Genomic DNA, 144,179 nt, shown 5'->3' with positions numbered 1-144,179 from the left:
TCCACCCTGGTTCACACATCTTAACTAGCAGTTTGTCTGCTATATCCAGATAAACTTGCTTTTGCTGGTAAATAACTAGCCATTATATTATTAAATGACAAGTCACATATAATACAGCAGTATTAATATAGCAGTATGTTAATATGGACGAATCAGCTTAAAATTGTACTATTCCTTTTTCCATTCTTTTACATCTAACCTCCCTAATATTTGTATTTATATCCGTGTTTATTTTCAAAGAGTCTTTTGTAAACACAGAGTTGAGTCTTCTTTTTTCTATCAAATCTAACCATCTTTGCCTTCTTATTGATGGGTTTATTGCATTTACATTTAAGTTACTCATATGGTTGAGTTTAAGTCTACCATCTTGCTTTTTTCTGTCTGTCCCTTCGAATCCTTTATTCCTCCTTTCCAGACTTCTGAATTAAGTCTAGCCTTTTTCTCATATTCCTTTTTATCTCCTCTACTGGATTTTAGTTGTAACTCTTCATGTTATACTTCAGTAGTAGCTCTAGGGATTAAAAATGCCCCTTTAATTTATCATACTCTACCTTGCATATATATATATATAGATAGATATAGATAGATATATATATATAGTCTTTTTAGGGCTGCACCCACAGCATATGGAAGTTCCCAGGCTAGGAGTCAAATCAGAGCTCCAGGTACCAGCCCGTGCAAAAGCCACAGCAACACGGGATCTGAGCTGTGTCTTCAACCTACATCACAGCTCACAGCACTGCAAGATCCTTAACCCACTGAGTGAAGCCAGGGATTGAACCAGCATCCTTATGGATATTAGTCAGGTTTGTTACCACCAAGCCACGATGGGAACTCCTGATATCATATATTGTACTTCTACATATGATATCAACCCCTCCACATACTATTTTGTTTAGTCAATAATCTCTCAAATGTGTTTTTTAAACTAGTCTTTTATATTTACCTACCCATTTATGTTTCTAGTTGTCTTTACTCCTTCTTGAATATATGGACTTGTAACTGGCATCTTTTCTCTTCATCCTAAAGAACTTCCTTCAGTATTTCTTATAATGCAGATCTTCTAACAAGAATTTTTTCTTTTCTTTTTTGAAAATGTCTTTAACCTTCATTTTTGAAAGGAATTCTCCTGGATTTAGAATTCTACACTGACAGTCTTTTTCCCTCTAACATTTTTCAGATGTCACTACCTTGTCCTATGCCCTCCATTATTTCTGATGAAGAGTCATCCTTCTTTTTATTGTTCCTTTATAGTAATATCTTTATTATTGTTATCATTAATGCCTTTTATTGCTCTTCTGAATGTAATTTATTTTTTCTGCCTGCTTTCAAGATTTCTCTCTCCATGTTTGGTGTTCATCACTTTGACTATGACGTGCTTAGATATGCCTTGGTGTTTGAGATTCATCTCAGAGTCTGCTGGGCTAAATAATGCCTTTCATCAACTATAGGAAATATTTGGCCACTAGTTCTTCAAATATTTCTTTTGCTCCATTTTTTTCTCTTTTCTCCTTCTGGAATTTCAATTGTACATACATTAGACAATTTGGTATTGTCTTACAGGTCATCAGTCCTCTGTTCTTTCTCTAAATTATTCTTTTTCCTTTCTGTGCTACAATTGGATAATTTTTTTTCTTTTCCCTTTTTTTTTTTTTTAATTTTTTTGGCCACACCTGCAGCATGCAGAAGTTCTGGGGCCAGGGATTGAACCTGCACCACAGCAGTGACAACACTGGATCCTTAATCACTGACCCATGAGGGAACTCTGGATGATTTCTATAATCTGTGTTTTATTTACTTCTCCTTTCACCTATTGTGTCAAGTCTGTGGTTAAACACTTCTAATGAGTTCTTCATTTCAGATATTTTTTTCAGTTCTAGAATTTGGTTCTTGTTTAGAGTTTCCATTTCTCTGCTAAAATTTTTCATCTGTTCATCTATCTTGTCAACTTTTGCCAAAAAATTCTTTAGCTTATCTGTAAGTCATTGTGATGCTCTTGTCTGCTAATTCCAATATTTGGCTTATCTGAGGATCTGCTTCTTTTGACTATTTTTTCTCTTTCTTGGTTATGCATCACATTTGCTTCCTTTTTCACATATATAGGTTTTTTGGGGGTTCTGTGGTTTTTTTAACTGAATTCTGGGCATTATGTGAATCCTAATAGAAACTGTGGACTTTGTAATATTCCTCTGTAGTGTGATGTTTATTCAGTAACACTGATAGATCACCCAATTTTTTGAGGCTTAGTTTCTAGTCAATTTTCTCTTAGTTATAGGGCAGAAACCTTACTCCTGTGGCATGATTTTTATTCTTTATTTTTTCTTTTTCAGTTGCACCCACAACACATGGAAGTTCCTGGTCCAGGGACTGAATTGTGAGCCACAACTGCAACCTATGCCATAGCTGCAGCAACACCAGATCCTTAACCCACTGCACCAGGCCAGGGATTGAACTCACACCACCTCATAGACAATGCCAGATTCTTAAGCCACTGCACCACAGCAGGAACTTCATGGTTTTTATTCTTTAGGATATTCAGGATATGTGAACTAGGCCTTTCTGGGTTTTAACTGAATGTCTAGGATGTTCACAAGGTCTTGGTTCGCTGGAATTCCTCAACACTGTGTGACCTCTGAGACCTCTGTTCAACTCTGTTCCTTTGGCTGTTCTCTACTAGGCCTCATGGCATCTGGCTCTCATATGCTTGGTTCAGGTTTGGCCAAGCACCTGAAGGGGAATCTTCTACAGCATTAAGAGACTCCTTCTCAGTTACTGTCTCCCAGCAGCTACCAAGATAAAAATTGCAGCCCTCTTAGCCACAATTTCTGCTGTTTCCTCTGCCCAGGAGACTTATGCTCTTCACTGGACTAAGTTTTCCTGCCCTGTGGTGTGCAAATCACTCCCAAACAAAAAGCCAGGGTAAACGTGCAAGTCACCCTGAATGCTTCCCTTGGCTCGAGGATCATGGCTGAAAACAACTTGCTGCTGGCTTCCCTCTGGGCTGACCCCTCAACACAGGTCCCAGCTTCCTTCTCTCTCTCTCATCAGCCAGTTATGGTCTGTCCCATTCAGGCTGACACCCTCCAGTGCCCCCACTCCTCTCACTCTGAGCTCTTTCTAAGGCACAGGATCACAAAATGGCCATTGTTTAAAGGAAACAGACGTTCAACAAAAAGGCTCCAAAGGTCTCAAAATACAAAAATTATATAACAACAACAGGAAAATGGCTTCTAAACATAGGAATATATTCTACTGAAAGCCTAAGAGGACATGAGAAATTAGAAACCCCAGAACAGCTGTTGGTTTGTATTGCATTTTAACAAGGCAGAAAATCCTCTAGACAATATGCCCTAATGGAGGAATGGCAATGACAATTCAAAATTCAAAACAGCTATTCAATTTCTAACAGTAAAATATATGTATTTCAGCTGGAGATTGAGTGTGTGTGTGTGTGTGTGTGTGTGTGTAAATTTCATATTCCCAATTCCCAGCCGAAGTTAAAAATACAAAGCTATGCTCTGTCCAAAAGGTCCCAGAAGAATTCTGGGCACCTGGTGTACTGACAGCAGATTGGGGTTGAAGGTTTATCACAGAAAGTCTATAAAATGGGAAAACAATGCAGAGACAATTAACAACATTAACAATCCATTCTATGCAGTACTAGGGCCACTATAGGTGCTTTCAAATATTACTGAATAAATGTGTATAATCCAAACCTTTAAGCACACTGATACAGTAGCTTCCCTTCCAGGACCACACTTAGCTTCTCCCTTGGTTCCCTCTGTTGACCTGAGTCCTTATCCAGCCACTGTGTTTGCTGTTTTTGCAAATTTGTTTAACTTGGAAAACACTGCTGCATCTCTGGAGGCATTTTATCTTCACATCTGGCTTAGGGGACCATCAGCTTACTAAGTCCACTCACGCTTGCCAATGTTTTCAAAAGCTTTATCTTAGAAATTTGGTAAACTCTGGCTTTGAAACACGTGTACAGAAGATTTTTAACATAAGAAGCACTGCGTGCATTGTTATTTTTAAATAAATGTATCCAACTGTTAAATTTTGCGCTTCTGGAGTTTTGTTTTCCACAGCTGACTGGGCACACTCCTGGTCAGGACATAAGGTCAGCAAAACAGCTGCAATCATGAAAAAGGGACCAACAGCCAAGAGAGAGAAGCAATGAAAAAGACTGCTGCTGTATTAATGTGATATAGAAGAAGCAACCAACTTATATAAAATGCTAAAGTATGACATTTCCATACAGTGCTTCTTAAAGGCTCAGAAAATTGTAAATGTGTTGGATATATTTACACACAAAATGGATCATATGAATGTAACGTTTATCCTAAACCATGCTTAGTTCTTAATCTAATAACTACTCCAGTAGTGGAGTGGAAGAAATATAACATTTGTCTTCCTGGAAAGCAGTAACTTTGTTCGAATCTCAACCCTGCTTCTACTGAGTTGTGTGACCATAAGCAAATCATTGAAATACCTGAGTTGTCTCAGTTTCCTTGTTTGAAAAACAATGATTCCTCAAAATTCCATTATTTCATCCATCCTCACTCCCAGAAGTCTGTAATTCTCCGGGAACTTGATGTATTTGTTTCAGATAATTATATTCTTTTAACTGAATGCTATGGATTGCAATGAAAGAATGGTTGGTAGGAAATATTTTTCTCATGTCAAGGTGAATGTTTTTAGAGCACAGAAAACAGGAAGCAAATGTCTGTCTGACTCAGTTACACAAGTTACACTCTCATTGTCAAAACTAACCTTTTAAATTTGATTTAGAGGCAGATGCTCTGAGGTTAGTCATATGATGAATTAATTCATAAATGACTGTATTTCATGGTTAGATGTCCCTACACGGACACTCCCTTGGGCAAGTATTGCCATAGCTATTCTCTACAACGAACATACAGATTTATGCTAAATAATTAGCATTTTCCTTAAGATGTTTAAGTCATCAAAACAATGTGCTAACATCTATAGATTCACAATTCTTTTCACTTAAACAACTAATTAAACTAGGGCTCTTCAGATCTTTATTCCCCTCTAAACACCAATTTGAAAGTTAAGAGATAGAGTCACACAAGTATACAGTCTATTTTCTCTCATTCATTGTACACTTTCCCCTTAGAACTATATAACCTTTATTTTTTAAAATTTTATTGAAGTAGAGTTGATTTACACTGTGTTAATTTCTACTATACAGCAAAGTGACTCGGTTATACATATTCTTTCTCATACTCTTTTCCATTATGTTTTATCACAGGATACTGAATATAGTTCCCTGTGCTGCACAGTAGGACACTGTTATTTATCCATTCTCTCTATATACTAGTTTGCCTCTGCTAATCCCTAACTCCCAATCCTTCCCTCCCCCACCCTGCCTCCCCCTTGGCAACTACAAATCTGTTCTCTATATTTATGAGCCTGTTTTTGTTTTGTAGATGTTGGTTTGTGTCCTATTTTAGATTCCACATATAGGTGATATCATATGGTATTTGTCCTTCTCTTCCTGATTTACTTCACTTAGTATGACAATCTCTAGATTCATCCATGTTGATGCAAATGGCATTATTTCATTCTGTTTAACGGTTGTGTAATATTCCATTGTATATGTGTACTACTACATCCTCTTTATCCATTCCTCTGTGGATGGACACTTAGGTTGTTTCCATGTCTTGGCTATTATAAATAGTGGTACAATGAACATGGGGTGCACATATCTTTTTGAATTATAGTTTTGTCCAGATATATACCCAGGAGTGGGATTGCTGGATCATATGGTAGCTCTATTTTTAGGTTTTTGAGGCGTCTCCATGTTCTCTATAGTAGTTGTCCCAGTTTACATTCCCACCAACAGTAGAGGAGGGTTCCCTTTTCTTCACGCCCTCTCCAGGATTTGTTATTTGCAGACTTTTTGATGACAGCCATTCCGACCTGTGGTATTTTATCTCATTGTAGTTTTGATTTGCATTTCTCTAATAATTAGCAATCAATCTTCATTTATAATAGCTAAAAATATTTAATGGAGTTGCTATAACAATTTTTGGTCAACTCTAACTAAAATAAGTGACTTAAGGTCTATTATTAGCCTTTTTTGGTCTATTTCTTCTTGTATCACCTTAATTTGTGCCTAATGAAAGACAGTTTGTCTTTTGTCATTGTTGTTTTTTTGTCTTTCTTTTTAGGGCCACACCCGCAGCATATGGAGGTTCCCAGGCTAGGGGTCTAATCAGAGCTGTAGCCGCCAGCCTACAGCCTACAACCAGAGCCACAGCACCGAGGGATCCGAGCCACATCTGCAACCTACACCACAGCTCACAGCAACGCAGGATTCTTAACCCACTGAGTGAGGGATTGAACCCGTGTCCTCATGGATATTAGTCAGGTTCATTAACCACTGAGCCACAATGGGAACTCTGAAAGAAGGTATCTGATCCATAGATAATTATCACTGCTTTGTTTTCATGATCATTTGTATCCATCAGCATTACAAAGTGATTTTGTCTCCTTTAATACTTTTGGCCCAGAATTTACCTTCTTTTATATTAATGTCATGATCTCTGTATGTACACTTTGGGTTTTTTTCTGGGCTATCTTTGCCCATGCTTTTATTTTTAGTTTTTCTCTTTTGCTTTGTAACTCAATCTGAAAATCTTTTTCTTCTCGTCAGAGAGTTACATTTACATTTATTAGTAGGACATGTTTGGTTTTAGGTTTATCATAATTTATATGATGTCTTTTGAGATACTGCATCATGACAATTCCTAATGCACTTTAAAAATCTTTTCGGAGTTCCCATCGTGGCGCAGTGGTTAACGAATCCGACTAGGAACCATGAGGTTGCGGGTTCGGTCCCTGCCCTTGCTCAGTGGGTTAACGATCCGGCGTTGCCGTGAGCTGTGGTGTAGGTTGCAGACGCGGCTTGGATCCCGCGTTGCTGTGGTTCTGGCGTAGGCTGGTGGCTACAGCTCTGATTCAACCCCTAGCCTGGGAACCTCCATATGCCGCGGGAGCGGCCCAAGAAATAGCAACAACAACAACAACAAAAGACAAAAAAAAAATCTTTTCAACATTTTTGAAATTGGGATGTATCTTAAAATTGATGGCAAGTCATGACTTAAGTGGCAACACTGTTTCCTTATATAGTGATGATTAAAATAATGGTGATCCTACAATGATAACCACCTTAAGAGTCAATAAAGTTTGGTATATTTAATATGTGATGTATTTTTTTTCTTTTTATTGTTGTTCATCTGTTAAAGAAGATTTGCATTCTAGTTACCTGTGTATTTTTATATAAAACTTTTAACCTCCCCTTTCTTTTGCTAGTATCCATTGGTTCCTGAAAAGGTGAGCAAGACAAGGAGCTTTTGTCTCTTCCTCCCTCACCCATGCCCATCTTCCACAACCCAATGTTAGTTAATGCACTGTTTTCAGTAGTTTATCTTTATATTCTTAAATATTCTTCAATGTAAACAACAGTTTGTTGGCATTTAAGACAAGGCAGCCCACAAGCTTGTTCTGTTATACGCTGTCAGGGCATACATTTATATTATGCATCATTTAGTTTTCTGTTTCACAAAGCACCTCATAGCATGCTGGCTTAAAACAACAAACATTTGTAATTTGTCACAGCTGAGCAGCTCCTGGGAGTGAGCTTGGCTACACCATCTAGTTACAGGGTTGGCAATGGGGTCGGTCCTGAGAGGCCTCGTTCACAGGTCAACAGCTGGCCTGATATCAGCTGAGGCAGCAACCAGATGCTTCCAATCATCCAGCCAGCCAGCCTGGGCTTGTTCAGATGGAGGCAGGAGGGCTGTCAGCAGCGATAGGGCAAGACCCCTACACAAGGACCTTTCAAGTCTCTGCTTGTGTTACCTCACTATGGTTCCACTGACCAGACAAGTCACATGGCCACACCCAGAGTCAGTGGGGGAGAAGGGCCCACCCCAGGCCCTATTCCTTTAATCTTTTTCCCTTTTTGTTTCTGCCTTACATCTCTGGCCAAATTTACTGAACACTCCATTCTTTTTTTTTTTTTTTTTTTTTTGCCATTTCTTGGGCTGCTCCCATGGCATATGGAGGTTCCCAGGCTAGGGGTCCAATCGGAGCTGTAGCCACTGGCCTACACCAGAGCCACAGCAACGCAGATCTGAGCCGCGTCTGCAACCTACACCACAGCTCACGGCAACACCAGATCCTTAACCCACTGAGCAAGGCCAGGGATCGAACCCACAACCTCACGGTTCCTAGTCGGATTCATTAACCACTGAGCCATGACGGGAACTCCTCAATTCTTTTCTGAAGCTTCCCTTGTCATCTCTTGGTTGGTTGGAGCTCATCCTCCAGTGTTACCCTCAAGAGGGACCCGTGATGGCCAGCATGGGGGTGGAGGAGAGGAGCCTTCTAACCTGCACAGAGGCACCATGTATGTTGGCCGTAGCCCTGACCCTCAGCTGTACTGCAGACAGGGCCTGTGTCTGCAGAGGAGGATGTGCCTGGAATATACAGGCTGGGGACCAACCTCCTTGCTTGGCCAAATGTCCATCCCTGGACAGTCCCCAGGTCTCAATGAGTGCAGACAGAACGCTGTCATATCCAGGAGCCAGCCCTGGAGACAGAACGCTGTCACATGCAGGAGCCATCCCTGAAGTCTCCCCTGCACGGAGTGGAATTTACATTCCTAAAGGGGAGCCAGCATCACCTCTGCACAGTTCCGGGGCTAGGGGGCTGGATTATTGTCCCAACAAATCACTTGCTTCCCAGGGATGGCAGCAGATACCCAGGCCCTTTTCTGAGTCATTTCCACCCCTCAGGGCACAGTGTTCCCTACCCTCTGACATGCTGGGGCCGGTGACATGTTATAGCAGAGACCTGAAAGTGCTGTGTGGTTGGACCGCCATCTTCACCTCTGCCATTTCCATGAGAAGAACATTCCTGGCCAGAGCCCTGATCCAAGGAAGATGGGAGGCCTGTGAGAGGAGCTGCCCTGAAGCAGGGCCCTCCAGCTGAGCCAACTGGGCCAACAACCCAAGCCAACCTGCAATCATGAGTATTGCTTTAAGCAACTGAGTTTTGAGGTGGTTTGTTACACACCAATGTTGTCATCACTGAGAACTGAGTGTCAGTGACCCTGACAAAGCCTCAAGAGCCCCATTGAAAAGACAACCTACTTTCTGGCTTGGATCATGCCCATTTCGGGCTGGGGCTGGAACCTGTCCTGCACAGCTACCCCACAGTGATGTCAGATGGCTCTGGGCTTCTTTTACTCGCCCAAATCTCTCAGTCTTCCCTGCACCCTGCACCACTCTAAAACACGCTCAGCATTTTCACCCTTGGCACAGTGCTAATAAAGACTCAGGGGTCCCTTAACACCTATTGTTAGAAAATATTAACAAGGAATGCATGGCAAGGTCATTTTCTGAAAGTTCCCTGTGAGTTAAAAGGTCCACCATTAATTGCATCTAAGGCACTTAAAGTCATCACTGATATTATGAATAAATAAGCAACATTTTATTTTCAGTAGAATTTGATTTTGATTGCATTTCCTTTAACATGAAGTTCTAGGATTCCAACACTAACCCATGTTGTAATGGATTTCTGGGACTCTCTAACAAAAGAGAAGGTCAAGTTCCACGAAATGTCCCCTAGCCCTTCTGAGGATAGTGTTCAGAGAAAACGGTTTTGCCTAAAAGAAATTTGTCCCTTGCACTAATACACTCACTTAATCACTCAGCTGAATTAAAGCTGGATTCTTTACTGCTGTACTTCTCAGAACTTTTGAAATGCTAATGCACATTGTCAAGCTCTGAGAGGGGGAATTAGTACCAGCATTTCCTAAGCCAACTTGGCCCCGGAACCCTGAGAACTTCTTGTGCTTAGGGCATTGGTATGACTGATACCAGCCCGTGAAGCAACTGCACAATTTCTACTCTTTTCCAGTGACCTACAAAGTAATGAATCATTCTGTCAGTTGCACTGTTACATTGAAATTCCACCTTCCTGGCCCTAAATCTATCACCCCGGTGGTTGGTTTCCCTTTTTTGGCCATAGCACATTTGAAGGGAGTAAAAAGATCCAGGTGGGGGGATGGGAAGGAGGCTCCTAAACAGGTCAGAAGTAATCACAGTGGAAACACTTCCTCAGCTGAGGAAAAGCCTTGCAGGTCTACCAATAGTCCAGAGGCATCCTGAAAGCCACCCTGCAATGCTGGGTCTTGGATGACCACATGTGGCTGGAGCTGTACTAATGAGGAAAAGTTTGACACAACTCAGGGAATTCGGGGTTGGGCACCAGCTGAGGTTAGGAGACACCTTTTACCTCCTACTGGTAACAAGCTGCATCTCGCATCTCACCACATGATCTTTGCTGAGACTGTGTAGAGACTCTTGCGGAGTAAAACAGATTCACCTGGGTCCAAGGTTTAACAGCACTCCTGTCCCAGGGTCAGCCTTGCAGCAAGCTGCCCACAAACCAGAGGGGAACCATGGGGCCAGTCATGGCAAATTACCCAGCCGCCAAACTACATCAACACCAGCCATTACAGGATAGCTACACGGGTCACTGTTTTTCTCAACTGTACTCGCTTAGAGTTATTTCAAAACATACACACAAATAGAACCAAGAATAAAAAAAGGCCTCTAGACCACATGATCCTGCAGAGATCACTGAAATAGCATGCGTGATCTTGGACTCACCCGGGTTGTGTTCTAAAGTGTGCATAGTATGGAAAATCAGTGATAGCCCAGATTGACATTAAAAATCTCAAATCTTCTGCAAGGTGCAGGACACATGATTTGTGCCTGCATTACTGCCCCTCAGTGGGAGCTCCCAGGCCAAGAGCTAGAGGCATTCATCATGAAGAGAAAAATAACATTCCCAGGGGACCTAACAGGTGACTCCAAAAAATGGAAAGGCATGTCTGGATCTTGGACAGAATATGCAATTGTAAAATTACTTCGTTTCCCCAAACTAACGTACTGATTTTTTTTTTTTTTGCAATTCTAAAATTCCAAAGCAACTTTTCTTGGAAATTTGATAAAATGACTCTAAAATTGAAGCAGAAAAATATACATAAGGGTAGTCTAGAAATACTGATAAAGAGACCCTTATCCTAGCGTGAAACTGAGAGCAGTCATCACTTAAGTCCCCAAACTATCGCTTGCTTAATAAATAACATCTTGTAACCGGCTTCATCAACTAATAGCTCTTGCAAATTGCATACCCTCCAAGCTTCATGCAGCTTCAACAAAGCATCACAAGATTCCCTGTAGATAACACCTCTGACATATGGGTTGCCATAGTAACAGTTGCTTAAATTGTTTTTCAGAACAGGGAGCTAGTCTTCTCCAATTCAAACCGGTCAAGACCACAGACCATTCAACTGGGTAGTGTGAGTGTCTGATGGATGATTTTTGACATCAGAGAGCCAAAAAAACCCCCTCAGGTCATGCTAACACTGTTGATTTTCTGAACGTGCTTCCCATGAAGAAGCCGGTCACTCAGATACACCTGCATGCACACCTTTTCCCTGCTTTGAACAATATCCCAAGACCCTCACCTTCAGGGACGTGGGTTTGAGACATGTTCTCCTGTCTCCTCATTTGGCTGCCTTAGGAATATACTCTTTCTCTGCTATAAACTCTGGTGTCTTGGCTTTGGCTTGGGACTAAACTGTCAAATGAACCAGGGTCCATAAACAAACTAAAGAACATTACAAAACTATAGGAATCAAAGTAGACTATTACTGAGACAGGATAAACAGAGTTTGCAGCAGGGAAAAAAAAAAAAAAAAAACGTAGAAATGGACAGAAGTAAATAAGGAAATGTGGTCCAGGAGAAAGTTAGAATTTCAAACCACAGTCCAGAGGGAGTGTTCAATTTGAGACGGGGATGACTAGCTCAAAAAACAAAAATAAACCTGCATTCCTACATCACTCTTTACACTAAAACAAATCCCGAGTGGGTTGAAATGTAAAGATTTTAAAATAGACAAAGCCATAAACACACTGGAAGAAAAACAGGTGCATTTTAAACTGATCTTGGGATGGGGGAAAACATTTCTAAACATGTTGCAAAACCCAGAAAAGAACAAAAAACCTTTTTAAAATTTCATAAAGTTGAAAGACAACAGGAGTGGGGGAGTGATATTTGTAATGAAATACAGGAAAAAGTTTGTTTAATATCATTTACATCTCAAACCTCAAATAATTCAATAATAAAGCAACCTACAAAAAGAAAATATGCAAAGAAGTTGGACAAGAAAAACAAACGAATACGCATGGACAATAGCCATATGAAAAGATGTCCAACCTTGTTAACAACAAAGAGACAATAAAAACAGGATAGTATTTCCTGCCTGATGGAACAGCATGGACAAAAAAAAGATAGCAAAAGCCAATGCAGCTAAGAGGTAGACAGCAGGTACTTACACATTCAGGGGGTGCAGGCCAGTGGCAAAACCTCTGAGTTTAAAGTACACAAACCTTTTGCCCAAGGAATCTGGTTTCTAAGAATCAGAGGAAGAAAATCATTAGTTCTCTAATAAGCTTTATGTCCAAGGATATTCATCACAGTATTTATAGTTGATTTTAAAAAAAAGTCAGAAAGGACTGAAATGACCATTGGTGAAAAACAGTCAAGTAAATTCTGGTGTAGTCTGTGTACCATACCATGCAGACACCACATGTTATGATTTGTGTTTACTGATATGATAAGCTATCTACAGATTGTCAAAACAGCAAACTGAGTCACAGAAGTATGGTGGATTTTTAGGAAATAGTGCATGTGTTTGTCTCCAAGAGCACATGATGTTGTTTCCTAAAACAAGGCTTGTCCAAAGGGTGTTGTGATTGTTACCTTTGTGGTATAATTTGATTTAGTTTACTATGCTCACCTAAAATTTTCCATAAATAAATGTTTTCAAAAGAGAAAAAAAGAACAAACACATAAGAAAGGCCAGGCCAATTTGAAATTAAAAGACTGAATACAGAGTCCAGAAAGTGATCCAATTATAAGAGGAAGTTTCCTTTGTGATTAGTCAAGAGCATGAGGAAAAGACGATAAATGGTGGTGGGAAAAATTTCTGCACCATTTAAGGGAAAAAAGGATCCTCTCCTTTCCTCACAACTGATTCCAGATGGATTAGAATTTAAATTTGAAAAATAAAGACAAAAGAGACAAGAGGCTACAAGGGTGTATTAAACCCAACCTGAGGAAATTATTTCGTAATAACTAAATAAAGTATAACCTTAAAAAGTTGTATAAAAAATTTTTAATGTTAAAAAATACTAGAAAATAGAACTGGAGTTGTGTTTTTGCTTTTTTGGTTTTTTTGGCTGCACCCACAGCACATAGAAGTTCCCAGATCAGGAATTGAACCTGCACTATAGCTGTGGCAACACCAGATCCTTAACCCCCTGAGCCATCAGTAAACTTCCAGGACATTTTTATAATCATCAGGTGTGTGTGTTTGGGTCGGTCTTCTAAGTATGTGAATCCCAGTGGCCTTAAAAGATTAATGCATTTGATTCTACAACAAATTTCAAATTCTATATTAAAAAGTGCCATAAATCAAACTAAAATACAAATCCCACACAGGGAAAAATATAGTGTTTATTATCACTGTAACAGAGTCTTCCTGGGAGAGACAAAGCCATGGTAATCTCTGGACCATCTTTGCTTTCTCTAAGGTCTTTTGCATTTCCTAAATTTTTGCCATTGAATCAAAACTATTATAAGTAAATCAAAACTCTTTTAAAAAATTAAAATCCAAAGCATTTGGGAGGAAAAAAAACTATTCACAGAAATGTCTGTCAAAGGGGACAGGGGGTAGGCCTGTGTAATCTCAGAGGTGAGAGAACGAAAGGAAGCCATTACCTACACGGCCGGCGAACACCCAGCAGCCTCCCCAACCCTCCACCTGGTCCCGCAGGCACGAACCCCAGGGAGATGAGCACAAGGTCTTGGGGAGGGTGTGACATGCAACCACGTACCAAGCACAGAGTCCACAGGGAACTCTAAATATCTGGCTTGGGAAATGACAGGCCATGTGAGTTTCTGCTAAAAATCTGTCAATACAGTCACCATGCCTCCAGCAAAGCCCATTCACAACAAATACAAGCCGGGTAAGAAAGTCTAACCTTTTCTCCCGTGGCGCTGAGTCCAGCTTCGCGTGCTCACAGCACACATGCAGGGACCTCACACGCGCACTTCAGACCAGAATTCCTGGTGTGAGCAGCTGCCCCATCACCTCGGCTCAGCCGTGTTCAGTGACGCAAGAGAAGTAAGTCCCTTCACTTCAAGATGGGAATGGGCCGTGTGCAGAAGCACCGCCCACAACGCTGAAAGAGGTTGGTGCGCATGCGCAAAAACTGTGCGCTTCTCCTTTCGCACAGCTGGGACCAATTCACAAGAACTCTGCCCTCTCCCAAGCCCAGGAAGCCTCCAACAGCCCCGCCCTCGGCAGTGGGACAGCACATGCTCACACCTTTCCGTCTGTGACCAGAGACTAAAGTTTGCTCTGCTTCTGAACTGAACTCTGTCTCGTTCTACTGGCTCCAACGACTGAGGCAGGATGACCCTTGTTGAGAACCCACTGGAATGGGTCAGTAACAGTGGGAAAGGGGCACGGGCAGATCATGTCCCTTCCACCTGGGGACACCTCCTTGAAGCTTCCCTCCCTCCCCCGCCTCTCAGATGCCCTTGGCCATACCTCCTGCAAGGAAGCGGGGAGATGTCCTCTTTATTCTGGGAAGTCCTGTGCATAGATGATATTCCCGCGGGAACAGGAGAGGGTGTTTACTGAAGACCAGCTTTCTTTGCCACAACTGCAGCCTAGCATGCAGAGCGTAACCCATTTATACAAAATACACCCCAGCACTCACACACGTGCACTTCGATGATGGGAGGAAACTTAAGAAAATACTGGCTGAGTTTTACTTACTACCTACAACTTTCGTATGGATTGAATTTTTGGAAATGGATGTATTTTTCAGTAGAGCCGCTTTTCCAAAACAAATGACATGAATGAAATCCAAAGTCAGGGACTTCCTAAAGAAAGACATGTGACCACAGGATCTAGGTAAGAGTTGTTCTTCCAGGAAGGGGTAAAAGCTTGGGCGAGGCAGCTCCTTGGGGCCCACATCAGTTCCAGGAGGGGCCAAGCTTCCAGAGCTCAACAGAGAACCCTCAGCTGGTGGAAAGCCTTCATGGTGAAGCAGGACCTAGGTGGTGGGCTGCAGCATACAGGACGCCAGGGGCAGACAGAAATTCATGACCTGGAGCCAAGCAGGAGGCAGAGGAAAATCAGAAATGTCATTTTACCCACTCCTGGGCATCTATCCAGAGAAAACCATGACTCAAAAAGACACATGTCCTCCCATGTTCACTGCAGCAATATTTGCAATAGCCACGACATGGAAACAACCTAAATGTCCATCGACAGAGGAGTAGATTAAGATGTGGTACATATACACACAATGGAATATTACTCAGCCATTAAAAGGAACAAAATAACAGCATTTTTAGCAACATGGATGGACTTAGAAATTATGCTAAGTAAAGTCAGCCATACAATGAGACACCAACATCAAATGCTTTCACTGACATGTGGAATCTGAAAAAAGGACAGACTGAACTTCTTTGTAGAACAGATGCTGACTCACAGACATTGAGAAACTTTTGGTCTCTGAAGGAGATAGTTTGGGGGGTGGGGGGATGCACTGGGGTTGTGGGATGGAAATCCTGTGAAACTGGATTGTGATGATCATTATACAACTACAGATGTGATAAATTCATTGAATAAAAAAAGTAAGTGTCATTTTATGCAGACCAGTGTATAAAACTACTATTTTCTTCAAATCTTCCTCAGGAAAGAGGTCTTAAACTAAATCTGGGAATGGCAAAATATTAACCTGAGTCTAAGAGGGAGAAAACATTAGATCCAAATTGAAAGACTCTACAAACAACTGTCCTGAACTTTTCCAAAATGTCAAGGTCATGAAAGGCAAAGGAGACCTAGGAAATATCCAGAATCAACAGAGACCAAAGAGACTTAATAAAATACAGTGTGTAATCCTGGACAGGGCATTGTGTGAAGGACAGTGTTAGGTCCTGGGCAAAATTCAAATATACATTGTAGGTATGATAATAGATATGTTATTGATGATAAACTTCCTGACTTTGATAACCACACCATGGGTGTGCCAAATAATACCTTGTCCTTAGGATTACCTAAGTGTTTAGGGGTGAAGGAGCATGATATCTGGAATTTACTCTCAAATATTCAGAAAAGAACAAAATTATGTATGAAATTACACATATATGGCAGAAAGTTAGTAATTGGTGAACCTAGGTGAAAGGTAGATAGGTTCATTGTAATATTCTCACAACTATTTTGTATGTTTGAAATTCTTTCAAAGTACAAGCAGAAAAAGAAATATTCCAGGAGTAGGAGAGCCAGTAAAACAAGAGTATCCAGCTACACTGAAGGAACTCAAATCTGATAAGGATCCTGATGGGCAAATGGTGTGATTGGTTTTTTTTTTTTTGGGGGGGGTGCTTTTTTTTAGGGCCACACTAGCAGCATTTGGAAGTTCCCAGGCTAGGTGTCTCATCAGAGCTCTAGCTGCCAGCCTACACCACAGCCACAGCAACACCAGTCCAAGCCACGTCTGCGGCCTACACACAGCTCATGGCAATGCCAGATCCTTAACCCACGGAGTGAGACCAGGGATCAAACCCGCATCCTCTTGGGTACTAGTCCATCTCCTTACCTCTGAGGCACAATGGGAACTCCCTGATTTAATTTTTTTTTTCTTTGCTGTGTAGGGCCGAACCCACGCCATATGGGGGTTCCCAGGCTAGGGGTCAAATTGGAGCTACAGCTGCTGGCCTACACCACAGCCACAGCAACTCAGGATCCAAGCCGAGCCTGCAATCTACACCACAGCTCGCAGCAACTCCAGATCCTTAACCCACTGAGTGAGGCCGGGGATCAAACCCGAAACCTCATGGTTCCTACTCAGATTCATTTCCGCTGCACCATGACAAGAACTCCTCCCTGACTGATTTAAAATGGATTATAATCAGAGTTCCCATTGTGGCTCAGTAGGTTAGGGACCCAATGTTGTCTCTGTGAGGATGAGGGTTTGATCTCTGGCCTTGCTTAGTGGGTTAATGATCCAGAGGAGGTCACAGATGTAGCTCCGACCCGCTGCGGCTGTAGAGATCAGGTGCAGCTTCAATTCACCCTTAGCCCAGGAACTTCCATATGCCACAGGTGCAGCCCTAAAAAGAAAAGAAGAAATAAAAATTAAACTTAATTTAAAAATTAAATTTAGGAGTTCCTGTCTTGGTGCAGCAGAAATGAATCCACCTAGGAACAATGAGGTTGTGGGTTTGATCCCTGGCCTCGCTCAGTGGGTTAAGGATCCAGAGTTGCTGTGAGCTGTAGCGTAGGCCGGTGGCTGTAGCTCTGATTCGACTCCTAGCCTGGGAACCTCCATATGCCACCTATGTGACCCCAAAATACAAAAAGGCAAAAAAATAAATGAATTTTAAAAATTAAAATTAAATTTAAAATAAAATTTAAAATCTAAAGGAAAAGAAAAAGTGGATTATGATCATTATAGGTCTAACCTTGAAATTGGTCCTGGGAAAAATTCCGGAAAGTATTTTCCAGTGGATGTATCGTGAGTAATTATCAGTGATGGTAAGGATCTCTAGGGTCAATATGAGCTTCCCCACAAAAATAAGTAAATGCAAATTAGGTCAAGCCAAGCTCATTCTCTTTTCTAAAACAAATTAATGACCATCAGCACTGTGTATCTTGATTTTGGCAAAGTTTTGGAGTAAGTTGTGCATATCATCCTCTTGGATAAGTGACAACATGGCACTGGCATTTTTACAGCAACCTAAACAGTACCACTCAGAAAACTGACTGAATCTGCTTGGGGTGTGTAAGTGTGTAGTTTCCTAGGGTCGCTGTTAGAAAGCACCACTGACTTCTGGCTTAAACAGCAGAAATTTACCATGTCACAGTCCTGGAGGCAGGACATCAAAATTAAGATGTCAGCAGAGCTGGTTCCTTCTGAGGCCAGGAGGGAATCTGTTCCAGGCCTCTCTCCTTGGGTGAGGGGCTGTTTCCCTGTCCGAGCTCACACTGCTTGCCACACAGGCCAGTAAATCAAGAGACAAGTTGTTGAGACAAAGGATAGTGACTTTATTCGTGAAGCCGACAGACGACAGACGGAGAAAAGAGGCATCTTCCTTGAGTTAGAATTCAGGCTTCTTTTACACTAAAAGGGGAGAGGGCAAAGTCCTGGTTCCCAACGCTGGGGAGGGGATGTTAATTTCTTCCTCCTGCAGCCATTCACCTGTAGGCTTGGTCAGAAGGTTTCCAGTGACCCAAAGTTATTTTAGCTTAATGTTCATTACTTGGGAGGCAGGGCTCCCAGAGATGAGCCATTATGTATAATTTAAGCTTATAGGCAACATTGTGTTAGTGATTAACTTGTAGCAAAAACAAGAAAACACAGAGTTAAAGTAAAAGAAATAGCTCCAACATGGAGTCAGATTTGTTCTTCCCTGTTACAGTCAGCTGTTTTCATGTTCCCACATCTGTCTCCAAATTCCTCCTTCTTATAAGGACCCCAGTCATACTGGATTAGGTCCCACCGTAATGACCTCATTTTAACTTGATCACCCCTGTACAGACCCCACATCAAATAAGGGCATATTATGAGGTTCTGGGAATTAAACCTCCAATGTGAGATCTGAGGGGGCACAATTCAGCCCATGGCAGTGAAAGTGGGGGAAGCTCCAGGAGAGAACCACCAAGCCTTCCTCAAAGTCTGTCAAGAGAAGATCACTTATCACCTTCAGGGACAATCTAAAGAGGCAAAGGACAAGCAGTCAGTAGACGACGAGGCAGCTGGAGTAACAGGCAGAATGAGGAGGCTCCAGGGCCAGCTTCCCCACAGGCTCACTTTGCCACCCTGTCTTGCAGCACTGGCCCTCCTGAAACTCAGCGTGCTCCTGGGCAGCATGAGGATGAAATGGGAAAACAAGCAAAGGCACTGTGCACACCGCAAGCCCCCCACTGCCCCCTGAACTCAGTCACCATGTCAAGAGACACTCGGGCCGAGCAGATGTGATAGGGGCACAGTTAGCCCTCAAGTGAGACCAGGTGTCACCTCTTTCTCAGTTTTTTTTATCGTGTTTGGGGGATAGAGGTTCCTCATTTACGAATCTAACTATGTGCTAATTTGCTAAACATATTTGGGAGATTTCCACCTATTTCCATCCATTGTCTTTGGGACTGTGGAGACATTCAGTCCTGCGAGAGATTCTCCACCACCTCATTCTAGATCATGCCTTCTCAGACCCCCACCCATTTCATTTCTTTCCATCTCATGCTTCCTTATAGGAAAAGAGTAAATTTCTCTGCACCCCAAGAAAAATCACTGGCATTTCTGTCTCTACCTCGTTTTCCGTTCCTTTCTCCTTCTCCACTTGACCCTGCAGTCTTCTCTCCCCTCTAACATTTGGAACTTTCCCCTTTCCACTGGTGTCTTGGTGTTTGCCTTTCTACAGACTTCAAACTTCCATCTTACCATACCCTCAATTTTCCCAAAGTTTCCTTCTACCCGAGCAGTGTTTCCCAGGTGTGTCCTGTGGGACAAATATTCACATCCTAGACCCAGGAGTCCCAAAGTCAGTAACAGTTGGGAAATGCCTGCCTCTTCACTGCAGCAGTCATCAGAGATTTTAATACTGCATTCTGGTTCTCCAAAAGCAGGTATGGAATGCAGCATTTCCCACGATGTTCTAATTTAGGTCCAGAATTTCTTCTGGAACATCTCAAGAGACTAATGTCCCTCTTTCACAAGTGCTGGTCTGTCTGTTACAGAGACATCTGTCTGTCCATTCAATCCTTTTCCCTTTCTTCAGCCACAGAGCTAGACTCTATTTCCCAGTGTCCCATGCAGCAATGTGTAACCGTGTGGCCTCAGTCCTCCCAAAGGGATGTGAGCAGACATGGATTTGCCTCTTCCAGGCCTGACTTAACCAGATCTGCTGTGTACTCAGTTCCACACTCTTGCCCCCAGTTGACCATATCAACACCCAAGAGACTTGGCCAGGTTGCCATCAGCCAGGGTATCTGAGCAACTAAATGGATGAAAGCCACCCTGGTGATGCCAACACCTTCCCAGGGCTGCCTTCTCTATATTCTCTAAGCCATGGTGTGCTGTGGAGTGCTCTTATGCAGCCCAGCTCTAATACTGGAACCCCAGCCTCTGCTCTCAACTGGTGCTGAGACAGCCTGTAAACATTGCCAGTGACACTTCAGTCTGGTCCTGAGGTCTGGTCTTGCTTCCTAATTCTTCACATAATTCAACTCTATTCCCACCACCTCTCCTTGCTGTGTACCTACAGCCACATTCTGTCTGTTTCTGTTCTATTGCCCTTATCCATGGAACATTCTTTGCTCTCCACTGCCTTCTCTTCCTCCATCCCCATCCTCAGGTTGGGTATGTCCTTGGTCTCCTTACTTCTCTTTCTAACATGGTTTTATCTCTGATCTCATGGCTTCTACCATCTCCTCCAAGCAAAAAGAGATGGAGATGGAAGGGATTAGAGATTAACTGTCACCTCACTACAGTATAATCTTCCAGGAACCAAGTCTGTTTTATTCACAGCTGTTCATTAACATCTAGTTATGCCTGGCACAGAATAGGTGCTCAATAAATATCTGTTAAATGACTAGACAAAATGGACAGATGGAAAGAGAAGCATTACCCTTCCATGGTAATGCCAAGTTACCCATAATGGAAAGGGGAAAATCCAGAATTCAGCTGGGAGTAGAGAGGGAAATCAGGACCACAAAGGTGTCACTAGTGAGTTGTACACTGCATGACCTCAACCTTTCCCATGCAATAAGCGGTGAGGTTCTCAGCTGCCACTGAGCATCAGCATGTGTGAGGAAAGGGCTGGGGGTGTCATGAAAGAAAGCTTTGAGAAGTGGTGGGAAAAGCACATAACAGGAAAGCAAAAACATCTGTTCTCTAAAGAAGAGGATTGTTTGTGAGCACACATCCATTCAACATGAGGTTATGGAGGGTCTCGTATATACCAGCCATGAGCTGAGCACTAGGCATGCAGAGATGAGTGTGGCCACTCTGCCTTGAATAGCTGACCATCCTGCAGTGTGGAATACCCTGAACCATGGTAATAAGGCCATGGGCCGGATATTGGCTGCCAACAGGAGAAGGGGGGGGTGCCCTGAGAACACTGACAGTGGCACCAGTCATTCTGCTGGAGTTGCATTCTGGGAAAGATACACAGAGGAGGTGATGTTTAAGCTGGACTTGGGAGATACTTCCCTAATGATAGTCATTCATTTAGTCCACAACTATTTACTGAGCACCAGGTCTGTGACAGGCAGTGTGCCAGGCTCTGGGGACATCATGGTAAGCAGAAATAGATACAGCCCTGTCCTTGATTAATGGGGAGAAGTGTCAGTAACTTCACAATTACACCAACATGCAAAGCTGAACCTGAGACCAGGACTAGAAAAGAGAGGTGCAGAGTTCCTATCATGGCTCAGTGGTAACAAACCTGGCTAGTATCTATGAGGATGCAGGTTCAATCCCTGGCCTCACTCAAAGGGTTAAGGATCCAATGTTGCCATGAGCTGTGGTGTAGGTTGAAGAAACGGCTCAGATTCCATTTTGCTATGGCTGTGGTGTAGGCCAGCAGCTGCAGCTCCCATTTGACTCCTAGCCTTGGGACCTCCATATGTTGCAGGCGTGGCCCTAAAAAGCCAAAAAAAAAAAAAGAAGAAGAAGAAGAAGAAGAAAAGGAAAAGAAAAGAGAAGTGCAAGCCTTCATGGGAGCTGAATCAATGCATCCGTAGAAAATGTGTCTGGCACAACTTAGAATAGATTTACAAGGAGATCCTGCTGAATAGCATTGAGAACTTTGTCTAGATACTCATGTTGCAACAGAAGAAAGGCTGGGGGGAAAATGTAATTGTAATGTATACATGTAAGGATAACCTGACCCCCTTGCTGTACTGTGGGAAAATTAAAAAAAAAAAGAAAAGAAAATGTGTCTGGCAAAGTCTGCTGGCTCTATAACTATGTAAATAACAGAACTACTGGCCACTCAAGATAGACTAGATTTCCCAGCCCCGCCCCCATGGTCTAGGTGTGACCATGTGACTACATCACCACCAAGGACATGTGAAGTATGCCTTCTGAGTGTGTCCTCAAAGGGAGGGCTTACCCCTCTCCTGTCCTCCTGGCTGCAGCCTGTGGACCAAGGTGACACTCTGCTGGGGCAGTAACTCTGGAGCTACCCGGAGGCTCAGGATCCTTCTGCCAGGCAGTTGTGTGGAAGAGAAATTAATTTCCTTCCTCTTAGGGGATTATCACTCAAATTCTTTGTTAGAGAGGCTAAACCCATACATCTTAACTTACACAATACATAAGACACTAATCACTGCTTAATAATGCAACAACGTTAACAATGTTCCCTCATAGTGCAGCTGGCTAAGGATCCAGTGCTGTCACTGCAGCAGCTGGAGTCACTGCTGTGGTACAGGTTCTATCCCTGGCCTGGGAACTTCCACATGCCACAGGAGCAGCCAAAAATAATAATAATATAGCAAACAATGTCATGCTTGTGTTAAGAAACTACTTGGACGCCACCTCTAATGAGATTTGATTATGCATGTACTCGAGTTTTGAGGATTTCGTTGCTGGGGAAAAGGAAATAATCTTGGGGTGTGGAGAAAAACTTGGCTTCCAGAAGGTTCATGACATTTCAAAAACCCTCAAATCTATACAATTAAGTTTTATGCTGCCTTGACCACCCAAAGGCTGGGCTATCTGAGTGGTTTATCATCACAGGAGTGGAAAGGCGCCATTTAGTAGACAGGCAAGTATCTCCCTCCTCCAGGCCTCTCTGTGACAGAGTCTTAAAGCAGAAGAGCCTCCAAAGAAATGTGGTCCCGTCTCTGGCTCAGGACAGGACACAATCAATATTATCAGGAAGAGGAGGCTTCTGACCCACTTTCAAGATCTTTGCATTTGCTAACACACACCTCATCAGGGGAAAACACGTGGGTTACTTGATAGTTATCAAAGTACTTTCACGCCCATCAGCTCTATTTCATCCTCCTAATAACCAGGATGTGAGCCAGATGCATTATGCTTTGCTGGCTGTGCTCCACGAATCTGAGTTACTCTGCAAGGTCATGAGGCTGTAAAGAGCTGAGCCGAGCTAGGACACCAGGTAAGGCCCTCCTTCCTGTCACTTACCGTCTTTGCCTCTCCATCACCCAAATCAGTGACCACTCCCTGACCATCTGTTCTCTGGAGGGCCAAAGCCAGCAAGTTAGTGGACAGAGCTCATGGCGTCTGGGAGCTTTCAGGCTGGATGGGGCAATGTGCCAGTTGTGTACACCTGGCTACAATGTGACACCGTGCTGGGTGCGCACCGTGTGACGGCACAGGCCACAGTGCTGAGCCCTTCAGGATACAAGAGACAATAAGGACCAAAATATGTAGGTGTGGTAACTGCCAGAACCCCTGCCCTCCCATGCTAACCCTGAGGTACACACATACACGTACACATATGTATGCACACACAGCAGCCTGCGGGCCTGGGCACGAAGTCCTGACGGCCGGGACGGGGTGCAGAGAGAGCGCACCTGTCAGGCCGCGGAGCTGCCAGCGCTCCCCCTCCCCCAGCCCCGCAGGCGCCCATGCCCCCTCCCCGCACATCTATTTATATCGCTCTACCAGCCCGGCCCTTATTGGGCAGCGCCTGCCGTTTCGGTGCCATCGCGGAGGCCCCGGCAGAGGATTGCGTCCGCGCCCGAAGAGCCGGCAGCCCTGTAAGTAACGGCAACCAGGCGGAGGAGGACCCCTCGTGGCCCGGGCCCCTGCATCTCTGCTCCCTCAGCTCCTGGCCCTTGGCCGCGAGCGCCTCTGTCTGCAGGTCCCGCGGCCCTCCCGGAGCCCAGGACTGGCCTGCACTGTACCTGCCCTTGCCGTGCCGGCCACGCTCCTAACTGCAGACTAAGGGGTCTAATTGTTCTGCGCGCCCCCATGATTGTTAAAGTTAACTGACAGCTCCTTGAAAACCCAGCCACATTTTTTTCAGGTGGCAGGGGGTGAGAATCTTCCAGACAGAGAACAACATGCGTAGGCATGAGCATTATAGTTGGGAGTGGGTCTGTTACTACTAAGAGATGAAAAATACAAGGAAGGAGCTTTAGGAGACAAGCAGGAGGGGCTGGGAGGTGCTAGACTGTGAGGGGCCCTGTAGCACCTGAATCGGGGAGGGGGGCAGTGCTGGTGAGAGTAGGATCGAGGTAATTTTTTAAATGTGGGGTAATGATTCATACATGATAGTCACCAGCTTACGGAAGGGCCATGTTTTAAGCACTGGAACTGAGACATCATTTTCTGATGTCATGTTGACAGACAGTATTTGGCTTGCCAACCAAAATCCATCGAATGGATTAAGACAGACCTTAAGTATACTATTTCTCAGGTTTTCAGTTTTTTAATCGATAAAATTCCAGGCTTGGCTGTTGATCACCTCTGTCATTTCAAATTATAATTTACTCACCATACTGAACATTTCTTTGGAAAAGAAATATGGATTAATTTGGGAATCCAGTAACTTCTTTGCCGGCCAAAGCAGGAGTAGGAAGGAATTATTTCTGCCTTTCCTCCAGAGCAGTTCTCATTCAAACTGGATAAAGCTTTTGCATTTTCCAATCACTCATAAGTTGGCCTGCCTAAACTTTGACAGGTTAAAAGGAAAATTCATAATGTATCTATGTGTCCTGTCCCCCCACATACACACACACATGTTTACAGTGTGGGTTTCAAAGTTGTAAGGTACTCTACTGTCAATACAATTTTTAATTTTAAACTTAGTTTATGCAATATTTGATATGCAGAAAGGCATAAGGAGTAATAAAATGTGTGTCCAGTAACTGACATACAGCTGGTGAAGTTAAATACTGATTATGCAGTTGAAACCCTTGTCACCCTTCTCCAGTTGCACCCACTTCCTTCCACACTTCCTGAAGGCAACCCTGTCCTGAACTTGGTGTTTATAACAACCTTTCATTTCTTTATATTCCACCACAGGTGTATGTATCCTCAAAGAATTTATAATTATTTTAACTTTATTTTGATATAATTTCAAACTTACAAGAAAGTTCTAATAATACTACCAAAATCTCCCATATACAGTTAACAGATTCCCTAATTGTTTATATGTACTTTGTCTTAAATATATCATCCACATTTACTCTGTTAGGATGTATAAAGTTGTTCTGAGTATTTTAAACAAGCTATCAGTCGCACACAGCCTCTATTCTTCCACAGTTTTTTTTTCGCACTTTGTGAAATTTATCCATGCTGATACATGTAGCTCTAGTTCATTCTTTTTTATGCTATACAATATTCTCTTGAGTGAATATCCTACAGTCTCTCCCATTAATGGATATTTAGGTTATTTCCAAATTTTTGCTATTTCAAACAGTACTGCTATGAATTTAAACTAGTCTTACCTTTAGCAAAATGTGGAGGCATGGTCATGTATCAATTGTTATTTAGAAAAAATAGCAATTTTAACAACAATGTAAAGATTATAAAATTAAACATCGTAGAAACAAAGCATTAATATTTTTATGCCACATTAACATTTACGGCAGTTTCTGTCTTAAAACTAAATATACTGGACATGGGTATAACTGCATTTTGGATTTGCAAAATAATAAGGCTTTATTCTTGTGATTTATATTTATCTTTGCTACTCATTTTTTCTCCATTATTATGGGTACTATTAATATGAATGCTCCAATTCAGTCTTCTATAAATTGGAGCAGAGAATAACTTCCCATTGATATCCTTGAGAACATTTATACAATTTTATTTTGCTGATGAAAGGAGAATGCCCTCTGTGCCCTCATGACAAGAGAATGTTGCTGTCAGCATCTTTTATTTGTGAGCTGTGTCTGTACCCACAGGCACTTTGTATATGGACCCAAACATTGTTATTGTTTGAAAATCATGTGTACAGGTATCCCCAGCTTCAGCTTTACCAAGCAAATTTTACCAAGCAAATTACATATTGTACATGTATGACCCTATTTAATTCTCCCAACTATTCTCATATAATTCTCAAAATAATCTCAGGTAAGGAAACAGAAAGAGGCTAAAAAACTTGCTTGTGTTGTTAAATGGTAGAGCGAGGTCTCAGAGCCCAAGTCACAGTAACCCAAGCCAAGAGCCCATGTTTCTAACCTCTGAGTTACCCTCTGCTACACCACTGTGAGCACTTGGCTACAAAGGACTGACTTAACTACTTTGTTGATATACAGTATGCCCATTTTACAGGTGCAGCAACAAAGATCTAGAAAAGTTACATAATTTAAAGATCTAAACTGAAATTCAGACTCGACTGATTTACTTCAGAGCCCCCATCTGCAGTGCCAAATCTTTCATGTACCTTATGTGTACAAGAAACAATGCTGAGAATGTTTGTCAAATATGGTGGCTAATTTAACTGCCCAAGTATTTTTCAGAATTTCCACCAGTAAATTCATCTGGTCTGTAAATCTATAGCAATTTGAGTGACTTTCAGGGGTTATATAAAAGGCAATTAGAATGAAGGGCTAGTTAACAAATATATATGCCGCACTAAAAAAATTCTTAAATGTTTCTTCTGAATGTTTGAAACAGTTATTTCTGTTTTAAAAGAATTTGTTGTTGTTGAAGCCAATGTTTGGGATGGAGAAGCTGCATCAAGAAACTGATTGATATTTGGGAACCTTGGGGACAACCAAATAATCTTTTTAAAATAAGAATCTGACTGTTCCCCTTCTCAGAACTCTTCAGCCAGGTTTAAGCAGAGAATTGGAGACTAGGCACCAGACTGGATACTATCCCACTCATATCTATAAAGTGGACTTGTTTGCAATGGTGGGGCCAGGTGTTGCCCTGCCCCCCATTTTGTATAGCCCATGAGCTAAGAATAAATTTTATCATTTTAAAATGGCTTTTTAATATCAAAATATGAATAATATTTCACAACATGAAATATATGTGTAATTCAAGTTTCAGCATCCCTAAAAAATCTTATTGGCACAGAGCCACTGTCATCTGTTTATGTATGGTCTCTGGCTACTTCTGCATTGGAACAGCAGAGCTGAGTTAAGACAGAAACTGTGCAAAGCCTGAGTTATTTCCTCTCTGCCCCCGGTTTGGCACTTTGGAGTCAGGCGGAACTGGGTTCAAGGCTCAGTTCCTGAACCAGTAAAATGCTGTGGCCATTTAAGAAGAGGTAAACTTGGAAGAGTGACTGAGTGATTTTTGCCTTCTTTCAAGGAGAAAAGAGAATAAGTAGAAGTTTCTGTGGTTCTTTTAGTTGACAGTGTAATAATAGAAAATGTTAGAATGTACCGAAAGTGAAATTTTATAAAAGATGTAATTGCAGTTGCCTCAGACGGCCTTTTCCCAATATTCTTGTATATGCTTCCATTACTAGTTAGGACTCCTAAGTGCCAGTAACAGCTTTCCCAATCCTACTAGCTTAAACAATCACAGGGAGTTCCCATCATGGCGCAGTGGAAATGAATCCGACTAAGTACCATGAGGTTGCAGGTTTGATTCCTGGCCCCGCTCGGTGGGTCAAGGATCCAGCGTTGCCATGAGCTGTGGTGTAGGTCGCAGACACGGCTTGGATCTGGTGTTGCTATGGCTCTGGCATAGGCCAGCAGCTACAGCTCCGATTAGACCCCTAGTCTGGGAACCTCCACATGCCACGGGTGCAGCCCTTAAAGGACAAAAAAAGACAAACAAACAAAAAACTAGGAATGGTTCTCTCTCCAGACTTAAAAATACATATATGAGACAAGTTTTGAGCTTCCTGCTCTGAAATTTTTACCTTCCTTTCTGTACTGGCTTTGTTCTTGCTGGCTGTGAGGACACAGCTGCAGCAGGTCCAGGCCACTTCTCTTTGTGACACATGGATGCTCTCAGCTGTTAAACCAGAGACCAAGCCAATCAGGCCAATCTCAGGTCTCACACCAGCCCAAGCACCAGTCCCAGTGGTGAGGGTTTGGGAGTCAGTTCCTCCCTCCCCCCAGCTGCACCAGGGAAGGCAGGCTGGATGCTAAGGGAAAGCCAATATCGTCCACTATAGAGTTGTTTATATTACATAAAATGTGTATATAAAGAAAAAATAGTCCATAATGTACTGGTTATTCTATGTTTAACTGCTCCTTGAAACTAATGCCACATATTTTTTTTTATTAAACTAGCCCCTATGCCAAAAAATTCAACAGGGTGGCTTGGTTCTTGCCTGAAAGATATCAAATCCTAGGTTGTGGTCACAACAGTTGTTTCCCCAGCATCTCCTTTCTTCCTAGAACATCAAGATCAACACCTCAGGAACTGATTAGTCTGAACTACCTGCACTGTGTTAGGTCATGTGGTCCTCTCTGGAAGATGCTCTTGGCCCTCTAGCATTGTAGGTATTGGTACCTTGGGAGGGTTTCTGTGTATCAGTACAAATGGATAGAAAATCTTAAAATAATTATTTCCTTATAAGAAAGATTTATCCTTTTTAGCTTGAAATAACAGCCCCATCTATAAAGTTGATTAATGTGTTTATGTATAAAGAAGGCTGCATAATGTAATTTGGACTAATCATAATGTGTTGTAGAAAAGCTCAGAAATGTAATGATCTTTTAATTACCCATAGCTGGATTCTCAATAAATCTAAACCAAATAAAGCAAAAAAGCAAAAGTTCACTTTTAACCTGCAAGCCTTTGCAAAGAAAATCTTAGGCTTTTATTGAAATAAAACCAAGCCATTAATGCCAGAAAGTCCGGCAAGCAGGGTTTTACTCATATTTCAAGTATACAGATTCTAAGATCGGCTAGTTTTTATAATTCTACACCCTTCAACACAGTGATTTTTAGATCTTATAGTTGCCATTATGTAATTAAAGTTTCCTATCATGCTTAACACCTGTTTCCTGAAATGAACTTTAATTCAAGACTGAAAAAAGTGCCGTATCTCCTTGAGACATATGAGATTTCTATCCTTTACAGGATTACAGAAATTTTAAAAACTTATAACATTTATGGCTGACAAATTTTGCTTTCAGTGTTGAAATTACCACCTCCCCTCCTTTCTTAATTCCCAGTGCCATCATTGTGTATTCTTATTCCAAGCAGCTTATAGCCAGGCTATACCTGGAGGGGATGACAGACTTCAGATCCTCGCTCACATGTCAAGGATGCCACTCTAGGAAGGTCCTGCTTTAAATCAAAACAACCAAGTAGTGTCCCTGAAACATCCTGCTTCTGTCCCCACCCCCAGGGAAAGGGAAACTGAGACAGCCAGTTAATAAAGAATTTTAATTAGAAGAGTTTCTTTCAGGCAAGAGGTGACTCTGCCTTTGCCCCTGTGAGGGAGGGGACAGAGAGGAGCTGAACAAGTGAGGGAGGGAAACAGGGTGACTTTTGCTCATTTTCTAAGTTTAGGATGATTTAGCTTCAAGTTTCAAGTATTGCAAATTCTCAGATCAAGACATACTTGGTTGATTTTCCAAAGCAGTTTTGAATTGTTTGCCCCATAGTGAAGTTTGAGCAGGATTTTAGTGGAGTTTTTTTTTTTTTCCCAGCCAGCCTACACACCTCAGTTGTGATTTTGTGGATTGACAGCATTTGAGTGCATTTTGGGGAATGGTGCACATAGCTTTTCGGTAAAGTTGCATCTCCTCAGAGAGAATATTACCTGATGCCCCCGTATCCTCTGACCACAACTGGAAGGGGACTTGCAAAAGGTCTTAGCACTCACTTCTCTCATCATTCACCTTGGGAGGGAGGACTTTCCAGCCCTCCTAGAAAAATCTCCACTGCTAATTCAGAAAATATTGTTAGTTGTTAATGATTGACTGCTGCAATCATCGACATTATTTTTAGACACCAAAGTAGTTGTTTTAAGCTGCTTTATTCTTTTTTATTACTCAATGAATTTATTACATTTGTAGTTGTACAATGATCATCACAATCCAATTTTATAGGATTTCTATCCCACATCCCCAGCACATCCTCCCACACGCCAAACTGTGTCCTTTGGAAACCATAAGTTTTTCAAAGTCTGTGAGTCAGTACCTGTTCTGCAAAGAAGTTCAGTCTGTCCTTTTTTCAGATTCCACATGTCAGTGGAAGCATTTGATGTTGGTGTCTCATTGTCTGACTGACTTCACTCAGCATGATAATTTCTAGGTCCATCCATGTTGCTAAAAATGCCAGTATTTTAAGCCTTTTAAGGCTGACTGATATACCATTGTGTATATGTACCACATCTTCTTGATCCACTCCTCTGTCGATGGACATTTAGGTTGTTTCCATGTCTTGGCTCTTGCAAATAGTGCTGCAGTGAACATGGGAGGACATGTGTCTTTTCGAGTCATGGTTTTCTCTGGATAGATGCCCGGGAGTGGGATTGCTGGATCCAATGGTAGTTCTATTTTTAGTTTTCTGAGGAATCTCCATACTGCTTTCCACAGTGGTTGCACCAATTTGCAATCCCACCCACAGTGTAATAGGGTTCCTTTTTCTCCACACCCTCTCCAGCACTTATTGTTTGTTGACTTTTTGATGATGGCCATTCTGGCTGGTGTAAGGTGGTACCTCATAGTGGTTTTGATGTGCATTTCTCTAATAATGCGTCATGTGTTTTTTGGCCATCTGTATGTCTTCTTTGGAGAACTGTCTGTTTAGATCTTCTGCCCATTTTTTGATGGGGTTGTTTGTTTTTTTGGTATGGAGCTGCAGAAGGTGTTTATAAATCTTGGAGATGAATCCCTTGTCAGTTGATTGATTTGCAAAGATGATCTCCCACTCTGTGGGTTGTCTTTTCGTTTGGTTTAGGGTTTCCTTTGCTATGCAGAAACTTTTAAGTTTGATTAGGTCCCATTTGTTTATTTTTGTGTTTATCGTCAATACTCTAAGAGGTGGATCTGAGAAGCTGTTGCTGTGGTTTATGCCAGAGAGTGTTTGGCCTATGTTTTCCTCTGAGAGTTTGATAGTGTCTGGGCTTCTGTCTAGGTCTTTGATCCATTTGGAGTTTATTTTGGTGTATGGTGTTAGGGAGTGTTCTAGTTTCATTCTTTCCCATGTGGCTGTCCACTTATGGAACAAGCTGTCCTTTCTTCGTTGTCTATTCTTGCCTCCTTTGTCATAGACGAGTTGGCTGTAGGTGCGTGGGTTGAATTCTGGGCTTCCTGTCCTGTTCCGCTGATCTCTATTCCTGTCTTTGTGCCAGTGCCCCATGGTTTTGATGACTGTTGCTTTGTAGTATAGTCTGAAGTCCGGGCGCCTGATTCCTCCAGCTCCATTTTTCTTTTTCAGGAGGTCTTTGGCTATTCTGGGTCTTCTGTGCTTCCAAAGAAACTTGAAAATCTTTTGTTTGAGTTCTGTAAAAAATGTCCTTGGTGATTTGATAGGGATTGCATTGAGTCTGTAGATTGTCTTCGGTAGTATACTCATTTTGATAGTATTGACTCTTCCAATCCTAGAGCATGGTATGTCTTTCCATGTATTTGCGTCATCTTTGATTGCTTTCATCAGTGTCTTCTAGTTTTCAGAGTACAGGTCTTTTGTCTCTTTAGCGCTTCTCTCTCTCTTTTTCTTTTTTTCTCCGTTTCTTGGGCTGTTCCCATGGCATATCAGTGTCTTCTAGTTTTCAGAGTACAGGTCTTTTGTCTCTTTAGCGCTTCTCTCTCTCTTTTTCTTTTTTTCTCCGTTTCTTGGGCTGTTCCCATGGCATATGGAGGCTCCCAGTCTAGGGGTCTAATCAGAGCTGTAGCTGCCGGCCTGTGCCAGAGCCACAACAACACGGGATCTGAGCTGCACCTGTAACCTACATCACAGCTCACAGCAATGCCGGATCCTTAACCCACTGAGTGAGGCCAGGGATCGAACCCGCAACCTCATGGTTCCTAGTCGGATTCGTTAACCACTGAGCCACGATGGGAACTCCCAGCTGCATCCCATAGGTTTTGGAGTGTTGTATCTTTGTTGTCATTTGCTTCTAGGTATGTTTTAGTTTCCTCTTTGATGTCTTCAGTGATCCATTGGTTGTTTAGTAGCATGTTGTTTAGTCCCCACGTGTTTGTGTTTTTTGCAGTTGTTTTCTTGTTGTTGATTTCCAGTGGCCTAGCGTTGTGGTCAGAAAAGATGCTTGATGTGATTTCAATTTTCTTAAAGTTACCAAGGTCTGATTTGTAGCCTAGGATGTGATCAATCTTAGAGAATGTTCCATGTGCACTTGAGAAGAATGTGTATTCTGTTGCTTTTGGATGGAATGTCCTGTAAAAGTCCATCTGGTCTAATGCTTCATTCAGGGCCTGTGTTTCCGTATTGATTTTCTGTCTCGATGATCTGTCTGTCCATTGCTGTAAGTGGGGTGTTAGAGTCCCCCACTATGATTGTGCTATTGTCGATTGGTTCTTTTAAGGTTGTTTAGCAGTTGCCTCATATATATTGTAGTGAGCCTATGATGGGTGTGTAGATATTTAAAGTGGTTATCATCTTCTTCTTGGATTGATCTTTTGATCATTATGTAGTGACCTTCCTTGTCCCTTAAAATATTCTTCATTTTAAAGTCTATTTTGTCTGATGTGAGTATTGCTACTCCAGCTTTCTTTGATTCCTGTTTGCATGAAATATTTTCTTGCATCCTCTCACTTTCAATTTGTTTGTGTCCCTGGAAGTAAAGTGGGTCTCTTGAAGACAGCATATACACAGATCTTGTTTTTGTACCCATTCAGCCAGTCTGTGTCTTTTGGTTGGGGCATTAGTCCATTAACATTTAAGGTAATTATTGATATGTATGTTCTTTTTGCCATTTTATTAATTGCTTTGGATTTGTTTTTGTTGCTCTTTTTTCTTCCCTTTTTCTCTTGTTCTCTCCTCTTGTGGTTTGATGACTATCTTTAGTGTTGTATTTGAGTTGATTTTTCATATTTGTCTGTGTATCAATTGTAGATTTTTGGTTTGCAGTTATTCTGGAGTTTTGATATAGGAGTCTATAGATACACGAGATTGTTTTAAGTTGTTGGTCTCTTGACTGCAAGAGCATCTCCAGTGTCCTGCATTTGTACCCTCCTCTTCTCACGATTTCTGATTTTGGTGGCATAATGGTGCGTGGAGGATTTCGTATCTTTACTGTATACGTGCCTTTCCTGTTGAGCCTTGTCATTTGTGGTATTTTCGTTTCCTATTGCGGCTTTTCCTTTTCTGCCTAGAGAAGTTCCTTTAGTATTTGTTGTAAAGCTGGTTTGGTGTTGCTGAATTCTCTTAGCTTTTGCTTCTCTGTGACGCTTTTGATTTCTCCTTCAAATCTGAATGAGAGCCTTGCTGGGTAAAGTAATCTCGGTTGGAGGTTTTTTTCCTTTCATCACGTTAAGTATATCCTGCCACTCCCTTCTGGCCTGCGGAGTTTCTGCTGAAAAATCTGCCGATAACCTTATTGGGGTTCCCTTGTATGTCATTTGTTTCTTTTCCCTAGCTGCTTTCAAGATGTTCTCTTTGTCTTCAGTTTAGGTCAGTTTGAGTAATATGTGTCTCGGGGTGTTCCTCCTTGGGTTCATTTTATATGGTACTTGTTGGGCCTCCTGGATTTGAGTGAGTGGTTCCTTTCCCATGTTAGGGAAGTTTTTGTCTGTTATCTCTTAGAATATTTTTTCTGTCCCCTTCTCTCTCTCTTCTCCTTCTGGCACCCCTGTAAGATGGATGTTGGTGTGTTTAACGTCGTCCCAGAGTTCTCTGAGACTCTCTTCATTTGTTTTCAATCTTTTTTCTCTTTTCTGTTCTGCATCCGTGATTTCCACTAATCTGTCCTCCACCTCGCTTATTCGTTCTTCTGCCTCCCGTATTCTGCTGTTGGCTGCTCCTAGTGAATTTTTTACCTCAGTTATTGTATTTTGCATCTCTTCTTGTTTAAGTTTTATATCTTGTATCTCTTTGCTCAGTGTTTCCCGTCAGCTATCCATCTTTGCCTCCAGTTTATTTCCAATGTCTTGCATCATCTTCAGCATCAACAATCTAAAGTCTTTTTCCTGGAGGCTGAGAATCTCCTCATCGCTTAGCTGATTTTCTGGGGTTTTTCCTTTCTCCCTCATCTGAGTTGTAGTTCTCTGTCTTTTCGTCATTATAGGTCTTGGTGACCTTTTTGCAGATAATAGAGTTGTAGCCTCTCTTACCTCTGGGGTCTGCCCCCCTTGTGGCTGAGGTTGGTATGGGGGCTTTCTGTAGGCTTCCTGCTGGGCGGGACTGATGCCTGCCCACTGGTAGGTGGAGCTGATTGCTATCCCTCTGGTGGGTGGGGCTTTGTCTCTGGGTGAGATTGGAGGTGGCCGTGTGCCTGGGGGGTCTTTAGGCAGCCTGTTTGCTGATGGGTGGGCCTGTGACCCCACCTGGATTGTTGTTTGGCCTGGGGCTTCTCACTGCTGGTGGGTGGGGCCATATTTTCTCAAAATATCCACCTCCAGAGAAAGGCACGCTGCTGAATATTCCCGAGAGCTTTGCTTCCAATGTCCTTCCCCCACAACAAGCCACATTCACCCCTGTTTTCCCAGGAGGTCCTCCAAGAACTGCAGTCAGGTTTGACCCAGATTCCTATGGAGACTTTGCTTTGTGCTGGGAGCCGGTGCACGTGAAAGTCTGCGTGTGCCTTTTAAGAATGGGGTCTCCATTTCCCCCAGCCCTGTGGAGCTCCTGCACACAAGCCCCACTGGCCTTCAATGCCAGATGCTCCAGGGGCTCTTTCTCCCAGTGCCAGATCCCACATGTGGGAGCTTGATGCGGGGCTCAGAACTCTTACTCCTGTAGGTGTGTCTCTTTGAAGCAGTTACTTTCCAGTCTGTGGGGCTTCCCACCCAGGAGGTATGGGGTTGCTTATATCGTGTAATCGCCCCTCCTGCCTCTTGTTGTGGCCTCCTCTCTGACTTCTGGAGTAGGATATCTTTTTGAAAATTTCTGGTCCATTTGGTTGAAGATTTCTCAGCATTTGGTTGTTAATTTTGTTGTTTTGGGGAGAGAAGTTTTGCTCAAATCCTTCTATTCCACCATCTTAATCCCATGTCCCTAAACTACTTTATTCTGAATGAATAATATTTACTTATAAATACTTAGCACTAATGCTGCATACTTACATTACAGAGAATGTTTTTGTTAGAAGAGAACTGCTTCTGGGAGTTCCCATCGTGGCACAGTGGTTAACCTGACTAGGAACCGTAAGGTTGCCGGTTCAATCCCTGACCTTGGTCAGTGGGTTAACGATCCGGCGTTGCCGTGAGCTGTGATGTAGGTTGCAGACGCGGCTCATATCCCGCGTTGCTGTGGCTGTGGCATAGGCTGGCAGCTACATCTCTGATTAGACCCCTAGCCTGGGAACCTCCATATGCCATGGGAGCAGCCCAAGAAATGGCAAAAAGACAAAACAAATAAAAATTAAAATGAAAAAAAACTGCTTCTTTTCTTTCCCTCAGGAATGTTATATGACATCTCTGTTGCTCTGTGAGTGATCAGAAACACAAACAGTCCCTCCAGGATTGAGCTACATTCAAAGAAAACTTACTCAGAAACACTGGAAAGTGCACCATGGAGTGCAAGAGTGAGGGAAAAGAAAAATTCCAACATGGCTTGTATCTACTAAACAAAATTAAGAATATGAGAGAACTAGCAGAGATGATTGATGTTGTACTCATAGCAGAAGAGGAGAAATTTCCTTGCCACAGGCTGGTCCTGGCTGCATTTAGTCCTTATTTCAAAGCCATGTTTACCTGTGGACTACTTGAGTGTACTCAAAGGGAAGTCATACTTTATGACATCACAGCAGAAAGTGTGTCAGTGATATTAAATTACATGTACAGTGCGGCTTTGGAGATCAGTAATGCCAATGTGCAAACTGTGGCCATGGCTGCCTATTTTATGCAGATGGAAGAAGTCTTTCAGGTGTGTCAGAAGTATATGATGGACCATATGGATGCCTCGAACTGTGTAGGTATCTATTATTTTGCAAAGCAGATTGGAGCTGAAGATTTAGCTGATCAATCGAAGAAATATTTATATCAGCACTTTGCTGAGGTGAGCTTACATGAAGAGATACTAGAAATTGAAGTGCACCAATTTCTGATGCTTATTAAATCAGATGACCTGAACATAACCAGAGAAGAGAGCATTCTGGACCTAGTTCTGAGATGGGTAAATCATAACCGAGCACTGCGCACAGAGCATCTCGTTGAGCTTCTGAAGCAAGTTAGGCTGCAACTGATAAGTCCTTCTTTTCTAAGACAAGCCCTGAGAAGGAACACAATGCTTCTGTGTGATGCAGGTTGCATTGACATCATTCAAAATGCATTCAAAGCCATCAAGACTCCCCAGCCACATGCTCTCAATCTGCGTTACGGCATGGAGACCACCAGTCTTTTGCTTTGCATTGGTAACAATTCTTCAGGAATCAGGTCAAGACACAGGAACTACGGGGATGCCAGTTTTTGCTATGATCCTGCATCACGCAAGACCTATTTCATTTCATCTCCCAAGTATGGGGAGGGTTTAGGCACCGTGTGTACTGGTGTCGTCATGGAAAACAACACTATCATTGTGGCTGGCGAGGCAAGTGCCTCTAGACTCTCCAGACAAAAGAGCAAGAATGTTGAAATCTACAGGTTTGTATCTAGCAGTATGCTTGCTAAGTCTGTTTTCATTGTCTTGCTTTGACATTAGCAGCAGTGGAAGAAAGTCCTGCTGAGTGATAGCATCCTAAATTACCCTGTCATCACATATTTTTACATATAGGTAAAATTAATAATGAAGTCATCCACATTTTCAAATTATTTTTTCTCTCCCTTTAATTGTTAAGAACATATAGTTGAATTTGCATATGTTAAATGTATGGGTTTTATGATTCCACTGTATATTATCACTCTTAACTTTCATTATTTATTCATATAACTGTTTTGTTTTTGAAGAGCTGGATATAACTTTTAATAAGAAAAAAATTAACACTGACTCCTTTGAACTGACTTTTTTGAGTTCACAATTCAGAGTAATAAGTAATTTTTTTCTTGACCAAAATTACTACTTGCCTGTCAGTTTTCCTTCTGTACCCCTGACTTGTGGGTCTTTCTTGAACCTCCAGTAGTGTAAAATGTGTGCCGGGCATGAATGCTTCAGTTCTAGAATCGTAAGAGGAACAGGAGCGTCTGTGAGAAGCAGCCTGTCATTGTGGATCTTGTATGTGAGGATGAAAAGACTTGTTTGTTGCTATTCAGCAAGAATTCAGCTCTTAAATCTAACCAGGGAAATAAAAACTGAGTCCACAGGCTCTCAAGTTCTCCTTATAGACCCCTCCCTGACCCCAGGCCTGTATCAGAGTTTTCTCAGACTTTTCAGTGGCAAGTAACAGTGAAGGGGGGCAGAGGAAAAATGAGAGGTTGGCTGTTTTTCTGTCATCTCTCAGCAATGCTCTGCCTGCGGTGACAGAGTGAGCGGTCACTGAGCAGGGGAATCTGGGCCTCTGACAGGGTGACAGAGGGCCCTCCGCACTCTAGGTCAGATGCTCTTCTTTCCACCTCGGGTTCTCTAAGCAGCTCTTTCTTCCCCATAGATGGTCCATAACACTGCCATCAGAGTTAACACTTAAGTGTCCAGCCCAGCCAGGTGTGTGTTTTGATCCTCACACATCTTTCCTCACAACCGATTTGAAAGCCTGCTCCCCTGTCCAGGCTTTCAAATCAGTTGTGGACACCCCGCATCTTCTTGCTTATCCATCTTGAGCTCACCCAGGTTTCTGTCACCAACAGCTCTTCCACTTTGGTCAGAATTAGGGTAAAAGTATCAGTTGCCCTCTTTTCCTCCAGCAATGGAATTGTCAGCAAGGCAATAAAGATTACCAGAAGCTCTGCTTGGGGCTTACATAATACGCCCAGCAGACGCCTGCACAGGTCAAGTCCTGTAGTTCTACTGAAGGTCACTGTAAGGCCAGGTTTGCGATGGGGTGAGAAATTCTCATCTTTGGTATTTTCCTACCATTAGCCCTTTTACTTTTGCCAAGAGGCTCTTCAATTGGCCTCTGCTTTAGTTCAGAGATTTCCCTGCAGAAGTGTTTCTTTTTGACTCAAAAGAGGAAGAAGACTAGTGCTCTAGTAGCAATGACTAGTAGGTCATTTCTTTATAAAAAAAAAATACACCTTTTCATCTCTTTTAACTGTCTCTCATACTTTAGTAGACAGACAGCTGAGGATATGTGTTGTCTTTAAACTGTCAACCTCTGTGAATATTGAATGCTTTTGTCACTATTATTTCCTTTGTTATGCCATATCCAAAATAATAAGTTTTATAGTTTTATCTGGACATCTTCTCTCCACATTTTTAGTTCAAAATGTTAAAACAAAATCAGATAAGCAAGTTGCCCAACAAACATGTACTTCTCAACCTTAAGGAGATATATTTTGTTTTTGGCCTCTTTTCTTAAACCATGTCTCAGAAAACCAAAACCCATTTTTTAGTTCTATATTTATTTATTTATTTATTTATATTTATTTATTTGTCTTTTGTCTTTTCAGGGCTGCACCTGAAGCATATGGAGGTTCCCAGGCTAGGGGTTGAATCGGAGCTATAGCTGCCAGTCTCTGCCACAGCCACAGCAACGCCATATCCAAGTGTCTGTGACCTACACCACAGCAACTCCAGATCCTTAACCCACTGAGCAAGGCCAGGGATCAAACCCGAAACCTCATGGTTGCCAGATGGATTCGTTTCCACTGTGCAATAACAGGAACTCCTTAGTTCTATTTATATATCATTATCTTTGCTTCAGTAGCCCCCATCTCTTTTAAAATCCAGTACAATTAAAAATAGTGTTAGAGCATCCAGCGTTGCTATGAGCTGTGGTGTAGGTTGCAGATGCGGTTCAGATCACACATTGCTGTGGCTGTGGTGTCGTAGGCTGGCAGCTATAGTTCCAATTTGACCCCTAGCCTGGAACCCTTCATATGCCACGGATGCAGCCCTAAAAAGCAAAAAATATATAAAAATAAAAATAAATGGTAGTAAAAATACTCCCTGTGGTACTTGGGGCTTCGGTTCCCTACCTGGAAGCACACTGCAGGCGGCTGTCATAAGGTTTGATCAATGTCTGCATCCAGTTTGTGGCAAGCCAGACTAGACATGCTGGCTGGAAGGAAGCCTGAAGTAAAAAGTCATCTCTGGGGAAGAATGTAAGAAAACAGCTGGGGATGGGGAAGGCTCCTGTAATAGGATTAACTGTCAAACATTTGAAGCAAAATAAGTTGCCTATACTTAGAAATTTTACTCTGTGTTGAACATATGTAATTTCTTCATTTGTTTCCCAACAGAACAAATTTTCTTCCTTATTTTACACATTTTTCTGGGTTTGGTTTATTGTTTTATTTTGCTTTAGTTTTGAATTCCAAGTATACTTTCTGGATTTTCTAGGGCACATCTAATTTCACATATTTTTTATCCACCTGTCTCCATAAGTACTTTTGTCCTTAGACTTGTGTTCCAATCATAATCAGAGAAAATAGACTTAACATCATCAAGAGGCGAGACAGAGGATGGCCTCAGACTCGTGTACTTAGGGACTATGTAATGCCATATGTGCATGCACACACACCACACACACACACACACACACACACACACGATTACTTAATGTGTTGGACTCTAGGAGGTGTTGAGAGACCATTTACACTGCTCTTCTCCCAGGACTCTTCTCAGACTGACATAATTATTCAAGGTAGAAAGTACTGAAATTATCATATCTAATGGATAGATTAAAATAGATGCTAAAAGCCCAGCAGACCCCTACAGGCAGGTTTTTAAAACTAGAGTGCTCCTGACTCTGTTCTAAGCTGGTTAGAACCACAAGAACAATTCTTAAAGTTCTGTATATCCTACATCACCCCATTAGAAATCTGAATTGAAATATTTCCAGATTCTCTGCTCTAAAACTGATTTTTTTAGTATTAAAGTGAAACTTCTTGTCCACAAAATAGGACATTTAAATTTTTTCTTTATTTTTACTTATTCTCTTTTAGCAAATGATTTTCTTGGCCTCCAAAAGCACAAACATTTACTGCTATTTTATATTGATGCTTTTTTCATCTCCAATTAAAAGAACAAAATCATGTTGTTTTTAATTGAAAAGGAAACAAGTGTGTTTCTTTGGCGAGTTGTTTCTATATTAACTCTAATCCTGGGTTCTCTCTATTAATTTACAGGTATCATGATAGAGGCAACCAGTTTTGGGAAAAGTTATGCACAACTGAATTTCGAGAGCTCTATGCTCTGGGCAGTGTCAATAATGACCTCTATGTCATAGGAGGACAGATGAAAATTAAAAACCAGTATCTTATTACAAACTATGTTGATAAGTACTCTGCAGAACGGGACAGTTGGAAAAGGGTGGCTCCCCTTCCACTACAATTGGCGTGTCATGCTGTAGTAACAGTGAATAATAAACTTTATGTGATTGGAGGCTGGACCCCTCAGGTTAAGAAATTTCCTGGATACTTCATTGGCATGGCTGAGCTGAGTCTGGCTGCTATGTTGAGAAACGTTGCAGTTGTTGCATACTAAAAGAGTGTAACTCACATTTTGGTGAAAAGCTTTTAAATTCTAGAATATTAAACTGAAGATTTTTTTTTTAATAATAGTTCTTAAGAGTCAGGTTTTTGTTTGTTTGTTTTGTGTTTGTTTGTTTGTTTTTTCTCCTTTTAGGGCCGCACCCGAGGCATGTGGAGGTCCCCAGGCCAGGGTCCAATCAGAGCTACAGCTGCTGGCCTACGCCAGAGCCGCAGCAATGCCAGATCTGAGTCGCGTCTGCAACCTACACCACAGCCCACAGCAACACCAGATCCTCAACCCACCGAGCAAGGCCAGAGATTGAACCCGCAACCTCATGGTTCCTAGTCCGTTTCGTTTCTGCTGCACCATGACAGGAACTCTTAAACTGAAGGTTTGACAATGTCAACGCAGCTAAGGAGAGTGAACTTAAAGTGTGTTATTCATAGATAGGGCTTCATTTGGTATTGGTGCTGGTCATCACAACTTTCCCATTCTTGTGATTATGAAAGATTCACTGAGGGTTGTCTGTCAGGAGCATCTTAGGCAGGAGGCAGAGAAGCTGGGTCCCCATCCCAGTTCTGTCTGCTTAAAGCTCTGTGACCAAGCCAGTAACTCTTAGGTCTTTTTCATTTTCAAGTTCTGAATCTAAGTGGGACTTCAGAATGCTTATCCTGTAATGGCACAGCCATTTCCATAAACATACACTGTGGCTTTAAGCACTTCCTGTCTTTGCGTCAGCAGACAGAGAAATGGGAGATTTTTGAGGCCCAGAAGGGGGAGGCAAGGCATAATGGAAAAGTCAGAAAGCTAGGACCACAATGGCCCTTTCTTTCTCTTTGGTGTCCCTTCCTGTGGCTTGGGGCTCTCACAGAAGTTTCACTCCAGCTGCCTCCTTCCCTGGCCACCTGATCTTTCTAGTAAAAATTAGTCTTACCAGCTCATTGCTGTCCCCATGACATAAAATATTTTATTTTTTCCTGTATGATTTCTTGCTTTTCCAGATTTGCTTCATGATAAAACTGAAGCTGTTTGCAATCATTTCATAAGCTTGGCTTTTGCATCTTATGATATAGCATACCTGTTTTCAAAAACTTAAACTTCACATTGAATACATTCAAAATTCATGCTATGATGTGTAGGACTGGGTCACTCTGCTGTACTACAGAAATTGGCACAACTTGTAAATCAACTGCAATTTAAAAAAAGAAAAATAAAATTCATGCTCTGTATCAAAAAGTAGCTTAGATTTAATCACAGTCGATAGCTAAGACCTGACAAATTATTTGTATTAAGCTTTTTCTGAACCATTCACTATATAATTCTTTTGCAATTTATACCAAAGACAACTTAGAAGCTTATCTTGGCTTTTCTTTCACTAAAACAGAGATTAAATACTTAAATTAGAAGGAAAATTAAAATAATAAAGTTAGTATTTCCTAATTTATAATGTCTATGAACACATGACTCTACTACATAATGAGAGCTGTTGCTAATCTGTACCAAATATAGTACATTAGATTGCACGGTAGCTTTTGCTAGCCTGTGCTAAATACAGTACATAAGATTGCACAGTAGCATGGGACTGTGTTTACACTGTGGTGACCACAGCTCTGATATGACATATTTAAAGCAGTTAGCGAAGGTTAACTGCATACAGCTTTCATAAGCATGGAAATTATTTCTGTGTGGAACACCTGCATCAAAATCAAAAAGCAAAAGACACTTAAGCATCTTTAGCTTGAAGTCATATAAGTTCCTAACACATTGTAGACAAAAAATATTATTTCATCTGAAATTTAGAAGTAGGGAAAATCACACACATCTATATGTATTCAACTTCTGTCTCTGGTCATTTAAAAAATAGCTAGATAGATAGATAAAAAGAACTGGAGATAATTTGTGTTAATCCATATATCTTGAATATTAAATTCAGACTACTCCATTATAGTATACAAATACTCTCATGGAGTTCCTTGGTGGCGCAGCATGTAAAGGATCTGATGTTGTCACTGCAGCAGCCCAGGTTCAATCTCTGGCCGGGGAACTTCCACATGCTGTGGAAGAGACCAAAAAAATTTTGTTAAATACTCTCATTACTAAATCACTAAAACATTTTTGTAATTTTATCCCAGCTGGATTAGAAAAATATTATAAAGAAAGATGCATTATAAATTATTAAATTTAGTTTCTCACAAATAGTATTTAAGCCCACCACTATAAAGCTTGGTAAAATAAAATTGCACTTTAAATATGCTCAAAAAAGCTTGGCTTCATTTTTAAGGCTTTGCAGTGCTTCATTAAAAAAAAAAAAAATGCCTAATTGTCTCCCTGCTAAGATCTACAGGTTGTTTGCTATAACCCCACACCTTAGCCCTGTGACCACGAATATAAATTCCTCAGATATTGACAGTGTACATATAACCCCACATCGTGGGTGTGTGTGTGCGTGCGTGCGTGCGTGTGTGTGTGTGTGTGTGTGTGTGTGGTCCACTGCAGTTAACCTCTGTTTATCTCCCTGGTTGTCTGCTTTGATTAACTGCACTCCTGTGCTCACCGATGTCTCTAAATGGTGTGTTATTATCCTTGCTGTCATATTTCATACAGATGGATCTTCCTGATGAAGAGCCTGATCGATTAAGCAACAAGCTGCTGAAGTATGACCCCAGCCAAGATCAGTGGACAGAGCGGGCACCCATGCAGTATGCTAAGTACCGATTCAGTACAGCTGTGGTCAACAGTGAGATTTATGTTTTGGGTAAGAGGAAGCTAAAAGAGTATAAGTACTTGTATTTTTCTCAGCAGTTTGCCTCAGTGAAAATGAAATATTTTCTCCTCTTGCATCCCAGTTCAAATATATACATAACTAGCCCCCAATTTACTTGTTTCTTATTTTCTAGAGCACAGATAAGATTAAATAAGTCCACTGACTTGTCGAAAGCAAAGTTATTTTTACCAAATTTTCACGTTGCTTGGAATGCAAGAATAGTAGTAGTGATACAACCTTATATATCCACTAAGTAAAATATTCTGTAAAGAAGGAGCTCCCAGAGTTCCCGTCGTGGCTCAGTGGTTAACGAATCCGACTAGGAACCATGAGGTTGTGGGTTCAGTCCCTGGCCTTGCTCAATGGATTATGGATCCAGCGTTGCTGTGAGCTGTGGTGTAGGTCACAGATGCAACTCGGATCCCACATTGCTGTGGCTCTGGCATAGGCCGGCAGCTACCACTCCGATTAGACCCCTAGCCTGGGAACCTCCAAATGCCGAGGGAGCAGCCCTAGAAAAGGCAAAAAGACAAAAAGAAAAAAAAAAGACGGCACTCCCATTGTGGCTCAGCAGTAACGAATCTAACTTGTATCCATGAGGATGCAAGTTTGACCCCTGGCCTTGCTCAGTGGGTTAAGGATCCAAAGTTGCTTGAGCTTTAAGCTGTGGTATAGGTCGTAGATGCAGCTTGGATCCCACATTGCTGTGGCTGTGGTGTGGGCAGGCAGCTGCAGTTCTGATTCGACCCCTAGCCTGGTAACTTACATATGCAGGTGCAGCCCTAAAAAGGAAAAAAAAAAAAAATTCTGAGTAGGCAATAACAATGCCTATTCAGAACGATGTAGGTAAAACAATCCCACAGGTTTTGCCAATCCTCTTCATCCTGCCTCACCCACCAACTTCCTGCAGGGGTGTCATCAAATAACTTTTTATCTGAATGTATCTTTTTCTTGTCCCTGGAATGAATATGTGTGGTCTTGGACTGGCCAGTAGGGATTGGTGGACTGGTTTCTTCCCACTAAAGTGGGTAAAAGTGACTCCATAACTTCCTCTTTCTCCCCATCCTTCCCATACCTTGTATTAAGTTCCTGTCTCCCCCTGCCACCCACTTTCCTATGAGCATGGGAAGGCTGAGTGGATGGGTAAAATAACTGCCGATTCTTCATTCCATCCTCTCTGCATTCATGGCTAACTGGCAAAAACATGGGGAAGATGATGGGTAATAAAGAAGTTGCCAAAAAAAAAGAAAAGAAAAAATGGGCTGAAAGGCAAATCAAGCCATTATCTCTTGGCTGCCTGCACAGCATGAAGCAGAATAATTAATGCACTCCAACATTAATAGTTCTATGATTTTAAGAACAAGAATATTATGCAACATAATTTATAATTTATGACTACCTCAGTTATGAGTTTCTCTTGCAATTATTATTATTATTATTTTGTCTTTTTAGGGCCACACGTGCAAGCATACAGAAGTTCCCAGTCTAGGGGTCGAATTGGAGCTACAGCTGTTGGCCTATACCACAGCTACAGCAACGACAGAGCCAAGCCAGATCTTTAACCCACTGAACAGGCCAGGGATCAAACCCGCATCCTCATGGATACTAGTCAAGTTCATTACTGCTGAGCCACAATGGGAACTCCCTCTCTTGCAATTATAATTTTTTTCTCTGGGTATGTATTTGTTACTTTTCTCACAACTGCATGCAGTGTCACAGGCCGGGGGGCTCGCCTAGGATAGCTGATACTTCAAGGGAGTGAAGGGCTCATCTATTCATTACGTTAAAGTTGGGGGTGGTCAAAAGTGGGATAAAAGTGATGTATCAATTGAAGCAAAACGAAATTTTCCTCCAAGGGTGGAGCTATAAGCAGGCTAGATGTGGAATAAAGCTGATGGTGTCTTTTTGGTAAATTGTATGAGCAAAGACACCTTTGGAGCTCACTCTTCATGGTGTAAACAAATGTCTGCTGAATGAATGGAAGGAAGTAGATTTTAAAGGTAAGCAGAGTAGAGGAAAGGTTGTGCCCTGACAAAGAGGCAGTAGGACGGGCAGGGAAAGCAAAGGAAAGGCAGAAGCAGAGGTATGGAGGTGAGCACAGAGGTGCCAGGAGTAGAGGAAAAGAGGAGAGCGAGAATGGGCCTTGGAGCAGGGGGCATGAGGCAGAGGTAGGCAGGGGAGTGGAAGCCAGAGTGTTCAGGCGGAAGGTGAAGAATTGAGGGGACAAGTGTGAGCAGTGAGACCCTACGCAGAAGCAACATGGTCAGAGAAGGTTGTAGGAAGAGTGTTGAGGACAGATCAAGGGGGAGAAGAAAGTAGAAGTGGGGAGGAAGCCTTTTACAGTAGCATTGAGTTAGTTTCTGGATATTGTGAGGACCAGATTCACAATCATTCTAACAAAATTTACTGTGTCATAACATTCAACCCAAAAGATCAACTTTCCTAACACTGTCTACTTACTTCACAAATATGTGTATAAGCTTTTATTTTTGTCAAGTATTTGTATATTTGTATATGCTTTAAATGGAATGAATTTTGGTTCTTTAGGTATTTTTGTGGTAGACTTCATTCCGGTTTAATTGTTCACTGTGTGTATAACTGGCATGTGGGCAAATATCACTAAGAACCCCAAACTTTCTCAGTTTCAGTGACTCACACAGGTGCCCATAGTCTTGGCGGACACCCTGTCTGTGCTGGGGAATCTGTGTGCCTCGCTGTGATTGGAGCCACTGCCAGTTAGTACAGCAGTAGGCTCTCTCCCTCAGCCCTGTGATGGATTGAATTCCTCACGGTCTCCTGGATCATCTACAGGCTACCCTGAAAGAGCGGCTGCTGGAACCTCCTCCATGATGGAGGAGGTATGGTGGGGTGGGGAAAGCCCTACATCCCCACTCCCTCTTAGTACCTGCATGTTCTTGGTCAGTATCTATTTCTTTGGTTAATATTGAAATTGGATTGCTGACCTTTTATTAGAGATATGACTAAGTAAAATAGTGCACGTATAATCCCTACAACGCAAGGGTTCATATAAGTTCATTGAGCCCCTTTATGATACAGACACTTTGCTTAATTCTTTGCATAAAGAATTTCACTTAATGGCCGGAAAATAACTGACAAGTATTAATGCTCTTCTGAAAGACGGACTAGCTATCCAGACTGATCCTCCCACTGAAAAGACCAAAAACTGTAGGGTAAAACACATGATTAAAATTCCCTGAAATCATCTAAGAACCAATATGGCAGCAAATGTTTAGCAGGCCAAAGTCTAAGTGAAAGCATGAGACTTGTACCTCCAGAGAAGTGAAACATAGACATCCTCTCCCCAAAAAGCAACTATAAAGGCAGACAAATTTGTCAAAAACAACCCATTTCAGATCTCTGGGAAAAAAACAAAGACAAAAAAAAAAATTTGAGAAGAGCTTAACCTCTCGGGACTGCTGAAGTTGAAGTCAGTGTTCAGGCAGCCTGAGATGCTGGCCACACATACCCCACCCAGCCATGCAGCCTGGGGGTCCCGGGGAGAGGGGCTAGCTCTGAAACCTAGCCACTCTGTTTGCCAAGAGGGGCTGACGTGTTTGGAAGTGAAGGATGGAAAACCCAGACTCACAGTGGCAACTGGAAAAAGCCTGCAGCTCTCACAGACTGAGCTTTTCATCCTGGTTGAAGCAGCAGCATATAGGAAAACCAGCAAGAAATGTAACAGGGATCTTCCAGGGAAATCCTGGAATAGGAACAGATTTGAGAAGTCAGAAGAAAGAATCCGAGAACTTGAAATAGATCAATAGAAACTATACAATCTGAAGAAGAAAGTGAGAAAAATTAAAGAAGAACTAGCAGCACTTCAGAGACAAGGGAAAACATCAAGACTCCCAATATAGGTATGATGGCAGTCCTGACAGGAGAGGAGGGGAAGGGAAAGGGCTGGAAATTTCTTTTCAAATAAATAATGGTTGAAAACTTCTCCAGCTCGAGGGAAACACATTAATCTACAGATCCAAGAAGCTCATCAAACCCCAAGGAAGATGAATTCACAGAGATCCTAATCTAAAGACATCACAGATAAACTATTAAAAGACAGAAAATTCTTATAAGCAGCAAGAAAAAATGACGTCATCTAGAGGGCAACAACAATGTGCTCAACTGGTGACTTCTCAGAAAGAGGGAGGCAGGGGGGCAGGAAGGCAGTGGAATACATGCAAAGTGCTGCAAGAAAAACTCAACTGAGAATTCTGCGTTCAGGAGTTCCCCAGTGGCTCAGCAGGTTAAGGATCCAGAGTTATCACTGCTGTGGCAGGGGTTCAATCTGTGCCCTGGCAACTTCCTCATGCTGCAAAAAATAATAATAATAATAATAATAATAATAATAATAATACAAAACAAAAAAAAAACCCTACCCAATAATTAAAGAATTATATGTTCAGGAAAACTGTCCTTCAGAAATGAAGGTGAAACAAAGACATTCCCAGATAATAAAGACTAAGACTAAGATAATTCGTGGCTAGAAGACTTACAAGAAACACTAAAGTAGTCCTGAAGAAATACAAAAATCCTCCATGTTAGAAGAAACTGATATCAGGTAACTTGAATCTACAGGAAGAAATGGAATGAAGAGTGCTGAAATGGTGAATGTAGGTAAATATAAAAGGCTGTGAAAGTAGGATTTTCTCTTCTCTTAATTTCTTCAGTGATAGTAGAGCATATAAAGCAATAATTGTGGAATTATATTGTTGGGTTTACTACAGATGTAGATATAGTATATATAACAATATCAGAAAGTAGAAGGGGGGAGTTCCCGTCATGGCTCAGCAGAAAAGAATCCAGCTAGCATCCATGAGGATGTGGGTTCCATCCCTGGCCTCGCTCAGTGGGTTGGGGATCCGGCATTGCCGTGAGCTGTGGTGTAGGTCACAGATGCAGCTCAGATCCCACATGGCTGTGGCGTAGGCCAGCAGCTGTAGCTCCCATTTGACCCCTAGTCTGGGAACCTCATGTGCAGCCCTAAAAAAGCAAAAAAAATAAAAAGAAAGAAAGAAAGAAAAAAGAAGGAAGAAAGAAGGAAGGAAGAAGGGGAGGAAATAGAGATATGCTGGAACAAACTTGCCATAAGTTAAAGAAATTCACCAGAATTAACCATAAATAGATTGTGATAAAGTAACATGCATATCAGAATTTTTAGAGCAACTACTAAGAAAAAATTTTAAATAGTTTAAAAATCAGAAGAATTAAAATGGTACACTTAAAAAACATTAAACACAAAAGAATCAACAAAGGGGGAAGAAAGGAACAAGAAGTTAGGAACGGAAAACAAATGGAAAGATGGCAGGTATAAATCCAACCATTTATAAAACCCATATCAAAAATTATATTAAATGGGAACAGATCAAACACTTCCATCAACAGGCTAAGATGCTCAGACTGAATAGGAAAATAGGACCACGTATATGCTGTTTATAACAAAAACACTTTATAGTCAAGTCCACAGAGAGGTTAAAGGCTTACTGTCATTTTATAGAAAAAGTCATACCATGTAAACAGTGATGTTAAGAGAATTGAAGGTGCTATATCATTATCAGACAAAATAGACATTAAGACAAGAACTATTATTACAAAGAGAAATTGCATAATAATAGAATGGTCAAAACGGGAGGAACATATATCATTTAAAAATGTATCATACCCAACAACAGAGCCCCAAATACATGAGGCAAAAACTGAAATGAGAAATAGATGTTCATCATTGGAGATTTCTATCCCATTACCAATAACTGATAAAAATAACCAGACTGAAAATGAGCAGTTACAGAAGTCCTAAATAGGGCTATTAATCAATGTTACTTACCTGACATCTACAGTACAGACATATAAACAATAGCAAAATACACATACATCTCAGGTGCATGTGAAACATTCTCCAGGCTAAACTACATGACAAGCCAAGAAACAATCCTCAATAGTTTTTGGTTTTGTTTATTTTTATTTTTTTATTTTTTGCTTTTTAGGGCCACACCTACGGCATATGGAAGTTCCCAGGCTAGAGGCTGAATTGGAGCTGCAGCTGCCAGACTGCACCACAGCCACAGCACCATGGGATCCAGGCTGCATCTGCAAACTACACCACCACTCACAGCAACATCAGATCCGTAACCCACTGAGCAAGGCCAGGGATCGAACCCATACTGTCATGGATACCAGTCAGGTTTGTGACCTGCTGAGCTACAACAGGAACTCCCAAAATAAGCCTCAATAGATTTTTAAAATAGAAGTTATTCAAAGTATTTTTTACAACAGAATTAAATTATAAATCAATGGCAGGAAAAGTTTTTAGGCGATCCTCAAATATATGGAAATTAAACAACACCTTCTAAATAACCTTTGGGTCAAAAAAATCACAAACCAAATACAATATTCTGAACTGAATGATTACAGATCAATATCCCTCATGACCACAGATCAAAGACCCTTAAGAACAATTAGCAAATTGAGCCCATCAACATAAAAAATGACTATATCCCATCAAAAATTCTTAAGAAACAATAAGCAAACTGAGTCTAAGGAGCATAAAATATTATATCCATGACCAAGTGGAATTTATCTCAGGAATACAGGAATGCAAGGTTGATTTAATATCAAAAAAATATTATAATATACCATATTAATTTTAAAAAGTATCACCTCATAGATGCAGAAAAATCATTTGACAAAATCCAACCCCCATTCATGATAAAAAATTAGGAATAGCAGGGAAGTTCCTCAACTTTTTAAAATATCTGTGGGTGTTCTCACTGTGGCACAGCAGGTTAATGATCCGGCTTGTCTCTGGTGATGCACGTTCACTCCCTAGCCCAGCACAGTGGGTTAAGAACCTGGCATTGCTGTAGCTGCAGCATAGTTTCCACCTGCGACTTGAATTAGTGCCCTGACTTGGGAACTTCCACATGCCATGGGTGCAGCTGAAAAAGAAAAAAGAAAAAAAAGGGTATCTATGAAAAGCTTATAGCTAACATGATACTTAGTGGTGAAAGCCCAGTCCTATGATGGGAACAATAGCAGATACCTGTTCTTGCTACTCCTATTAACACTGAAACAGAGGTGATAGCCAATGCAATAAGGCAATAAAAAGAAATTAAGTTGTATATGTTGGAAAGGAAGGATTTAACAGTCTTTATTCACAAATCATATAATCCTATGTATAGAAAATCCTAAGGAAGCTGTAGGAAATTGAGGAAAGAAAGAAAGAAAGAAAGAAAGAAAGAAAGAAAGAAAGAAAGAAAGAAAGAAAGAAAGAAAGAAAGAAAGAAAGAAGAAGGAAGGAAGGAAGGAAGGAAGGAAGGAAGGAAGGAAGGAAGGAAGGAAGGAAGGAAGGAAGGAAAGAAAGAAAAGAAAGAAAGAAAGAAAGAAAGAAAGAAAGAAAGAAAGAAAGAAAGAAAGAGAGAGAGGAGGGAAGAAAGAGACAGAAAGAGGGAGGGAGGAAGGAAGAAAGAAAGGAAGAAGGAAGGCAGGAGGGAGGAAGGAGGGAAGGAAGGGAGGAAGTAAAGAAGGGAGGGAGGAAGATTACAAACTAATCATTAATTTTAGCCAAAGCCACAGGATAAAAGATAAGTACACAAAAAATAATTGTATTTATACGTGCTAGCAATGAACATTTCAAAAATGAAACCGAGAAAATAATACATTCCCAATAACATCAAAACAAATAAGATATGTATGAATATATTCAATCTCAAAAGTGTGAGACTCATATGCAGAAAAACTATTTAAAAAAAAACTCCCAAGAGAGTTAAAGATCTACATAAGTAGAGTCCTTGTTTGTAGACTCAAAGACTCAATATTGTTAAGACAGCAATATTCTCCAAGTTGATCTATAGATTCAAATAATCCTTATAATATCTCATAATTTTTTAAGTTGACAAGCTGATCCTAAATGTATAGAACATATAAACACAAGGAATATAGAATAGCCAAAACAATTTTGAAAAAGAAGAAAGTTTGAAGACTTACCTAACACATTTTTAAAACCTAGAGCTATAGCAATCAAGACACAGTGGTACTGGCCTAAGAACAGGCCTATATATCAGTGGAACATAAAGAAGACTTCAGTAACAAATGTTTACATTTTTTTTCTCAGTTGGTCTTGACAAAGCTGTCAAAGCAGTTCAGTAGGGAAGGATGAATTTTTCAACAAATGTGCCAAGACAACTAGATATCTCTATATAAACTAATGAGTTTAGTCCATTACCTCACATCACCCACACACACAAAAAGAACAATACTGTATGGTACACCTAAAATTTTGTTAAGAGGGTAGATCTCGTGTTAAGTTTTTTTTTTTTTTACCATGATAAAATGTTTACAAAAAACAACATTACACAGCATGTTTCTTGAGCTAAGAAGGATGTAAAGGAGTGAGGGAAACACACATATAGAGGAGAGAAAATATGTTACAGAAACTCAAAATTATTATATTGGAGGGAGTGTGAAGGAGGCAGCAAGAACCCTGGGCTAATGGCAAGAAGGAACCTCACGAGGCTTATGAATGAAAACAGTTCTTAGGAGCTGAGTGAAAACAAGGACAGTTCTTCTCAGAACTGACAGGAGAAATAATTCAGTGGAAAGTAATGAAATGGAGCAGAACCCTGTGGTCCTTCCCACCATGTCCTCCGCCTGCTTTTTGTCTGTGGAAAAACTTCAGCCAACGAATAATTTTAATCAGAGACATGGGAAAATGCAGACGCAAAGGAAAACAGTTAAACAAGACAAAATAATAATCATTTAGTCATTAAGCAAAGTCAAGGCCCTTTAGCTCCATCTCAAGGGCTGTAGATCATATTCTGAGCCACATCCTGTGAGCTGTCACATAGATACTGAAACCCCTACCAGGTGGAAGAAGTTAACGACATGATGACCAGACTGTGGCCATGACATCAGCTGCCACAATCCTGAGAACTGGCCTCAGGGAAATGGGAACAAACCTACCCAGAACTGAAAACGAACTGTACTTAAATCAAGGTGACGCTGGTCAGACAGATTTCAAGATAACTGTCTGCACATAGCCCCTCACTGTATACACTCCTGAAACTCCCCTTTAAAAGGTCCTACCCTCTAACGGTCAAGGGGGAGTTGGCCTTTGGACAAGAGTCCGCCCTTCCCCCCCTCAGTTGCTGGCCTCCGACACAAAACAAACTTGAATCCTTTCCACCAATCTTGCCTCTTTATTGGATTTAGAGGGATGCACAGCTGGACCCCACTTTCAATAGCAGTAAGGCCTTTTATTTATTTTTTATTTTATTTTATTTTTTTGCTTTTTAGGGCCCGTGGCATATGGAAGTTCCCAGGCTAGAGGTCTAATCAGAGCTACAGCTGGTGGCCTACACCACAACAACACCAGATCCGAGCTGAGTCTGTGACCTACACCATAGCTCACAGCAATGCCAGATCCTTAACCCACTAATCGAGGCCAGGGATTGAACCCGAAACCCCATGGTTCCTAGTTGGATTCCTTTCTGATGCGCCACAACAGGAACTCCAACAGAAAGGCCTTTTAAATAACATGTAAAACTCAACTGAGTAACAGTGGTGTCAGCAGACTAATAATTTCCATTGGAGAGAGACTGTATTTTCTTATCACACTGTAATTTGACTCAACAAATACCTCTTGGGGCATATGATGTGTCAGAGACTGGGCTGAGTGCTGATGACTCACAGATGGAGTCACACGCTGTGCCCAGGAGGGGCTCATGGCCTCGGACAAGGTACAGACAGGTACCCGTGTCAGCTGTGGGGACACTGTGGGCCATCAACTAGCTCACTCCACAGGTAGTAACTAGTCAAATGAAGAAGAGGGAGAAACATATGCTTGGCATAAGGAACAATATAAGTCGAAACATGGTAAAGAAAGGTTAGGTCGAATTACTTTAATGCTGTAATACCTCACTTCATCAGTGAATATTCATTTAGTCTGTTTCTCAATTAAATGTCAATTATGGATTCCAATAAAGGATGAGACCACTTTCCTGGGGTATAGACCTTCTGTGTATCCTCATGCTCCTGTGAGGGTCTTCCATCAGCCAGGACAAACAAAGTGACCATCTAAGTTCCCTGGTGGCTCAGCGGGTTAAGGATCCAGCATTGTCACTGCAACAGCTCAGGTTGCTGCTGTGGTGCAGGTTTGATCTCTGGCTGGAGAACTTCCACATGCCATGAGCATAGCCAAAAAAAAAAAAAGGCCTCCATCAAGGTGGTGCACCATCAACCTCCACTGTGGTTGATTCTCTTTGAAGACAAGATTTCATATGTGGGTCTGATTGTCCATTTGTGTGTTGATCAGGATGAATTAATCCTGTTTTCATCTTTAAATCATGTGTTGGAGCAGTTGTTGGGACAGAGGCTATGTAGACTTAAGACCTCAGATAAACAAATCAAGCTGTGCAATACACAAGTGTAACCAAGTATTACAGGGAGTGGTTGGAGGAAACGCTAAAGGCACCGTATAGATTTTTCCAGGTCTGCCCATGAAAACAAGTCTCAGCAACTCCCAAGTCTTTCTTGATAGTCATTTTGCTTTTTTGTGTAGGTAGAAGTTGTCGAATTTCATCCATGGTGTTAGTCTGGGTACAAAGTCAAGCGTCAGCATTGGCATAGCCTCCCCTTGGTTAGCAATGGAAAAGTCCAAGGCTTGGCTAATTTCAATAACTATCTGGGCAAAGGAATTTTAACTGGTTGGTTTACTATTTTCTACATCAACAAAAGTGGGGGACACAGTTGAGGGTCTCTGGAGTTGAACACCTATGGATGGACTGTTAGCCTCAGAACCTAACTCACTAGTGTTTCTCTCACCCGTTCAGACTCTGTTGGAAGATGTTACCCCCTGAGTGTACTGGAGAGGCAAACACAGGGGTCTAACAGACTAACAAGACAGTTTTCCTGGACTGGGGCCAAGAGTCTGGCTCCCACATAGGAAAAAAGGGCCTGGGTGCTGCATGAGATACATTAGCAGCTTCACCCTGTCTCAGTGCAAGGACACATTTTCTATTTTTGAATTGTATCATTGTTGGTGTCATTAGTGTAACATGCCCCCATCACACTGCCAGTTAGCTGCACAAGCAATAGTGTAAGAGAGCAAAATAACAGTTACAATGGCCATCATCCCTTAGTAAGCAGGTAGAGAGGAGAATGGAAGGGATAAAGAATAAAAGTACACAGAGGCCCCTTGTGGCACAGAAGATTAATGATCTGGTGTTGTCACTTCAGGGGCTCAGGTGGCTGCTGTGGCACGAGTTCAGTCCCTGGCCTGAAAACTTTCACATGCTGTGGCAATTTAAAGAAAATGTACACAACAAAGACTGTGGCAGTGGTTTTTTACTAGAATATCCTTCTCTTTGTCTTAGACAGTGTTTGCTTTGGCCAGTGGTCTCCTTAGTTCAGGGATTTTCTGTGGACCAAATGCTTCTAGAGAACCTCCGTTTAAGATCCGTAATGGGTGTATGCCTAATTCTGCTTACTTCCTAAAACTCTTTGAAAATGTTCATCCCATGTTAGAGCTAAATCAGCAATTCCCATTCCAACTTATTTTTTTCCAGGGCTCCTTTTTCAAGTTTAAGTCCATTTACAAAAAGAGAGGACAAAATTTACTTTACCTTAGCTATTGGGTACACCCAACAAAACCTGTTGGAAAGTCTCTTAAAGTCTATTTTTTATTAAAAAAATTTTTTCATTTAAAAAAATTTTAAGTCTTTTTTATTGAAGTATAATTGATTTACAGTGTTGTGTTAGTTTCTGAGGTACAGCAAAGTGATTCAGATTCTTTTTCCATATTCTTTTCTATTATAGGTTGTTATAAGATATTGACTATAGTTTCCTGGGCTAGACAGTAGAACCTTGTTGTTTATTTTATATATAGTAGTTTGTATCTGTTAATCCCAAACTCTTAATTTATCCCCCTACCCCTGCCTTTGTAACCAAAAGTTTGTTTTCAAGATTTGTGAGTCAGTTTCTGTTTCGTAAATAAGTTCATTTGTATCATATTTTAGATTCCACCTTAAAGTGATATTATATGATATTTGTATTTTTTGACTTTCTTCACTTAGTATGAGAATCTCTAGGTCCATCCATGTTGCTGCAAATGGCACTGTTTCATTCTTTTTTTATGGCCAAGTAGTATTCCATTGTGTATGTGTACCACATCTTCTTTATCTATTCCTCTGTCGATGGAACACTTAAGTGCTTCTGTATCTTGGCTATTGTGAATGGTGCTGCTATGAACATTGATGTGCATGCATCTTTTCCAATTCAAGTTTTCTCCAGACATATGCTGGGATTGCTGGATTGTGTGGCAACTCTATTTTTAGTTCCTAAAATCTATTTTTAAAATATCATATTGATTCACCTTTATTGTGTTTACATTTTGAATCTCTGTGTTACTGTTACTTACCCAGCACTACTTAGATGATTACATGGACAAGGCCCTGTCTACAAAAAGTTTCAACTTGATTACAGGGTAAAAATACCTTTAAATAGACAATCCACCTAGATAGTTTGAGTTCTGAGACCTGCAAAATCTGTTTTTTGTGGCATTAGAAAATAAGAGATTCTATACAGTACATTTTCCAAATAATTGATGCCAGTACCTTTAAATATCAAAATTTGGTAACATTTTTAATTAGAAAAAATATTTTAAGTAATCACACTCTTCTCTGCCTCTTGAGAAATGTCTTTGAAGGAAAGTAGTAATTGTTGAAGAACTACCAAATGCTAGATGCTGTCCATGTCTCATTTCTCATAGCCTCCAAAGGAAGAACTTTGCTTATTTTTATCACACATGTAGTGTGATTAATTCCAGGACACAAACCCAAATCCGTCCCATTTCTAAATTAAAATAACTTTTAAGAGTAACTCGGCCATTATCAAAAATCATGCTGCTCTGAATGTGAGTGCTGGATGATGGCTGTTGATTATGTCAGGCTGCTTGTCCCCCTGGCATAGGACAACTGCGTTTTGATGGCTCTTCCTCCCCACTTCCCCCCACTGCTGTCCATGCAAGATTGTGCAAACAATCCAACCTGCAGATATACAGCTTGTATGTACAATTAGACCAGTAGACCATGTATCTCTAACGATGACTCCAGTTTTTGGTGGAATAAAATTCAAGATCTCTGTCACGGTACTGCTCCTGAGTATGTTTTACTTATTCAGGGTTTGCACTGTGTTCTGGGCAGTGCCGTGCAGTCTGGTTTCTGTAAGATGAGGGGTGACTGTAACAGGCAAACTGGAGCCCAGAGAGCTGAAAGCCATCACATCTAATGACCCCGGGGAGAGAAGCAGGCCTTCAGGGTAATCTAGCTCATCTGACTAATGGCCCTGCCTTTGCTCTTTATATTTTTATAAATCTCCTGAGTCAGTCCTATCGTACGAAGATTTCCCAGGGGTCTTCTTCACACGAAATCAAGTAAAGATCCTCCTACAGACAAATCCTGTCCTTGCAATTTATTAATACCATGTGATTTTGAGCAAGTTGGTTCACGTTTCTGAGTTGTTGTGGTTTTTTTTGTTTTTGTTTTTGTTTTTTGCCACACCTGTGCTATGTGGAAGTTCCCAGGCCAGAGATTGAACCCACACTACAGTAGCAACCCAAGCCGCTACAGTGACAATGCCAGATCCTTAACTCCCTGCACCACAGTGGAAACTCCTGAGTCTGTTTTCTTCAATCATAAAATGAAGATGTGACACTTAAAAGAGAGATGAATGGGAGTTCCCATCATGGCTCAGTGGAAAAGAATCTATCATCCATGAGGATACAGGTTTGATCCCTGGCCTTGTTCAACGGGTTAAGGATCCGGCATTGCTGTGAACTGTTGTGTAGGTCACAGACGTGGCTCAGATATGGTGGTTGCTGTAGCTGGCAGCTACAGCTCCAATTTGACCCCTAGCCTGGGAACCTCCACATGCCATGGGTGTGGCCCTAAAAAGGCAAAAAAAAAAAAAAGAGAGAGAGAGAGATGGATACTGTGACAGGCATGCAAGTGATCAATAAAAGATAGTTATAGTGGTTGCTGTTACTTGTAATAGGTGGCAGGGGGTCCTGTTATGCTCTAGTGCCCTAATAAACCCTTAGCCCAATTTGCTTATCTTTAGTAGCCTTGGGTATTCCAGCTCCTCCCCACAGGTCTGTTCTGGCCACATGGCCTCTAGGGGGCACCCTTGTGCTGGGATCACCTGGTCCTCACCCCTGTGGGGTCTAAGGACCGCCTCTTCATACTCTTCTTCTCCCCCTGCACATGCGAACAGGGCCCAGTGCCCACTCTGCTTCTGCTTGAAGTGGGTTCCCTCCTCTGTGGAGGGGCTCTGAAACTATCAACCAGGATGTAGGAGCAGAAGATGAACACAGCAGCCTGCTGGACCGTCTAGCTAATGCTGACCCTGGTTTGACTTCAGTTATAAAGATTTTACAATATTGGCCTAAATTAAAATCTGAGCTAAATGTTTATTGTGGAAGTGCTTCATATTGAAAACCATCTCATCACAGGCTCCATGAATAACTTGAGTTTTGATAAAAAGAGCTTCTGGAATTATGGCAGGCAAGGGGTGGTATTAGTCAGCTATTGGATGGGTTTTCCTGGAAATCTATAAATTTCCCTCTTAGCATAAAAATGCAGAAAGAGGTATGCCTGGATTGTTTGCTTAAGCAACTCCTTTATTCATGCAGCACATGTGCCTTTTATCCCCTTCACCACTGTAATTGTCTCTTCTGGTGGGTAAGTTCCCAGAAAGCTTAAAATAATTTAAATTGTCTCCACGAGGCTTATGAGTAAATGACACCCTTATTTAAAAGGTATTTAAAACAGACCGATTTCCATTTTCACTTTTTTCTGAGGGCTTTGTCAGGAAGAGCAAGAAAGAGTGGAGCTGTGGTCTTCATCACGAACCGTTTGAAATCCTGTAGGAGGAAGCCAATGGGAAAGGTGCTGCTGAAGGCCATGCATTTTAACATGCTTTATTTATTTATTTAGTCTTTTTAGAGCTACACCTGAGGCATATGGAGTTTCCCAGGCTAGGGATTGAACCAGAGCTACTACATCTGCCAGCCTACATCACAGCCACAGCAACACTGAATCTGAGCGGCATCTGCAACCTACACCCCAGCTAACGGCATCTCATCTCGGGATCCTTAACCCACTGAGTGAGGCCAGGGATTGAACCTGCGTCTTCATGGATTAGTCAGATTCATTTCCTCTGAGCCACGAGGGGTACTCCATCAAGCTTTATTTTGAGGAAAAATCTTTTGTCATCTGTACTGTGAGAGCCATTGTAAGAGGTAGTTACACTACTACACTACTTTAATCCAAAATACATCCTCATCTTCTAAAAAGAAAAGTTCTTTAAAAAGGTAGTCCAAAAAATTTAGGTTACTTTGTATCCTATTGCTATGAGAAAATGTCCTTGTTTGCAAAGCTTTCAGTCCTACTTTTATGAAGATTAGAGAAGGAAATAAATTCAGATTCTTACTAGTAAAGTTTTGAGAAAGAATCTAATGAGTGTTAGCGGGTAACTATAGGAAATGAAACACAAAGCTGGAAGACAATAATAGCTGGAGAAACTGTTAAATTGTAACAACATAACTTGTTTGTTTGTCTGTTTTGTCTTTTCTGGTGCTGCTCCCTGGGCACATGGAGGTTCCCAGGCTAGGGGTCTAATTGGAGCTGTAGCTGCCCGCCTATGCCAGAGCCACAGCAACGCAGGATCCGAGCTGTGTCTTCGACCTACACCACAGCTCACAGCAACGCCAGATCCTTAACCCACCAAGCAAGGGCAGGGATTGAACCCGAAACCTCTTGGTTCCTAGTTGGATTCATTAACCACTGAGCCATGAGGGGAACTCCTGTAACAACATAACTTGTATCTTCAGTTTCTCCATGTGGGAGAAACCTGTGCTAAAAATAGAAACTACCCCTTTCCATAAGCTGCAGGGAGCCTGAGTTCTCTCAGTTCAGTACTCACTGGCCACTCCGTCCTGGATAAACCTGCTTGAAATCTCATTGCTCCTGTCTGCCTCCTTCTTCCCTCAGTGGGCTCCACCTCATTAAAACCCAGTTTGAGCCCTTATTGATGCTCTGTTACAAAATACTGATTTGAATCTGGGACCAAGGGCTTTCTCTTTGAAAGAAGCTTTTGTGAGATAAACTAACAAACGTTTTAGATCTCATAGTATGTTACGATTTTGAGTATGTTATGCTTGCTTTTTAAATGACAAGGTACATTCATACTTCAGCTTTCCAACAAGCATTTTTAAAAGTCAGATTGTGTTCAGAAGTCGCTTTAGCCTCATGGGTCAGACAAAGTCAAATATAGAAAATGAGCAGCAGAGTCTATTTGTGGAAACCTGTAGACCTTCTGCAGACTGGCCCCAGCTGGCCTCAGCATCTGACCCTCTAGCCTCGAGGTCCCACCCCAGCCTTGGCACTGGGTCATTCCTGAATTGCCTCCATCCTGCACCTGTGTTACTCTGTTCCCTCAGCTCTTAACCCTCCGCTCTGTTTGGCGAACCCCAGAGAATCTTTCACATCTCCCTGAGTGACTTGTGTGACTCATTTGTGCTGCCTCAACCCTGCCCATTGCTGTGGCCTCAATCATGCCCATGTCCTTTCTCAAAGTCAGCCCGGGCTTCATCGTTTTACTGAATTGACCTTCCTATCTTGCTCCCCATCAGGGCAAAAGCTTCACAAATCATCAGCGTGGCTGGTATTGTGGCAACTTTTTTAAAGAAGGGATTTTCACTTCCCTGTCTGAGGAGCCAGCTAAGAATCAGTCTCCCAGCATGGCTACGAGTTTTATCCAGCAGACCAGCTGTGCCCTGCTCACTGCAACTGTCCCAGGGTGGTGAGGGGAGGGTTGCACAGAAGGTTCCAGCAATTGCCCAAAATGCATTTCAGAGATCACTTTAGAGGTGAATCACTTTCTAAGGTAAGAGGAACCAAGTTTCATTGTGGTTAAGATTTTGCCTTTTTCTTTCTTTTAGTAAAATTCTAAACGGTATTTAAAAAAACACTGGTGTTTCTTAGATTACCCAGGTTGTTTATTAAAAGAGAAGATTCTAGGCCAGGAGGTCTGCAGTGGGACCTAGGAACCTGAACTGTGGGAAGCGTCAGGCAGTTCTGGTGTGAGTCTCACAGGACAGCACTTGGAGAAATACAGCAGCTGTGAGGATAGCGTGGCAGTAACATCAAGTTAGTGGAGGTTCAAATGCTCAAAATGTTGACTAGGTATATGGCACAGAAGATGGGTCCTGGGCTAGCTTTTAGGAGAGATGCAGAGGAGGATGAGGCCTTGGACAGCATGTTTTTTGGGGGGTGGATCACTGGTCAGAGGGCCCGAGTTCACAGGTTCCCACAGCAGGTTGTTGGATGTGTTCTGATCTATCCCGTGTCTTCGCTCTGAGGCACCCTTCCTAAGCTCCGGCACGACAAAGAAGGCACTGTGGGTTTTCAATAGCCGGAGAAGTCAGATGGGGTCTCCTGAGCCTCCTTTATCCCGAGAAGACGTGGCGTTAGAGAAACAACAGCCGATGTGGCTCTGAGCCAGAGTGAATGGCTCAATGGGTTTCTGCTGTCACTGTCCATGAAATGTTTTTCCAGTTAATCATATGAAGGGTGTTCACTTTGGTTATCTGGCACCCTTGATGGGGAGCCCAAAAATAACTACTGTAAGAGGCCAAAGTTTACTTATGGCTCCGGAATTACAACATGGCTTCAATAATGTTTTGTTTGTTGTTTTGTTTTGCTTTTTAGGGCTGCACCTGCAGCTTATGGAAGTTCCCAGGCTAGGGGCCAACTCCACAGCCACAGCAACATAGGATCTGAGTATTGTCTGTGGCCTACACCACAGCTCATGGCAACGCCGGATCTTAACCCCCTGAGTGAGGCCAGGGATTGAACCCATATCCTCGTAAATACTAGTCGGGTTCATAACCCACTGAGCCACAGCAGGAACTCCCTTGGCTTCAGTATTTTTATCATTGACATCCTGCCAATTCTCTGAATTGGCCATTCCACATGTAATTGTGACAACTAGTAAGAAATTGCACTTTATTTGATCAATATACAATTATAATGCTTTTATTTTTGCCTTTCATTTCCCAGTAGACTGTGTCTCAGGGACCAAACACCCCTCAAACTTGTTTTTTTTGTTTTTTGTTTTTTTTGGTCTCTTTGCCTTTTCTAGAGCTGCTCCCGTGGCATATGGAGGTTCCCAGGCTAGGGGTCTAATCGGAGCTATAACTGCCAGCCTACACCATAGCCACAGCAATGTGGGATTTGAGCCATGTCTGCGACCTACACCACAGCTCACGGCAATGCCGGATCCTTAACCCACTGAGCAAGGCCAGAGATCGAACCCGCAACCTCTTGGTTCCTAGTTGGATTCGTTAACCACTGAGCCACAATGGGAACTCCAGACTTTTTATTCTCTAACACCTATATTTATGAATATACAGACATAAAGGTGATATTCAAATAATAATTATAGATTGCTTAAATTAACTAGATATTTAAGGTATTTTTGATGCTGAACTCAGAGCATGTTCAGAAGCTCCTACAATGTGAAAGCCCCTGGTGGATGAGATGGTGATGTCATCCAGAGCAGGTGAGAAATGTCTTAGGAGGATGTCATCTGGGTCTCTGACTCATTGTTTATGTTTTCAGGAAAGCATAAGTTTACATAGCCAAATTATTGTGCAACTACACATTCTGTGTCTGAAGACACCGCTTTTTTGAAAAGAGGTAAATTGCTAAACCCACACCAGTAACAAGAATGTGTTTAACAAAGCAAATCTTAGGTACATCTTCATGTACCTAGTATATAGGACCAGCTATGTCGTTAGCATATGGAGAAAACAGATCAAGAAGACTGTGAAGTGACAAGAAGCTTGGTTCATGTCTTCTAGGCTTTTAGGCTCTAACCCTGGAACTCTGCAGAAAGTGCAGAAGAAAACCAGAGAACAGACAGCCTGGGTGAGAATGAAACTGTCACAAGCCCTACATTAGCGTGGGAAGACAGTAATTAACATGTGAGTCAGAGGGCGGACTGTCCACCCAGATACCTGGGCAGCTTTACTCCTAGACACCTTTGGACTGCAAAATCCCCATCTATCTCTCATGCTGCCACCTGCCACTCCTACCCCTCCCAGAGGTTTGTGACCCAATGCCTTATTCTGCTCTGCCATGTTGGGGAGTCTTTCATTCATTTGAAAGCTGGGAGGAAGGCTCAGCTTAACTTCTCAGCCCTCTGGCCTCTGATGTTCTCTATCCAGCCTCAGAGGAAACACTCAAGAGATGTGACCCTTAGCCAGCAAGCCATCAATCAGACTTAGCAAATAATTGAGAGTAAGCAAGCCTAAGATTTCAGCAGTTTTAGAGACGCTGGTTTACTTATGCAATGTCCTGGAACAGGGAGGAGGAAGAATGAAGATCACCCAGGACCTGCTGCATGCTAGCTACTCATTTACACAGTGCGTGTGGGAGGAAATAAATGGAAATTCCCATCATTGTGCTTGGGAATAGGTTACAAGGAATGTCTGCTCCTCCTTACCCTTCTCTTCCTTTACACAGTTACCTAACAAGTTAGTTGATCTTTGCAACAATTTATGAAATTGGGAATTTTTTTTCTTTTTCTTCTTTATGGCCACACCTGCGGCATATGGAAGTTCCCAGGCCAGGGGTCAAATTGGAGCTGCTGCCGGCCTGTGCCACAGCCACAGCAATGCCAGATTTGAACTGCGTCTGCAACCTATACCGCAGCTCACAGCAACGCTGGATCCTTAACTCACTGAGTGAGACCAGGGATCGAACCTGCATCCTCATTGATACTAGTTGTGTCTGTAACCCACTGAGCCACAACAGGAACTCCTGAAATTGAAATTATTATCCAAAACTTACAGGTGAAAAAATTGAGACTTAGAGACATTACATTGACAAAGTTGTCCAGCTAATAAGCTTGCATACAGGCATGTGAACCAAAAGCCCACCTGCTTTTTCCATGGCCCATGGGAGTCAGCAACAGTGAATATATTTACTAAGGCTTGTTGAGCAATGCAGGCAACTTTGGGAGCTTGTCACAGTTGCCCAGAATGGCCTTCCTCTTGTGGGTCCGGGCCAGAAGGAACAGAAAAGGCTGCCACCTAGAGGCAGCCTGCAGGCAGAAGGACATCAGAAGCCAGCCCCACTGCATTCAAGGTCCTGTGGATAGCAAGTCGTCAGAGGGTGTCAGAGAAGGACCACACCCCCCTCAGCTACACCCCTACCAGGCTTCCCATGGGGAGATGCTGCCGCCGACACCCCGAAGAAAGGAAAGACTGTGACCACCAAGACAAGAGAATGGGCCTTCATCTGGGTGGAAATAAAGGAGGCAAGAGGGGCGTCCTCTCCTATAATTGCCCCCAACCCCCACCAAAAACCCAAGGTCTCTGTTTTCACTGATGTCCATCAAGGTATGACCTAAAAAGATACTTTCTCTATTCGCCTGTTTTTATTTTATTTTATTTTATTTTTTTTAATTTTTTTATTTTCCCACTGTACAGCAAGGGGGTCAGGTTATCCTTACATGTATACATTACAATTGTATTTTTTCCCCCACCCTTTGTTCTGTTGCAACATGAGTATCTAGACAAAGTTCTCAATGCTATTCAGCAGGATCTCCTTGTAAATCTATTCTAAGTTGTGTCTGATAAGCCCAAGCTCCCGATCCCTCCCACTCCCTCCCCCTCCCATCAGGCAGCCACAAGTCTCTTCTCCAAGTCCATGATTTTCTTTTCTGAGGAGATGTTCATTTGTGCTGGATATTAGATTCCAGTTATAAGTGATATCATATGGCATTTGTCTTTGTCTTTCTGGCTCATTTCACTCAGTATGAGATTCTCTAGTTCCATCCATGTTGCTGCAAATGGCATTATGTCATTCTTTTTTATGACTGAGTAGTATTCCATTGTGTATACATACCACATCTTCCGATTCCAATCATCTGTCGATGGACATTTGGGTTGTTTCCATGTCCTGGCTATTGTGAATAGTGCTGCAATGAACATGCGGGTGCACGTGTCTCTTTTAAGTAGAGTTTTGTCAGGATAGATGCCCAAGAGTGGGATTGTGGGGTCATATGGAAGTTCTATGTATAGATTTCTAAGGTATCTCCAAACTGTTCTCCATAGTGGCTGTCCCAGTTTACATTCCCACCAACAGTGCAGGAGGGTTCCCTTTTCTCCACAGCCCCTCCAGCACTTGTTATTTGTGGATTTATTAATGATGGCCATTCTGACTGGTGTGAGGTGATATCTCATGGTAGTTTTGACTTGCATTTCTCTTATAATCAGCGATGTTGAGCATTTTTTCATGTGTTTGTTGGCCATCTGTATATCTTCTTTGGAGAACAGTCTATTCAGGTCTTTTGCCCATTTTTCCATTGATTGATTGGCTTTTTTGCTGTTGGATTGTATAAGTTGCTTATATATTCTAGAGATTAAGCTCTTGTCGGTTGCATCATTTGAAACTGTTTTCTCCCATTCTGAAAGTTGTCTTTTTGTTTTCTTTTGGGTTTCCTTTGCTGTGCAAAAGCTTTTCAGTTTGATGAGGTCCCATGGGTTTATTTTTGCTCTAATTTCTATTGCTTTGGGAGACTGACCTGAGAAAATATTCATGATGTTGATGTCAGAGAGTGTTTTGCCTATGTTCTCTTCTAGGAGTTTGATGGTGTCCTGTCGTATATTTAAGTCTTTCAGCCATTTGGAGTTTATTTTTGTGCATGGTGTGAGGGTGTGTTCTAATTTCATTGCTTCGCATGCAGCTGTCCAGGTTTCCCAGCAATGCTTGCTGAATAGACTTTCTTGTTCCCATTTTATGTTCTTGCCTCCCTTGTCAAAGATTAATTGACCATAGGTGTCAGGGTTTATTTCCGATTCTCTATTCTGTTCCATTGGTCTGTCTGTCTGTTTTGATACCAGTACCACACTGTTTTGATGACTGTGGCTTTGTAGTATTTCTTGAAGTCTGGGAGAGTTATGCCTCCTGCTTGGTTTTTGTTTCTCAGGATTGCTTTGGCGATTCTGGGTCTTTTGTGGTTCCATATAAATTTTTGGATTGTTTGTTCTCATTCTGTGAAAAATGTCATGGGTAATTTGATAGGGATTGCATTGAATCTGTAGATTGCTTTGGGTAGCATGGCCATTTTTACAATATTGATTTTTCCAATCCATGAACATGGAATATCTTTCCATTTCTTTACATCTTCTTTGATTTCTTTGATTCAAGTTTTATAGTTCTCGGCATATAGGTCCTTTACCTCCTTGGTCAGGTGTATTCCGAGGTATTTGATTTTGTGAGGTGCAGTTTTAAAAGGTATTATATTTTTGTATTCCTTTTCTAATATTTCATTGCTGGTATACAGAAATGCAACTGACTTCTGAATGTTAATCTTACATCCTGCTACTTTGCTGAATTTATGAATCAGTTCAAGGAGTTTTGGGGTTGAGTCCTTAGGGTTTTCTATGTATAGTATCATGTCGTCTGCATACAGTGACAGTTTTATCTCTCCTCTTCCTATATGGATGCCTTTTCTTTCTTTTGTTTGTCTAATTGCTGTGGCTAGGACTTCCAAAACTATGTTGAAGAGCAGTGGTGAGAGTGGGCATCCCTGTCTTGTTCCAGATTTGAGTGAGAAGGCTTTCAGTTTTTCCCCATTGAGGATTATATTTGCTGTGGGTTTCTCATAAATGGCTTTGATTATATTCAGGAATGTTCCCTCTGTACCCAGTTTGGCGAGGGTCTTGATCATGAATGGATGTTGGACTTTGTCAAATGCTTTTTCTGCATCTATTGAAATGATCATATGGTTTTTGACTTTTCTTTTGTTAATGTGGTGTATGATGCTGATTGATTTGCGTATGTTGAACCATCCTTGTGAACCTGGGATGAACCCAACCTGGTCATGGTGTATAATTTTTTTGGTATGTTGTTGGATTCGGTTGGCTAAGATTTTGTTGAGAATTTTTGCATCTATATTCATCAATGATATTGGGCGATAGTTTTCTTTTTTGGTGGTATCTCTGTCTGGTTTTGGAATGAGGGTGATGGTGGCATCATAGAATGTCTTTGGGAGTATTCCTTCTTCTTCAACCTTTTGAAAGAGTTTAAGGAGGATGGGCACCAATTCCTCTTTATATGTTTGATAAAATTCACCTGTGAAGCCATCTGGTCCTGGACTTTTATTTGTAGGGAGTAATTTTTATGACCTCTTCAATTTCATTTCTAGTGATCGGTCTGTTCAGTTGGTCTGTTTCTACCTGATTCAGTTTTGGCAGGCTGTAAGATTCTAGAAAATTGTCCATTTCTTCCAGATTGTCAAACTTGTTGCCGTATAGTTGTTCATAGTATTCTCTTATGGTTTTTTGTATTTCTGCTGTATCCTCTGTGATTTCTCCTTTTTCATTTCTAATTTTGGTTATTTGGGTTCTTTCTCTCCTCTTTTTAGTGAGTCTGGCCAGGGGTTTGTCAATTTTGTTCACCTTTTCAAAGAACCAGCTCTTGGTTTTATTAATTTTCTCCATTGTTTTTTGAGTCTCTATTTTATTGATTTCTTCTTTGATCTTTATAATTTCCTTCCTTCTGCTGACTTTAGGACTTTTTTGTTCTTCTGTTTCTAATTCATTTAGGTGGAGGGTTAAGTTGTCAATTTGGGATCTTTCTTCTTTTTTGAAAAAGGCCTGTATTGCTATAAATTTCCCTCTGAGCACTGCTTTCGCAGCATCCCATAGATTTTGAGAGGTTGTGTCTTCATTATCATTTGTTTCAAGGTAGTTTTTAATTTCCTTCTTGATTTCCTCATTGACCCATTGGTTTTTTAGTCGCATGTTGTTTAGTCTCCATGCAGTAGGTTTTTTCTCTTTCCTTTTCCCATGGTTGGTTTCTAATTTCATGGCATTGTGGTCAGAGAAGATACTTGAGATAATTTCTATGCTCCTAAATTTATTGAGATTAGCTTTGTGTCCCAATATGTGGTCGATTCTTGAGAATGTTCCATGAGCATTTGAGAAGAATGTGTATTCTGCTTTTTTTGGATGTAATGTCCTGAAGATATCAATTAAGTCTAACTTTTCTATTGTTTCCTTTAGGATCTCTGTTGCTTTATTGGTTTTCTGTCTAGAGGATCTGTCCATTGATGTGAGGGGGTATTAAGGTCTCCTACTATGATTGTATTCTCATCAATATCTCCCTTTATGTCTGTTAATATTTGTTGTATGTATCTGGGTGCTCCTGTATTTGGGGCATATATGTTGATGATAGTAACATCCTCTCCTTGGATGGATCCCTTAATCATTAAGTAGTGTCCTTCTTTGTCTTTCTTTTATGTCTTTTGTTTTAAAGTCTATTTTGTCTGATATGAGCATTGCGACTCCTGCTTTTCTATCATGTCTATTGGCATGAAATATTTTTCCCCACCCTTTCACTTTCAATCTATATGTATCTTTTGTCCTAAGGTGAGTTTCTTGTAGGCAGCATATTGAAGGTTTTTGCCTTTTTATCCACTCAGCCACTCTGTGTCTTTTGATTGGGGCATTGAGTCCATTGACATTTAAGGTGATAATTGATAGATGATTATTTATTGCCATTTGAACCTCGTGTTCCAGTTGATTCTATGGTTCTCCATTCTTCCTTTCTTTTTTTTTTTTTTTTTTTTGGTTGGATGGTCTCCTGTTATTATCTGCTTGAGTGTATTTTTTTTCATTTTTTGCAAATGCAATATTTGGTTTTGGCTTGTGGTTGCCCTGTTTTTTAAGTATGCTAACCACTTCCCATAATTGTGTGTTTTAGCCTGATGGTCCTGTAAGTTCAAACACTTCATTACTATATTAAAATTAAGAAGAGAAACATACAAACAAACAAACAAAAAGAGTTATTTACTTCCTAACATCTCTTGCCCACATTTTATGGTTTTGATGACTCTTTTTTATTTTTTTCTTTTTAATTTTATTTTGTTTGAAGCATGTTCATGATTAAATCTGTATGCTGGCTTATTTGAGTGACTGCTCTCTGATTGTGGTTTCCTCAGTCCTAGTTCTTCCTCTTCTTTTTTTTTTCTTTCTTCTCTTTTTTCTTCCCTTTCCTTCCTTTCTTTTTGGTTTAGAGAAGCCCTTTCAATATTTCCTTTAACCTGGGTTTTGTGTTGCTGTATTCTTTAAGTTTTTGTTTGTTGGAAAAATTTTTATTTCCCCTTCTATTTTAAATGATATTCTTGCTGGATAGAGTATTCTAGGTTGCATATTTTTTCCTTTTAGCACATTAAATATCTCTTGCCATTCCCTCCTGGCCTGTAGTGTTTCTGTAGAGAAATCAGCTGATAATCTTATGGGGGTTCCCTTGTAGGTAACATTCTGTTTTTCTCTTGCTACCTTTAGGATCCTCTCTTTATCACTAACTTTTGCCATTTTTATTATGATGTGTCTTGGTGTGGGTTTATTTGGGTTCAGTTTGTTTGGGGCCCTCTGTGCTTCTTGTATCTTGAACCCAGTATCCTTTAGATTTGGGAAGTTTCCAGTGATAATTTCTTCAGATATATTTTCCATCCCCTTATCTTTTTCTACTCCTTCTGGAATTCCTATTATGCGTAGATTGGCCCGCTTTATATTATCCCATAGGTCTCTTATATTGCTTTCACGTTTTTTGATTCGGTTTTCTGTCTGTTGACCGGATTGAGTGATTTCCATTATTCTATCTTCCATATCACTGATTCATTCTTCTGCATTATTCATTCTGGTTTTTACTGCCCTTAGTTCAGTTTGCATCTCTGCAAATGAATGTTCTAGTTTTTCTTGGCTCCTCCTTATATTTTCTAGTTCCTTTCTGAGGGTATCTGCATTACTGTTCATATCTTCTCTTAATTCCTTCAGTATTTTCACTATTTCTCTTTTGAACTCCAGGTCTGTCAGACTGCAGAGATCTGTTTCATTGTTGACTGTTTTAGGTGAGTTCTCCTGTTGGTTTGACTGGGGGTGGTTTCTCAGCTTCTTCATCTTGCTTGTTGTTTTCTTTTTCCTGAGGGAGTTGTACTCTCCGTTATCGGGCAGTGTTTGCCTTGTCACTGCCGTGGAATATTTCCTGAGGGCTGGCGTTGTTGGTCGATCTTTTTTGAGGCAGTGTGGCTTTTATGGAGTGTTGATGGAGCTAACAGTGTTTCTTTGAAGCAAAGGAGGACTTCCTGATGGCAGACAGGACTGGGAGGTCCACACCACGATGGTAGCAGATTTCACTTGGTCATGTAGAGCTTGCTCTGGTGTTTTTAGGCTGTGGGGTTCTTGCAGGGGGTTGGTGGTGTTGGGCAGCTGTTCCTCAGGAGTGCAGCACCCCCTGGGGGCTGGAGAAGCTATCTGGGTCACTGAGAACCTAAGAGGCTCTTCCCTAGGGCAGCCCAACTCAGAAGGACGGCCTGCGAATGTAGGCGGATCTTTTCACAGTCTGGCCAAGCTTGTTGCAGCTTTTCTGGGCTGTAGGGGGTCCTCCAGGGGGCTGGTGGTGCTGAGCAGCTATTCCGAGGGAGTGGGGCACCCCCTGGGAGCTTGGGCGGTTAGCAGGGCCGTTGAAAACCCAAGAGGCTCCTCCCCGGGGCAGCCTGACTCAGAAAAACCGTCCGAGAATTAGGCAGATCTATTCACGGCCTGGCTAGGCTTGTTCTAGCTTTTCTGGGCTGCAGGCCTTTTCTTGGGGGCTGGTGGTGTTTGGTGCTGCTCTGCGGAAGTGTAGCCCCTCCAAAGGGCAAGCAGGCCTGTGCAGGGACAGCCCCTGCGGTGGTAGGCTTCAGGCAATTGTTGAGGCCAGCCCTCCTGGATGGCAGGCAGCCCCAGGTTCGGCGAGAGCGTAGTGGGTGGTGGGGGTGGGAGTCGGGGGAGGGGATGCACTGGGAAGCACAGCTTTCAGCTAGCTAGCGGGCCTGTAAGCTTGCTGTGGCGTGGGGGGTATTCTATGGGGACCCACCCTTCTTCTCTCCCCTCCCCAGCACGGGCACAAACCAGGCTCTTCTCCCAGGTTCCCTCTGATTGTTCGCCTGTTTTTAAATAAAGGAAAGTCAGGCTCAGAGGTTCTGATAGCACATAAATTAAAGATATGAAGTATCGCATTGAAATTCTAAAGAAGTGCTGATCCAGCCCCAGGATTTCTCTCATCAAAAGAGTTCTCTTGTCGTGCTGGTGCTGACTTATTAATAAAGATCGTGCTTTTATTTGATTATTTATCTAATCAACATTCACCTCCAGTGTAAGCTCATTAAGTCACTGGGGCTGAGAGTGTATTTGATGGTGGAATTACATCCAAGTGAGATGGAGAACGTGTTCAGGCCTTTGTGGTCAGAAACAAGGCAGAGCCCACAAGCCATGTCCCCCTCTAGTGGAGTGTGTGAACCCCTGCCAACCAAACAGGAAGGTTAGTTCCAGGAGTTCCCGTTGTGGCTCAGCAGTAATGACCCTGACTGGTATCCGTGGCACAGGTTTAATCCCTGGCCCTGCCCAGTGGGTTGGGGATCCAGCGTTGCTGTGAGCTGTGGTATAGGTCACAGACACGGCTAAGATCTGATGTTGCTGTGGCTGTGGTGTAGGCCAGCAGCAGCAACAGCTCCGATTAGATCCCTAGCCTGGGAACTTCCAAATGTTGCAGGTTCGGCCCTAAAAAGCCAAAAAAAAAGTGAGTTTTGTAGCATAAAGGCTGAACACTATAATTAAATATACTTAATAATGAGGAAACAAAAATGACAAGCAGCCCAATTATTCCAAAAACCAAGAGAATAATATCCAAAAACCAAATAATAATGTTCTTTATCTGCACTGTGCTGGGGAGGCTTCTCTAATGGGCTTTCCTGTGAGCTTTGGAGTTATAGTCAGGATGTTGGCTGCTCCGTTGACTCCCAGTGACTTGCTTTTCATCCGTGTGCCTCCACTGACTGGCCCCCTAAAGTGGGTGTATATAAACCATCCTAATAATTTCTCTCCCGGGGCCAGCAGAGCAGGTAACTAAAATCATCTTGTGCTTAACTGATGGGTGGTTGCCAGGCTAAACTGCTATGGATTAACCCTCTTCTTTAAGGCCATCCTGCCCCACAAATAGGAAATGCCACCTTTTGTTGGACCCCAGTGCCATGTTGGAAGAGGGCCCACGGACAGAAGAGTGTGCATTTAACTGAGGCCAGCATGTCCTCCTCAGAAATGCAGCGGCTCAGAGTTGGTGCAGTAATGGGCTAAATAATTTATCCAGTCAGATAAGAGAGAAAGCAGCTAAGAGCTTCCTGAGTTTATAGCCTCAGTCCCTGGATTCATACTGACATAAGAAGCAGGCCAGACTCCACCACCAAAGAGAAAAAAGTCTTCCTCCAAAGTTGCCTTCCATCACCTCTTCCATCTGGAGTGAGTCCCAGCCACAGTGAGGATGAGCTATGCCAGGCCCTGGGATACAGCTCTGGAGGAAGACTGAATGCCATGTGATGGGGGAAATACCATCCGATAATGCAAAAATGGGAAAGAAGAAATGCCATCAGGCCTGTATGGTTAAACACTCGGTGACACATTGGGTCAAGGCCAAAGGAACAGGGTAGTCTCAGTTCTGGTTTCGATATTGCTGTAAACAGTTGTGCCCAGCCCCCATCCCGCCCCAGTGCAGTGACTCCCCAGGACCCTCCACAGGCAACCTGAGGTCAGCTCTCTCCCATCTCTGATGGGTTGTGCACACCAGGTTACCAGACTGGGTCTATATGGAGTGACACCACTGATGGAAGGGCTGTCTCTCCTCCAGGGAAGTCATCTCTGTACCAGGAAATATAGTCCTGATATTTAAGACCTTTCATTGTGGACCAGAAAGGTCGCCTACAAATTTGAGTTTCTTATTACAGTGGATTAGAAATTCTTAGGCAATTACTTTCCCCATGGAGGGTTTATTTAAGTTATAATTACGTAAATCGTATTTCTGTTACTTGTTTCAGTTGCTGGACTTCTGAGTGTGACTTCCCTGTCCTCTAGCTGTTTATTTGCATACCTGGCCCCTTCCACCCCAATGATTTCTTTTCTTTTCTTTTTTTTCTTTTTAGGGCCACACCTGTGGCATATGGAAGTTCCCAGGCTAGGGGTCGAATCGAAGCTGCAGCTGCCGGCCTGTGCTACAGCCACAGTGACATGGGATCTGAGCTGTGTCTGTGACCTACACCATAGCTCAAGCAACGCCAGATCCTTGACCCACTGAGCGAAGCCAGGGATCGAACCCGAGTCATGAATGTGGGTGTTGGGCCCCTCCCTTTGACCCCTGAACTTGAAATTTACCAAAGAATTGACCTTCCCTAACAGGAAAAAAATCCTGCAACTTATGTAAAGGGGAGAGACAGGCTTGCAATGATGGGGAATGGAAAGGACGTTTGCCCAGTTAGCCAGGTCAGTGGAATCATAACAGCCAACAGGAAGGCAGATGTTAAAACCGAGTCACCCTCACATTCAATCCAGAAATTCCTCCTCTAAAAGGAGGGTCATCGTGTGAACCAGTGTCACATGTTGGGGATTATAAAGCTTGCGGTGGAATCAGCCTCATGTGTGAGTGTAAATGGGTAGAACACTCTGAATGAAAATGAGATGAGACTTGGCTGTGGAGTCTGCAGTCAACACCACCCCTGCTTAGAAATTATCTCAGAGGAAGCACCAGACAAGAAGAGAATGAGGCCCAGGCCCACGAGCCTGAGATGAGACATAGCAGGAAGGGGCTCCACCCACAATGACGCTTCCGTTCTGCTCACCTCCTTTCTGTCATTCTCTGCAGGTGGAATTGGCTGTATAGGACGGGACAAGGGCCAGGTCCGGAAATGTCTAGACGTGGTGGAGATCTACAATCCGGATGGGGACTTCTGGAGAGAGGGCCCCCCCATGCCAAGTCCCCTGCTGTCACTTCGCACCAACTCCACCAGCGCAGGAGCCGTGGACGGGAAATTGTATGTCTGCGGGGGATTCCATGGAGCAGGTACTGGTTGAGTTGTGCATGTTTGGTAACTTTCTTTGGTGCTCATTTTGACCTCCCTTAACTTACCCACCACCAACCAATAATCCTGAGAACAGGGCGAGCATCGGCAGAGACAGGGCTTTCAGAGGCCAGGGACCTTGAGCAACTGCCCAAGCTCTGAACTTGGGTTTGACATCACAAAGTGGAGCTGCTGTCTCCACAGCCAGTTGTAAGCATCCAGTGAGATCTGACCTATAATGTGTCTGGCATATAGCAGACACTTATTAAATATTAGTTGAACATGACAAGAGGAGAAATGGGGAAAGGAAGGGCAATGCCAGGTAGGACTAAAGGAGAGATTTAAAACGTGAAGGGCATGTGCAAAGAGAGGAATGGCCAGAAGTGCTGGGTATTGTCTCTGCCGTTATTGATCTTTATTGAAATCCTAGCCTTGGAGTTCTCGTCATGGTGCAGCAGAAATGAATCTGACTAGGAACCATGAGGTTGCAGGTTCAATCCCTGGCCTTGCTCAGTCGGTTAAGGATCTGGCATTGCTGTGGTATAGGTCACAGATGCTGCTTGGATCCCACGTTGCTGCGGCTGTGGTGTAGGCCAGCAGCTATAGCTCCGATTTGACCCCTAGCCTGGGAACCTCCATATGCTGCAGGTGCAGCCCTACCCTCAGAAAACTCTCTTACTCCTCCACAGCTGCCACCTGAAATAAACTGCTTGAAAGCATTAAAATTACACCTAATCCAAATATTTATTACCAAACTACTTAGTTTCCATGTATCTAATTTTTACCATCATGGCGTTCTATAGTATAGATTTATCACTTTTTTGTGTGTGTGACTTTTCTAGGGCTGCACCCATGACATATGGAGGTTCCCAGGCTAGGGGTCTAATTGGAGCAACAGCTGCCAGCCTACACCACAGCCACAGCACCAAGAGATCCGAGCCACATCTGCGACCTACACCACAGCTCATGGCAACACCGGATCTTTAACCCACTGAGTGAGGCCAGGGATCGAACCCGCAACCTCATGGTTCCTACTCGGATTCGTTAACCACTGAGCCATGACGGGAACTCCTATCACTTTTTTTAATGTAACAGGGAGATTTTAAAATATGGAAAAATCTCGAAGTTCCCATTGTAGTTCGGAGGGTTAAGAACCCAACTGGTATTCATGAGGATGCTGGTTTTATCCCTGGCCTCACTCAGTGGGTTAAAGATCCAGCGTTGCTGTGAGCTCTGGTGTAGGTTGCAGACATGGCTCAGAGCCCATATTGCTGTGTCTGTGGCATAGGCTGGCAGCTGCAGTTCCAATTTGACCCCTAGCCTGGGAACTTCTGTATGCCACAGGTGTGGCTGTAAAAAGAAAAAAAAAATCATGAATAAATCTAACAAGCAATGGTCTCCAAAGTTTGATTATTTGCAACAGTAAATAAGACAGAATGCAGTTGAAGAGACTAAATGTTTAATTCTAACCTCACCTATAGAAGCACTAGGGAAAATAAGGGGGGGGGGAGTTCCCTCATGGTTCAGCATAAACAAATCTGACTAGCATCCATGAGGATGCAGGTTCAATCCCTGTCCTCGCTCAGTGGGTTAAGGATCCATTGTGGCTGTGAGCTGTGGTGTAGGCCAGCAGCTGCAGCTGAGCCAAGCCTGCTATAAGTCTGCCTTCATTTTTCTTTTTTTTTTTCTTTTTCTTTTATTTTCTGCCTTCATTTTTAAAGCACATAATTATATGTAAATTAAAGAATATAGATGCAAACTATTGCCTTTGGAATGGATAAGCAATGAGATCCTGCTGTACAGCACTGGGAACTATATCTAGTTACTTATGATGGAGCATGATAATGTGAGAAAAAGAATGTATATGTATGTGTGACTGGGTCACCCTGCCGTACAATAGAAAATTGAGAGAACACTGTAAGCCAGCTATAATGGAAAAAAATAAAAATCTTTTAAAATAAAAAAGAATAAAGTTTTCATTATGAATTAAAACGGACCGAGGAGATAGATGAACTAGATGCAATGAGTAGGCCTGATTTATCTCGATTCAAACAAATCCTCTATAGAAAAACATTTTTCAGATAATGTAGGAAATTTGAAGTAAACTGGGGTATTAGATGATGTTAAGGAACCGTTAACTTTTTAGGTCATAATAATAATGGCATTGTAATTTATATAAAAGAGAAAGAAAAAACATATTAACAATTAGAGATTATGCAGAAGCTTTTTTAATAATTGATTTTAATTTCTTCCATTGGAGTTGGTTTACAGTGTTCTGTCAGTTTTCTACTGTACACCCAAATGACCCAGTCACACATACATATATACATTCTTTTTCTCATATTGTCCTCCATCATGCTCCATCACAAGTGACTAGATATAGTTCCCTGTGCTATACAGCAGGATCTCATTGCTTATCCATTCCAAAGGCAAGAGTTTGCATCTATAACCCCAGATTCCTAGTCCATCCTACTCTTCCCCCTTGGCAATCACAAGTCTGTTCTCCAAGTCCATACATTTCTTTTCTGTAGAAAGGTTTATTTGTGTCATATATTAGATTCCAGATATACGTGATATCATATGGTATTTGTCTTTCTCTTTCTGACTTCAGTTAGTATGAGGGTCTCTAGTTCCATCCATGTTGCTGCAAATGGCATTATTTTGTTCTTTTTTATAGCTGAGTAATATTCCGTTGTGTATATGTACCACATCTTCTGAATCCATTTATCTGTCAATGGACATTTAGGTTGTTTCCATGTCTTGGCTATTGTGAATAGTGCTGCAATGAACACGTGGGTGCACGTTTCTTTTTCAAGGAAAGTTTTTTCCGGATATATGCCCCAAAGTGGGATTGCTGGGTCATATGGTAGTTCTGTGTGTTTTCTAAGGTACCTCCATACTGTTTTCCATAGTGGTTGTACCAATTTACATTCCCACCAACAGTGCAGGAGGGTTCCCTTTTCTCCACACCCCCTCTAGCATTTGTTATTTGTGGACTTATTAATGATGGCCATTCTGACTGGTGTGAGGTGGGTACCTCATAGTAGTTTTGATTGGCATTTCTCTAATAATTAGTGATGTTGAGCATTTTTGCATGTGCTTGTTGGCCATCTGTATATCTTCTTTGGAGAAATGTCTATTTAGGTCTTTTGCCCATTTTTCAATTGGGTCATTGGCTTTTTGCTATTGAGTTGTATAAGTTGTTTGTATGTTTTAGAGATTAAGCCCTTCTTAGTTGCATAATTTGAAACTATTTTCTCCCATTCTGTAGGCTGTCCTTTTTTTTTTTTTTTATGGTTTCCTTTGCTGTGCAAAACCTTGTCAGTTTGGTTAGGTCCCATTGGTTTATTTTTGCTTTTATTTCTGTTGCCTTGGGAGACTGACCTGAGAAAACATTTGTAAGGTTGGTGTCAGAGAATGTTTTGCCTATGTTCTCTTCTAGGAGTTTAATGGTGTCTTGTCTTAACGTTTAAGTCTATAAGCCATTTTGAGTTTATTTTTGTGCGTGGTGTGAGGGTGTGTTCCAGTTTCATTAATTTACATGCAGCTGTCCAGTTTTCCCAGCACCACTTACTGAAAAGACTGTCTTTTTCCCATTTTATATTCTTGCCTCCTTTGTTGAAGATTAACTGAACATAGGTGTCTGGGCTTATTTCTGGGTTCTCTATCCTGTTCCATTGGTCTGTGTGTCTATTTTGGCACCAGTACCACACTGTCTTGTTTGCTGTGGCTTTGTAATAATGCCTGAGGTCTGAGAGAGTTATGCCTCCTGCTTGGTTTTTGTTCCTCAGGATTGCTTTAGCAATTCTGGGTCTTTTATGGTTCCATTGTGTAGAAGTTTTTATGGATGAAAATGATATGCTGTCTGAAATTTGCTTTCATCTACTCTAGCAATTTTTTTAAAGAAGTGAATAGGGATGGGGGTAACAATAGATTTTACAACACTGGTAAAATGTTGATCATTGTTAAAGCTGCATAATGGGTATGTGAGTCTTTATTTTACTCGTTTTTGTATGCTTGAAAGTCCCCATTATAAAAACCTTTCATTTTTCTTTCTCTATTTGTTCCTCAGAGAACTTTCCAAGACGGTTTTTTAAATGGTTTAATATCTTTTTTTTAATGACTGCACCCACAGCATATGGAAGTTTCCAGGCCAGGGATTGAATCTGAGCCACAGCTGTGACCTAAGCCAGGCTGGGGATTGAACCTGCATCTTAGCAGTGACCTGAGCCACTGCAGTCAGACTCTTAACCCATGGCTTTAGTATCTTTTATATTAGACGTCACATGCTGTGCACAGGTATCTTGCTACCTATCACAGTAGCAAGAAACCTGGCAGGACAGAGACCTTGTAAGGATGCTTGCTCGAGCTCTGTGTGGGAGGAAGACCAGGAGGAGAGAAGAGCCCAGGTGCTGGACCCATTTACTCCCAGGGCTTCTCCAGCTGCAGTCACGTGCCCTCCTTTCCATCTTCTGGCTGTGGGCTTTCTCTTGACCAGAAGAGAGGGCAAAGAATGCAAAGGTGGCCTGAGCACCTCCAGAGCAGTGGGTGATAATCCGTGTTTGAGGATCTCTTGTGGTTTTCTCACCTTGTCTTCCTGTGTTTAACTCTGAGTTAGAGAAGGGATAGCCTCTCTGAACTCCCACCTGAGCGAATCTCTTTTCTTGGTACTTAATGGACAGTTATGTTTCCAGCTGGAGGGAATGGGATTTACTCAGCAAACTCTCAAAGACCCTTTTAATTATTTGGTTCTGTTGGAGACACGGCTCGGATCATCAGTGTCGAAAAATGAGACACATGAACACGGGGAGATCTCGACAAGGCTCTTTACTTCTGCAGAAGGGCGCAGATACTCCAAAAAGCCCACGCACCCAACAAAGGACCCTCCCCTATTTATCCCTAATGCAGGTGATGTCCCTGTCCCCTTCCCATTGGTCAGGTCAGGGCGCACATTCTTCCCGGTTGGCTAATTTGAAACTAATTGTTACTGGGAGAAGAGGGAAAGAGGAGGGGGGATTGCAAGAAGGCATTTCAGCAAAATGGAGTAACCAAGATTTCCTTTAATAGAAAAGACATTATGTTACTTTCCACAGTTCTGAGATGGTAGATCTCCAGGATTAGCTGAATGAGATGTAACTGGGGTTTTAGGAAAAACACAACAATTGTATATGGGCATGCCCATCAGGAACAAGAAATCTCAATGTCAGACCTAAAAGCGGGCGCTGGATTTTCTCCCTTCGTGTGAAGTAAACCTACTTGTCGCATTTATTTACTCAGAAAACCAGTCAAGAAATTCATCTCTAAATCCATTATAATAAAAAAAATTGGGGGGAGTTCCCGTCGTGGCACAGCGGAAAGGAATCTGACTAGGAACCTTGAGGCTGTGGGTTCCATCCCAGGCCTCGCTTAGTGGGTTAAGGATCCAGTGTTGCTGTGAGCTGTGGTGCAGGTTGAAGATGTGGCTCGGATCCTGAATTACTGTGGCTGTGGTGTGGACCAGCAGCTGTAGCTCCAATTTGACCTGGGAGGTAGCCTGGGAACCTCCATATGCCATGGGTGCGGCCATAAAAGCCAAAAAAAAAAAATTACAGAAATTCATCTCTAGTTAATTCAATAAAAGTGTATTAAAGTGTACAGTTTACAGGCACTTGGGATAGACACCAGAGATGCTTAATACATGATGGGATGGGAAGATGTATACAAAAACATGTAATAAATATAGTAATTGGATTTGGGTTAACATAGTAGGTTGAATACCTCTGTTTTCTCCTACACCCCACTAAAATGATGGTATATGGAACAAACACAAGTAAAGAGAAGAGGAGAGAGAACAACAGCAATGAGATCCTGGAAGCAGGAAAACAGATTGATGGGTAACTGCCCAGACCTGAGACAGATGAACCCTAACCTGGCAACAGGAAGAGGAAACACACAGGAGTTCCTCTTGTGGCTCAGCAGAAACAAATCCAACTAGTCATCCATGAGGATTTGGGTTCGATCCCTGGCCTTCTTCAGTGGGTTGGGGATCCAGCGTTGCTATGAGCTGTGGCGTAGATCACAGAGGCAGCTTGGCTCTGACATTGCTGTGGCTGTGGTGCAGCTGGCAGCTGTAGCTCCAATTCGACCCCTAACCTGGGAACTTCCATATGCCCTGGTTCAGCCCTAAAAAGAAAAAAGAAAAAGAAAAACACACAATCACAGAACCACAGGGTTCTTGGGGGTAGGCAAGTGGCCCTGGAAGAGGGAAGGAAGGTGGTGCTGAAAGGTGGGAGGACCCCGGTTCTGCACCCACAGTGAGATAAAGCCCCCTGTTCCCCAACACAGACGGAAGCCGAGGCCAGGGGAGGTGAGACGTCCAGCACTAAAAGCAGGGAGCTCAAGAGCACAGCTGCACACTGACATTGAGATCAAGGTCTTCCTTTCCTGGCTCCCAGATGTGAGCTGCCATACCCTCCAGGGGAGATCCTGGAAGATTCCTCCTTGGGGATCTGACCAGCCCCTAAATAAGGCAAAGCCACATCACCCCAAAGAGAACCTCCGTGGTGTCCCTCTCTTAAGACACCCAAGCAGCTGGGGACTATCAGGCCTCTGAGGAAAGTGTATACATGAAAGACAGGTCAAAACACATAAATGAAGAAAAGCACCTGGAGGAAACAGACTGTGCCAGGAGAAGGAGACAGATGAGAGAAAATGTGTGTCCACGCAACAGGAAAAGGGTATTTAGAGAGTTCTTGGAAATTAAAAGTATGATAGCAGAAATGAAATTTACAATAGAGAACTTGGAATGTAGAGTGGAAGAAAATTCTCAGAAAACAGAGCAAAAAGCAATTACATAGAAAATGAGAGAAATTAAGTCCAGGAGATCCAATGATTGAATAATAGGAGTTCTAGTTACAACAGCAACAACAAAAAAAAAAAAACACAGAGAAAGTGGAGGGAATAGAGACAAAGCATCCATGAAGTAAATTAGGACACTTTCCCAGAACTGAAGCCACCAGTTGAAAGGATATACCACATGCCCAGCACGGCAAAAGAAAACAAACATGAACTAAAGCACAGACTGTGGAGGACACCTGTGAGATGGAGAAAGCTTCCAGGGGGAAAGGACTTGTTCCATGGAAAGTATCAGAAGTCAGAATGATGTCACACTTCCAAATATAATGTTGGAAAGTAGAAGAAAATTAAGCTAATGCCTCCAAAAATTCCAAGGGAGTTATTCCTACCTACACTTCTATACCAGCTGAATTTCTAACCAAGTATGAGGGCACAATCTCAGACATGCAGTGTCTTGCAAAATTTTCCTCCTGTTTTCCCTTTTACTAGGGTATGCTTCACCAAAAACGAACATCTACACCAAGTAGAGTAGACCTGGGACCCAGGAAACAGAATTAAACATGGAAAAGAGAAAAGGAAATCCCCAGAAGGATGTTGGGGATATCCCAGGATGACAGCTTTATACAGAGCCTGAAAAGCCAGCACAGTATGGAGCACATCCAGAAGAGAAAAACTAACAAAAATAAAACAGCTGGAGAGGAAACAAGAAGTTGTGCAAGAAAGGAAAGTCTGCACCTAACCATCTGTGAACAGCATTCCTAACAATCATGTCTGATAACGTCGAGTTAAACATGGAGCCACCAAAAGCGCGCCTCAGTCATGCCAGGAGGTGGAAAAATAGAAAAGAGGCAGACATGGTGGGAGAGTGGAAGGAGCTAAAACCACATTTCCACAGGGGAGGTTGGGAGTTTATGCCTTCATCTGAGAAATCGAGAAGTAGCAGGAGTACAAAACATGTAATCTATAGATAACAGTGCTCAGTGCCAGAAGAATCAGCCAGAGTTGACAGGTACCAGGAAATGGGAAGTCATGTAGGAGATAACTGTTTCTAAGGAATAAGCTTTGCAAGGCTGTTTGACTCTAAATCGTGTGCACATGCAACTGATAAAACAAAAACAATTTTAAAATGTGTAAATATAGTACCTACAAGGGAGGAACGATAGGGGGTTATTAAGGAAAATATTAGCAGGTGAGCCTGCTGAGGGGACTTTGTGTGGGTCTCATGCATTTCTGCATGTCTCGTGAGCTTAGACACTGACTTTGTTCTGGACTCTCTTTTCGAGCATGTTTGCAGAGCAGACTGCCTTAGAGGATAAAGCTAGCATGTCCCTCCATAGCTTGGGCAACCATGCTTACTGACCATCATAAAAGCTTCCGGTTCCCTGAGCTTAGGATTCCTCCCCTACGGTGCAGCCCACTGGTTGCACAGGGCCGCCTGACACTCTCCCTGTTGCCCTGTGGGATTTGCAGCTCAAAGGCTACATCTTTAAAATGCTGGTGCTGGAGTTCCCATAGTGGCTCAGAGGTTAAGGAATCTGTCTAGTATCCATGAGGATGCGGGTTCGATCCTTGGCCTCTCTCAGTGGATTAAAGATCCAGTATTACTGTGAGCTGTGGTGTAGGTCACATATGTAGCTTGAATCCCGTGTTGCTGTGACTGTGGTATAGGCCAGCAGCTACAGTTCCAATTCTACCCCTAGCCTGGGAACCTCCATATGCCATGGGTGTGGCCCTTAAAAAAAAAAAATGCTGGTACCCTGGCTGTTACTGTTGCTGTGGGAGACACTGTACTTCATCTGTGACCCAGGAGTTTTGTGTCATCTCAGTGTCCATGAAGCTGCAGGGAGCTTACATGTAAAGTCTCAGACTCTCCACAGTTCTTAACAGAGGCCTGAGACTCACCAGGGAAAACAAAATCAAAACCTCTGTTGCCCACCTCCAACACAGAGTGCAGAAGCCAACAGTACATTTCAGAAAGATCAGAATTAGAGCTCCTGTGGTGGTTCAGTGTGATAAGAACCCAACATGGTGTCCATGAGGATGTAGATTCAATCCCTGGCCTTCCTTAGTGGGTTTAGGATCTGGCATTGCTGCAAGCTTCAGTGTAGGTCACAGATGCAGCTTGGATCTGGCATCGCTGTGGCTGTGGTGTGGGCTGGCAGCTGCAGCTCTGATTCTACCTCTAGCCAGGGAACTTCCATATGCCGCATATACAGCCATAAAAAGAAAAAACAAAACAGAAGGATCAGAGTTCATAACACCAGGCCTTCATAAGCTTACAAACTATAGAAGAGGAGGAAGCATTTCCCAACTCATTCTATGAGGCCAATATTTCCCAGATATCCAAACTGACATTGCAAAAAGCATTGCAAGAAAACTTTGGGCCAATATCCATTATGAATATGGATGTGATAATTTTCAATAAAAGGCTAACAAACTGAATCTAGCAACATACAAAAAGAATTATACACTATGACCAAGCAGAATTTATCCCAAAAATGAAAAGTTGGTTCACCCTACAAAAATTAATCAGTATAATACACCATATTTGTAGAATAAAGGATAAAAACAGGTTGGTCATTGCAATAGACATAGAAAAGGAATTTGACAAAATCTAACACCCTTCCATGATGTAAATACCCACAACACTAGGAATAGGAGGGAAGTTATACAACCTGATAAAGGGCATCTATGAAAACCCACAGCTAACATCATACTTAGTGGGAAGACTGAAGTCTTTCCCCCAAGATCAGGAACAAGACAAGGCTGTCCACTCTCGCCACTTCTAGTCAACACTGTACTGGAGGGTCTAATCACAGCAGTTAGGAAAAAAAAAATAAAAGGTGTCCAGATTGGAAAGGAGAAAGAAATTGCCTATGACATGATAATTTTATTTAGAAAATCCTAAGAAACCCACCAAAAAATCTATTAGTACTAATAAATTAGCACTAATAAATGAGTTCAACAAGGTTATGGGAATGCAAAAATTCAATTCACAATGGACAATCTGAAAATAATGTTAAGAAAACAATTCCATTTATAGCAGTATCAAAAACAATAAAATACTTGAGTTCTCTTGTGGCACAATGAGTTAAAGATCCTGTGTTGTCATGGCAGCAGCTTGGGTCACTGCTGTGGCACAGGTTCAGTACCTGACCCAGGAACTTCCACATGCCGAGGGCAAATAATAATAATAATAAATTCTTAGGAATAAATTAAATGCAGGACTTGTACAATGAAAATTGCACATCATTAAAGAAACTGAAAACCTAAATTAATGGAAACATATTGAACACAAAAACTGACAAGCTGATCCTAACATTTATATGGAAGTGCAAGAAACCCTGAATATCCAAAACAATCTTGTAAAAGAAGAACTAAGTTAGAAGACTCATAATTTAAAAACTTACTTCATAGCTATAGTAACCAAGGCTGTGTCGGGGGACACAGTAACAGACACACAGAGCAATGGAACATACATAAGAGTTCAGAAATAATTCCTTAGAGTTATAGTTAATTGCCTTTCAACATGACTGCCAAGACAATTCAGTGGGGGAAAGAATCCCTTTTTCAACAAATGGTGCAGGAACAGTTGGATATCCACATGCAAATGAATGACTTTTGGACCTCATGCATTTATAAAAATGAACTCAAAAATCTAAACACAAGAGCTAAGACTGTAAAACTCTTAGAAGAAAACATAACCATAAATCTTTGCGATTCTGAATTAGGCAATGACTTCTTAGATAAACCTAAAGCACAAATAAGAAAAAAAATAGATAAACTATATATCAAATTTTATAACATTTATGCTTCAAAGGGCACCATCAAGAAAATGAAAATACACGGGGTTCCCACTGTGGCACAAGAGGATCAGCAGCATCTCTGGGGTGCTGGGACACAGGTTAGATACCTGGACCAGCACAGTGGGTTAAGGATCTGGTGTTGCTACAGCTGTGTTGAAGGCTGCAATTGAAACTCAGGATCTGATCCCTAGCCCAGGAACTCCATATGCCACTGGGCAACCAAAAAAGAAAAAAAAAAGAAAATGAAAATACAGCTCACAGGATGGGGGAAAATATATTCAAATCATATATCTAATAGGAAACTTGGGAGTTTCTGCTGTGGCACAGTGGGTTAAGAATCTGATTGTTGTGGCTTGGGTCACTGTAGAGATTCGGGTTTGATCCCTGGCCCCAAGAAGTAGGTTAAAGGATCTGGCATTGCCGCAGCCATGGTGTTGGTCACAGATGCGGCTCGGATTCAATCCCTGGCCTGAGAACTTCCATATGCCATGGTGTTGCCAAGAAAGAAAATGAAAAAGAAAAAGAAACTTGTACCTAGAATATACTAGGAACTCTTACAATTCAATAATAAAAAGAAAAATAATCCATTTTAAAAAATTGACAAAGAACTGAAAAGATATTTGTCCAGTGAATTTAAACAAATGGCCAAGTGCCCACATCATCAACTGTCAGCAAAATGGAGATCAAAATCATAATGAGATAACACTTTAAACCCACTAGGATGACTATAATTAAAAAAATACATGACAAATGTTGATAAGGACTGGAGAAATTAGAACCTCATATGTGGCTGCTATGGAAAACAGTCTGGCAGTTCCTCAAAAGGTTAAACATAGAGTCATGATTTGCCACAGCATATAACCAAGAGAACTGAAAATATGTGTCCACACAAAAACTTGTAGATGAGTGTTCTGAGCAGCAGTATTTGTAATAGCCAAAGTGTAGAAACAACCTAAGTGTCTATCAGCTAATGAATGGGTAAATACAAAGTGGTCCACCCATGCAGTGGAATATTTCTTGGCAATAAAAAGGAGAGAAGTGTCGACATAGGCTGCAGCATAAACAAGCCTTGAAAATGTTATGGTCAGTAAAAGATGGCAGTCACAGAAGACTCCATATGATGCCATTTATATGAAATGTCCAGAAAAGGCAAATGCATAGAGATAGTGGTTGTCAGGGGCTAGGGGAAGTGTGAATGGATGTGACAGTTCTTTGGGGGATGACAAAAAAGTTCTAAAATTAGATGGTAGTGGAGTTCCCGTCGTGGCTCAGCAGAAATGAATCTGACTAGGAACCATGAGGGGTTGTGGGTTCAATCTCTGGCCTCGCTCAGTGGGTTAAGGATCCGGCGTTGCCATGAACCGTGACATAGCTCACAGAGGTGGCTCGGATGTGGTGTTGCTGTGGCTGTGGCATAGGCCAGCGGCTACAGCTCTGATTCGACCCCTAGCCTGGGAACCTCCAGATGCTACAGGTGCAGCCGTAAAAATACATACATACATACATAAAATTAGATGATGGTGGTGTTTGCACTGTGAATACACTAAAAACCACTTAATTATTCACTTTTAAATATTCACTTTTAAATATTCACTTTTTAAAGGATGAATTTTATGGTATATGGCTTACATATCAATAACGTTGTTATTAAAGAAAAAGGAGCTCTTCCCTTCTCGCCCCCTGAGTACTCAGCTTTTGTGTTTGGACACTAATGAGGGGAAGTCAGCCACACTTCCCACAAGGAGAGAGAGTGGGGGCTGCTCCTTTGAGGGAAAGTGGGTGAAACGGCTCATTCCAGGGACAGAGAGAGAAGACATCTAGTGTCAGGAACCTATTCCTGCTCATGAAAGCTTCCACGAGAGCCTTAGGGACTCCAAGAAGGATCTGCGCCCATGCTTGGCACACAGAAATCCTGCCTTTCCACGACCACATGGGTCTCGACAGCTGCCTCCTGGTGAAAACTGTGATGAGCCAAATGCCAAAGACCCCTCTCCAGTGCCCTACCCCCACCCCACTGTGTCCTCTCGCTCAGGTGTGCCCCCAATCCTTGTAGGTCCACCAGGAGGGGTTGCTTCCAGAGGGCTCAGCAAATGGAAAATGGAATGAACCTGAAAAACCCACACTCAGACACATCATAATCAAACTTTTAAAACTAAAAATAGGAGTTCCCACCATGGCCCAATGGAGTTGGCAACATCTCAGGAGCAGTGGATTGTAGGTTCAATTCCCAGCCAGCACAGTGGGTTAACAATCCAGTGTTTCTGCAGCTGTGACTTAAGTCACTACTGCAGCTCAGATCTGATCCCTGGCCCAGGAGCTCCATATCCCATAAGGCAGCCAAAAATGAAAAATAAAAATAAAAAAGAAAATCTTTCACAGCCAGAGAAAAAACAGAGATAACATAGGAGGAAAAGTTATATTAGAATGACTGTGGGTTTCTCAAATCAAAGAGACCAGCAGACAATGGAACAAAATCTAAGTCCTGAAAAAACCAGCTCTCAGGAATAACACATTCAGCAAAAATATCCTTCCAAAGTGAAGGCAAAATTAAGATCAGACAATCTCAGAAAAGTTAAGAAAAGGTACTGCCTGCAGACCTGCTCTAAAAAAAGAAAGTTACAGAAAATTCTTCAACTGGAAGGCAAATGGTATCACAGAGAAACTTGGAACCTCAGGAATCCAGGAAGAGAAAGGGAAATGGTGTCTTACCTGGATAAATACAGTGAACATTTTTTTTTTCTCCTCAGTTCTTTAGCGTATGAATGGCAGTTGACAGACAAAAAATTTAACGTTGTCTAATAGGTGTTATTGTTACACAGAGAGGGCCATCTTCTCTTGTGATGACAATTAAACATAAAGGGGGTAGGCAAGCTGAGGGACCAGACTTTGGGGGGATGGGTGTTCTTGCACCCAACTGAGGTGAAGTATAAATGCAAATAGTCTGTTTAAAGTTACTGTAATCCTAATCCTATAAAATTGGATTATGATGATCATTGTACAACTATAAATGTAATGAATTCATTGAGTAATGAAAAATTAAAATTTAAATAAATAAATAAATAAATGCCAAAAAGTTACTGTAATCCTAAGAACAACTGCCAAAAATAACTATACAAAGAAATATAGTTAAAAATTCCTATAAATTTAAATGGAATATTTGAAATATTTGAATAATCCAAAAAGGAAAGGAGAAACAGAGGAGCAAAAATCAAAGAAATAAAATAGTAGCACTAAATGCTATCATATTGATATTTACATGAAATACTATGGTCTTTATCAGATCATTTCATCACATAGACCTTCCACTTGTACTTAGAGAAAGCTTAACCTTCAAAAAAAAAAAGTTTTTTCTTAAGGAAAAGAAAATAAACTAGTTTTCTTGAAAGAACCATTTCCTATTTTAACTCCTAGATAACTTTAAGAATAAAACACATTCTGCATTTCTTATAAATAAGCCCAGAATACTCATTAGAAGTTTGTTTACAGTCAAGGGATGCAATTTCTCCTTGATCAAAAGTGGGTTTCAGAATTCCCGTCATGACACAAAAGAAATGAATCTGACTAGGAACCATGAGGTTGAGGGTACGATCCCTGGCCTCTGCCAGTGGGTTAAGGATCCAGCATTGCCATGAGCTGTGGTGTAGGTTGCAGTTGCAAAAGCGGCTTGATCCCCCGTTGCTGTGGCTGTGGCTGTGGCTGTGGCTGGCAGCTATAGCTCTGGTTGGACCCCTGGCCTGGGAACCTCCATGTGCCGATGCAGCCCTAAAAAGCAAAAAAAAAAGGGGGGGGGTTTATACACCTATTCCCTCAACTTGGAGGAAAATATAAAATCTCTGATTAACTAATTGCATTTCTGGACAGTGAAAGACTGCTACTGTGCCATGCTGTTTTATAATATGCTGATGTCCTACAGGGGGCTGTAAAGGAACCCCCACCTCCAGCCCCCACCTGTTTCTGGTACTCAGACATTCATCTGGTTTCGATTTTGGTTTTGGCCCATTCTTGGCTTCCTCCACTAGCAGAGGCACCATTCGTGGTCATGCCTCTTTGTGACACTCAGGTTGAGTGTCAGGGGGTAGTTAAATTACCCCTTTCACTGACTGGTGGCTCCTTCTCCACTAGAGGGGATAGGTGACACCCCCCACCTGAGGGCAAAGCCAACCAGCTGAACCAGCCAAGTCAGCCTGCCAGTCAGTGATTTACTCCCATGTCATTCAAAGTGAAGTGGAACTTGAGATGGTTTACAGAGACGCAGACAACACAACAAGAAATTAAGGTAAATGAGAAAACGGGATAAAAGAGAAGTAAAATCAAGCAAGACATTGTGGGGGAGGTAAAGCCACCCAATGCTCTGATGTACTGGTTGTATGTGGCCCACCAGTTCATCTCTGGTCCCACTGGAGGCCAGAGCAGAAAGGGCTCCTGTCCCACTACAGATCTACAGTGTCCTCAGAGGGGGCAAACCACTGCTAGAGGGGCACATCTCTTTTTTTTTTTTTAATGTTTTTAAAATTAAAGGTATAGTTGACTTACAGTGTTGTGCCAATTTCTGCTGTACAGCAAAGTTGTCCAGTCATACATATATATTTTTACTTTCTTATATTATCGTCCATCATGGTCTATCCCAGGAGATTGGATATAGTTCCCTGTGCTGTACAGTAGGACCTCATTGCTAATACATTCTAAATGTAATAGTTTGCATCAACAAAGCCTAAACTCTGTCTATCCCACTCTTCCTCAGCAACCACAAGTCTGTTCTCTATATCTGTGAGTCAGTTTCTGTTCCGTAGATAGGTTCATTTGTGCCATATTTTAGATTCCACGTGTAAATGATATGATATGGTATTTGTCTTTCTCTTCCTGACTTACTTCACCTAGTATGATCATCTCTGGTTGCATCAGTGTTGCTGCAAATGGCATTATTTTGTTCTTTTTTATGGTTGAGTGGTATTCCATTGTACATATATACCACATCTTCTTAATCCATTCACCTTTTTTTTTTTAATCGAGAGCATGCTCTATAATGTAAGTATCCCTTGCTCCTATGCAGGCATAGCCCCCTTCATTGTCAACATTGCCACCAGAGTGGTACATTTGTTACAGTTGATGAACCATTCACCTTTTGATAGACATTTAGGTTGTTTCCATGTCGTGACTATTGTAAATAGTGCTTCAATGAACACAAGTATGTGGATCTTTTTTGAGTTATAGTTTTGTCCAAATATATGTCCAGGAGCAGGATTGTTGGATCATATGGTAGTCCTATACTTAGTTTTCTGAGGAACCTCCATCCTGTTTTCCATGTGATTGTACCATTTTGCATTTTAGAGGGGCATATATTTTAAATGTGGAGAAACCTCTCCCTGTAGCCTTGTATAGGACAGTGGCAAATGCCTTCAGTAATATTTCTATAATCAATAACGTGCAAGTCAGCATTTCACCAAAGAGCGAGTCAGAAAAAAACAATTCTATAAGGGACTAAAAAACATCCTAAGTTTTCAGTTCTCTGATAGTATCATTGAATTGAAGAATGAAATTTAGACTAAAGTGGTGCTTTTCAAATTTTTCCACTGAAGGACCTCCAACAAGAAGCACCCCTAAAGCAGGCAGGGTACAACAGAGGCAGTCTGCCACATTCATGGAATGCCTTTAATGATATCATTTACCTCAAATAATCATTCAGATTCTTAATTTACTCCATATAAAATAATTTTTTCAGATGCTGACTACTGGAGGTAGCAGGCTGGGGCGGGGAGTGTCCTGACTCCTTTAATGAGTAAGATGCTCTTGTGTTAAGTGTGTCTATTGTTGGAGAATTAACCAAATTGAAATGAGCTGACACTGAATTCAGCCTCCAGTTTCTCTTCCGAGTTAGTACAATAACATTTCGGGAATCCAAGCTCACACAGAGAGATAGATACACAGGCTAACTGTTGTTTCTTGATCTCTGAGCTCTGTTAGGGTGGAAATGGGAGAGCAGCAGAAGGGCCTACAGCAATGGCAAGCTTGTGCTCCTGGGCAAGAGCCCTAACTGGGGTGCATCCTTCCTGAGGCTCAGGCCCCCAGCCACACAAGAGGCTGTGACCCAATGCCTGCTGCCTTTCACAGTCAAGAAAGCTCACTCATTACCTTCTCTACTTCTTTGCCACTAATGCGGTAATTTTCATTCCATGTAAATTAGAGATTTCAAGGACAGATGGTAATGTGCATACACATAGTTTAAAAATATGTCTCCCTAATAAACACTGAAATGAAGAAAAGTAAACAAAATTAATGAAGAAAATTCTGTCTATTCTGAAATTTTACAAGGCTCCAGCCTGCTTTAATTTGAGTAAGGACACTTCATTCAGCTAAAACGAAATGTAACAAAACACAAGTGCGGCAGTGGTAAAAGACATTCCAACACAACAACAGAAAAAGACTTAGAGAAGCTACTTCACCTGGTTAGGAGGACAGGCACAAAGAAGAATGGCCACACTGGACATCTCTCCTTCGACGGACGGCCCAGGGTCAGACCCCTCCACCCCTCATAGCCAGGACACTGGAGGGAATGGCAATTCCCTGCACTAGCACCTGCCAGTTGGCCACAGTGTGAAAATGCAGTGATAGCACCTGGCTTGCCTGGGCCACCCCACCCCTTCCAGCTTCTCCCAAGCTGGTGGGCCAGCTTCCTTCTGGTAAATCCCTACTGTGCGAAACCCAGCCAAGTGAGTGTCTACCAGTGCTACCAGGAACTCTGATTCAACAGGCATGATCCCTCAGCACAACTTTGAGATATATAAAACAGAAACTATACAGATCACAACTTTGAGATATATAAAACAGAAACTATACAGATCACAAGACGATACAACCACAAGAACTGCATGAACTTTCTCAGAAAGTGATAGATGGAAAAGATTTTTTTACAAAACTAAAGGAAGAAAAGATTTTGAGTTTTGTGTCTATAAAAGTTAACTTAAGCTAATTACAATTAAATAAAAGTTAAAAATGAGTTCCTCAGTCTCACTAGCTACATTACTCAATACTACATGTGTCTAGTGGTTACTGTATTGGACACTGTGGATTACAAATATTTCCTTCTTCACAGAAAGTTGCTAAGTGTTCTTACCACCCATCCACCGCCCACCCCCACCCCCACACAATATGTGAGGTGATGGATTGTGAATTAGCTTGGTTGTGATGATCATTTCACAGTGTGTGCACATATCAATTATCACATTCTATATCTTACATAGATACAATATTTTTAAAATTTTATGGCCACACCCATAGCATATGGAAGTACCCTAGCCAGAGACTAAGCTATCTAAGCCATAGCTGTGACTTATACCACAGCTGCAGCAACACCAGATCTTTAACCCACTGCATCAAGCCCAGGGATTGAACCTATGCCTCCACTGCTACCTGAGCTGCTGCACTTGGATTCTTAACCAACTGGACCGTGGCGAGAACTCCTCATAGATACAGTGTTTACCTATCCTTTATGACTCAGTAGAGATGGAAAAAGTAAATATTCACATCCATACCTAATTTTGTGACATTTTCCTTAAAGAGGGCCTCCCAAATCATATAAGCTTTAGGTCCTGCAGAGGCTCCTGGCTTCCTCAGCAAGCTGCGGAAAACACAGCCACATCATGTCCTACATTCCATGGAGCTCAGTGGTCTCAGGAACAGGTGTTGAGGATGACAGATATGGCTGGGAACTCCAGGCTGCCAGTTCTTACCGTGTGCCTCTAGGCAGGTCACATAATCCCTCTAGGTCTTAACCCTAGTGTGAAAACAGGGAGAATACCAGTGCCTGACCCACAGAGTGGTACAACATAGCATCTCAAAGTGGCCAGGACAGGGAGAACACAGTATCAGCAGTGACAGATTTTTGGAAATAGTCTTTCAGGAAATTCAGGGTTTTTAAAAAAAAGCATTTTCAGGCAAACAAAAGCTGAAAGAGTTCGCCATAAGAAGACCTTCTCTAAAGTATGTACTTCAGGCATAAGAAAAATTATCCCAGATGAAAAAAAAAGTCTAAGATGCAATAAAGAATGAAGAGTAATGCAAGTGTAAGTATGTGGTAATTCTATGAACAGTTATCGTACAAGTTATCATACAACAATAATAATGCCTTTTTTTTTTTTTTTTTTGCTTTTATAGGGCCACATCTGCGGCATATCGAGGTTCCAAGGCTAGGGGTCTAATTGGAGCTGTAGCTGCCTGCCTACACCACAGCCACAGCTACAGCAGATCCAAGCCAAGTATGCAACCTACTCCACACCTCATGGCAACACTGGATCCTTAACCCACTGAGTGAGGCCAGGGATCAAACTCGTATCCTCATGGATACTATTCAGATTCGTTACCAATGAGCCATGATGGGAACTCCAATTATAATGTCTTCTGGAGTTAACAGAATGAACATGCATGTCAACAATGCTAATAAATTGGAGAGAAGGAAATTAAATTATCCTAAGGCCATCTAAGAGGAGCATCAAGGTATTGATTAATCAAATCTTGATAACTTGAGTGTGCAAGTTTTAATCTAGGATAACCCCCTACCAAAAAAAAAAAAATAGAAATAGGGTTTATAACTTCTGAATCACTGGAGGTAAAGAAATGGAATGATTAAAAAAAAAAAACACTCACTCCAAAAGACAGCATTAAAGGAGAAAAGAAAGTACAAGTGAGACAAGAACAGTCTACAAATGGGATGTTAGATTTAAACTAAATATATCAGTTATTGCATTAAGTGTAAATGGACTAAATGCTCCAGTTAAAAGACAAAAAATTATCAGAATCATCTTTAAAAGTGTATTTTTTACTAGTTATTAGTAAAATAATACTAATTTTGATACTACTCAAAAGAATTCTAATAGAACTTATTCCAGAGTAAGAGGGTCACTTAAATGATCAATTTATAAATGATAAAGTTTATATTTACTTAGTAACAGACTCGAAATGTGTATGGTAAAAAACGACAGAACTAAAAGGAGAAATGGACAAACCCCTAATCTTAGTGGGATATCTTAACATAGCTGAGTAACTGACAGCTAAATATAAGAGTTCTTGTCTTGGCACAATGGAAACGAATCTGACTAGGAACGATGAGGTTGTGGGTTCGATCCCTGGCCAAGCTCAGTGGGTTAAGGAACCAGCGTTGCCATGAGCTTGCTGTAGGCCCCAGAAGTGGCTTGGATATGGTATTGCTGTGGCTGTGGCTGTGGCCAGAAGTTGTAGCTCTGATTTGACCCCTAGCCTGGGAACCTCCATATGCTGCAGTGCGGCCCTAAAAAGAAAAAGAAAAAAAAATCAGTAAATATATAGAAGATCTAAATAACACAACCTAATGAACATATATGAACAACTCAAAACCCAGTTCTTTCCAAAAAGCACACATAGACTGTTTTCAAGTATTGACTTTTATATGCCAGCACTGGGCATTTTTACATACATTATCTCCTCTAATCTTCATAAAGTCATGATGGATGTCTGGGTTGGAGATGTCCCATATGCCCTCCCACCCCATCCATCCCTTCTCTTCCTCACTCTGTGTCCTGCAAAGCCAGCCTGTGTGAGCTGCATCCACAGGTTCCTTTCCCCTCTGGCTTCTGGGTGGGTTTAGCCAGTGGAGGCAAAAGCAGAAGTTGTTGGGTGAAAAAAGGGTAGAGTAAGGGTATTTATTCTCCCCTCACCCTTGCGGGGTTGCCAGGAGGGTCCCTTAGAACAGCTACATCTGCCTGCCCCTATCTACCTTGCCAAGAAGCACTCTTCATGCAGCTGCTGTTCCCACGTTCCAGTTCCCAACCCTTCCCCAGTGCCTTCCTGGTGGCAGTGGTCCTGGCCATTCTTAGTCCTGGGGGATTTGTGAGTATTCCTACACCCTGCCCATACCTTTCCATGTCCCTTTTGCAGACTCTTAAATTGCCCAGTTAGAGGGAGCCATCTGTTTCCTCCAAGGACCCTGGCTGTGTGTCAGCATTTTAAGGCAACATAAGGTCAGGGAGGTCAGCGACTCACACAAGGTCATATAACCTCCTCTTACAAGTGTAGGAATAAGGACAGTTTCCTTCTGGGCTGGCATCTTTAATAAATTGTTGGCATGACCCTGGAACATCCCTCCAACTTTAGATCACAGTATGCCCTGTCAGTATGTCTGAATAACTCCTGAACACACATTGTAATATGGCCTTAGTTTTTTTAAATGTTGCAAACACTGTATCTTCCATGTAAAGTAGCTTTCTTTCTGTGCTTGCTTGTTCATTAATTTTTGGTGCATAATACCCTTTAGAGGAAGTTGCTTAATGGTGATGATAACCTCTGAATTTAATACCACTGTGATATGTGATATTTTGTCTCCTGACCTGGCTGTTTTCAGATCGCCATGAGGTTATCTCCAAAGAGATCCTGGAGTTGGACCCCTGGGAGAACCAGTGGAACGTTGTAGCCATTGACGTCCTCATGCACGACAGCTATGATGTCTGCCTGGTGGCCAGAATGAATCCTCGAGACCTCATCCCCCCACCTTCAGATTTGGTAGAAGAAGGTGGGGGGCACTGAGGTCAGTGTCACTGTGGGACCTCCTGTGGTGTCTGCAAAGGAGGCACCAGGCATGGAGAGCCCACGACATCCACCTGTCCCTGGGGACATGTGGGTTGTATGCATAATGCCCCTGTGCAGAGCAGCATGTGCTGGGCACTGCGAGGCGGGGATGTGCAGAATCCATCCTCAGGGACCCAGCCTTTGCAACATCTTCCCCCAAGTTGGACGGTGAGGACGGAGCCATCTGCTTCAGTTCAGTTGAGCATAACCAGAAAATAGCCACTCCCAAAGTATAATTTAGGGTTGACATTTCAATAACCCATGGGACATCCATCTATTTTACTTACTATCTATGCTTCTGGTAGTACAGTGGATCCAAATAATGCATTTTGGTAACTGTTCTTCACCAACTTCCCAAGAGTTTCACAGGCACTAAGTTCTTTTTTAAGTAGGAATGGTCAGTAAATTCCCTAGAACTTTCCCAAGGGGAGACCATCCTAGACCGAGACAGCTCTTCTTCAGTGCAGAGCCATGTGACTGTGATGGCCACTCCCTGTGTCCCCAGGTACCAGCTCTTTTTTTTTTTAGGGCCGGTCATGGGGGTTCCCAGGCTAGGTGTTCTACCTGAGCTGTAGCCACTGGCCTACACCAGAGCCACAGCAATGTGGGGCCAAGCCACATCTGCGACCTCCACCACAGCTCACGGCCACGCTGGATCCTTAACCCACTGAGCAAGGCCAGAGGTTGAACCTGCATCCTCATGGATGCCAGTTGGATTCATTAAGCACTGAGCCACGATGGGAACTCCACCAAGTGCCAGCTCTTAACCCAGGCAAGGGAGGCGGGTCCACAGAAACTGGAGCCAGGTGGAAACCTGCTTCTGCCAACATGAAGGGGGACCAGTCAGACCCAGGGTGGGTTGTCCCAAATGGGCTAGACTCAGAGGACTCCCTTCTCTCTTTGCAGGTTTGCACCAAGTGCCCTTGGCAGTGCCTGGCATGTGTGTTGGCCTTTGGGTGGCCAGCATGGGGGTGCACCTGCTCCACCCACATGAATGTGTGGATGCTGCCAGCTTCCCTTGGGTCAGCAAGGCCTTGTTGGCAGCCGTGAACTTTTCTTGATGCACTGGGCTCAGGATTGAGGCTCTCATCCCAGCTCTGCTGCTTACTGCATGTGTGACCCTGGGCAAGATAAACTTTTAAAACCTGTTCCCCTCCTGTGCGGAATAGGAAGGAAAAGTCTTCTGTAGGGTTGATGTGAGGACTGAGTGATAAAACATTAAGCATGGTGTCTGTGAGACGCTAAAACAGCAAATGTTCTTTAGCTGCCATGACTTTCATTATTCTTATCTTCATAATCAGCATTTTCCGAAGCCTAGTGTCCAAAACACCCGGTGTTGGAGTTGGGTGTTGGGATTTCAGGGAGAAATGTGCACAGGGTTTGAGATAGGTCTTAAGCCACAGCCACAGCCCCTCAGCTTCTCCAGGCCCAAGTGAATAAATCAATGTTTCTTTTGAGCCCTGGATGCTGCTCCTCTGACCCACGTTTGTGGTTCTGCCCTCCTGTTGTTGGACAGCATTAGAGATTCAGCCTTAAACATTTCCCCATCCCCCTTCTCACCTTTATTGAGGGCTGTCCTGACATGCCATGAAGAACCCATAAAACTAGTGAGATAGGAGGACTTGGCCCTGAGCCCGGACATGGGAATGGTCTGGACACTGAGACTGGGAGAAGCTGTAGCTGCCAGCACACCTGTTCAATTCCTGCTCATCAGGGAGGCGTCATCGTTCTCACTGATTGACTTTATAACAAGCAAATGCTTTAAAAATGAATCACAAAATAAAATTTCACTAGTAATAGATTGCTTTCATTTCGTTTCTTGTACTGTGATGCAATGTAACCTTCTTCTGAGGAGGGGGAGAGTTAGTACTTCCTGGGAAGGAACCAGAGTTGAGGATGACCATCTACAAGGTTGTCAGGAGCAAGGCCCAGCGGCCAGGACACATGAGGTGGGCAATGGGTGGGAGGTGGTCCTGTTTCCAGGGTGGCTGAAGTACTGGAGGAGCCAAGAAAAGGAGATGGGGCCAATCACAAAAGCCCTCAAAGGGCACCCTAAGAATTCCAGCCTTTATGCCTCAGCCACATGCTTTCAGGCAAGGAAGTCCTTTAAGAATGTGCCCCCCAGCCCAGTGTAGGTGAGTGGGGGTGGAGAGCAGATGGAGAGGGGGCCTCGAGGGAGCTCCCTGGTACCGTTTAAGTCCAGTGCAGCCAGAACAGAGGACATCCTTAGTCAGAGAAGGAGATGCCAGGCATTTGACCAAAAGAGCACATGGGTCATCCAAAACCAAAGTCCATCAGGGTCCCATGGAGAGCCACCACTGATGGCCACTGCTGTCCACCCGGGCCTGGCTGGGGCACCAAGAGAGGGGAAGTATGGGAGTGTACAGTCAAGGCACCCACTGTTTGCCAACCCTCACAACCAGCTCCGTTGTGCCCCATGCTTCCTGTTCCCGGCTTGCTGATAAACCCTGCAGCAGCAATCCCACTCCACCAGTGGCCAGCCAGACACAATATGTGACCATTCAGGGTAACGGGACAGAAAGACAGCCCTCTGGAGGGGCTTGCTCCTTGTGAGCCGAGTAGGGGAAGAGGCGGTCCCTCCTGCTGAGTCTTTTCAAGTCTTCAAGCCCTGGGAGCTGCAGCACTGTGCTGCCATGAGGAGGCGCAGGTCGTGTGCAGAACCAGGTGGGATGGGGATGTACCTGATTCACTCAGTGACCCAACCACAGGACTCCTTGCTGGATGCTAATTGTTACCATCTGCCCTCATGCTGCCCACCATACCCTTCCCCATGGACACAGCACACGCTGTTCCTGCATCTGGAACGTCCCCTAAGCTCACAGGTCACCTGCCCTATGGATGGAGCCCCCCAGGTCTCCTGGGCTCCCCTAACAGTTAGGGTTACTTCTCTCAGAGAAACAAGTTGTTTACTTAATTCTGTCATCTTACTTCTTGGAACCCTGTGCCCACCCCCACCCCCCATGTTAGAGCAGAATGGAGTCACCTGCGGGCAAAGGGAAGACTTTCCCTCTCACAGTCTCTAGAGACTGAAAAAGCCAAGGGTGTGGGTTCTTTCCCAGAGCCTCCAAAGGGAGTGTATCCTGCCAACACCTGACTTTGGCTCGCCGAGGCCCATCGCGGTCTTCGGAACCACGCATGTTTGTTGTATGAAGCCACGACAAGGACCTCCTACAAAGGGGTAAGCATACAAGCTGGGAAAACAGACGACAGAGATGAGCGCACTTCACAGCAAGGGTGCCTGGAGTGGCCAATAAACCATGAAAAGGTCTTGACCTCTGGATTCAAGGAAAAGAAGCCCAGCCAAAGAGGGTCCACTTCACACCCTCGAGGGCAGGAGAGGAGGCAGGCCTGGGGCGCTATGCTGACCCTGTGGTGGACACTCTGACCAAGCCCATGCAGCTTCCGTGGAGAACAGTGGCATCACCTGGTAAGGCCTCCTCCCCCCAGCACACAGTGATGCTTACAGCGGGGTCCCTGCATTGGGGGGATGGTAAGGAAACACCATGTCCTAGACAGGAGAATGGATGAGAGTCTGGGCATGGTCATGCACTGAAACCCTTGCAAGGTGAAGCAGAGCAACGCAGAATACACCTGTCTATGTGGATGAACCTCAGGAACACAGCACTAAGTGAAGACAAGCAGCAGAATTCCTATTCCATGCAACACTGCTTGGGTGAGGTTTAAAACACACAAGAATGATGCCTACAACTCAGAGATGTGTCTGTGTATAACACAACAATGACAACCTGGGTACTCCACTGACCTCAGCTGGCTCTCAGGAGAGAAGGGAGGCTGTGTGGTGGCTTCAGCTCCCCCGAGTGTTTCAGGGGCTTCACAGATTTGGAGCCAGGTACAGCACACACTAGGACTGTCTGTCCTGGCAAGTACCAATATAACTGGTACTCACGTGGTACCAGTTATATTGTTAAGTATACTTTCCTTTATGTTTAACACATATTTCATTGTTGTACAGTATTTCTTACAACACTGGCTGGGTTAGACCCATGGTTGGGCACTCCATGGGTCTAACCCAGCCTGGCATTGGCGTCCACCGGCCGTGTGACCTAGGCCACTCACCCTGTCTGAATCTGCGCTTTCTCCTCTATATTAGGAAAACACTCAGATCGACTCTGTCAGAAAAGTGAGGGGAGGGAGTTCCCGTCGTGGCGCAGTGGTTAACGAATCCGACTAGGAACGATGAGGTTGTGGGTTCAGTCCCTGCCCTTGCTCAGTGGGTTAAGGATCCGGCATTGCCGTGAGCTGTGGTGTAGGTTGCAGACGCGGCTCGGGTCCTGCGTTGCTGTGGCTCTGGCGTAGGCCAGTGGCTACAGCTCCGATTCGACCCCTAGCCTGGGAACCTCCATATGCCGCAGGAGCGGCCCAAAGAACTATTGGGGGGGTCAGTCATATGGCAAACTGGCTGGTGGCCTGGGACAGGCCAGGCACTGGGCAAAGTGGCCCCCAAGAGGTGGCCTGGCTCGGGGGACAGGACAGCAGGAGTGCATAGGAGGCTGCCCCGAGCCCCCTCCATGCATCCATGCAGACCCCCTCCTAGGCAGCCAGCAAGGCCAGGTGCACCCCAAGACTGAAGATGCTCCCTTACCTTCCTCCCCTCCATGTCAAGGACAGCTGTCCATGGGGCAAGGGCATCTCCAAGTTTCTCCAACATGAGTGCATCTCCCCTCACATCAGGAAAATCAGCCTTTCTTGAACTACCTGAAGATGCAGCTAGAACCCAAGGGAGCACTGGTGGGCTGGGTAGTTCCCAAACTGTGGATTTTAGAGCGGGAGTCAGCAATTGTCCTCATTAAAGGGTCAGATGTTCTCTTGTATAGCCTTTGTTGGATTTTGTTTGGGTTTTTTTCTACATCCTTTAAAAATGCAATTTTCATACTAAAGCCTGTAGGTGTACAGAAGTCACCTAAGGGTGTGTAACCTGGTGTCCTGAGCCCCACCCCACACACTTGTCAGGAAGTCTGGGGGAGGCTTGGGATTATGCATTTTCCAGCACACACCACTTCCCTGTTCACCCCCCACTACTCAGGCTCTCCTGCTTTGAGAAACACTCAGGAAGAAGTGTCCCCACTGCCACCCCAGTCATCCCATGGGACCTCCTGGAAAGCCCACAATGCCGGGGCTACTATGTACTAGCCTGTGGACCCCCTCCCCCCAACCAGGAGCTCCCTGGTGACCAGGCACAGTTACCTCACAACCCCACCTAGTTGCCTGGCCTGAGCTGGTCCCCACAAATGTGTGTGGTAGAGGGAAGAATATGTGGCCATAGCTGTTAACCAAAGCCCTGCCCTCCCCAGGCACTGTCATCGGCAGTGCTCAGCTCACCACCACCCACTGGGGGTCTTTTCCCTCCTTCCAGTCCCCACCTGGTCAGCTTTACTCCATCCCAACATCTCAGCCAGGGCAAGACAAGGGAAGGCCAACATGCAAGTCAATTTGTTTGACCTCTTACAATTGCCCTTGGGCCAAGGAAGGAACCCTGCAGTGTCACAGGATTTGTTCATGAGGATGCCAGCCTGGAGGACATCTGAGCAGGACTGGGATAGCAGAGTTTTGGACCCAGAGACTGAGATCAAGGCTGGGCTGGTGCAGCCCCAAAACTGCATCCCTGGCTTCTGGAAACACCTCCCACCAAGGCCAGGAAAATGGGTAGCATAGGAATTCCCTGACTGAATTTCCAATGAAGAAAAACATGCCTAGGAGGAGAGATAAATTAAGAGTTTGGGTTAAGGTATACACACTACTAAAAACAAAATAATTAATAAGAACCTACTGCATAGCACAGGGAACTCTACTAAATATCTTGTGATAAGCTATATGGTAAAAGAATCTGGAAAAGAATGGATATATGTATGTATAAAACTGAAGCACTTTGCCATACACCTGAAACAAACACAACATTGTAAGTCAACTATATTTCAATGTAAAATTAAAAATTTTTTTTTAAATGCCTTTGCTAAGCAGCGAAGCAGATCACTGTTAGACATGGGCAAGCCCAGCTTATAACATACTGAGATATAATGCACATATTATAGTTCACCCATTTAAAACATACAGTTCAGGAGTTCCCGTGTGGCTCAGCGGAAACGAATCTGACTAATATCTATGAGGATGCAGGTTCAATCCCTGGCCTCACTCGGTGGGTTAAGGATCCAGCATTTCCATGAGCTGTGGTATAGGTCACAGACTCGGCTTGGATCTGGTGTCGCTGTGGCTGTGGTGTTGGTTGGTGGCTACAGCTCCAATTCAACCCCTAGCCTGGGAACCTCCATTTGCCGTGGGTGCAGCCCCAAAAAGACAAAAAAAAAAAATACAATTCAGTGATTTAGTATTTTCAGAGTTGTACAACCATCACCACAACCACAATTTTAGAACATTTTTATCACCCCAAAAAGAAATCCTAAGGATAGAAGGAAATGATGGGTAAAAAGACACTTGGGATTGTGATGTTAGGATCAAGGAACTTTGACGGTTAATCCCAGAACTTGGGTCCTCCTCATCATTCTCTGATACAAACAGGTATGGTCTAAACAGGAAATAAGCCTTTTCTTACTCATTAGACAAAAAGAAGCCCCACCTCCCCTCTGGCAACCACTAGTCTGATTTCTGTCTCTAGAGACGCCCCTTCTGGACATGCCGCGCCACGGTTTTAGCTCTTACATTGAAGTCTTTCATCCATTTTGAGTTAAATGCTATCTAGGGTATGAATAGGGGTCTAATTACATTTTTCTGCTGGCAAACATCCACTGGTCCCAGTACCATTTATTGAAAATTATTTCCCCCACTGAATTATCTTGGCATCCTTGCTGAAAATCACTTGACCCCAAATGTCTGAGTTTATTTCTGGGTTCTCAGTCCTGCTTTACTGATGTATCTGTCTGTATGCCAAGACCACACTGCTCTGATTCCCATAGCTTTACAGTAAGTTTTGGAACTTGGAAGTGTGAGTCGTCCAACATCATTCTTCTCTTTCTAGATTGTTTTGGTTATTCTGGGTCTCAGATTTTCATATACATTTTGGGTTGTCAGTTTCATCAAATAAAACAGCTATGATGTTGACAGGGACAACACTGAATCTATAGATCAAATTGAGCAATACTGTCATCTTAACAATATTAAATCTTCTAATTCATGAAGACAGATGTCTTTATTTATTTAGGTATTATTTCACTGCAGTCTTATAGTTTTCAGTGCATCTTACACTTCTTTATTAAATTTATTCCTAAGTATTTTTATGCTATTTTAGATGTAATTGTTGGCCAATTTCATTTAGAAGTTGTTTCTTTCTGATTTATAGAAACACAATTTGGTTGTTAATTTCATAGCCTGAAACCTTGCTATACCCATTTACTAGTTCTAGTTGATTTTGTTTGTGTATATATATCCTAGGATTTTTTGCGTACGAGGTTATGTCATCTGCAGACACAGTTTCATTGCTTCCTTTCCAATCTCGTTTCTTTTGCTTGCCTGGCTTCCCTGGCTGTAACCTTCAGGCAGTGCTGAGTTGCAGTGGTATGATGGACATCCTTGCCTCATGCCAGTCTTAGGAAGGACAACTTCATTTTTTACCATCAAGTGTTGTGTCATCTGTGGATCCTTTGTAGATGCTCTTTATCAATTTGCTGGAGCACCCCTCTAGTCCTAATTTATTGAGTGTTTTACCAGGAAGCTGCTTTTTTTTTTTCTTTCAAATGCCTTTCCTGTATCTCTAAGATGATCACCTGGTTTTGGTGTTGTACATTCACTGATTTGGGAAATTAACAAAACTTGCCTCCCTGAGATGAACCCCACTTGGTTTGGAGTGTAATCCCTTTCCTATGTTGTTGGATTCAGTTTGCTGAGCATTTTGTTGAGCATTTTTGTATCTATGTGCATGAGAGATTCTGGTCTTTTTTTTCCTTGTTATGTTTTTGTGTGGTTTTGGTATCAGGGTAATAACTGGCTTCATAGAATAGACCTGTGTTCTCTTCCCTCCTAAATTACAGAAGGGTTTGCAAGCAACCAGTATCAAGTCTTTAAATATTTGGTAGAATTAGCCAGGAAAACATCTGGGTCTAGGCTCCTCTTGTGGAATTATTAATAATCAATCTTATTACTTGTTATAGGTTGAGTCAATCTAGCTTTTATTTTCTCAATTGTTTTAAAATTCTCTATTTCATTTATTTCCTCTTAATTTTTTTTTCCTTCTGCTTGATTCAGGTTCAGTTTTTGCTTCTTTATCCCGTGTCTCAAAGTAGAAAGCTAGGTTATTGATTTGATATCTTCCTTCTTTTTTAATGTTAGGATCTAAAACTATAAATTTCCCTCTAACCCATGCTTTCTCTGCAATACATATGTTTTGATATCTTTTTTTCCCCCCTTTTCAGCCATACCCACAGCATACGGAAGTTCCTGGGCCAGGGGTCAAATACAAGCCACAGCTGAGACCTATGCCATATGCCAGATCCTAAATCCACTGTGCCAGAGATCAAATCCACACCGCCATAAAGACAATGCCAGATCCTTAAGCTGCTGAGCCACAGCAGGAACTCCTGATGTTTTGTGTCTTTATTTTCATCATCTCAAGGTATTTTGTAATTTCTCTTGTGATTTCTTCTTTAACTCAATAATTATGAGTGTATTGCTTAATTTCTCACATTTGTGAATTTCCAATATTTCACTCCGTTATGGTCAGTAAACCTACTTTTTATTATTTCAATCCTTTTAATTTTATAAAGGCTTGGTTTAATGGTCTTGCACTTGGTTTATCTGGAAGTATTGCATGCACTTGAGAAGAATGTTCAGCTGTTCTGCTGTTGTTGGGTCTAGTTGGTTTAGTGTTGCTCACATCTTCAATTTCCTGTTGATCTTCTGCCTAGTTGTTCTATCATTATTGAAAGTTGAGTGTTAAAGTCTCCAGCTGTAATTGTTGAATTACTATTTCTCCCTTCAATTCTGTCAATTCTGTCACATGTATTTTGGAGCTCTGTTGGTAGATACATACATATATATACACACACACACATATGTGTATATTTATTTATAATTGTTGTACCTTCCTGGTGAATTGCCACTTCCATCATTATAAAATCCTTTATGTCTAGTAACATCTTTTAAGTTCTCTTTTGTCTGGTATTATTATGGTCTTCCAACTTTCTTATGGTTGTTGTTTACATGATAAATTTTTTCCCAACATTTTACTCCTTTTTTCTTTTCTTTTCTTTTTTTTTTTTTTTTTGTCTTTTGTCTTTGCCATTTCTTGGGCCCCTCCCGCAGCATATGGAGGCTCCCAGGATAGGGGTCGAATCAGAGATGTAGCCGCTGGCCTACATCAGCGTCACAGCAATATGGGATCCCAGCCACGTCTGCAACCTACACCACAGCTCACAGCTCACAGCAACGCCGGATCTCCAACCCACTGAGCAAGGCCAGGGATCGAACCCGCAACCTCATGGTTCCTAGTCGGATTCGTTAACCACTGAGCCATGATGGGAACTCCCCAACATTTTACTCTTAACTTGGTTGTATCACTGAATTGAAATTATGTCTCCCATAAACAGCATATAGTTAGATCCTGTTTTCTTAATCCAGTCTGACAATCTATGCCTTGGGTTTGGATGTTTAATCCATTCTCATTAATGTAATCATTAATATAGTTGGATTGACATCTGCTATTTTACTTCTTTCCCTATATGCCTCATGCTTTTTTGTTCCTGTATTTCTCTTTGATTGCTTTCTTTTGCACTACATGAATTTTTTTTATATAATGATTTTTATTTTTTCCATTTTAGCTGGTTTATAGCACATGAATATTTTTAGTGAAAACTTTTAATTCCTCTAGTTATTTTTCACTGTATTTTTTTTAGTTATTTTCTCTGTGGTCCCTCTAGAGCACACCACATAACATTTTAACTTATCAGAATCTAGTTCAGATGTATACTTACTTAATTCCAGTGGGATACAGAAATGTTACTTCTATAAATCTCTATTCCGTCTTTCTCCTTTTATGTGGTCATTATTATTCTGAAATATACATTTTTTTTACATGTGGCATCTACATATGTTAGAAACCCTATGATGCATTGTTATAATCCTTACTTTCTAATTTATGTCTTTTAAAGAAACTAAGAAAGGAAATGAGAGCAAATATATTTACAGAGTTTGTTATATTAACCTTATTTACCACTGCAGCTTCTCTTCCTTTATTCCCTTGGATTCAAGTCACCATCTGGTGACAGTTCTTAACTACAATACAGATGTGCTCCCTCCATCCCCCTTGTGCTGTTATTGTCAGATGTGACATTTTCCTATGGTTTAGGCCTCACAATACAATGATATGCTTATTGTTTTCTATGTTGCTTTCAAATCAATTAAGAAATGAAAGGAGTATAAATATGCATTTAACCTGTATTTTTATAATTACATAATTACCTGTACTCTTGTGCTCTTTGTTTTTGCATGCAAATTCAAAGTGCTGCCTAGGTCACTTTCTTTCATGCTGAAAAACCTCATTTAGTATTTCCCAGAAAGCAGGTCTGCTAGCACAAATTCTCTCCATTTTTTGCTTCTCTGGGAATGTCTTTATTTCACCTTCAATTTTGAAAATTAGATTTACTGGATATAAGGTCCTTGGTTAACCTTTTTTTCTGCTCTCAGGACTTTGAATATGTTACCCCCATTATTTCTGATGAAAAGTCATTTGCTAATCTTACTGGGGTTCCCTAGTGTAAGTAACTTTCTTCTTGCTGTTTCAAGACTTTCTCCTTGTTGGAGTTCCCGTCGTGGCTCAGTGCTTAATGAATCCGACTAGGAAGCATGAGGTTGCGGGTTGGATCCCTGGCCTCACTCAGTGGGTTAAGGATTCGGCGTTGCAGTGAGCTGTGACGTAGGTTGCAGATGCGGCTCGGATCCTGCATTGCTGTGGCTCTGGCGTAGGCTGGCAGCTACCGCTCTGATTCAACCCCTATCCTGGGAACATTCATATGCCGTGGGAGGGGCCCAAGAAATGGCAAAAAGACAAAAAAAAAAGACTTTCTCCTTGTCATCATCGTTCACTGTTTTTACTACATGTCTGGGCATGGATCTCTTTGTATTTATCACACTTGGAGGTCAATGAGCTTCTTGGATATGAATATTAATGTTTTCCATCAAATTTGAGGAGTTTTCAACCATTATTTTTGAATGTTATTTTTTCTCCATTCCTTCTGGAACTCCCATTACATACATGTTGGTACACAAAATGGTTTCCCACATTTATCTGAAGGTCTGTTCATTTTTCTTCATTCTTTATTCCCTCTTCTTAAGACTGCATAATCTATCAATCTATGTTCAAGTTCATGGATTCTTTCTTCTACCAGCTCAAATCTGCTGTTGAGCTCCTCTAATGAATTTTTCATTTCAGTTACTATACTTTTCAACTCCAGAATTTCCATTCAGTTTTTAAATAACTTTTATCTTTTGGAGTTCCCACCATGGTGCAGTGGGTTAAGAATCTGACTGCAGCACATCAGGTCACTGCGGAGGTAAGGTTTTGATCACCAACCCAGCACAGTGGGTTAAAACATCCAGTGTTGCCACAGCTGCGGCTTGGATTCAATCCCTGTCCTGGGAACTTCCATATGCCACAGGGACAGACTTAAAAAATAAGAATAATTTCTTTTTATTGATATTCTCTCTTTGATGGAACATTGTCATCATTTCTTCTGTCATTTCTTTCTTTTCTTTCTTTTTTTTTTCTTTTTTTGCTTTTTTAGGGCTGCTCAGAGTTACAGCTGCCGGCCTATGCCACAGCCACAGCAATGTCACGTCTGAGCTGTGTCTGCAACCTACACCACAGCTCATGGCAATGCCAGATCCTTAACTCACTGAGCGAGGCCAGGGATTGAACCCACAACCTCATGGTTCCTAGTCAGATTCATTTCTGCTGTGCCACAACAAGAAATACTCTTCTGTCATTTCTTTAAGCATGGTTTCCTTTGGTCCTTTGACCATATTTATAACTGCTGCTTTGAAATCTTTGCATGTTAAATCTGACGTTGGCCCTCTCATAGGCATTTTAAGTTGCCTGCTTTGTTTTTCTCCTGTATGTGATTACATTCTCCTCTCTATTTGCATGTCTCATAATTATTCTTATAAAAGTGGACATTTTAGATAATAAATATATTAGAGTTACACTGCACACTGATTTCCTGGGGAGGGCTCCAGGGTTGGTTTTTGTGGGGAAGGGGGCTTGTTTATTTATTGAGCAATGTGACTAGATTATCTTAGTGAAGTTATTTCCTCCACAGTGTGTGGCCTCTGATATTGCCCCTCAGAAGTCACAGCCCTCAGTCTGTCCACTCTCACCCTGGGGTGACAGTGGGCTGAATAGGCTCTTTGACAGTCTTCTCTCCTGGATCTCTGTTAGGGTGTCTGCCTCCACCTGTACGACAGTCAGCTCTTAGCCTCCATTAATCGTCAGCTGATTGCTCTACTGTTTTCTGTGATTTCTGAGAGCATAAATTGCTTCACAGTGTGATCCAATTAAATGCAGGTCACTTTGCAGCAGAGGTTTTTGAGGGTGGCCTTTGAGGTTTCTCATGACTCCAGATCTTCCTGTCCCTCTCTTTCCTTGGTTCTTCTCTTTAGTAAACTAGCCAGTCTGGAGTTTATCATAACTGCTCACCCCCAAAATCTCCACTCTTTCTGTGAATAACTTTAGGTTTGGACTTCCCCACACTCTCTGACAAATAAAGTCACTTCTGGAAAGAGCTTTAAAGCTCTCTAGACTCAGGTCTGCCTCTTCCACTGGGCAGAACCTCTGAGGCACAACTCCAAAGCCAGGGGTTAGGGACAGTGGCCCACTTCTTTTGGAGTGACAACCTGCTGTAGACAGGGTGCCAGGTGGAGGCAGTGGCCTCTGGCTTCTCAGCTTGTCTTTCCAGGTGTGGAATCTCCACCCTACAAAGGAGCTAGGGAAACGGTGATGGGGCCTCATTACTGGAAGTGTGTCATGCCTAAGGGAGAGCCTCCACTATGCGCATGTGGTCCAGGTGGACTAAGGGAGCCCTAACCTCTTGGCCACACTTGCCTTGAATTTAGTGTCTGCAACACATAGCCAAGGGCTGGGAAGAGGGACAGGTAAAGAAAAGTGTAAACTCTGGAGGCCTGACTGCTATGGGTTATCTGGCCCTTGTGAAAAGCTTTCTAGAAGGCAGTGGCAGAGCTATCCTTGGGGAGGTGAGCAGTGGCTGGAACACACCCTGGGCACTTCTGAGGTACTGGCCATGTGCTTCTCCTGAGCTCTGTCACCTCACTATGTTCCGTTTATAAAACTTCACTGAGCTCTGAACTCATGCTGTGCACACTTTTGTGTACATCTTTTACCAAAAGCTTCCTTCCAAAGACCCTGTATTTCCTCAGGACACCCCACTGAAATGTAAAGGAAAAAAAAAAAAGGTAAAAAACCCCTGGGCCAAAGAGAAAAGAAAAGAGATGGTAACAGATGAAAGATGTCAACAGAACTTGAGAATTAGGAAAGTAGGCAAACATGGAGTGACTTCATTTTCCTCTCTCTGCCCATTGCTTGCAAAGGCTGGGCATGGGGAGGGCAAGTCAGGGGTGTGTGGAGAGAGGCTGAAGACAGAAGGACTAGGTCTGGAAGGCAAATGTGTGGCTGAAATCTCTTCATTCTACTTTCCCCCTTGTATGAGAGTTTGATTGCTTTATAGAAATCTGGGCTGGAAATCTTGGTCTGTATAGGTAATTAAACACATATGCCTCCCCTGACCTCTCAGCTAGGTGACTGATCTTCCCTGGCATAAAAACGAGGTTGCTCTCTGAATGCAGTTGCTGTCTTTAACCAACAAAAAACAAAATGCTCAACTAAATTTGAATTTCAGATTAAAAAAACAAATAATTTTTTAGTAGAAATATGTCCCAAATGCTGCATGGGATACACTTATTCTAAAACACTAATCATTGTTTATCTGACATTCAAATTTAACTGGCATCCTGTACTTCATCTGTAAGCAGCCCTATGTCCGTCAAAATGGACAGGGCACTGAGGCCCAGCTGAAGATGAGGATGTCGTGAGCAGCTCTGAGAGTGAAAAATGAAACTCCCGGCCCCTTCCCCACACTCAGCTCCCAGATGCCGGGCTTGCAACACACCCACACCACCTCCACTGAAAGATTATAGAGAAGAAAAGGAGAATCAGCTCCAGCCATCAGGATGGTTCCCAACTTCTTAACCACACTGGGAACAGGTTTGAAATTTTGAGGAAAGATGATATCCAGCCCAGATTTTTGTATAGCAACCAGGCCCCACACACGGGTGAGAGTAGAAGACAAACATTTCAGTCCCACTGGAGTCCCACAGGCATTGCCTTAGGATGCACCAGAGGAAGTGGAGTGTCCACCTAAAACAGGGAACAAAAAAGACAAGAGGACAGTCCACGAAGAGACATGATGGGAAATCCCTGGGGTGGGGCAGCCCCAGGATGGCAGGTGGGCACCAGTCCAGACAAGAACCAAGGGGCAAGAGGGAACCTAAAGGAACCAGCAGAAGCAATTCCAGATAGCCTGAATTTGTTCACTCTGTCGAGAGATAGAGAATTTGTCAAAGAATGTGGGGATAACGTAGCACTGACAAAATCAAACCAATGACAATATGAACAGTTAACTGACAGGAAACTGTCAGGGAAATGGAACCATAATATTGTATTTTGCTTGGCTGTAAGATGTACACAGTCACTATGAGATTAGCACTGAATGCTGAATTAGCCAAAACTGTGATACAACTATGTTGGGATTGTGGTGGGGAGGTGTGGGAAGGTATAAGAAAGCAAGCCTGATCTTCAGTGGTAGGAAGTCAACAGAAAGTATCTAAAGTTAAAAGGCAAGGAGTATAAGCATGTTACATGGAGGGAAACATCAGAAGAAAAAATTAATAAGTTGATAACGGTTGCCTTTGAGGAGTGGGCTCCAAAGTGTTGTTGGGGCATGGGACTACCTTTCATTTTAAGAGGTGTGTTATTTTCAAATCTGTACATGTATTACTTGCATTGAAATTAACTGAACTAAAATATAAAGTCACTACTTCACACATAATCAAAAATGAACTCAAGAGACACTGCTTTAGGAAAAATCCCTGGTGTTCTCCCTGCTTGCTGCAAGTAATAAAAAATCCTTCTTTCTCCAAAACAGAACCAAACCTAAAAACCTAGTACAAGATGAATCACAGACCTAAATGTAAGTGCTAAAACTATACAAGTTCTAGAAACAAACATAGGAGAAGATCTTTGGGACCTTGCCTTAGACAAAGATCTCTTAGCTATGACACCAAAAGCATAATCCACAGGGAAAACCTTGACAAATTGGACTTCATCAAAATAAAGAGGCTACACTCTTCAAAAGACTCCTTAGAGAGTAAAGAAACAAGCCAAATACTAAGAGAAAGTAAGTGTATTATTGTATATCTGATAAAGGATCTCTAGCCTGAACTTATAAAGAACTTTCAAAGCTCAATAATAAGAAAACTCAAACAGCTCATTTTTTAAAATGGGCAAGAGATCTAAAAAAAAAACTTCACTAAAAATGATACCTGGATGGTAAATATGCACATGCAAAGACACTCAATATCATTAGTCATTAGGAAAATGTAATTTAAGACCACAATAACCATGGAGTTCCATTGTGGCTCAGTGGGTTAAGAACCCAACTTGTATCCATGAGGATGAGGGTTTGATCCCTGGCCTCACTCAGTGGGTTAAGGATCTGCTGTCACAAGCTGCGGTGTAGGTTGCAGATGTGGCTTGGATCTGGCATTGATGTGGCATAGGCCAGCAGCTGCAGCTTGGATTCGACCTAGCCTGAGAACTTCCGTATACTGCAGGTGTGGCCCTAAAAAGAAGAAAAGAAAAAGATCATGGAGAACAAGCCCTTCACGGAGTTGGAAATAAAGGTTTTCAAAATACAATAAAATAAAACCACAATAATCACATCAGAATGACTAAAAAATTTTTTGGCCACACCCATGGCATAAGAAAGTTTCCAGACCAGGGATCAAACCTGAGCCAACCAGCGATCAGAGCTGCTGCAGTGACAACGCCAGATCTGCAAACCTCTGAGCCACCAGAGAATTCCTAGAATGACTAAATTTTTTATGAAATCCCAACATGACCAACTGCTGATGAGGGTACAGATCAAGTGGAACTTCCACTCGCCGCTGGTGGGACTGCAAAAGGGTACCGCTGCCCTGCAAGACAGCTTTGCTGAGAAGCCTACAACCCAGCAATCCCATTCCCAGGTATTTACCCAAGAGAAATGGGGAAAACTTAGTTTCATGCAAACCCCTGCACACAGATGTTTAAAGCAGTTTTTTTCATAATTACTCCAAACCCAAAGCAACCCAAATGTCCTTTACCTGGACAAGGACTCCACAGACAGTGAGACAGGGTACAACAGCACACTACTCTTCCATAAAGATAATGGAGCCACAGAGACTCACAACTCAGACGCATCCCAAAGTCTTGGCCCTGAGTGGAGGGAGCTGCTGACAACGGCCACATGATTCTGTTTCTATGACCTTGTGGAGGAGGTAAAGCTGTAGGGAACAGGAAACTTGTGGTCAACAGGAGCTGAGAGTCGGAGAGGGGCCAACCATGGCAGGGGTGGGGTAGGGTGTGGGGGGTGCTCTTCTGTATCTTGATTGTGGGATGGCTGCAGGACTATACAGGAAAAAGTTAAATTTTCATGTATGTAAATTGTGCTTTCATATTTTATGAAGGGGAAAGAATTAGTGCAGAGAGAGAATTAGTGAATGGCTGAGGCAACAGAGGCAGACATTCTGGGCAGTGCTGGGGGCCACCTGGGGTTGGTGGACTGAAGATGGATCCAGTCTGCCCAAGATCATTCAGTTCCATGGGCCAGTAAGGAGAGATCAGAAGGCTGGGTTCAGCCACGGCTGGGATTTTGCCAGACATGTGCTCTAAAGACAGGTTCAAGGGCATTTGTTCTATTTATACACATCAGTGAAATGACCACATAAGTTACAACACATAGCTGCAAAATAGGAGTGTGTATGTATGTGATGAGAGCATTTAACATCTAGTCTCTGAGATCTTAGGCCATTAGTTTTCACGAGACTGAGATGTGGGATCCGGGAGGGAAGAGGAGAGAAGCAGCCGTCTCAGAAGCAGTTCCAAGCCCCTGCGGGCTTTGAGGACCTCTAAGGCCCCTTCCAATTCTGAATTCTGGGATGCCAAGAGATAATAATGGCCATTGTGCTCCACAGTTGCCAAAGTATGACACACTGTGGAAGCAGATGGTACAAAGAAATTGGTCCCAACTTGGGGGCAGGGAGGAGGCTGAGGAGGTGGTAATACCTGCACTGTGAGCAGCAGGGAGACTGCAGGGTGGGGAAGAGGAGAAGGACCATCCCAAGCAGGTAGGGGAGTGTGAGAAAGAGCCTCTGGCAGGAAAGTATCTGGTGCAATGGGAGGGAAGGCAGAGAGGGGCCTGAGGCAGGCACGGGGTCTGTGTCTGAGTGCCAGGAGGCTTGGTTCCACATGTGGACAGTACTCTGACAAAGAAATGCTGGTGAACCCCCAGTATCTGGTCCATAATGATGGACACTGATTCATGGATCTGAGCTGAATACACAGCTGTGTGAAATAATGACTAGACGCAGCAATTCTGCTCCTAGATACAGACCCCAGGGAAAGCCATAATGTTCAAAGCCACTCTGCAGACAAATGTTCAAAGCTACTCTATTCCAAATAGCCCTCAAACTGGAAACGATCCAAATGTTCATAAACAAGAGCACAGATAAATTGTGGTGAGATATTACAGAGCACTAAAAAAACCAAAGAGCAGGAGTTCATTGGTTAACGAACCCGACTAGCATCCATGAGGATGTGGGTTCAATCCCTGGCCTTGCTCAGTGGGTCAGGGATCCAGTGTTTCTGTGAGCTGTGATATAAGCCGGAGATGTGGCTTGGATCCCTCATTGTTGTGGCTCTGGTGTAGGCCAGCAGCTGTAGCTCTGATTTGACCCCTAGCCTGGGAACTTCCATATGCCCCGGGTACGGCCCTAAAAAGCAAAAAGTAAAACAAACAAACAAACAAACAAAACACTGTGTATTTTACTCAGGGTAAGCTATACATGCCCCAGTCTCCTTTGCAGCTATGTGTGACAATGGACTAAATTCTGGTTGTGAGATGTACTTGGAAGTTGAGTGTACAATTTCTAGAGTCTCTTTAAAAGAAGCAAGTGTGACTTCTCCTTTCTTCCTTCCTGCTGGCTAGAATGTAGATGTATGGCTGGTGCTGCCACAGCTATGTTGAACTATGAGTGTCACATATGGCAGAGGGATAACGTTGAGGGACCCTGGGTCTCTGCAAGCACAGATCAAAGCAGCCGCTCTGGAACAGCTGCTTCCAGACTCCTTGAAAGTGGCAGAAATGAAGTTTTATCCTGTATTATCTGTAGTCATGTTAAGTTTTCTGTAATAAGCAGCGATATCTAATCATAAGTGAACACAGACACCATCAAGGAAAATTGAGTAATGAATACGAGCACTTTAGAAGCCTATGGAGGGTGGATAGGGCCATCCAGGAAAGAGGAAGATCAGTTACCAGGTGATGATTTGTCTTGGGGATGGACGCTCCGCCCAAATAAGGGCAGTGATGGCGGGGATGGGCCCAGAAGACTGAAAGGAGGCCATACTGGATGGGGACGTGATCCACAACAGTGCAGTGAGAAGGCGTCAAATTTCTGAGCCTAGGAATTAGGAAAGTGATTCTGTTGAACACAGTAGGAAACAAGACAAGGAGGTATGTGAAGCACAATAATGACTTTGATTTTCCTTTCTCGCTTATATCCTAAATTTCTGAGTCCTTTTAGACACACATTGATGTCCACTGGACTCTTACTAATAAGGAACTGCTTTTAACAAAACTCAGGGAAGTAATCTATGGGCACACAGGGGAGCCATGGATTACTGAGCGCCCACTTTAGCAGCACCTGCCCTGCTAAATAAGTAATTCACACACTTTCGCTCATGGAGTTCCAGCCCTGCAACGGAATGTTTTCCACATTCCTCCCTCACAGCTCCAGAGATTACATCTCAGATTAAGCTACCTGCTCTCAGTGCCAGAGCTTATCAGAGACCTGAATTTGAGGCAGGGCCTTCTGACCCCAAAGCCCGAGCTTGGAATCCAGACCACAGTGCTCTTCATTACAGTTTCTGTGACTTCATCCCACCCCCCACCCTAAGGGAACAGCCAGGGAGGCAAGGAGGGGCCCAGCTTCAAATGCACAGGCCTGGGTTCCAGTCCTGCCGCTGGCTAAAGATGAAGCTAATTTTTGTTACAATGGTATCAGCTGGGCCCCCAGAGTTCCAGGAAGCAGGTCCTGAAACCAAGAAGAATGCACAAAGATTAAGGGATTGGGCAGGGGTCTTCTGGGACTGGCAGAGGCCACCCCAGGAGGTAGAAGATGACACTGGCTCAGTGGCTGATGCATCCTCCAAGGAGACTGGCACACATCTCAGGTCTGTCCTCTGTGTGCAGACATCATCTCACTCCTCACCACACCTGGATGATTGGGGCATCACCCACCCGCCTTCACCTCTCCCGGGAGGAGGCCGGAACTTGCCATGGTGCACTGACTCCAAAGTCTCACCAAAGCTGGCCTTGAAAGCCAACCAAAGGGTGGAAACAACCCAAGAGTCCAGCAACAGGTGGATGGATAAACAAAGTGTGATCACACAAGCAATGGAATGTGATTCAGCCTTAAAAGGGAAAGAGGATCTGACCCCTGCTACCACACAGATGGACCTGGAGGACATAGTACTCAGTGACACCAGCCAGTGACAAAAGGACACACACTGTAGGAGCCCTCTTACCTGAGGTACCTCTGTGTCAACTTCACAGAGAGTGAGTGGTGGGGCCAGGGGCTGGGGAGGTGAATTGTTTGCTGGGGACAGAGCTTCAGTTTGGGAAGATGAAAAAGTTCTGGAGTTGATAATCGCACAACAATGTGAATGTGCTTAATGCCACTGACGTACACACAAAATAGCTACGATGATAAGTTTTATGGTGTATTATTTTATCACAATTAAAAATAAAATTAAAAACTATCCTCCTTGAAGGGTTAATGTAAGGGCTAAATTAAAGGCAAAAAAAGGACATAAAATTAAAAACTATCCTCCTTGAAGGTTTAATGTGAGGGCTAAATTAAAGGCAAAAAAAAAAAAAAACCACCTGGTAAGGAGTTCCCGTCATGACACAGTGGTTAACGAATCCAACTACGAACAATGAGGTTGCGAGTTCGATCCCTGGCCTTGCTCAGTGGGTCAAGGATCCAGCATTGCCATGAACTGTGGTGTAGGTTGCAGACTCAGCTCGGATCCCACATTGCTGTGGCTCTGGCTAGGCCAGCAGCTATAGCTCCGACTGGACCCCTAGCCTGGGAACCTCCACATGCCACAGGAGCAGCCCAAGAAAAGGCAAAAAGACAAAAAACAAAACAAAACAAAACAAAACAAACAAAAAACACCTGGACAATGGGCCTAAGACAGTGCAGGTCTCTATCCATGTTGACTGCACCCTCATCCACCTACAGCACACTTGCTCTGTTTTACAGCCCAGCACCCTGAGGAGAGGGAAAGAAGCAGCCCCCTGGTAAGAGGCCAGGCTGGGACTGAGCCAGAATCTGCTGACTGATATGGGGCCCCTCCATGAGCCCATGTCACACCAATGGCCCAGCCTGCAGCTTGCCCACCGCCAGGCCCCACTCCGCTCAAACCCCATGAACTTGTGACATGTGACTGTTTTCAACCACTAGGAACAGCAGTTTCCTATGATTTACACAACATGGATCTCTCTGGGGGTGAACATCTATTGCCCCGGCATGTCTCCCGACTTGGGCCCAGCCTGGCAGCTAGCCTGGGTGTGTATTGTATATGTGTGTGCGTGTCCAGCCCAGCAGCCAGCGTGGGGGGGTGTGTGTACGTCCAGCCCAGCAGCCAGCCTGGGGGTGTGTGTGTGTGTTTCCACCCAGCAATCAGCCTGGGTATGTGTGTGTGTACACATGGGTGCACTCAGGGAAGAGGGCAGGAAGGGGGTGACCATTTTGTCTGAAATGGAAGTTTGAACAATTCCTCTGTGCCTGCTGCCCAGTTCCGTCCTCCCTCCCTGCCTAGCCCCCCACACAGGGATGGCACAGGGAAGGTGGCCTCCAGCACCTCTGATCTCCAGTGGTGATGCCCTGGGATGTCTTCCCCCATGGAGTTGGAGGCTAGAGAGTTTTTGCTGACCTCTGCCCTACCCCCCTCTCCTCCCCACCCCACTCTCTCCACCCTACTCCCTTTCTCAAGGCCCAGTAATGGCCCAGCTCCTTTTACCCCCCTCCCCTCCCCTCAGCTCTCACTCCACTGCTTCTACCAAGCCAGGTTCATCCAGGCCCCTGCCCACCCCATGTGAGGTCACCTGGGCCAGGCCAGGGCAGACTCATGGCTCTCAATTCCACCTGGGCTCTGTCAGGAGACCCTCCCACTGTCTAAGGCTCCAGCTTCTCACCTGCAGGACAGTCCCACACCCAGGCCCCTGGAGGTATCTCTAGGATGGTGGAGATGGTATGACCCACCCCTCCCACCTCTTTCCCCTCTGTGGTCCCCCCACCCCCGCAGCCTGCACAGCAGAATAGAACAGCTGCTTTCAGTGAAAACTGTGCTGAGCGGGAAAACAAGCCCAGCAGGTCCAGTCACCAGACTGCCTGGACCAGTCACACGGGAGCTAGAGTACCCAGCAAACCCTCTGGCTCTGATGCTGGGCCTTCAAGCCTCTGGTCTCACTGCCAGGTCCCTGTGGCCCAAGAGAACATGGACAGACATGCTGCTTTCTGTCCTTAGCCACTTCCCAGAACCCCCAAGGAAGGACAGGCTCAGGGGGATATAGCTGCCAGCAAGGCCCCAGGCCCACCTGGGCGCTCAGGACAGTGAAGGGACACCAGGAACCATGCTTCCCGTTAAACTCCAGGTCCTGGCAGTGCTGCCCTGCCCGGCCTTCTGCTCCCTGTTATCCACTGAGCAAACACTGTGAGAAGGAGACAGCTGACCAGTTCTCTCAGAGCTGACAAGGCAGGGTGGACAGAGTCACAGACAGGCAGACATACAGGAGGCTTCCCAACCCCCACCCCTGCAGAACCTTCCAGCTCATCTCCCCTGGAGCCCAGTCCCCACACGGTGTCCAGCAGAACCAGCCAGGAGCCTCCACAGAAGGTGATGGAAGAAAGTAGAGGGGACATGGGCCTGCTATCAGTTGAATGCCCCCTCTTCACTCTGCATCTGGCCCCCTGCACCCCGAGGTTGGTGGAGTGTGTCAGTGGCTCTAGGGACAATGACAGTCTGCTCCCCTCACCCCAAAGCCAATAAACATTTCCCAGGAAATAAAAGCGGAATGTGGGTAACAAAGGCTAAACTTTCTTTTCCTTTGTGCTTAGTCTGGTGTCACTTGCTCACGGGGCCGCGTGCAGGCCTCACACAGGCACCTCAGACCAGACTTCCTGGTGTGAAATGGCAGTGATGGCACCTCAGTTTGGGGCCACATGCAGAGGGGCCACGGAGGACACCGAGATTCAAGACGGTGGCGGGCCCTGTGCAGAGGTGCTACTGCGCAGATCAGAGCAGCACAGCTGTGCCCGCCTTGCGAGAACTGCACATGCTCCAGCAGCACTGCCCATGGCCATGGGAGAGCGCATGCCCTGGAGCCCAGCTGGTTTCTCCATCTGTGATCAGAGAATACAGCTTCCTCTGCTTCTGAACTGAACTCCCTCTTGTTCAACTGGCTCCAACGACTGGAGCAGTAGGACCCTTGTGGGGAACCCACTCGAAAGGGTCAGTAACACGAACAGTGAACAGGCTTCCTGGCTGGAATCAGTTCAGAGGGATACTGGCCAGCCAAGCAGAGACTTCTGATGTCAGAGAGACAGCAGTGAGTGATGACTCAAAGCGAGATCTAATTCCCTATTCAGCCTGGGTGAAAACCAGGAATCCCAGACACCAAACCAGCTAGAGGCTGAAAGCAGAATTGCCCTGATTCTAGCCCTGGCTGAAAGCAAGAATGTTTCAAGGAGGCAAAGACTATAAAAACAGGTACAAAATTTGTTAGAAACACAGCACAACACATGGGGGAGCACACAGAGAATAGTCTATTTACCTAAGGCAGAAGCAAAGCAGTAGTACACACACAAAGTAGTGCGAGGGTGCAGGAGTCCCCCTGAATGAGGAGCACCAGAGAAGTGGTTCATATCACTTACATGGGGCAGTTCTTCCAGGTCTGTTTCCATTACACCAATTGTCTTATTTCTCAGACCTGACCCGCCCAGGGCCCTCCCCTATATGTGTGTTCATCTTTTGGCAAAGATGGATTCCAGAGCAAAAGTTATGGGAGGGTTTATCAGAACTTACCATAGCCTGGCACCCCCTCCCTTTTTGATCACTAGGGGTCTTTCTGCACATGTGTAATTGGGGAGGTCTCCTTGACCCTGAGTGATGGATGTGGTCATCTTATCTTTTCACTCCAGCAGAGCTCAGCTCCTGACATTAACTTTCTCCTTGACATGTCAAAGAGAAGCAAGGCCCAATTTACTCAGCCTTACAAGTCCCAGCTGTTCCCAGCACAAGACCCCATCTACCTCCCACCTCACACCTACCATCCTGCACAAAACTACAGGCCCCAAGCACAAGGAGGATGCTGTGGGGAAAGGTGGAAACATTCTAGAAAGTCCAGGAGCTGTTCCTGTAGGCCAGGTCAGCCTGATCAGAAGAGGCCTGTACACAGATCTTTCAACCTAGCTAAGAACATAGGCCTCTTCCGTTGAAAATATCATCTGCTATCATTTGAGTCAAAACAAGTACAATCTATCTTCAGAGAAACATGACAATACAGATCAAGAACTTTAAAATGTTTATTGCTTTTGACCTACCCAGAAATTCCCACTTTGGGATTTCTATCCTGAGGGAATAATAGGATATGCAGACAACATTTTGGACAGGAAGATATTCAACCCAGTGTGATTTATAATAAGAAAAAAAAAAAAAAACAGTGAACATCTAAATCCCTAATTTCAGGGAAATTATTACATAAACCATGGTGCTAGAGCTCCAGCAATGATGCAATGGGATTGACAATGCCTCTGCAGCAGCAGCGATGCAGATTCGATCCCTAGCCAGGCACAGTGGGTTAAGGATCTGGTGTTGCTGCAGCTGTGGTGTAGGTCGCAGCTCTGGCTTGGATTTAATCCCTGGCCCTGGATCTTCCATATGTTGTGGGTACAGCTGGATAAAATCAAACAAAACAAAACATGGGAGTTCCCATCATGACACGGTGGAAACGAATCCAACTAGTATCCATGAGGACGCGGGTTTGATCCCTGGCCTTGCTCTGTAGGTCAACAATCTAGTGTTGCTGTGAGCTATGGTGCAGATCGCAGATGAGGCTTGGATTCCTAGCCTGGGAAATTCCATATGCTGTGGGTGCAGCACTAAAAAACAAACAAAATCCGCCATGAATATAATATTAGAATGAGGTTTATGGGGAAAATGTTGCTGATGGAAGAATAATTAATAATATAACAATATAATATTGAGAACACGTATTTATATGTTAAAATATTTGAAAATTAAAATGATTTAAGATATAATATAAAAGCAATAAACAAAATGACCTGTGGTCACAATTATAGTAAAATTAGGTAAGGAACAAAGACAAACGAAACCAGCTAACATTCTCTCTAGATGGGAGGTTACAGGAGATTTTCAATCACTTGTTCATACACTTACATATTTTCTCATATTCTTTCCTGCCCTGAATTATTTTATGATCAGAAAAGGGGAATCATTTTTGTCCCAAGCCTCCTGATGTTCCATCTACCTACAAGTGAGACAGCATCACTGCATCTCTCCCACTTCCTCACCTCCTTCCCTACTCCCCTGCTGGTAAGACTCAAGCCTGGCTAAATTTGACCCTACTCCTGCCTCTCTCGGCATCCAGCCGTTAATCAGGCTGGAGAAAACACTTCAAGGCCACGCACTTGTGCAGGCTTTCAGGAACACAGGCACATTTACTGGTCAGGGTATGCTCCATCCTCCTAGTGATGGGGCCATCCTGAGGATGCTGGCTGGAAACCTCAACAGTTCCCATTGTGGCTCAGCCTGTTAAGAACCTGACTAGTCCCCATGAGGATGAAGGTTCAATCCCTGGCCTTGCTCAGTGGGTTAAAGATCTAGCATTGCTGCAAGCTGTGGCATAGGCTGACAGCTGCAGCTGTGATTCAACCTAGTCCAGGAACTTCCATATGCTAAGGGTGCAGCCATTAAAACAAACAAACAAACATGCCAGGCCTCACTGGAAACCCTCCCATGTGTAGGCCTACATTCCTACCTGGCAATAGGTTGGGGTAAGTCAGGGCTGAATCTTGAGATTCAGTTTGCCAAAGTCCTCAGCACCCCACAATGCATACCCAGAGTCCTTCACTCATTTGTTACTTCCCTGGCCCCACAAAGCATTTGTACTTGTGAACCCCAGAGTAAGATTTAAAACTCGTAAGTTACAGAAATTCATTTTTCCTGCTTTATGAAAGACAGTGCAGTAAGAATGACATCTATGGGCATAAACCTGCAGCAATGAGAAACAGTGACTCTTGGTCTCTGGTTCTAGGTGTCCTAAGGGCCATCTCTCCTGAAGTTTAGTTGCTCAACCAAACCTTGGATTTCATGCCCTTAAATGCAGTTTTTTCTCTTGCAGTTGCCCTGAATTTGCCACCTAATCTGCTCCCCTCAAACCCTACCAGTGATACTGCTTTAATGGCTGCCTTATTTAGTGTTCATTGATTGTTCTGTTGTTCATATTAGCTTTTGGCTTCCTTGCCCATCCATGCTGAACCTCTGGAAGACAGATAGGCTGGCTCCACGGTTTATCCAAAGAGCTTTGGAAGTATGGATCATTCCTGTAAAAACACTTCATTTATCCATCAACATGGAATAAAGATTTTCTAGTATGCAAGTTCCTGCTGTGGTGCAGCAGGATTGGGGGTGGGGGTGGTCTTGGGAGCACTGCAGGTTCTATCCCGGCCCAGCACAGTGGATTAAGGATCCAACGTTGCTGCAGCTCAGATGTGATCCCTGGCCCCAGAATTCCATATGCTGCATGGAGGCCAAAAATGGAAAAAAAAAAAAAAATTCTATTATGTATATTTCTAGGTCAATAGAATTTAACTGCCATGTTGCAAAAAACATTGTGACTAGATTGCAGTAAAGTACAATGAGTAATCTGTTAGTGAAGATTTGCTTTTATTTATTTATTTATTTGCTTTTTAGGGCTGCCCTCGTATCATATGGAGCTTCCCAGGCTTGGGGTCAAATCGGAGTTGTAGCCGCTGGCCTACACCACAGCCACAGCAATGCCAGATCTGAGCTGTGTCTATGACCTACACCACAGCTCACAACAAAGCCAGATCCTTAACCCACTGAGCAAGGCCAGGGATTGAACCTGCGTCCTCATGGATGCTAGTCAGATTCATTTCCACTGAGCCATGATGGAAACTCCTTATTTGAATCAGACTGAATTCATAGTTTGCACTTAAATGAGGTTTCTTGAGAGGGAATGAAGGTGTCACAGAGAGGACAAAGAAGGTAGCCACACACAACCAAAAGGGACTATTTTTTATAATATAACTGCTACCAATAATAGATATCCCAGCAGAATGCTAGAGTCCAGAGTTTATCCCATGATCAATAATACATTTTGGGATATAAAATACACCTTATAATGCCCTTAAAGGAAGACTAACTATAGCATGAAACAGAGCCCCTCTCTGTAGGTCTCACGGTCACCAGTATTAGCAATTATAAATATACTCCCTGTTTGCTTTTCTTTCTTTTTATAGCTGCACTTGCAGATATGGAAATTCCCCAGCCAGGGGCTGAACTGGAGCTGCAGGTGCCGGCCTATGCCACAGCCACAGCCACACCAGATCTGAGCCGAATCTGTGGCCTAAGCAGCAGCTTGCTGCAACACTGGATCCTTAACCCAGTGAGCAAGGCCAGGGATCAAACTCACATGCCCACAGAGACAATGCTGGGTCCATAACCTGCAGAGCCACAGTGAGGACTCCCCCTAAGTCTTTTTGATTGCTTTATCCTCACTTTGATGACACTGTGGGAGGTTTAAGTTTTCAAATGTTTAATACATGAAACAGATTGTTTTAAATTTCTTCCTCATTGATTACAATTTTTTCCACTTGAACCACAAGTTTTAATGGAATCCTGATGAAAAATACATGTTTAGCACTTTGAGCTTTTAACTTGTTAATTTTTGAGCACAGTTTGCAGCCAAAATGTGTCATTAGCAATGACTTGAATTCCATATCAAGTCATTTTTTTTTTCTTTTTTTGTCTTTTTGCCCTTTTAGGGCCACACACGAGGCATATGGATGCTCCCAGGCTAGGGGGTCTAATCGGAGCTGTAGCCGCTGGCCTAAGCCACAGCCACAGCAATGCCAGATCCGAGCCACATCTGCAACCTACACCACAACTCACAGAAATGCCACATCCTCAACCTACTGAGCAAAGCCAGGGATTGAACCCACAACCCCATGGGTCCCAGTTGGATTCTCCTCCACTGCACCACAACGGGAACTCCTCAAGTCACTTTTTTCACTCCAGAGCTACAGATTTTATGTAACAAAATGCGTCTAATACAAGTTTTACTTTGTGCAGATTTTTGCACAGTATCAAAACAAGCTCCAGGCTGGGACTCACTATTATTGTAATTCCTTCTTTGTTCTTCTGTAGATTAACAAGACTTGGAGTTCCTGTCATGGCTCAGTGGTTAACGAATTCGACTGGGAACCATGAGGTTGTGGGTTTGATCCCTGGCCTTGCTCAGTGGGTTAAGGATCTGGCGCTGCCATGAGCTGTGGTGTAGGTCACAAATGCAGCTCGGATCCCGAGTTGCTGTGGCTCTGGCATAGGCTGGTGGCTACAGCTCCAATTAGACCCCTATCCTGGGAACCTCCATATGCCGCAGGAGTGGCTCAAGAAAAGGCAAAAAGATAAAACAAACAAACAAACAAAAAACAAGACTCATGTTTATTACACAAGAAAGTATCAGAAATTATCCAGGTGTTCCTGTCATGGCTCAGTAGTAATGAACCCGACTAGTATCCATGAGGATATGGGTTTGATCCCTGGCCTTGCTCAGTGGATTAAGGATCCGGCGTTGCCATCAGCTGTGTTATAGGTTGCAGATGCAGCTCAGATCCTGTGTTGCTGTTGCTGTGGCTGTGGCACAGACCAGCAGCTACAGCTAGGATTTGACCCCTAGCCTGGGAACTTCCATATGCTTCGGGTACAGCCCTTAAAAAAAAAAAAGAAAAAGAAAGAAAAAAAAATTATCCAGATTTTGTTGTGTGTTCACTCAATTATAAATTCAACTAAATATATTATATCATTATTTATACTCAATTAAAAATATTGTAAATATTTATAATAAAATAAATTATATTTATTAATATCTGTTATATAATCCTAAGTATATAAACATAAATACATTGTATACCTGCTACTTTCAAAAGAATCATATTGTGCTAAAAATAATTTCAAGTTAGTGATTCTCCTAAAGCAATTAGTATTTTCTTAAGACATGCAACTTAGCTACATTCCCTTCAGTGACACAGGCCAACGTGTGTCATGAATGTTCCTCTGATGTGGCTACAACAGGAGGCCCTATTTTCTTGTTTACTTATTTTTTTTTCTTTTTAGGGCCTCACCTGTGACATATGTAAATTCTTGGGCTAAGGCTTGAATTGGAGCTGCAGCTGCCAGCCTCCTGCACAGCCACAGCAATGCCAGATCCGAGTCACGTCCATGACATACGAGAGAGCTTGTAGCAATGCCATACTCTTAACCCACTGAACAAGGTCAGGGATTGTACTGGAACCCTCATGGATACTAGTCAGGTTCTTTTTTTTTTTTTTTTTGCTTTTTAGGACCACACTCATGGCATATGGAAGTTCCCAGGCTAGGAGTCAAATCGTAGCTATAGCTTCCAGCCTACACCACAGCCACAGCCACGCAGGATCTGAGCTGAGTCTGACCTAAACCACAGTTCACGGCAACGCCAGATCCCTGACCTACCGAGCGAGGCCATCAATCAAACCTGAATCCTCAGATACTAGTTGGATTTGTTTCCGCTGTGCCACAAGGGGAATTCCACTAGTCAGGTTCTTAACCTGCTGAGCCGCAATGGGAACTACAAATTCTGTGGAAGCCCATTTTATATGGTACTAATGTCTTAAAAACTGTCAGTACAAACCAATGATTTTATACGAAAACTTGTATTAGCTGACTGCAGCAATACATTTACTATGATACTCTTTACCATTAAGTATTTCAATGTTTTCACCGTCAGTATGGTGCAGGGTGCATATGGGCTAAATATCAGCTCTGATCTATCTGCTGAACTTAGTACAGCGGCTGACAGTTTCAGTTTCTGGCCAAAACCCCAGAGGAGATTATGAAGGAATCCTGGACCGGAAGTTAGGGCGTGATCTCAGAAGCAGCCCTGAAAGAGTAGCAGAGATTACTTTTTCATGTGAGGAAAAGTATCAAATGATGCCACACCTGAGTCATTTCAAGAAGTTCCTGCCTGCTTCCGGCAGTCACTTGAATTTTCCACCCATGGGTCAGGTTTTCAAAAACCTTGTAGAAAAGACTTCCTGTTTTACAAAAACTTCTAAATCAAGGATTTACAAGTCCTGGCTAACTGCTAAAAAACAGGAAGGGAAAAACCGAAATAACAATCCCTAAGTTAACACTGCACAAAGCATCTTGCCACATCTGCATCTCCAACTTCTACCAGTACGGATGCAGACCGCTCCAAGAAACCTCCCTCCTCTAGATGTGGGCAGCGCAGTCTCTTTCCCTTCTTTCTGAGTACCTACCATGGGCCACCGTGGATTGCAGGTGCCGGGAAAATGAACTCACCGTCTAGCACCATCGCCCCGCCCCGGCCCCAAGAACATTAAATCGTAAGGTTCCCCTTCACACAGCCCTGGCTCCAGCCAAAGACGACTTCTCTCTTTCCATGATCTCGGGCAGTCACACCAGGTGCTGCGCTCGCAACCCTGGGGCGCCTCCTCCCGGAGGCCTCCCTGGACCCAGGACCCGGCTCCTCCCAGGAGCCTCCTGACCACGAACTGGGCCCCGGCCTCGCTCAAAAACCCCACAAGCGGGTGCCACTGTCGCCCCGCCACCGCACACCTGGTGAGTACCGGGCACCTGGGTAGCGCCGGGACAGGCCTGCTCCAAAGAAGTCAGAAACTAAGGCGTAACTAGTCGCCGGTGCTGCGAGGAGCACAGAGGTGAGTCGGTATCCTTGCTCGGCACTCGCGGACCAGACTGCGCAGCCGCACGCCCCGCCCCCCGACCCCCCGGCCCCCCTCCTCATCGGCCTCGGGGCCCCGCTGCACGCCGGGAATTGTGGTACCTGTGCAGGCGGTGTGCGGCCGCAGAGCGTGGCAGGAAGCGGAAGCGGAAGAGCCCGGCCGCGGCGCTATCACTGACGTGTCTCTCGGCGAGGCGCGGCGCCCCGGACCAGGCCGGGCGGGCAGTAGAGCCGCACTCGCAGCGCAGCGGAGCCGGAGCGCGACCCGGAGCCCGACCTGGAGCCCAGCAGCCGCCGCCATGGCGAGTGAGTCCCTCGGGGCAGCCCCGGCGACGCGGGCGGGAACGGGACCCCGCTACCCCAGCCATGAAGCCCACCCTGCCCCCCGTCCTGCCCCACCTGGCCCGGCGGACGGCTTCCCGGGGCGGCGCGCGGACCCTCAGCCCTAACACTGTTTTGTCTCTCCTCTCAAAGTCAAGTTTCTGGAGGTCATCAAGCCCTTCTGTGTCATCCTGCCAGAAATTCAGAAGCCGGAGCGGAAGGTAAGTTCAGGGAAGGCTTGGGAAACTGCCTGCACCCCGTTCAAATGACCCCGACACGCCGAGTGGACCCCCCTTGCCCCGAGCGGAGCCAAGTGGCCTGCTGGTGTGGGAGCCTCCGCCGAGCCGCCGTGCTTTTCTGGAGCGTCGTTTGCGGAGGTTACTCCGGTGAGCAGAGCCTCGGGTTTTCCCTGCCCGGAAAATGGATCCTGGCCCGAGTGGATAGGGCCTCAGGAGCTTCAGGGTGCTTAGGTGGAGCCCTTGCTCCTTCCCAGGAGATGCTCCTTGTATCCAGCTGCTACAGGAAGCTAAGAGTAGTCACTTTACTCTGTATGGTTGAGTTAGTACCGTTTCTGTGGGCTGTCCCGTTACTGAGAACAAGGGCATTCTGTGAACCCTGCTTTTATTGCTGGTGATTTGAAACCTGGAAAGATAGAAATGTAGAGCTTTGCTGAATCTTTATCAGAATTTCCACTGCTGCACAGTTAGCTACAGGCGAAGACAGTGAGTGTTGTCATTGTATGTAAAACTATTAAACAAAGAAGAAAAATTTCATTGGTTTCTTAAAGAGAATTAACAGTAATATATTTTCATTGTCGCATTCTTTCTGTATGCCCCACATATGTGCTGGCTTTGATGGGCTAATAGGCAAAGTTGTATGTGTGTGTGTCCTCATCCCCGTCTGTCTGTCCATCCCCAGCAGCCTAGCTCTGGAGGCAGGGGTGTGCCTGGGACCTATCCTTCGCACAGTCTCTTAATAACTGTGTGACCTTGGTCTTGTAACTGAGTGTGGTGGATGAAGCAGTGGAAGTATGTGCAGGGTACAGTAGTGGCTCTGGAAGGGATTAACCATGGGAGACATGATGTCTGATGGTGGTTTTTACAGCAGAATATTTTCCTTAAAAAGGGGGAAAGGAATTCAAGGCATAAGGAATATAGAACATGCTAAGCTTAAGGAGATCAGTAGCTGGGAGGGTGTTAGATGTGGTTCAGTATCAACAGAACAGAAAGGGTGGCTGAGAAACAGTGGGAGCCAGACAGATTAGGAAGCTGCTTCTGGGGCAGGATAGTAGATTTGGTGGTTGAGAGGCGTTTGCAGTAGAGAGTGAACTGTGGGAGTGGGCTGGGAGACATGGGTGGATTGGGGGCTATTAAGGGGCACAGTAGACAACACTGGATAAACAGTTTTTAATTTTTTCCTGTTGAACTTAGCTGCATACGGGAGAGGAGGCTTGGTTATTAAAAAAGTGAGTCTGTAAAAATTGTCCACTCCTTTTTCCTGTAAAGAATCATTTCAGTGCAAGCATGTTATGTTACTGGTCAGCCTGTAGTTGTGTTGCCTTTTTTTGGCCGCCTCATTACTCTCTTGGTGAGTGAGAGGAGGAAAGGGAGCATTTGCATGAAGACCAGTCTATGAGTTCAGCCCATTCTCTCACGCAGTATCTGAATATCCATCCCTGTCGCCTTTATGTGCTTGTCTTGCTGAGGCCTGTGAACAGTGGTCGACACAAAGGTACTACAGCCAGTGCTGACCAGAGAATCAGGACTCTGGTTCCATGCTTAATTCGACCTCAGCTTAAAAGAGTATTTTATTTTATTTTATTTGTCTTTTTAGGGCCGCATTTGCAGCATGGAAGTTCCCTGGCTAGGGGCTGAATCAGAGCTACAGCTGCCGGCCTATACCATAGCCACAGCAATGCAGGATCCAAGCTGTGTCTGCGGCCTACACCACAGCTCACAGCAATACCAGATCCTTAACCCACTGAGCAAGGCCAGGGATCAAACCCACATCCTAATGGATACTAGTTGGACTTGTTTCTGCTGGAATGCCACAACAGGAATGCCAAAAGAGTATTTTTTAAGAACCCCTTTTTTTTTTTTTTTTAGGGCCTCGCATATGGAGGTTCCCAGGCTAGGGGTCCAATCGGAGCTGCAGCTGCTGGCCTACACCACAGCCAGAGCAATGCCAGATCTGAGTCCCGTCTGCTACTATACCACAGCTCATGGCAATGCCAGATCCTTAACCCACTGAGCAAGGCCAGGAATCAAACCTGTGTCCTCATGGATGCTAGTCAGATTTGTTTCTACTGAGCTATGACAGGAACTCCAAGAACACAATTTTGTTCACTTAGTATTGCCGCTCACAAGTTGTTTCCACTTTCACTTCCTTAGTCCACACAGTAATTACTATAATACAGTCATTCTAAGCCCTTTACAGCCATTCCTGCTGTGCAGGCTAGTGAAGACACTTAGGCTTTAGAGCAGAGGACTGGGGATAGTCCCCCTTAGCTGCTCAGTACCAGAGTGGCTCCCTCCTACAATGCTTATTAGTCATTCGCAAAATGACTGAACAGTCACCTGTCCTACTGTCAGGCCTGAGGAGATAGGAAAACTCTGAAACAGATGCTCTTAGTAGTCAGTGAATAGCTTGACCATGCAGCTCTCCTTCCCTTCTCCAGTGTTTATTACATTGTTTTACCCTTAATTCACGACGAATACACTAATAATCACAAATTCCAAATTAGTTGACTCCAGAATATCAAGATTTTGTCAATAACAAAATGAATTGAATTCAGATGAAAAGTGGTTGCTCCTATGTTGTAAGGGCTTGTCCGATTTGGAATCCCTTTCTATTACAACAGTCTTTGATTTTGGTGACCAATCCTAAACTGTTCGTGCAGATGGTTAAGAGCACAGGCTTTGGATTCAAACCCATTATGGCTGTGGGGTTTGGGAAAAATTACTTAGCTTTTCTAAGATTCAGTTTTATAAAATAATAATGTTACATGCTGTGAGAATTAAGTGAGATCTCGTGAAGGTCTTTGTGTCTGTGCCTTGTATGTGGAAAGTACACAGTACATGTACTTACGTTTTGGTGCCTCCATTTGGTATGTGGTTTGGAGAGTTCAAGTCTTGCTTCTTTGGTGAACAGAGAAAGGGTCTGATCAGAGTCCATTTCTGTTAATTTGCTCTGGAAGATAACTTCTTGCCTTCGTCTATTCTTTTCTACTGTAGATTCAGTTTAAGGAGAAAGTGCTATGGACTGCCATCACCCTCTTCATCTTCTTGGTCTGCTGCCAGGTGAGCAGGGCTTGGCCTCCCCAGGAGGGGTGGGGGTAGGACAGGGGGTTGGCTAAGACCAGGGCACTGACTGCTCTCTGCTTGTTTCCAGATCCCCCTGTTTGGCATCATGTCTTCAGACTCAGCCGACCCTTTCTATTGGATGAGAGTGATCCTTGCCTCGAACAGAGGTAGGACTGGCCCTCTGCACCAGTTCTGTACTGTGTGGGCTGAACTGGCTGCCTGCAGTGAAATTACAGGCTTCGGCTTTAGGTGGAGGTCAGAGTATTTGGAAAGAATGTTAGCATGCTGTGCTAAATAAATAGCCTTAGTAAATGCCAGATTCACCACCCATGCATGTTTTTGAATTCAGAACTGCATTTGAATGCAGTACAAAACCTGTAACAACAAGATAGGTCTACATCATCATAGAGAGTTTTTGAAAACACGGAAAAACTAGAATGCTTTTCAGACGGCTGAAATGATGACATTTCTACCTGTCTTTATTCTGTATTGATAACATTGTTTAGAAAATGTAATTTGTTCCCCAGCTATGTCTTTTCCATATTTATAGATTACATATGTATGTCCCCTCCCTCCCAAATACATAGCATTGTATTGTGTACTCTAACCAGTTACCTGTGTTGCGGGGGTGGGGGAGGTTGAATGTTTATGCTGATACTGTTTCTGGTTAACTCATTTTAAAAATATGGTTCAAATTACCGTTCCAAATCAGTTGGAAGTATCTAGGTCATTTTAGTATAATGGAAGTGTAGGTTTATTCACAATTAGATACAATTGTACAGGCCTCCTTTCCAGACTCTGAAAATTATTTGAATGTTATCCTTTTTTATTAACTGATGAAGAGGCAAACCTTTCTTATCTCTGTACAACCAGAATGAACCCATTTATGGTGAATTTAAATGTAACCGTCAGTTTAAATGCCAGAGTGTGTGTCACTTCCTAAGACTAAGCAGAATTGTCTTATCCTCTACTTGCTGATATTTTGGGATTATTCTCTGAATTAAATACTTAGACCGAAACACACTGGGTTTGTATCATGGGTACACAGTCCAGTTTTGCACATTCCTGTCTTTTTTTTTTTTTTTTTTTTGCTTTTTAGGGCCACACCTGAGGCATATGAAGGTTCCCAGACTAGGGCTTAAATTAAAGCTGTAGCCACCAGCCTATGCCACCCACAGCAATGTGGGATCTGAGCCACATCTGTGACCTACACCACAGCTCACGGCAACACCGGATCCTTAACCCACTGAGCGAAGCCAGGGATCCAATCTGCAACCTCGTGGTTTCTAGTCAGATTCATTTCTGCTGTGCCACAATGGGTACTCCTGCACATTCCTTTTCTTAGGTAAGTCTTGCTTCTCCAAGCTAACGTATTTTGCCTCCCCCTTTCCTTAAGGCACATTGATGGAGCTTGGTATCTCTCCCATTGTCACTTCTGGCCTCATCATGCAGCTCTTGGCTGGCGCCAAAATAATTGAAGTTGGTGACACCCCAAAAGACCGAGCCCTCTTCAACGGAGCTCAGAAATGTAAGTGGGATTTTGATTGATGTTCAGATGTCTGTAGTTGAGAATCTGAATTCTGAAACTACAGAATTTAAGGCATCAGATTTTTTTTGGTTTTGGCGGTTTTGATTGCCTTTGGTAGGAGGGTGGCGGTTGTAGCTTCCTTGGCCCACCAGCCCCAGAGGTGCTCCATGGCCTGTGTTAGAGAACAATTGGGAGGGGCTGGATTGGGGCGGGGGGTGGGGGGGGCAGAGGTGTTGGTGCCCTGAGGCTGCCTGGTCCAGTGGAAAGAGGGGTTTCTTTACCACTTAGATTATGGAGTTAATGTTGCCTTAGAGCTGTTGTAACACATCCGTTGAATAATGTGTGTAAAAGGCTAGTCAATGCCTGGCAAATGGCCAAGCAGTTCCTTGGCAAGGGTTGTTTTTCTGGGAGTTTGAAGGGATTCAGCATAGTGGAGAGGGGATCTTCTCAACTTAGCTCTGATGTTTACCGGTTCTGTGATTTTGGGACAAAATTAGGTGACAGCTCTTACATCCCACTATCTTCACCTGTAAAAATTAGGATAATAATGATACTTGCTCAGTAGTAAATGGTAAGTGGTACTGGTAAGCATGTCCAGTCATCAGTGAACTGACATATATTAGTTAGGAAATGATATTTACTGTTTCCTCCCCAGCCATATTTTCTTCCACACCAGGGAGTTTTACCGATCTTGAACCAGTAAGAGTTGAGTGAGAAAAACTAATCTGATTTAAACTTGTCAGTTTCAGACATAAATCAAAATTTTAAATATGTATACATGAGTTATTTTTCAGAAGCATAAATCAACTTTTCTCTGGTGGTTTTGGGACAATTTTTTGATTTTTCTTCCTGCCTTAAGAATTCAGTCTAGGCATGCCCTTGTGGCATAGCACATTAAGCATCCAGCAGCATCACTGCAGCAGCCCGGGTTGCTGCAGTGGTGTAGATTTGATCCCTGGCTGAGGAACTCCCACATGTTGCAGATGCAGGCCAAAAAAAGTCTTTTTAAAAAATTTTATGGCTACAGGAGTTCACATTGTGGCTTGGCGGGTTAAGAACCCAAATAGTATCCACGAGGATGCGGGTCTGATCCCTGGGCTCAGTGGGTTAAGAATATGGCATTGCCGCAAGCTGCAGGATGGATCACAGATGTGGCTCAGATCTGGCATTGCTGTGGCTGTGGCATAGGCTAACAGTTGCACTCCAGTTCTACCCCTAGCAGGGGAACTTACATACACTGCATGTGCAGCCCTAAAAATAAGTTAAAAACTTAAATTTTATGGCCACGCTCTTGGCATATGGAAGTTCCCGGGCCAGGGATTGAATTCAAGCTGCAGCTGCGGCAATGCCAGGTCCTTTAACCCACTGCATGGGGCCAGGGATCGAACCTGTACCTCCACAACAACCCGGCCACTGCAGTCGGGTTCTTAACCTGTTGTGTCATAGCAGGAACTCCAAGAATTCAGTCTTACTGAGCACTTCTAAAAATAGGGACTATATTTGACAGGCACTTTGTAGTAAAATTTTTATCTTTTTGGCCAGCTAAGCAGAAAAGCTGAAATTGAAGGCAAATCCCATACTAGGAGATCCATTTAGTATCACGGTTACTAGAGTAGTCATCTACAATGTGGTTCCATTGTGCATCACAATGAAGTGTAATGAATTATGCAAAAAACAAGCCATCTACAAAAAGGGCCTCCATCGCCGTAGAGCTTTGTGGCAGGGCAAGTGGGATAACTGCATTGGTGGCATTGGGAGGTTTTTCCCTAAAAAACACATTAGACACTAAGAAGAGATGACTACCCAGAGCTAGTGTCTGTGTCATAGACTCAGACCTGAGCATGAGCCAGTCGGGTGGCCCAGGCAACTGGCTCTCCCAGAACCCAAGCCACCTGATGGCCCAAGAGTGGAGGCTGTGGGCTGGTGATGTCACCAGTGTGTGCTTCTGAGTGTTGTCTTCACACCCATCATAGAAACTAGGTTTGTCATGCCTCAACTCTTTTCCTCCTCCTGTCGCTGCAAGGAAAGGAATTTAGGAGGGGGAGGTGGAATTAAGGAGCCTGCATGCTTTTGTTCCAAAGTGTTTGAATTACTGTGTGTTACTGTTATTTGATAGTGTGGTTGTTGAGTGTTTCCTGGCAGTGGTCTTCATTGTTCTCCTGGAGCCCAGCACAGAGTTGCTGTTTGATAGCTGCTCCTCTAGGACCATGTGGTGGCCCCCCTGAGAACACTGTCTCCTTCTGATTTCTAGTATTTGGCATGATCATCACCATTGGCCAGTCCATCGTGTATGTGATGACGGGGATGTATGGAGACCCTTCTGAAATGGGGGCTGGGATCTGCCTGTTGATCACCATACAGGTAAATGTAACACCGGCACCCTCCTTCTGAGGTGCCCTGTCACACCCCACACTTCCCACAACAACAGTTCTGAACCGAGCATAGAAGAAACTTACTGAGAAGCAGCCCAAGTCCGTGTTTTGCTTCTGATTCGGAGAGGAGCCACCATCCTCTCAACCTTCAGTGTCTACAGCAGAGAAGCCGGCTCCTGAGAAAGGACAGAACCATGCCGTGGGAGCAGCAGTTCAGTCTCTTTGGGTTTCTTTACTTTTATTTTTTAATATTCACAGCTCTTTGTTGCTGGCCTGATTGTTCTGCTTCTGGATGAACTTCTGCAAAAGGGGTATGGCCTGGGCTCTGGGATCTCCCTCTTCATTGCCACAAACATCTGCGAGACCATCGTGTGGAAGGCTTTCAGCCCTACCACTGTCAACACCGGCCGAGGTGAGGGCCTGGTGCCCTGGGGAAAGGGTTTCTTAAAAAGTACTAGTGTTCTCCCATTCCCAGGAAACATGATCGGTTTTAGGTACATTTCTCCTGCTTTCTCTGCATGCATCTGCAAAGTTTTTTGAAACACAAATAGGTATATGCTCACATTGATGTGTAACTTGCATTCTCTGGTGTAAAGAGTATGTTTATCGACATTTGCCCTGCCAGAATACATTATCCTGCCTCATTGTTTTTGAGTATAGCAGGATTTCACTTCATGGGTGAAGCAGATTTCTTTTAATGAGTCTTTTGATAGATGTCTAGGTTTCCTGTCTTTGTTGTCATTTCAACAGTGAGATGGTGAACATGCTTATATATTCATCTTTACTATTTTGGCAGTTGCTCTCAGTGATTAAGTTTCTAAAAGTAAAATCACTGAACCAAACCAAAATACTTGCTCATACAGGGGCAACTTTGTAGAAGAGCTGGGAACTTGGGCACTCACGAGCTGGGTTCAGAACCTGGCTGTGCCTTGGTTGCCAGGATTAAATGCAAAATAATATGAAATTACATGGTGCCTGACTCATAGTAGAGGTATAGCAAACCTCATACCTGAGAATGCCAGGAAAATCTTGTTACAGAAGATTTTTTTAATAATTTCTAAACATTCAAGGAAGTTGACTAATTAGGAAAGGAAAATCAGCTTTTTTCATCACTAAATGTGATTCACTCAGAAGAGTCTGTGAAAAATAAATATTCATGCACATTTGACTATTTTCTTTGAATTGTGTCCTGGAAACAGAGTCACAGGTCTCCAGAGACCACATAATCTCATTAGTGAAACTAAAAATAGGTCCCCAGACCAAAGAAGGCCATTCTTGCTCTTTCCTTTGAGCCTCTTGCAAGCTCGTTTGCTTCCTGCATGTTTTCCTGGTTCTCTTGTTAGCCTTCCTCCTTGGGCACCCTCCTGTGGTCCGCCATGAACTCTGCTAGGGGTCGGCTGTGTGGCAGATATGCATGTTGCCCTTTGGGCTTGGCCATCAGTGTTAGGAGCGTAGACCTGAGCACCCCTCACCCTGAGCTGGGGGTTCTGTGCTACCGGGGAGTCCCCAGGACCCTTTCTGCTAGAGCTCAGCAGACCCTGCAGGTGTGACTTTGCACTTGATTGTTCTGCCCTCTAATGGCTATTGACTCACATGTCAGAGAAATGAGATCATTTAATTCAGAGGTAGAAAAGCCTGTAAGTTGAAATCTACGGAGGAAACAGAAATAAGGGCTGAGAAAAGTCCACTGTATTCCTGTGGTTATAGGAGCAGGCGCTGTGACTCATAGAGCCAATTCCATTTTCTTCTCTATTTTGGCCACTAAGAATCTGAGCCAGATTACTAATTTATTCCTTTACCTTTGTCTGTAACAGGAATGGAGTTTGAAGGTGCCATCATTGCCCTGTTCCACCTGCTGGCCACACGCACGGACAAGGTCCGGGCCCTTCGAGAGGCCTTCTACCGCCAGAATCTCCCCAACCTCATGAATCTGATTGCCACCATCTTTGTCTTTGCCGTGGTCATCTACTTCCAGGTATGTTCCATTCCGACCCCAGGGGTTTGACAGTCTTCACTGAAGGTTCGGAATGCCTTGTGCACATCCTGCTCCACCCCCCCACCCCCCGGTGGCATTGGAAGGAGGAGGTCCTGTGTGAGCTGGACAAGGGGTTCCATGGAGTTGTGGGCAGTTGCCTGGACTAACATAGTTGAGGTGGATGTAACAGTCCTGTCCTTTGCTTGGGCCTGTCAGCAAATAGATTTTATTTTTTAGAGTCATCTTTTTCTGCTGCACCTGCAGCATATGGAAGTTCCTGGGCCAGGGATTGAATCTGAGTGGCAGCTGGTTGCAGCCTTTGCCACAGCAGGAACTGTTATTTTGTTAAGGTCTTAGTTCAAGAGAATTGAAAAGTGATTGAGCACCAAAGCCTCAGTGCTATCTCACCCAAATCAGCAGAGAGCTGAGGCGGTGTCCTCGTCTTGGAGAGGCTTTCCTCCTGAGAGCCCTTACCTTTCGCATTGGGAGTCTATGTAACCTATCTCTGAGGAGGAGGCTTGAACTGCCTGTTGCTTTCCTATACTTGGATTAATCTCTGTATTTTTTGATCAGCCATTTTGTATTCTGACATTTATGGAAAAGAAAGGATAGCAGTTGAGAGGCAGTTCTATGCTTGTGAAAAGGTATTTATACCACCATATGTTTTTCCTGAGGACCAAACATGTCTGTTCCTTCAGCTGAAACTGGTTACTATCAAGCTTACTCTTTAGGGCCTGGTCAAGTATTCAGGATCAGATTGTTAACATATTTAGGATTTTCTATATTCTGAACTCTTTTCTAGGCACTAGGAGCTTTATATATGTGTGTGTGTGTGTATGTATAAGGGTTGCGGAGGGAGAGGTCGTATTCATAGAAAAATAGAAAAGCTTAGCTTGTCTGAGGTGGGGTGCTGGGCTGGAGTGTGAGGCAGGAGCATGGTAGCCCTGTCTCAGGGCCGCTGTGAAAGCATGGGGGAGACCAGTCACTGGAGAACCACTGTGAGGACCTGGTTGTGTCCTTGCAGGTTTTTCTATGTAATCACGTGGTTGCAGATGTCATTTCACTATGCTGTGCTTGGGTGCACATTAAACTAGCATTTCTGGGAAGCTGCTATTTCTTTGCCCCCAAGTGATGGGTGGGGAATGGCATGAGAGCCCTGGCACCGGGCTTGGGGCAGCTCCCTTGAGGCAGGCCTGGTGTACTCTGGATTGAGGCAGTGAGGGCGTTTGGCTCTGTTTGGCTCCTCAGGGCTTCCGCGTGGACCTGCCGATCAAGTCAGCCCGTTACCGAGGCCAGTACAACACCTACCCTATCAAGCTCTTCTATACCTCCAACATCCCCATCATCCTGCAGTCTGCCCTGGTGTCCAACCTGTATGTCATCTCCCAGATGCTGTCCGCCCGCTTCAGTGGCAACCTGCTGGTTAGCCTGCTGGGCACCTGGTCTGTAAGTACAGCACCTTCAGAAACCGCTGGGTACAGGGCACCTTGTCTAAGGGCTGTAGCTGACAACAGTAGTGGGTACCCGTGTGTCTTGCTCACGAGCAAGTGTTTCAGTCAAAGATGCTTTCTATTTGTATCTTTTATAAATTCACTTTAAAATGTCTTCTGGGTAAGAAAACTGCACTGTGGGCACTTGAGCGAGACTGTTTTTTCCCATCTGCTCAGAACTGCTATTGTCCTCATGCCAAGGTGTGAAGTGACACTCAGACTTTCTACATGGTCTTACAGGACACTTCTTCCGGTGGCCCAGCACGTGCTTATCCTGTTGGCGGCCTTTGCTATTACCTGTCCCCTCCAGAGTCTTTTGGCTCTGTCTTGGAAGACCCCGTCCACGCCGTCGTGTACATAGTGTTTATGCTGGGCTCCTGTGCCTTCTTCTCCAAAACCTGGATTGAGGTCTCAGGCTCCTCTGCCAAGGATGTGAGTATAAGTTACAGTATCTAGGAAAGTAATTAACCTGGAGCCATAGTCTCATCTCTGACGGGTATGAGGGCTCTTGGGTTGTCACCTCCCCCTGGGATGGTAGTCTGTAAACACATGGTGTTTCGTCCTTGTTAGGGCCAGTTCCAAAGATTAGCGGCCAGAGATGGAGCCCAGGGTAAATGAATCGGTGCTTGTCTGGGAAGCTGCAGCCAAACTAAAACCAGACTTTTTCATTTGACTTTTTTGCAGCAGTTTTATTTTCATTTTTTTATTTTTGGCCACGGCATGCCAAAATTCCAGGCCAGGGGTCAAACCCATGACACAGCAGTGACACCAGGGAACTACTTTTGCAGCAGTTTTAAAGTCATCTATGCAAATGTTAGGGTTCTGGGGAGGGGAATCCGTGAGTGAGTGGTACTGCCCTGAAACATCTATGTGGCTTTGGACTCCATGTTTGAAATTGAACACTGTCCTCCCCTTGCTGGACATCACGCAGGTTGCAAAGCAGCTGAAGGAGCAGCAGATGGTGATGAGGGGCCACCGAGAGACCTCCATGGTCCATGAGCTCAACCGGTGAGTGCTGGCCCTGATAGCTAAAGTTTTTCCTTGGGTCCCAGGGCCTTCCAGTACCCATGGGTTTGGTAAGTGCTGGACACTGAAGAGATCACATCAGTACAGAGGACCTGTTTCTCAAAGAGCCAGCCACATGGATGGAGACTGCATGCCCTAGGGCTGCAGCAGAACACTGGTACCTCAGTGTGCTCTGGCAGGCAGTGTCCTCTGGGGGAGCTCCAGGAGGGTGGAGGGTCAGACTTCTTCAGGGGGCTGGAGTCTGAGTTCAGGTGAGGCCAGAGAGGCTGGCAAAGGCTGCAGGGAGGGGTTGCTACGCAAGAGCCCTTTTAGAAGGTCAGTGCTGGAGGCTGAGACCTGCCAGTTAGAGAGGGATCCAGGTGCTGCGAGTCTGGGCAGAGGTGTGGGGCGCCAGGTGGGGGTAGGAGGACGCTGCAGTCTACACTCCTCTCCCCTCACAGTGGGGCTGTCTCTTGGGCAGCAGGGTTGGCTGTAGTGAGTGTCTTAGACTCTTAAGCAAGCTACCAGTTTCTTCCACTGTCACTGGGGAGCAGCTGTACTTGGTATGTGAACAAACAGATATGGCTGTTTTCCTGTGAAACTGTTTATAGGATCAGGTTTTGTCATCAAAACCTGTGGTCTCTCCTTGGGACCACTGCTTGCTTGCCTCAATCATAAGAAGTCAGTGTGGCAAATGCCACATTGTTTTCTGATCCCTATCAAAGGTGGTGGGCAATTTGATTCATTTTCTTAAAAATTCTAATGCTTCTATAGGTTTATAGTCCTGTTCAGTAGAAATAGAACGCAAGATTCATAGGAAGTTTGAAGTTTCCACTAGTCATATTAAAAAGTAAAGAGATATACTTAAACTAATATATATAACATATATATATAACATATATATATAACATTATATATCACATATATGTATATATATAACATTATATATCACTTAATTTCCTAATAAAAAAAGAAAGTAAAAGAAACAGGTGAGGGAGTTCCCATCCTGGCTCAGTGGTTAACGAATCCTCCTAGGAACCATGAGGTTGCAGGTTCGATCCTTGGCCTTGCTCAGTGGGTTAAGGATCCGGCATTGCCGAGAGCTGTGGTGTGGGTCGCAGACCCGGCTCGGATCCCGTGTTGCTGTGGCTCTGGCGTAGGCCAGCGGCTACAGCTCCGATTAGACCTCTATCCTGGGAACCTCTATATGCCGCGGGAGCAGCCCTAGAAAATGCAAAAAGACCAAAAAAAAAAAGTGAACTTAATTTTAATATTTTATTTAACCCAGTATCTCCAATATATCATTTTAGGTTGTAATTAACTTAAATCACAATGAAATATTTTATGTTCTTGTTTTCAAAATATTGTGTTGACGTTTTCAACTCGATTTGGACTGGTTCCATTTCACTAGCCATATGTGATGTGTGGCCACTCACTAGGCCGCACACCCTAGTCTGGACCATTAAGGTGTGTGAGTAGATAAAGCTTTATGGGGTCTTGGAATGAGCCCTGAGGGAGTTAGGTAAGCAGGTTGGGCTGCCTGTCCCCTTCCTGTGGCCTGGGTCTTGGTGGCCAGGTTGGAGGATCTGCTGGCAGCAGTGCCTGACCGGTCTCCCTTCCCCAGGTACATCCCCACTGCTGCGGCCTTTGGTGGGCTGTGCATCGGGGCCCTCTCCGTCCTGGCTGACTTCCTGGGCGCCATCGGGTCTGGAACTGGGATCCTGCTCGCGGTTACCATCATCTACCAGTACTTTGAGATCTTTGTAAAGGAGCAGAGCGAGGTTGGCAGCATGGGGGCCCTTCTCTTCTGAGCTGTGGCTCCTGGACCAGGCAGGCAGTGTGCTCTGCAGTGGCTGAAAAGGGAACAACGAAGCCACACTGTGGGTGCTTATCTTGAGCGCTGCTGTGGCAGAGACTTGGGTTTAGTAACATGTTTGAACTTCATATTCTTTCATTCCACTTTCTAAAGTGCTCGAAATTTTCCAATTTGAAATTTTGCTTTTTACTCTGGCACTGGCATCAGAACTGTAGAAGTGAGGTCTTAAGCTGCCAGTGGTAGGGGTGCTGAGTGCCTGTGCCCAGGTCCATGTAACTTTTGTAACCATTGCACCTTCTCGGCGCTGTATGTGACTGCAGTGGTCTCAGCTGTTCCTCTTGAAGGGACTGTCTTACTGGTTAGAAGCACAAACATTGTTGAAATGTCCTCACCCTGGGTGCAGGAGGGCAGACGGCTGGGAGCAGGTCGGTTTTCTGGTGTGTGTGGGTCGCTCGCTGGTGGGTCCCCTTACAATCAGGGGCAGGAACACCTGGCTTAAAACTGTTTCTCTGGAAAACACAATTGTTTTCCCTTTTTAGAGTAGTTTTTTAGGGCAGAGCTTCTTCCAAAAGAAAGGGATGAATGTCCAGAAGACACTCTTGGCTCATCTGCATGTTTTTCTACCTTTGCCTATTGGCTATTCTTGGCTGGCCTGGTCGGGCTCTGCTGTCTCTGCTTTGCTGAGCCTGTGTCCTCTGCTGGAGCCAGGCCGCAATGCTGTAGCTTTACAGAGTCACACAGCCATCGTGCAGAGGACCCCAAGTGGTCTGTGCAGTTCCTCTGCTGTCACTGGCTTTGCTCCTGTGGTGTGTCCCCTTCCCACCTGGCCAAGGGGAAGCACCATGGCCAGCCTCAGATGCTAACTTCTAGGCTCAGGACTTCCCACTTGTATTTTCAGAATGTTTTTACTGTGCTTATTAGGACCAAATGCAAGTGAAGTAAATGACAAGACACCTCGGTCTGTCTGCATTTCAGCAGAACTGCCCAGCAGAGACGGCACAGGCACAGGCTCTAGATTCATGGTGAAATCAGTGTCAGAGATTTTTTTTTTTATGAGATTCTCCAATGTTTGCTATAAAAAAAAGACTCACAATTATGTATAAGTTGACCCAGATCTTAGGTCCTCTTGGGGACCAGCCACACTCAGCAGCAGGATGGCAGTCAGGTGCTGCAGCCTGAGGGCTTCTCACCAGAGGACACCCCAGTTCTAAGTTGGGAACCCCAGGGGCCAGTTCAGTCCTGAGCTGAGATACCTCACCAGCAGCGGGCACACAATGGCCTTCAAAGCACAGAGCCAGCAGAGGTGGTAAACTTGGCACCCATCTGAGTCCAGAGGGCCTGCAAGACCTTACTGGCCATGCCGCCTGCCTGGGAAACAGACCAGCCAACAAGAAGAGGCTTGCCTGATGTCACCTGGCAAGTCCGCAGAGAGCCAGGCAGGCCTGCGGACTGGGGCGTCCACCATACCATACGTGGCCTTGTCCGACCCAGTCCCGAGTGGAGACCTGACATGACCCCCACCCCCACTAGTCCTGCTGCAGCCTGACCACTGTGGCTCAAATTCCTACCCCACGGTCACTGGCTACAGAGCAGTGGTGGGAGTGAGGGCTGATCCTTAGCTTCCAGGGACTGTCACTGTGGACGCCAAAATGGCATAACTGAGATAAGGTGAATAAAGAGACAAATAAAACCAACTTTTTACAAGCTGCCTGGTGGTGGTCTCTTGGTTTTCAGTCCCATGATACAGAGGGTGTGTGCACAGGGTGCCTGGCGTCCCCCTCAATGGGAGTTTCTCCTCAGAAAGGCATTTGCCTTCTGCCAAGGAGAATTCCCCTGTCCCAGAGCATGTGGCCAATCCCTGCCTCTCCCGGGAATGAGCAGTCTCTCCTGTGCACAGCACTTTCTGGCACTGTTGCCCTTGACTGTGACAAGTGTCCTTACCTGGTAACTGGCAGCCCAATCCTGTAGCCTTGGGAGGGTCTCCAGTCAGCCCTGAAGCCAAGCATCCACAGTGTGGATGGCAGTGGCAGGCTGATGGCTATTCCCTACAATGTGCCATGCAGAGGAGTTCCTACGCTTCCACTGAGCCAAATGGCAGGATGAAGTGAGAGAACTTCCACTCGCCACGTTCATCTGGACGAGGCCTTACCCCAAGCCCTCTGCCACCACCCCAGGTGCTTCCTCGGTGGCCCCTAATGACAGGTAGGCAGGCCCTTCCTCTGAGCTGGGCTCAGCCTTGGTGCTCCCACATAGAGCCTTAGACCTCATCTTGGAGACATATTGACCTCTGAGATGGTGTGGGGACAGGACCAGAGATACTCTAGGACCACTGGAGGGACAGGTACCTGGGCCTGGCCTGCAGGAGCCACTGGGGCACAGGAGCTGGGGAGACCCAGCCAGGAGCCAGGCAAGCAGGCACTGAAATGTGGGGCAGGCAGGATGCCCTATTTTTACCTCAGATACTCAAGTGAGAAAAGCTCCTGCTCTGGGAAGCAGAGCACGCCCTGGCCACATGGCCATTTAGCTGTGCCTTGGGCCGGGTGTGGGGCTTGGGTGACATAGGCAGCCCCTCTGCCCTCACTGCTGCCTGTGCTCTAGGGGCCGTGGAGCAGCTCTCCTCTCCGTGGGGTAAGCTCTGCACTGGCCTCCTCCTTTGGGAGAGCCCATCCCCCACCCCCACCCAGGGAAATAAGGCCAACAGTCACATATCCACTCAAGTACCTTGTCCTGCAGGTAGCTCTGCCCAGACTCCAGTCTACTCCCCAGAGCCTACTGCCCTCAGCTGCCCTGCTCCAGCCCCATCACTTCTCTCCTGCTGACACCTGTGCCTGCTGAAGGCCTTTCCCAAGCCACCCACACCAGGCAGAGTCCTTGGGAATCTCCTGTGCAGCCAGGAGAGTATCCCACTTCCACCTGAGGGGCTAGCCCATGGCCCAGGTAAGAGTGGTTTCCTGACACGAGGGCCAGGGGTGAGCATGGGACACCATCCAAGGGTCAGCAGAAGCCTTGGTACAAACTTCAATACCCACCCGTGCCTGGTTCTGGAGAGTCCCAAGGAGCCCCCTCAGGCAGTGCCCACGTCACTCCTCTACAACCAACCCTCTGGGATGCACCATCACCCTACCTGGACCCTGTCGCCAGCATATCTCCATCCCATATGTACCTTTCACTCAGCACAGTGGCCCAGCTCCTGGGTACAAGAGGCAGGATCCGTGTTTACCCTCAGAAAGCCTAGGTCTTTGCAATCAGGGTTCTGCAGTGTCCACCAAGCCTCTGGGCCTTGCCCTGGGTTCCTTCTGTCTGTCTGCCTAACAAACTCCTGTTCATCCTGCAAAGCCCAGCTCAATAAGGATAAACATATAAAAGCCCATCAGAAGGGGACTGAATAAATTACAGCATCTACTTCCCGTGGAAAAGAACCAGGAGGATGACCTTTATAAAATAATTCCATGATGTGCTGTCGAGGCTAAGAAAAAAAGCCAGAAGCAGAACAGTGTGTGCTATTATTTGTGTTTAAAGGCAATGTTAGGGTAGGGATAAAAAACTGTACATGGAGAAAAAGTCTAGCAATTTCTCATGAAACTAAACATCCACCTGTCCTGTGCCCAGCTATCCCACTCCTGGGTATTTACCCAAGAGACATAGACAGGATGCCACCCAAGAACTCGCACAAGACGGAGGAACCAACAGCAAACCCTACACAACGGCAACACGTCCCATCTCACAAACAACAAATTGCTGACACAAGAGCTGAGATCTCACTATTCAAAGCGAGTTGAAATAAATCAGTCACAAAAGAGACGCCCACACCCTGTGATCCATTTTTATGATGTTGCAGAGCAGGCAAAGATGATCTGTGGTGAGAAAAACCAGAAAGTGATGCCCCTGGTTAAGTGTGTTGGACACTGACTGGGCAGAGATGAAGGGAACTTTCTGGGGTGACAGGAACATCCTTAACAGCACTTGGGTTTCATTTGCCAAAACTCATGGAATTGTCTGCCTAGGATTGGTGTAGTTCACTGTGTACAAATTTTCTTAAGAAATATCAAACCCTATATAATTGTATGTGCGCTTAAGTATTTAGGAATGAAGTGGACTTACCTCTGCAACTGACTATGAAATGCATGAGAAGGCAGGATAAAATGGACTAAAGGATGGAGGGAAGACTGATAGCCAGCATCTACTGATAAGGATACAGGTGTTCACAGGGTTCCTGCAACTTTCTTCCCTCTTTTTAAAACTGTGGAAAAAAGCCTAGCAATTTCTCATGAAACTAAACTTTTGATGCATAACATCCTATTAGTTTCAGGTATACAACATGATTCAATATTTTTCTTCTTTTGTCTTTTAGGGCCACACCTGCAGCATGTGGGGGTTCCCAGGCTAGGGATACAATCGGAGCTACAGCTGCCAGCCTACACCACAGTCACAGCAACAGCAGATCCGAGCTGAATCTGCAACCCACACTGCAGCTCAGGGCAACGCAGGATCCTTAACCCACTGAGTGAGGCCAGAGATTGAACCAGCATCCTCATAGATACTAGTCAGATTCGTTTCTGCTGAGCTGCGATGGGAACTCCTGATTCAGTATTTCTATACAGTGCAAAATGATCACCACAATAAGTCCAAGTTAACTAACATCTAACACCACACACAGTTACACATTTTTATTGCTTTGTGATGAAATCTTTTAAGATCTCTCTTAGCAACTTTAAAATATGCAATACAGCATTAATAACTGTTGTCACCATGCTGTACATTCTATCCCCTGGGCTTAAATTTTAAAACTGGAAGTTTATATCTTTTCACCTCCTTCACTCAGCCCCAACTCCTGCCTCTGGCAACATCCAATCTGTTCCTGTATCTATGAGCCTGCATTCTTGTTTTCTTTTTAGATTCCACACACAAGTGAGATCACAGATAGTTGTCTGTGTCTCACTTGTTTCATTTAGCACAGTCCTGTCATGGACACACAGGAAAGCCCTCTGCTCCAGAGCCTGTGTGGCCCTGTGATTTCCCTGAGATCTGGAATTTTTCTTAGTAGATGTTTGCTGGGAAACAGCGTGGCTGAGGTCAGGGAGCAAAGGAGATTCTTCACCGACACCCCTCTGTACGTCTTACATTTTGATCCATGTTCATTTTATATATATATATATTTTTTTTTTAATTAAAAGCTCAGCTCAGTAAGCTCTCCCTG

At 43.6% G+C, this 144,179-nt stretch overlaps 2 protein-coding genes across 3 annotated transcripts; both read left to right on the top strand.

Moving 5' to 3' along the window:
- The first annotated feature begins 23,841 nt into the window (after nt 1-23,841).
- KBTBD12 (kelch repeat and BTB domain containing 12) lies at nt 23,842-96,526 on the top strand. 2 transcript variants are annotated; one of them, XM_047782473.1, is made up of 7 exons: nt 23,842-23,917; nt 35,615-36,796; nt 40,376-40,646; nt 43,326-43,476; nt 73,299-73,496; nt 94,504-94,686; nt 95,634-96,526. In XM_047782473.1, exons 2-6 carry the CDS (start codon nt 35,727-35,729, stop codon nt 94,683-94,685), a joined length of 1,872 nt encoding a protein of 623 aa, XP_047638429.1. In that variant the 5' UTR covers nt 23,842-23,917; nt 35,615-35,726; the 3' UTR covers nt 94,686; nt 95,634-96,526. The 2 variants fall into 2 exon arrangements, with proteins under 2 accessions (XP_047638429.1, XP_047638437.1); XM_047782481.1 differs by lacking the exon at nt 95,634-96,526 and adding an exon at nt 28,475-28,575 and having other exon boundaries at nt 94,504-95,279.
- Nucleotides 96,527-125,321: 28,795 nt separating this feature from the next.
- SEC61A1 (SEC61 translocon subunit alpha 1) lies at nt 125,322-140,686 on the top strand. The gene is made up of 12 exons (XM_047782461.1): nt 125,322-125,479; nt 125,648-125,715; nt 128,728-128,793; nt 128,885-128,963; nt 130,193-130,324; nt 132,576-132,685; nt 132,955-133,108; nt 134,511-134,671; nt 135,920-136,117; nt 136,402-136,593; nt 137,093-137,169; nt 138,791-140,686. Exons 1-12 carry the CDS (start codon nt 125,473-125,475, stop codon nt 138,975-138,977), a joined length of 1,431 nt encoding a protein of 476 aa, XP_047638417.1. The 5' UTR covers nt 125,322-125,472; the 3' UTR covers nt 138,978-140,686.
- Nucleotides 140,687-144,179: the final 3,493 nt, after the last annotated feature.

This window comes from Phacochoerus africanus, chromosome 1 (assembly GCF_016906955.1).
Source record: "Phacochoerus africanus isolate WHEZ1 chromosome 1, ROS_Pafr_v1, whole genome shotgun sequence".
Classification (NCBI taxonomy): domain Eukaryota; kingdom Metazoa; phylum Chordata; class Mammalia; order Artiodactyla; family Suidae; genus Phacochoerus; species Phacochoerus africanus.
This window is presented reverse-complemented; position numbering and strand designations above follow the sequence as displayed.

Excerpts from the sequence above, each read along its gene's own strand:
- SEC61A1 (XM_047782461.1), top strand. Across the intron at positions 134,672-135,919 it reads CCGTGGTCATCTACTTCCAG|GGCTTCCGCGTGGACCTGCC; the intron begins GTATGTTCCATT and ends TTGGCTCCTCAG. Across the intron at positions 136,594-137,092 it reads CAGGCTCCTCTGCCAAGGAT|GTTGCAAAGCAGCTGAAGGA; the intron begins GTGAGTATAAGT and ends GACATCACGCAG.
- KBTBD12 (XM_047782473.1), top strand. The coding sequence starts at position 35,727 with ATGGAGTGCAAGAGTGAGGGAAAAGAAAAATTCCAACATGGCTTGTAT. Across the intron at positions 36,797-40,375 it reads AAGAATGTTGAAATCTACAG|GTATCATGATAGAGGCAACC; the intron begins GTTTGTATCTAG and ends ATTAATTTACAG. Across the intron at positions 40,647-43,325 it reads TTGGAGGCTGGACCCCTCAG|ATGGATCTTCCTGATGAAGA; the intron begins GTTAAGAAATTT and ends TATTTCATACAG.